Source organism: Bidens hawaiensis, unplaced genomic scaffold (assembly GCF_021521415.1).
Source record: "Bidens hawaiensis isolate Kalapana, Puna unplaced genomic scaffold, B.hawaiensis_p1.1 tig00003857_1, whole genome shotgun sequence".
In the NCBI taxonomy this organism is placed as follows: domain Eukaryota; kingdom Viridiplantae; phylum Streptophyta; class Magnoliopsida; order Asterales; family Asteraceae; genus Bidens; species Bidens hawaiensis.
The window spans coordinates 307,961-452,139 of record NW_027491222.1 but is presented as its reverse complement, the minus strand read 5'-3'; the positions used below and the strand labels follow the sequence as shown (position 1 = coordinate 452,139).

General features: G+C 37.3%; 1 protein-coding gene across 1 annotated transcript; it reads right to left on the bottom strand.

Moving 5' to 3' along the window:
• Positions 1-132,504: 132,504 nt before the first annotated feature.
• On the bottom strand, positions 132,505-133,076 carry LOC143624543 (uncharacterized). The gene is made up of 2 exons (XM_077095158.1): positions 132,992-133,076; positions 132,505-132,884 (listed from the first exon to the last, which is right to left on the bottom strand). The coding sequence occupies exons 1-2, from the start codon at positions 133,074-133,076 to the stop codon at positions 132,505-132,507; spliced, it is 465 nt and encodes a 154-aa protein (XP_076951273.1).
• Positions 133,077-144,179: the final 11,103 nt, after the last annotated feature.

Sequence of the window (144,179 nt, the reverse complement as noted above, 5' to 3'; positions counted from 1 at the left end):
TACCTGTATTAACAAAAATTCACTCAGCGTAGCTGACTTTTAGTATGCACGCATATGAATAGATTGAAGCAGTTAGCTTGAGGAGAAACATGGCAGGATTGGACGAGACTGGCATTTGAAGATTTGTCATGTTGTTTTGATACTATAATTAAAAGTTATGTTTTAAAAGACAAGTTATGAAAGATTGTAACGAATGATTTAAGTTTTATTAATTCCGCGAAAGTTTTTAATTAACTATGATATTTAGAACTGTGTTTATGAGTAAATCCAATAACCAAATGTATGGCACTGGTAACGGGGCCTCACAGATGCAAATTGAAGCACTACTTTTTTAGAAAGACCTGGATGTAGTGTTTGAGGATGAAAAACCAGAAAAGTTGTCAGAAGCAGATTGGAAGAAGTTAGACAAGAAAGCTAAGGCTTGTATTACACTGTTGTTGTCGAAAGATGTGGCGTTTAACGTCATGAATGAAACCACAGTCCGTGGTATGATGGAGGCATTATCCAACATGTATGAGAAGCCTTCGGCAGCAGATAAGGTCTATTTTATCCGAGAGCTAGTGACTACAAAAATGTAAGAGGGTGGGCCTATTGCAACGCATATTAATAATCTTAATTCGATCCTGTCCTGCTTAGTGTCAGTCTACATTAAGTTTGATGATGAAGTTCAAGGTCTATTGTTATTATCCTCTTTTCCCGACAGTTGGTCTTCAACGTATCTCGCCGTATTCCAAAATTGACGAATGATACTGGGACGGACTTCAGGATCAGCAGTGATAGATAGTGAATACGTGAACGACGGAGAAACTCTAATAAACCTCCAAATACCGCTTTATCTGCAAAATTCGTACCGACAAAGGCACAAATATTGTGTTTCTTGTCGTATGGTAATAAAGGCAAGTTTTGTTGTTGTTGCTGTTGTTGTTGTTGTTGCTCTTGTTGCTCAGAAACTGGTGGGTCTCGGTCTATTTGATCAACCATACTACTGTATAAATAAGGTCGAGAATAAGTAACGATCAACGTGATAAAAAAATGTTGTATATTTATATAATTTAAAAACTATTATAAACATTTAAAATGTCATTCGTTAAAGAATTAGTCTGATTCGTTACAAAAGTTATAACGAATTAGCTAATTCGCTATCAAGTAAATTATTAACGAATTAGAATTAGCGAAGTACTATTGAAAGAGAAAAAATTAACAATTAATTCGTTATGATTTAAAGAATGTCCATCTGATTCGTTAAGAAAATGAGTCGCTATTCTAGTTCGTGTGATTTGCTTAACGAATTGGACACAAATGAGTTCCAATTCGCTAAGTATAACGAATGGCCAAACAATGACTTAATCTTTGACTTTCTTGGTCAAGGTCAAAATTGACAAGAACACTGAAAGTCAAAATTGCAAATCGGAAATCGATTACTCCATAATTATCGATGAGTAGCCAAACAAACGACCATAAAGGTCTTGGAAACTCACAGCGACCCAAATGGTACTGATTTGAGGTACCAAAACATGGAATAGATTGAGTAAGTTAGGGTTTGAACGAAGCGTCAAAACCCGATAATAATCATACACAAATTATCCCATCAAGTAGTAATCAAAACATAATCAAAGAGCACCCTTGAACTTGAAAACCCATTCCGATGATAAAGGTAACCGATTCATGGTCCATTACAATGTATAATCAAGTTTCAAAGAAATCTCAAACACCCGATAACAAAACCTTATAATTAACCCATCAAACCCATATAAGATTTGACGAACATGATTACGTTGTGATCAGTATTACCTTACGAGCACTAATATATGATCAAAACACAGAAGACTGAAAATCAAATATTCTGAAAAATTTAAGCAGAGTAACTTTGCAAATAAGGAAGATGAAGGTGAATAGTGACATGAACCACCCTCACAGTTCCCTATATAGCCTGTCATTATACGTTTCCCAATGTAACGAATCAGATGATTCGTTTGAAATTTGAATTAATGAATCGGCTGATTCATTTGATTTATTTAACACGTGTCATAACGAATTGGATTCAATTTATTGTCTAATTCGTTAAAATATAGATAACGAATTGAAGTCGTTCATTACAGAGTGCGGAAGCGAATTAGGGTAACGAACTAGACTATAGTTCGTTAAATCAACCTAATTCATTATTAATAATTAACGAATCACCTTTTATTTAATTTTAAATGAATAAACAAATGAATTAAATAAATATTAGAATTAAATTATTTTTTTAATAAAAAATTAAAGAATTTAAACAAATAAATTAAATAATAAATTCAATAAATAACCCTTTTAAATTAACAGAATTACCGAGATCCCATGTCTCGATAATCAAATACCTTAAATCGTTTCACATTTTGAAACCGATAACTTAAAAAAATTTAAATAAAAGTAAAAACGCAAAATCTTTTTGTATTTTGATCTTTTGAAATGAAATATTTTACAAAAGAAAGATCCGAAACTAAAATGTAGAATAGAAAATGATTTTGTATTTTTGTATGTTTTATCAACAGCAGTACATATTTTTAGATTTTTGCTGAGTTTGAGCAGAGAATCATATTGACTGAATTGCCCTTCCATCACAGTTTTATATTTCAGCGATATTATGATTGGCGTTAAGTCGATCATTGATTTTGTTGTCCACTTAAATCTTATAACAAGCCTTCAAGCATTTTTGTGATATGATTAATGGTTCAATTAGCGCACAGAATATCAGAAACTATCAGCCTGTAATCTCGGTTCAAGCTTAATTTGATTTTTGCCAAATTACCCCAACTTGACTTAAACCATTATACTGTTGATCAAAATTTTGAGAGTTTTATAACTTTTGAGCAATGCATTAAGTTTCCTTTACTATGAGTGAGTATGCACGAGTCCATCTGTCGGCTTACATACATTGTATCCCCTGGGGTCCGTTTCTTATTGGTAATGAGACGCACGCCAGGGAGGAACAATTGTATAACTAACAGTGGATTTTGAGCAAGTCAGTAATTTGGATTGTACGAAGTACAGTAGTGATCAAGTTTAATGAGTTTGGGTTTGCTCTAAAAGCGAGTAACATATTCATGCTTATGAATACCCAGATGATTAAGCCACATAAAGACTCACAGTGTCCAGAATCATAACGCTTGTTATTTGCTTTATTATATTTTTGGGTGATCAACAACTATGAGGCTTGAGTATGACTGGTTATTACATTTCTGCCATCCTCACCGAGATTTTTGCTAGAGACTAACACCACTTTCAATTTGGCTTTTCTTTATGTTTATATCACTTACTTTACTTTTACAACTTGTTTAAGACCTATCAATGCACCAATGATTAAGAACTCAGTCTTTTAAGCTTATTTCTTACTGGATTTTGGGTCAAATAATCAATGTAATATTATTTTCTTTTTTTTCTTCAAAAACTCAAAATTTTGAGGAGCATAAACAAAATAAATTTAATCACCCCAGTTAATTTAAGTTTATAAATTAATGGCTATCCTATCCATCTACAAGTAGATAACAGGACCAAAACATGCAAGCATTCTCTACAAACTTAAATAACTGACATAATTTTCAGCAATAAAATAATGTAGAAAGCTTAACGAACACCCCAAATACTTTCCATTGTCAGGTGAATGGCTAACACGAATATTTACAGGAAATTATCAGGACCAAACATATACAAGTATATTTCCTTCAAATAGAAGTAAATGACATAATTTTCATCGAACGTAAGCAAAAATCTTTTTGGTTTTTCTCTTTAAATACTAAAAACACAAACTTTTTGTCTTTTCGGATTTTTCTTTACAAACGAGAAATTCACAATCTTTATGATTTTTCAAATTTTGAAAATTTAATAGACATGAAAACTAAAGACATGAAAACACACTATTTTTGGAGTTTTTAAATTTAATGTTTTTGGATTTTATTTATACAAACGAAAAAGACATTCTTTTTGTATTTTCAATTGCAACCCCTAAAAGCCAAAATCAAAATAAAATTTAAAAATAAAACAAACTAAAATAAAATTAAGAATAGTTATCCTAATTTTAGGATATCAGCAAGGGTCTTTAAGCCATTTAAACTAAGCAAAAATTGAAAACTTGTTTTATCAAATGCTTTGGTAAATAAGTCAGGTTTCTGAAAATCAGTATGCACTTTCTCAAGGTCGATTAATTTCTTTTCAAAACAATCCCGTATAAAATGATATCGAATTTTGATATGTTTCGTTTTAGAGTAGTAAGAATTATCAATTAAAATGGGAGTAGTAAGAAACTTCAAACCGTAGTCGCGAAGATGATGTTGTATCCACAAAACCTGGGAGTAGCAACTCGAGGCTGCAACATACTCAGCTTCAGCGGTTTAAGTGAAGATCGTTGTCTGCTTCTTACACTACCAGGAAACAAGCCGGCTTCCTAAGAATTGACATCCCACTGTGGTAGACTTGAAATTAATCTTGCATCCTCCATAATCTGAGTCGGAATAAGCGGTAAGATCAAAAGTATCATCTTTGGGGTACCATAACCCGGTGTCAGGATTGCCCCTCAGATATTGAAGAATACGCTTGACCGCTGCCAGGTGATTCAGTCGGGGACTAGCTTGGTACTTAGCACATAAACAAACAGCAAACATTATGTCGGGTTGAGAAGCAGTAAGGTATATCAAAGAACCAATCATAGATCGATATAGGGTAGGATCGACAGTATCCTCCAATTCATCCGGTGATAAATTGTGACCCACGGGGAGAGGAGTAGAAGGGGTTTTTCCGGTAGTAATCGTGAATCGACTCAAAACGTCGTTCACGTATTTTTTCTGGTGAATGAAGATTCCTTTCGCAGACTGATGAACCTGCAACCCTAAAATGAAATTCATCTCTCCCATCGAACTCATCTCGAACTTGGTTTGCATTGATTTCTCGAACTCCTTACACAACGCGTCGTTTGTTGACCCAAAGATTATGTCATCTACATAAATCTGGACGAGGAGAAGATCATCACCAATATTTTTATAAAACAAAGTGCAGTCAGCAGTCCCACGTTTGAAACCATTATCCATTAGATGGTCGGCAAGCATGCCATACCAAGCTCTCGGGGCTTGATGTAGACCATATAATGCCTTGTATAAACGGTAAAATCAATCAGGATAATCTAGGTCTTCAAAACCTGGAGGCTGTAAAAAAAACACTTCCTCATGAAGTTCACCATTGAGAAAAGCACTTTCAACATCCATTTGATAGACTTTTATGTTTTTATAAGCTTCATAGGCTAGAAAGATTCGTATTGACTCAAGTCTTGCAACAGGAGCATATACTTCGGTGTAATCAATACCCTCTTGCTGATGAAAGCCTTGCACCACTAAACGTGCCTTGTTTCTCACGATCACCCCACGATCGCCTTTCTTACATTTATATACCCACTTAGTCGGAATCGCTTTCTTGACTCTAGCAGGTTTGTCGATAAGATCCCAAACACCCAATCGTGCAAATTCCTGTAATTCGTCTTGCATGGCTTCTACCCAAGAAGGATCTTGAAGTGCCATATGAGGAGTCGTTGGCTCAACTTGGGATAGAAAACAAGTGAATTTAGCAAGATTTACAATTCCAGACGAAAGTAAATCTGCATAAGCACATAATACATTAGGTTCACTTGATTAAGAAACTTGATGACGTGTTTGAACTCCCACATCAAGTTCTCCAATAATGTTTTCTTTCGAGTGATAACAATGAATCCTAAGAGTGGGATTTTCAGGAACATCAACAGTTTCAAATAAATTAGTGTAGTGTTCACCCAGATCGTGAGATGAGACATCACTATCAAGTTCGATAACTTGATCAACAGCTGGAGTGTCATCAGACGAAGTAGATACATTATCAAAGAGAACTGGAGAATCATTATCAGGATCTTCAGTTGGAGCATCGGTTGAAACTTCAACATCATTAGAACTTGAAAATCTTGGAATTACCAGTTGTTCTTCAAAATAAGCACGAACTAAATCTTCATCTGGTTGATCAGTTGTTGGAGTAAATGAATTAAATAAGCCATCATAGTCAACCATCCAGTCGGGACCTTTCTCTTGTGAATGAGTAGTGTACTTTTGACAGTCCACATGGTACCACTCTTCAACACAACCAGACGTGAAGTTAAATACTCGTTTCTTAGGAGAAGCATATCCCAAGAAATACCCTTCAATGGATTTTTCATCAAACTTTTCCACATCCTTTTTCAACATTGTACAAGGACACCCAAATGGTTCCAAGTACCTTAAATTAGGTTTACGATTATTCAACAGCTCATAACTTGTCTTATTGAGTCTCTTAGCTGTTAGAACTCGATTGAGTGTATAACAAGCGTATTCACTGCCTCATTCCAAAAATGGATAGGAAACTTTGAATCAGCAAGCATGGTTCTAGCAGCTTCAATCAACGTTCTATTCTTTCGTTTAGCAACACCGTTTTGTTGCGGTACGTATGGGGCACTGTATTCTCGATGAATTCCCTTTTGTAAACAAAAGAAATCCAATACAGTCTATTGTCACTTCGAATTCTCCTCACTTTCTATTTGTATAGTGATTCGATCTTAGTGATTAAATTTTGAACGAGAACCGGTGTTTGATCTTTTGAACTCATAAATAAGACCCATGAGTATCGTGAATAATCATCAGTAACTACCAGGCAATACCAATCTCCATAAGTACTCGCACGATTCACTGGATCGAGCAAATCCATATGAAGTCGCTCAAGAGGAGTATCAATGGAATTTAATAACTTAGAAGGATGCAACTTTTTCTTCTGTTTGCCCTTTTTTCAAGCAATACAGTGATCGGATAACTTAAAATTCTTCAAAGACACACCTTCAACTAGGTCATTTGCCATTAGATATAGTTCATCTTACAAACATGAATGTGACCCATTCTACGATACCATAGAATAGAATCATTCTCGGTTGCTTTCGAGACAAAACATGTTTCTATCGATGTGGATACTTTAGAACTCATATTTAAGACATAAATATCATTTGATCGGGGTGATCTCATGATAACCATGTCTTCGGGAATCACATATCCCGGTTTTAAAATCAGACACTCTTTATCTGTAAATACTGTAGTGTATTGCTTGTCACAAATTTGCGACACACTCAATAAATTATGGTCTACCTTGTCACAATAGTTAACCTTCTCAAAAGTAATATGCCCATTCGAAACATCACCTTCCTGTGTAATCATACCCCCAGAATTCCCAGCAAACGCCACATAACCCCCTTGAATATTTCTTACATTTGTTAAGAGGTCGAGATTCCCAGTAATATGACGGGAACATCCACTATCCATGATCCAGTTTTCACCAGAAATGGTCTTGGATGTACCCTACACACAAACAAAAATGATTAGTTCAAAAAGGCAGCCCGGGCCTCAGTCTTGAGCACCTTTTGTTTTTCTTGAGAAAAACTTAGTTGAATTCAACTGTTGTTTAGCCACTTGTGAATAAGTTACAGGTTTCTTAGACTTACGTCTTTGATAAGCAGCTTGAACTACATTTGAATTCTCATTCTTGCACAATGGTTCAGTTGGAATAAACTTAGGTTTAACGTAACCATGAGTTTCATTCACATGAACAACCTTTCAAGGATTCACATTTGAGAACATGATGTGAGTATCATCGTCATACAATACAGGTCGTTTCAGAATCTTCTTTATCAAAGGAACCGGTTTGGAATGATCCTTGACAAAAGGGTGAAGATTTTGAAATTTCTGCTGCCCACAATTTCTCACGACATGACCATGTTGACCGTAAAGAAAGAAACTTCGCATGTCAACCTGATCTTGTTGAGGTTTAGCATTAATATATGACAAAGAAAGTTGATGATAACTCACGTTCTTGGTAAAACTCTTAGCTAAATCATCAGATAATCAGATTTCTTTTTCAAATAAAAATCCAAGTTAGAACAATTTGAGAAACTTTTCAAATTGTCGGTTCCAGTTGACTTTACAAATTGAACTTTCTTAGCATGTTTTAAAACTTGCTTAGCTTGAGTCAACGGATCTGATGAAACTGTTTTAGCTTGAGCATACTGACGTTCAAGATCTTGAATCTTGGAAGTTTCATTATGAAACACACTCTCAATCAGTTCTGGTTTAATGATACTTATTGGAATGTCTTTCTCAGTGAACATCGTGTCAATCCCCTTTAACTTATACACACGACCAGTAAATGGCTTGGAAGCCTTTGGATTTATAAAACGCAACAAATCCTCATCAGAAATTTTAGGGTTTTCCGGTTTCTTAGCCCTCACTGGTCACACAGCCTCCACAAATTCATGAGGTTCACAAAGTATGTGATTAGAACTTGGAATGTTCTTGTTCTTGTGTATGATTTCAGGTTCGAACACATCCTCAATGATGACCTTGTCAACATTTTCAACAAAAAATTTCTTGCTTTGAACATGAGGTTTCTGAATTGAAGGTCGGGCTTTAACAGTTTCATGTTTACCAGGTTTTGCTTTTTCAGAAATCACAGATTCTTTAACAATCACATCCTCTTCTCGTCTGGCAAAAGGATTTGGTTTGTAATCATTTTGAAAAGGTGATGGAATTTCAACAAAACCTATTCCTTTCTTAGAATATTTTTGCTTACCAGATACTTCAATTATTTCGTTTAGAAAAAAGGAAGAGTTTCTGAATTTGCCCAATTTGTTCTTTAAATCAAGAACCTCATTTTCAAGTTCGGTTATCTTTGATATATGTTTCAAAATTTCTTGAAAGTTTTGATCATTGATAGTCATTTTAACCGATAACTCAGCCTTAAGATCATGATTACTTATAGTTAAGGCCTTAATTTTCTCTCTTGAATACATTTGAGAAGTTAAGGATTGTCTATAAGTGTCTTTTAATGAAACAATTTCTTTTAGCAAATTATCATTTTGAAGTTTTAAGGAGTCTATCTTAGGCTTGTTGGTTTCACAATCAGCACATGATAACCTAGAAGTAGAAGTACTAACCTCATTTTGTTTAGACATGTAAGCAGACGTGGTTGAATCACTGATTTTTTCCATACACGCGAAATTGGTTGGAAGCTTTTCACTTGAATCATCTGAATCATACTCCGTATCAGCATCCGAAGATAGTTCACTTTCACTTGCGTTTTGACAACTCTCAGGAAATCCAAACATTCCCAAATTCGCTTGATTATTACTACACAGCAACCTTTGTGACCAGTCATCCCCATCTATATTGGACAACATTGCTTGAGATCCAGAAGATGACGGTTTAACTCCAGAAGACTTTCCCGCATCACTTCCACTTTTCCCCGATGAGTTCTGCTCTTGCTTTCTAGGACCGGTATACTCCTTTTTAGGCTTATCACATTCTTTGGCAAAATGCCCAAACTCTTGACAATTGTAGCACTTGACCTTTAATTTATCAAAACCTAATTTCTTGTTCAAAGATGGAAGATCTTTACCCGTTCTTTGCATAAACTTTTTCACTTTCCTGACTATCATGGCCATGTTCCACTTTAAGTCCATCAGTTCTAAATCATCAGGATCAATCTGATCATAGTCTTCATTAGTCAGATCGCTTGTTGCAATCTTACTACTAACCAAATTCTCATATGAAGTCATAAAGGCAGACAATAACGCAAAGTTTTGTTCGGCCTCCCTCATGTTTACATTTGTTTGAGACGAGAATTGATTTGTGGGTGATGAGGTTCCAGATCCTCCAGATGAACCAGAAACACCAGAAAATCCAGTATTTCCAGCTGTGTAGAAATAAGCACGTGGATCGCTATACATAGTTGTTGTATTATCGCTTGCAGTCTGTGTAAGAAATGCAGTAATAGGATAAATGGTTGAACTTAATGGCATACTTCCACCATAAAATGCAGGATCTTGACTATCTTTTGAAGACTTTTGACATTTAAGATCATATTCTCGTGCCTCGATCTTTTGTAAAAATTCAGATGCAGTCAAATCTTCATTGATAAGGTAATTATTCTATTTCAAAACCATCAAGAAAGTCGAGTAAGAACTCGGTAAAGCACTTTTAATGGTGTCAATCTTATCCACTTCAGATGTGTCTAACTTCATCTTCTCCATCTCAGCTATCAAGTGATTAAATCTTGTTGTCATCTCTTCAACAGTCTCACCCTTAAGTAGGTTAAAATTTCTGAATTGAAACTTGAGCATAACCTTTTTGCTTTCGGCGGTGTTACCCATACTTCTCATACGAATATGTTGAAATAATGAGGCACAAATCTTTATGCTCCCTACTTGGTGAAAGATGTTTTCAGGTAAAGCCATAGTAAGAGTAGAATAAGCTTTTATGTCAATTTCTAATGCTTTCTTCTCTTCAACCAAATATTGCGAGATAGCTTTAGGTGTAAAACCAATAGTCTCATCCCCAATAATTGGAACGGTGTAAACCTCATCCAAGCAATACGAGCAATCAGGGTGAGCCGAACCTAGACGAGCACGGAAACGAGGTTCCCATTTAGCAAAATCGCTAAATTTCATCAAACGTGGACACTTTGAATGTTAACCGATCTCGGTATCAAGTTGTAACATTTGTTGCATTAACATATTTTGGGAAGCTAATGCATACATACCGGCCATGTTTACTAAATAATCAATTTTCACAAACTCTAAGGGTTAAAATTGAAATTTTAATTAACGAACCGTGAACAGTGGTAACGAACTGTGAACAGTAATCAACGAATCATACCCTAACGAAGTTAAGATAGATTAGGTAACGAATCAGGAATGATTTTAACGAATTAAAAACAGTAACTTTGACGAACTGGTTCACGAATTAAGTCAAATAACGAATCAGGTTGTCAACGAATCAGGGAATTCCTTTTAATGAATCACTAAGTGTAGCCTTAGTGAATTAAGTAACGAGTTGGCTACAGTTGATAACGAATCAAACTGATAGCCAATTACAACGGTTGTAACAAACCTCTGACAACAAATGCAACGTGGAAAAAGTTTTTATAAAACAGTTAACGAGGTGAGACACGTGTCACACGAATAAGTGGACACGAATCAGAACTTGTAACGAATTGATTAACGAATCAATCAATACCCATAACGAATTAGCTTAAGATATTAACGAATTAAGCTGAATGATTAACGAATTAGACTTAAATGTTAACGAATCAAACTTAAAGGTTAACGAATTGATTTGAATCTTCAAATCTTCAAACCTTTAAACTTATTTTTCCAGATTTCTGGAAATCTTAAGAACTCAAAACCAGAAAACAAATCCATAATACTTAACCAATACTCAACCAAATCGCACACTTAAACTACCAAATTACTCGTAACCACATCGAGAATCCACTACAATTCATCCTGTAATCAATAAACACTTAATTCGTATCCGATTTGACCAAAACCAAACCTCTGTCTTCGGCTAACCAGATCTAATCCAATAAACACTCCAATTCACACCAAAACTCAATTCCAGTACATAACAACTTCTCGATACCTTACCGTACTCAAATCCAATCCAAACCATTCATAATTCATCCAATTAAATCTCAATTTGATCCAAAATCAAACTAAACGAAAACTTAACACAAAAACTATCAATTATTAATCTAATAACATCAATTAACAACCAAATCAAGCATAAACGAGCACCGAAAGCTCTAATACCACTTTTTTGAACTCGGTGTTAATTCCTAACTCACACAGATCACATATCTGATATGTATATAAATAATTAACCTAAGGATCTAGTTCATTGTTACTCTTGATTATATGTTATATATATATTAGTTGTATGTATGTGTATGATAAGATTAATATGAAGATGAAGATTGAGAGAGAATTGGACAGCAATTCGTTAAGGTAATCTCAAAAACCTTTATTAACTATGGACTAAAGCCACTATAAATAGATGATGAATCTAGTTCGTTACACAGCACGTAATGAACTAGCATCCACTTCGTTACAAAACTTAAATGAAATAACTTAAACGAATCACCTCTTGATTCGTTAAACATACATAACGAATCAGGAGGGATATTTAACTTAGCTCTAGTTCGTTAAACATCCTTAACGAACTAGGCAATACATTAACGAACTTCCTTAATATTTTAATACTTTATTACATAAATAAACGATAAATACATAACCGATAAATACAAAGACTCGAGACGCAAAACCGTGCACTAACACCCGCCCCTAAATTTGTGCAAAAATTTTACAAGAAAAAAATACTTTTATGTACAAATTTAACCTCAAAAGGCTCAATCGTCAAAACGAAGCATTTTAAGAAACCCTAAAAGCAAATTAAATCTGGTTGTTCCGATCGGCCTTGTAAATAAGTCCGCCACATTATTATCAGTGTGAACTTGTTTAAGATGAATCAATATTTCGATCATAACAGTCATAAATAAAATGAATTTTGATGTCAATGTGCTTGGTTTTTTAGTGTTTAACATGATTTTTCACAATATCAATAGCAGCATCATTATCACAAAAGATTGGCAAGAAATTACAAACCATAATCCAACAATTGATGTTGCATCCAGATAACCTGTGAACAGCAGGCAGAAGCAGCAATATACTCAGCCTCAGCAGTGGATGTGGATACCATTGTTTCTTGCATTGCCAAGAAATGAGTCGATCACCCAAGAACTGACATCCAGTAGACGTAGATTTCCTATCAATATCATCAACTTCATAATTGTTGTCAGAAAAAGCATAGAAATCAAATTCTGAGTATTTGGGAACCAAAGACCAAGCTTCAGTTGTACTTTCAAACATCTAAAAATACGTTTAACAGCAAATAAGTGAAAAAATTTAGGATTAGCCTGGAAACGTGCGCATTGACAGACATCAAACATGATGTCAGGGCGACTGGCGGTGAGATTCAAGGGATCCGATCATTGATTGATATTACGTTTGATCTACGGGATTCCCTTTAGGATCACATAAAAGAAGAGGTCTTTTCGCCATAGGAGTGGCCGCACTCTTAGAATCTTGGAACTCGAACTTTTCCAGCACGTCTTCGACATATTTCCCTTGATGAAGCAATATTCCTGTCGAACTCTGACGAACCTGTAATCCCATAAAATTCGTCATCTCCCTCAATGAGCTCATCTCAAATATCTTCTTCATCACTTCTTCAAATTCAGAACATAGATTAGTACTGGCGGAGCCGAAAATGATGTCGTCTACATAAATATGAACTAAGATCAGATCCTTCCCAACAGTTTTGAGGAACAAAGTCTGATCAATGGTTCCTTGCTTTTATCCATGCTCCAGCAGAAGAGTTGTTAAAGTTGCATACCGTGCCCGAGGAGTTTGATGAAGACCATAGAGAGCTTTGTCTAACTTGTAAACGTAGGTAGGATGATTTGAGTCAACAAAACCTGGTGGTTGATCCACATAAATTTCCTCTTTCACTTGTTCATACAAAAACGTTGTCTTAACATCCATTTGGTAAATTGTGAATCCCATATAGGAAGCATATGTCAAGAAGATCTGAATGGCCTCAAGGCGAGCCACTGGAGCATATACTTCAGTGTAGTCTAACCCTTCAACCTGACGAAAACCATGAACCACAAGCCGCGATTTGTTTCAAACAATAACCTAGTATCGTCTTGCTTGTTGCAGAAAACCCTTCTTGTGTCTAAATCCTTCTTCCCAACGAGTAGTTCAACCAATTTCCAAACCTTTAATTTCTCAAACTTATTCAATTCTTCATGCATGGAGTCCACCCAGCTTGGTTCTTGCAAAACCATTTCAACCTGACTTAGGTTCAATCAAAGAGATGAAACAGGAAAATAAACAGTTGTTGATATGTCCTGTCTGACTTCTAGTTGAAACGCCTGTGTCAAGGGGACCTATGACATTTTCAATTAGATGGTCCCGTTGAATTCTTGTCGGAATGGAATGATCCAGAATGGGATAGGCATTAGGTAAATTTGTTGGGTCTTCAAGGATTTCATATATAGGGTTCTCCATCCAGATGCCGCAGTCCTATGCGAGTACGAGGTACTGACAATGTACTCATGTGGTATGACATTTGGGAATAGAGTGCCCCCAAAAATTTAACGAACGACACTCTCCCCCTCAACTGATGATGCATTGGCCGTAGAATTCTTATCTGTGCGTAATTCACGAAAAACAGGAGATTCTTGTGAAGACACAGTCTCAGTAACACTTTCCTGTTGACTTGCAGACATTGGCTGAGCAGTATCCAATGATTCCGACGGGTCTATACTCAGCACTGGAGACATATGGGAATCAGTAGGGATGTCATCTTCTCCATCAACATCATTTGGAGCACCAACAACGGTGTTTTCTGTATCAACAACTAGAAACACGTTAAATGGCTTAAACAGTTCATTATAATCAAATAAAATAGTCAGGACCGACATGAGCATCAATTTCATTCTCTTCTAGCCAACGCACATCAGAAGATTCCACTATCTGCTTCATTGTCTTGTTGTAAACTCTATAAGCCGTGCGCTCAACATATCCAACAAAATAGCAATCATCAGCTTTAGCTCCAAACTTTATAGTCGTCTCGAGATTTAGTAGAGTACACGGACAACCAAAATCTCGAAAGTGTGCAACAGTAGGCTTGCGACCATAAACAATTTCATAGGGAGTCTTCATCTGTGACTTGTTTATCAACACCCGATTTTGAACATAACAGGCTGTGTTGACCGCTTCAGCCCAGAAGAATAGTGGTAGCTTTGAATCACATAGCATAGTCCTTGCAGCCTCAATAAGAGTTCTGTTCCTTCTCTCAGTAACTCCATTTTGTTGCGGTGTGCGAGCTGAGCTGTACTGTCTAAGTACTCCTTTTTCGGCACAAAAATAATTCAACATTGAGTCTTGAACTTTGTGCCGTTGTCACAATGAATTCCTTTCAACTTTAGATTGAGTTGGTTCTCCATGAGCACCACAAAGCGTTTGATTAATTCTACAGTTTTACTCTTATTTGACAAGAAAAACACCCAAGTAAAACGTGAGTAATCATCAGTAATAACCAAACAATAAGAGCTAAGAGATAGACTCATTACATGAACCGGACCAAACAAATCCATATGCAGCAATTGAAAAACCAAAGAAATGGTATGATGTGCTAAAAACAGTCAATTAAATATTAACTAAATTAAACAAATAATAAAAACTAGACTTAAGACTCAGCTACACAAACCACCGGCAAGTGAACCGATCAATTGTACTAAATCTAAGTAAGTCCAGAATATCGAACCCACATGACTCTATAAATTACATAAATTAACTAATTAGACTCGACTTACGACACGACTATTTATTATTAATGTTTTAAGGGGGGGGGGGTTTAAACTAATATTAAATTTAGAGAGTAAATGAACAAGTAAACTAGAAACAAGTAGTAAATCACAAGAACGAAACCAATAAGAGAAGAAATCTACCTAGGTAAGAATCCCATGCATCAACAATCATCAAGCAATGGACAAAGAACATGATATGGAAACTGATTTCTAAATATATTCCTCTAACAAACTCTAAAGGACCCTCGATCGCATCAAGTAAAATCCTACAGAATGAATATTAGATTATTAGGCAATCAGTTGGATTGATTTCCTCACAGTCATTAATTAGGGTTAATTAATAGTATCTAAAGTAAGCAATCTCACGAAACACTAAACCCTAGATAACTTGATAAACTAAACACGACATCATGAACAAGGAACAACACAATAACCAAGCAAGAATACTTTCACTAATCTAACCTAGAATGCGATTGACCAAGACACATGAACAACTACTCACCTCACAGCTATTGGAGTTCAGCAAAACATTCAAAATCCTAATCAACGATCAACAAACTTCTATGATCTAATAGGCCTATTCAATCTCAATAATCAAAACACCAAGTAATGATTAAACATAAACCCTAAATCTAAAGAACAAAATCAAGAGATAAAAGATCTATGTGAAGAAATAGTTAATAATCAACCAAGATAATAAACACTCATATGCATCATGAAAGCAAAATCAAGTCTTTACTATTAATATAACGGAACCATAATAAAAAAAATCGTCCAAATCAAGAATCAAGTCAATACATGTTCATCAAACCTAGGTAGACATGAAGACTAGTCTAGAATCATTATTAAAAATAATCCTAAACAAACATTAAAAACAAAGAAGAAAGACATGATAGAAAAAGTGATCAAGGAATGAAAGTTAGAGAGATAAAACCCTTGTTGATTGATCCTTGAACACCTCCTTGAAAGACTTCTCGATTTTCTTTCTTCCTTGCCTCTAAAGCACCTCCAAAACCCTCTTTTCCTTCTCAAAATTGGCTGCAACAACTAATATCCCGTCTAGGTTTATAATGCTATGTTTATATAGTGCATGATGGGTTTGGGTTGTGAAAATTGGCTGGACAGAAGGTGGAGGCGCCGCGCGACCAGGCTAGCCCTTCCTGGCCGCGCGGCGCGGCGTGTCTTCCTAGGGGGCTACGAATTTTCTTGTTATTTTATTACTTAAACATCTTACATATCCTCCTTAGCTTCCAAGAAACCATGAGAAACTTCTAGGCCTTCTTTTTCTTGACTTACAAGCCACCATCTACATGAAAACAAATCAAAACACTAAGTGAACTAATCATGTAACCAATGATGAGCAAAAACAAACTTAAACTTCACATGAAATGATAGAAAGAATTAGAGTTTAACTTGAAAGACACCAAAAGATTTAAAACATTAAAAATATAAATAAACTTGACTCAAAATCTATATTAATAAAAGAAGAACAAAACACGAACTAAACCGAACTCAAAACCTTAAATATATATAACTTTACAAGGGATTCGAGATGTATAAATAGATGTATATCATGGTATTTACCATCTTTTGCTTATGGGATTTGCGATGATGTATGCCCAAAGCACAAGCCACACATTTTTCAATTGTTACAAAATCCTTGACTAGCAAACCATGCACCAGGTCATTTTTAGCTTGACGGTTTAGGTTTTTAATTTTTGCATGGCCAAGATGACGATGCCAAATCATGGCATTATGCATAGAAACTTTTGAAAATAGACAAGTGATTTCATCAGAAACATTTTTATTCATGTCGATTATGTAAGAATTATCTTTTCTTTGTGATCGAACAACATTCAATATTCTGGTATAATGATACCAGGTTTTAAAATTAAACACTCTTTGTTAGTAAAATGGGTAGAAAACCCTTTATCACATATTTGCGTGACGCTGAGCAGACTGTGTTTCAATTCTGGAACAAAGTTAACGTTTTCAAATTTTAGAACACCAATACTTACTATACCTTTCTGAGTAATCTTCCCATTCTCTCCTCCCGCAAAGGAAGCATACCCACTATTAAAAATTTGAATGTCATGCAATTGGGAGATGTCTCCTGTCATGTGCCTGGAACAACCATTATCAACATACCAAGGTTTGATGATATTCCTCCATAGCTGTTCATGCACGATGTGCGAGATTAATTAGTTTTTGGTACCCAATCCATAGTAGTACTGGGTAGGCCTGATTTATCTAGGCGTGTCACAAGTTGCCATGACATGTCTTCCCGATTATCTAGGATTGAACAGGAAGTTGATGGCTTAATCATCGGAGACTTGGGTAACCATTTATACATGGGTTTTAAAACTTTCTTATTAGCATAAATAGTTGATGTTGTCTCCGGTTTGCGAGCGGAAAACATGTTTGACTTTTATTTCCAAACAAATTTCGATCTAGAGGCCGACTTGGTTCTCCGGACCAGAACCGAGTTTCCATCACGCTTCTGAAACATATTAGGCTTGGTCTGATGAGAGTTTAACCTGTCAGCCTTGTTTCTCTTCGAATCACCGTTAGAGGGATTTTCCTCATAATACCTTGATTTATTAAAAGTAGACTTGTAGAAGGTATTTCGAGGCATATTCCTCTGATAATATCCATAATATGGTACATAAGGATGGTGTGGACAATTCTAGTGATATGACAAGGAATGCCACAGTTAAAACATGTTTGACATTTAACATAAAGTTCATTGTGGTCTACTCCTGGTCTTGATCTGTTGTGTGAGCTATTTTGCCTTTCTTTGTATCTAAAACTTGACTTATCACAATTGTGACACATGAGCTTCATTCTTTAACAAATTTAGGTGACAGATGTTTATGAGGACTTTTATTTTTATCAGTCTTATTCAAAAACACACCACCAGATTTAAAAGTTTTGGAGGAATCAACCACACAAGTGTCTTTGCTCTTAAAAACAGAGCCCATACAAACGTTTGAAGTAACATAATTCAAAACTGGCATATTTAAATAAACATTAGAGTTAATATCTTTATTGTTCAAAACAGTTAAATCATCCTCATCAGTCCAATCCTCAACAATTACTTCATCTGCACGTGAATTAAACACATTAGTACCATTCACCTTTAAAGTTGATTCAATGGGTTTCACTGAATCAAGATCACCTTTGCTGTTTTCAGTTGATTTACCATACTGCATATACATTTCCATTTCTTCCTCTTCTTTGTTAAGAGGAAGTCCAGTGTAGTTGTTATTATAAGGAGGGGGAACCACACTGTACCCAATGCTCTCACCCTTGGTTTCTTTCCATCTTAATTGTTTTTCGCTCATGGATTCAACAACAGCACTTGAGACATTGATTTTTTTAAAATTGAATTCAACATTTTCAAATTTATTAGTTAGCTTAGCAATCTCCAACATAGACGCTTAAATATTGCGGTTAATTCGGCAATTTTTTTGTTTAGCATCTAAGTGATGACAACATTTTATGCTAAAGTCGGATTGAAGCTTTTCTTTTAAAGCTTTTTCGAATTTCTTAAGGTTGAAGTTTTCATGTTTATTCCCTCCATTTCTCTAATCGAGTTACTATTGTGAGATTTAAATAAATCTACCTTATTAACACAAGATTGAGAACATAATTCAGAACTTTCCTCGGATGAGCTGTAGGAAGTGAAAGCCATGAATGCAAACTGAAGGTCCTTAACTTGTTCCTCAGCATCGTTCTCTTCTTCAGCAACATAATTCCGAGCAAAGTTGGCAGTCTGATTATTGATGTTGAGAGCTGGTATCTGATCATTCCAAGAGAACTGTTGAGCTACCAATCCCCGCTCACCTTCACTTGAGCCAACTGTATTTTCTCCTCTTACATTGCTAACTGGAACCAATACCCTTTCTCTGTTTCCTTCCTTAGTCGGATTAGTGCATTCATGAGCAAAGTGACTCGGCCCGTGACAGTTGTAACACCTCAGAGTGTCTTTGTTAAATACCACCTTCTGGTTAGCTGGCACATTCCAGTTGTTTTTGCCTGTTCTCTTAGTAAATTTCTTCGCACGAAATACCGCCGTAGCTATTTGCCAAGAAATGTCCAATTCCTCCACATCATCAGGATGGATTTGATCTAACTCGGCAGCCACACCAAGTTGAAAAAGATCTCCAGCAAGAAAGGTGTTGTTGCAATTCATGAATCCTACCATCAGGGCGATGTTTTCTTGAGTCTCCTCCGAGATAGTGGGAATTTGAGTAGGAGAGTGACTAGAGGATGTAGCAGCTTTCTGGGGCTTAGTGGCAGAAGCAGGTTGTTGAACAAGTTGTGGAAAGAACATGGGAGTTGGCTGTGGTAGTGACCGAGTGAATTAACCTTGAGCAGACTTAAACATCGAGAAACTATTTTGAGACTGTGTGGCTGAGCATACTGACCCTGAGAGGTATTAAACTTGGAGAAATCACTACTTGAAAAATAACCTTTGGTCACACGAAAAAAGTGTGGCCGTAGGCCTTTAGCCACACACATCTGGTTCAGGTCATGTGTGACCAAAGGTCGCGACATTGTAGGTATCATATAGCCATACACAGTTTTTAGTGGCCTTTTGTGGTTATAAGTGTGGCTAAAGGGTACCAACATTAGTCGCTGGCCATCAAGAAGTCTCTCTTATAAGTGTGGCTAAACGGTATAAAATGACCACATGACTATTTACTAGGTGTGACCATTGCACGTATAGAGCCACATGAATTTTATAATAATGTGGCCAATAGGGTTGTGGTAAGCGAGCATTGTGACCTATACCGTGTGGCTATAGCAAATCAATAGCCACTTGAATTTAATAATAATGTGGCTAATTATATCATATAAACACTGGATGTTATATTAAATGTGGCTAAAAGTTTATAATCAATATCAACTGTACTAAAAAGTCCAAACATGTATTCACACATCGTATCATAGCAAATCAACCAAACATTCATCATACAACTTAACTTATGATCACTTAGTTCACGAGACAGATTATAGCATGTACAAACTGATTTTATTCACTAAGAAAAGATTAAGTATAAATTCTCCAAACTTTACCGTAGTAGAATATGTGAACTAGGTTTCTCAAACAATTTTTATTATATTTTTCTCATGCATACAAAACTCACAATAATTCAACCATTACAGATATGTACCAACAATTCAGCAGATTGCACAACAAACACTTGTTTAGTGGTTCTATCAACTCATTAATCCAAATTGTGCAAGACCAATTGGGTTGTCTTCAAAACTCATAATACTAATTTTCAAAACTAGAACCAACCCGTTTGGTTATGTCATTAGGGAGTTATGGTGTCCGAAAGACAGACCAAGATATAACTCCCCGAATCAGCTTTGACCAGTGTTTTTGTAAAATCATAAAAACTATTCAAAACTCGTCCAAAAATTACAAACTTTACCTTTTTGGAAACTAGACTCATAGTACTATATACTAGAATCAACAATCGTTTAATAATCATCATTTAACATCAAGTTACATACCAATAAATAAACAAAAACAAATCTGTTAGCAAACTGTTGTCATCAAAATTCAAACCCTAACATATTTATGACATTTCTAGGGTTCTAATTCATCAATTAACCTTTTAACGATGAAATAAGATATACTAAGCTTCAATTACAAGTGAAATACATACCTTTTTAGCGATGAAAGAAGATGTATTAAGCTTCAATTACAAGAAATAATACTTAAAAATTTAAAATCCCCAAACTTGGTTCTTAGGTTCTTCACACTCAACACGAATCCGGAAAAAGTAGAGATATAATTGATGGAAACCGACACACGTGAATTACTCTCGCAAAAATAATAAGATTAGAGCCCAGAATCAAATGATTTGGTTAAGAATTGAGTGAGTTAAAGAATTAAGGATGAAGAATTATGGTGGGTGTAGAGAGATGAAGAAGAAGAAGAATAAGAAGGAATGAAAAGAAAGAAAAAAAGTAGATTAAATATGTGGTCAAATTAGATTTAAAAATGGGAAGGTAATTCAAAATTTTTTGAAGAAAAGAGGGGGTGAGTTTATTTTGGAATTTTGAGGGAAGTGAAATTAATAGGAACTAAATATAATTAATTTTTTTTATTTTTTATAATTAAAGTAAAAAGTTGTTAGTGTAAAAATACTTATAACATCTCATAATCGTAAATTAGCAAATACGGACAAAAAATATTAGCAAACACCTATAAAAATAAACCTAATCATAACAACAAATTGGTTCTCACCGTTTTCATGTTAAGAATAAAATGTATTTGATCATATTTCTAAGTATATATATATATATAGGATGAGTATCATTACAGAACTGTTAAATTATTTAAGAACTTGAAGGAACCCTTGAAAACTAACTTTTTTTACAAAAAATTTTGTATGTTAATGTTCTTTGAGAGTAGTTTTATCATTTTTTATATCTATATCTACGATTACAATTTTGAAAATTAGTTTTTATACATATCTATGTTTTGATTTACACCAATGTAAATTTGTTAGTACAAAAATTTTACATATATGTAACCTGTGATTAATATTTGTTTTAAAAATTTTATAAAAAATATGATAAAACTAATCTTGAATAATGTTAATATATAAAAAAAATTAAAAATTGTTTGATTGTTAAGGGTTTCTAAGAGTTTTTAACTTTTTTAGAGTTCTTAAATGATACCAACCCTATATATATATATATATATATAACAACTAATTGAACCTTAAATAATATAAGAAATTGTTTTTTAAATATAAAAACATATAAAATAAATACAAGTGATATTTATAGTTGCTCTAAAAGAGTTGTATAAGAGTGTAGTAATCAGTGTTAACGCCCAATAAGCCATACGTTCATTAGTGGGTCATACTAGTTCTTGATCAGTGTTAGTGTCCCACTATAGCATCTATTATTTCAATGTTGCTCTAAAAGAGTTGTATAGGAGTGTCATTAGTCATGGTTAAGTGTTAACGCCTGAAACACACCATACTTTCGTCAGTAGGCCTTATTTGGCTATCATTAGCCATAGTTAGATGTTACTGTCCATTGGTTACGTCATAGTTGATTTAATAAGTATTTATAGGACTATCATTAGTCATAGTTAGATGTTAACGCCCAAAACATGTCATACATTCATCAATGGTCCTTGATTGGTATTAGTGGCCATTATAGCATCTATCATGTCCCCGTTGCTACAAGAGGGTTGTATATGAGTGTAGTGAGCCATAGGCATGTGTCAACGCCCAATAACATGTCATACTTTTATTAATGGGCCATATTGGGCATTGATTGTTGTTAATGGCCAGTATGGTCCTATCATGTCATAGTTACATTAACAAGTTGTATAGGAGTGTAGTGAGTCATAGTTGGCCGTCATACTTAGCATTATTGGGCCATCTTGGGCCTTGATTGTTGTTAGTGACCCATTGTAGTCTTTATCATGTCATTTGCTCTAAAAGGGTTGAATATGAGTTTAGTGAGTCATAGTTTGGTTAACGGCCAATAATATGTCATACTTTCATCAATGGGCCTTATTGGACCTTAACTGGTGTTTGTGGCCCATTATAGCCTTTATCACATCATAGTTTCTCTAAGAATGTTGTATAGGATTGTCATTAGTCATAGTTAGATGTTAATGGCCGATAACATGTGATACTTTCATCAATAGGTCTTACTGGGCCTTTTTTGTTAATAGCCCATTATAGACTTTTTCATGTCATAGTCGCTCTAATGGGCCATATTAGGGCTTGAAATCTCTTAGTGGCCTATTATGGCATGTGATATGTAACATTAGATATTTAAGGCTTATAGCGTGTCATAGGGAGTCATATTAGACCATAATAGGCAAAAACAAGTCATACATGTCCTAATGAACCATATTGGGCCTTGAAATCTCTAATGGCCCATTATGAATATAATTTTAAATTGTGTCTTAAGAGGTACAACACGCCTAACCCGTCGATATACATTAAACACAGGGGTGGCAAATGGGTTGGGTTGGGTCGGAACGGGTCAGGGTCGGAACGGGTCAATTAAAAAAAGGGTTGTTACGGTTCGGGTCGGAACGGGTCAGGCTCAAAAGGTTCGGGTCATAACGGGTCCAGATCAAAATGGGTCAAGGTCGGAACGGGTCAAAACGGGTTTCAGGTCGTTTTTTTTAACAAGGACAACGGAGGAGATGTTTTAGTTTTTTTTACTTTTTCCGTTTTTTATTTATAATTTGACTTATGATTTTTTTATTATTAATTTTGAATTATTTTTTAAATTGTGTCTTAAGAGGTACAACTCGACTAACCCGTCGATATACATTAAACATAGGGGTAGCAAATTGGTTGGGTTGGGTTGAAACGGGTTATGCATCGGAACGGGTTAGGGTCAAAACGGGTCAGGGTCAGAACAGGTCAATTAAAAAAATGGTTGTTATGGTTCGGGTCAGAATGGGTCAGGGTCAAAAGGTTCGGGTCATAACGAGTCCGGGTCATAATGGGTCAAGGTTGGAACGGGTCAAAACGGGTTTCTCTTGTTTTAAACGTTCAGCAAAAAAACTGAGAAATGAGCCTAAACCGAAACCTAACAAGTCAAGTGCTAACACTCGTGTTGGCTCATTTCAGCAATTTTCATATCGTTTCAACAATTAAGATCTCGTTTTAACTGCAAACATCTTGTTAAACAGCTCGTTTCAGCGAGTTTTCAGTTATTTTCAACACTTAACAACTTGTTTTTACAGCAAACGACATGTTAAACAGCTCGTTTCGGCCAACTTTCAGTCCGTTTTAGCACTTAACAGCTCGTTTCAGCACTTAAAAGATCGTTTCAACGCGTTTTGACCAGTTTTGCAGCAATTTTGCAATAAAAATTAGCATTTAAGCTCGTTTTTGCCTGTTTCAGCAGGTTACATAACCAATACTTCAAAACATTTATGTTTTCAATCCAGAAAACAAGTATATGCAAACGTTTAGTGTTTTCAAAACCAGTATGTAAGTATGTCGATGTTTTCAATCCAAAACCTGGTGTCGCGTGTAATAGAGTTTTCTCAAAACCAAATGAATGCATTTGACTCGCTAAATATTACCTAGTACAAGTGTTTGAAGTTATGATAGTATGTTCAAGTGTTCAACAACACATGACTCTAAGACCCACGTATAAACTCACACACAAACACAAACTTGTCCCGATGAATCATTGGTGATAATAAGTAATGTCAAAAATACCAAAAGTCCTAACATGTATCCACACATCATATCATCGCAAAGCAACCAAATATTCATCATACAACTTAACTTATGAACATTTAGTTCAAGAGACAGATTCTGACATGTACAAAGTGATTTTATTCACAAAGGAAAGATTAAGGATACATTCTACAAAATTTACCACGGTAGGATATATGAATCAGATTTCTTAAACAATTTTTATTATATTTTTCTCATGCATAGAAAACTCACAATAATTCAACCATTACTGATAGGTACTAACAGTTTAGCATATTGCGCAACAAAAACTAGTTTAATGGTGATATCAACTGATTAAACACAATTGTGTAAGACCAATTGGGTTATCTTTTAAACTCATAATACTAAGTTTCAGATGTGTAACCAACCCGTTTGGGTTTGTCATTAGGGAGTAATGGTGTCAGAAAAATGGACTAGAATATAACTCCCCGAATCAGCTTTGAAAAATGTTTTTATAAAATCATAAAAGGTATTATCACTCATCCAAAAATTACAAAATTTACCTTTCTGGAAACTAGACTCAGAATACTATATCCTAGAATCAAGAATTGATCAATAGTCGTTGTTTAACATCGAGTTACAGACCAATCAATAAACGTGAACGAATCTGTCAGCCAACTATTCTCAACAAAAATCAAACCCTAACATGTTTATGACATCTCTAGGGTTCTAATTAATCATGTTAAAAACCACTGTTAGATTTGATCGCATGATGGTTGATGAAGTTTGGAGCAGAAGCAAAGTGATGAAGAAGAGTAATGAGCTTCAATCGATGTTTATGGGTTAGGTTTGTAATTGGGAGGAGGTGAAGGTAATGGTCACATAAAGCATAAAGTGTGACCATTAACTAATAATAGTCACATTTGTTGTTTTGCTGTCAATATTAGATTTTAGCACACATCAAATATTATAAGTGACTATCAAATAATGCTTTATGGTCACATAAACACGTAAGCGTGACCATATATATTAGCTTTTAGCCACATATGAAACAATTAAAGTGTGACCATTAAATGTTAATAGTCACACGTTTTGTTTTAATGTCATTGTTAGATTTAAGTCACACATAAAAGAATATAAGTGGCTAACAAACAATGTTATATGGTCACATAAACCCGTAAGTGTGGCCATATGTATTAGCTTTCAGCCACATTATTAAAGAACTATTATGTCCGTAGATGACATTTGGCCTCACTTTTTCTTAGTGTGGCTAGTAATTGTCACATTGTTTTTTGAAAGTGTGGCTAAAGGTTTCGGCCAGCTGTGTACAGGTATGTTTTTTAGTCACACAACCAAACATGTGTGGCTAATGCTTCGAACATGTGTGACTAAGGTTCAGAACAGGTGTGTTTTTGTCACATGAACCAAACATGTGTGGCTAAAGTTTCTAGCTGGTGTGTTTTTTTGTCACACAAATAAAAGTTGTGTAGCTGTAACTATGATTAGTGACCTTTAGCCACACATTTAATCTGAAGTGTGGCAAACCGATTTTAGCACATGTGTGGCTAAAGCCCTTTTTTCACGTAGCGAATTGTCTTGTGAAATGAGAGCATTATTAGAGGCAACACTACAACCGGCTGGATTATAAGAATTGGCATGATTTATGGCACGTTGTTTGTCATCCATGTCACAAGGTTTAATGATTGCCATCACTTCTGATAAAGTTAACCTAGCAAGATATTTTGTCTTCTTAATCACAGCAACGTTCATATCCCAGCTTTGCGACAGAGAGTTGACCAGCTTATTATTTGTTACAGCAGCGGTCAATGTTATGTTTGTGGATCGCATTTCAGTTACTAGTGATATGAATCTCTACAGCTGTGTCTCCAAAGACTCTCCCAGAACATGGTTGAAGAAGTTAAAATTTTTTCGTCATAGATCTTTTCGACTTCTTCTCATGTCCTCATTGCCTTCATACACTTTAATAAGAGCCTTCGATAAAACCTTAGAAGACTGTAATTCTCTAAATCCCAAGGCAATTTCAGGTGAAAGTGTCATAGTTAAGGTAGCGAGAGCCTTTTCATCCTCTTCAATCTTTTCAAAACATGCGTCGACGTACAGTGCAGCAGTTTAAACTACCACCTCATCTGAATTTTCTCGTTGATAAGTAATAGCTTGAAGTCCCCGAACGATGCTCCTCCAAATCTTCACATCATTCATTTTTACATATTTTCAAATATGAACTTCCACTCGGCAAACCCCTCATGACACAGTAAACGGGGTACACGAGTAGCAGTTCCAATGATATAGTCCAATTCTTGATGCAAAGCAACATTTATTGAACTATTAGTTAACTGGTCCATTTAAAGTAAAAGCCCAAGAAGTATGTAAGTCCAAATATGAGTTCAGTTACATTAAGGCCCAACAGAATTGGCCCAATTATAGTTAAAGCTGAGAACAACAAAAATTGACCGAGAACCTTAATACTTAACCGAGAACCCGAGAACCTAGCCGATATCTCAAGAATTTGACTGTGAACCTGAGATATTGACCGGGAACTAGTGAAATTCACCGAGAACCCAAAAATTTGGCCGAATACCCCTAAATGATCCCGAGAACAACCAAGTGATGCCCGAAAACGATTTAAAAAGCCCGAGAACGATCAAACATGGCAGAGAACACCCAAAGAAGCTTTGACCAGACAAGTTGGGTAACAAACTGAATACCAAATCCAAAGGGATTTGAATTTGAACCAAAATTAAATCAATCTTCAACCCAAATATCCTCCTTCCACCTCCGATGAGTAATTCTCCGGAAATACAAACACCACGGCCACCAAGATAATCAACAAAACACCCTCTTTGAATATGTGATATCACAACCGAGCCTGGAATAGGTCAATAGGCTCTAATACCAATTGTAAGCCCCTAAGACAGATATTTCAAAATGATATCACAAGAGATCATTGTTATGCGGAATCTAACAGCAAATAGATTCAATATAAAGCAAGTAAACAATAATAAGACAATGATATTGCTTCCAAACACACGTATATTCATGTCGGGTGCTTAAGCACTATTGATTACCAACTAACAAGCCTTTTCGTCTCTTGCTCACTCTTGTTCACTTCCAACCACATAATGACCTAGATACATTGTTTATATAGAGACCACATACAAGCCCAATACTACCGAAAAGTCCACCGAGATCCATGTGGATCTCAGTTTACAATATAAACTCAAAACAAATACAAACCATATAGATATTAGCCCAACAATCAATGAATTGCAGCGATGGCTTTCTTCTAGATCAATTAGAGTTCCATTGTAACAAACCGCTCCAATCATATACGGAATAATAATAATAATAATAATAATAATATTAATAATAACAATAATAAAAATAATAATAATAAATGTACATGATTTAGAAGGGTGTAAAGTTTCAGCAACTTATCCAGTCATGATTTTGTTATCGGGATCATAAATCTCAAATGATCTTCAATAACTAACAAAGGCATAACGAAAATAACCCTAATCAGAACACTAACGGAAATAACCTTTTGAAATTGAATACAATAATAATAATAATATATATCATAAAACCTTAAAAAAATTAACGAAAAAACCTAATTAATAAAGAACTACGAATCTTTAATAGTTAACAAATGCCGATCTTAAATATATTAAATATAGATTAAAAGCCAATCAATTTTAGGTATTCATATAGATTAGGGGCAATGATACAACTTACTTAGTGAATTCTATTTGAAATTAACATAATAAGAAAAAGACGTCTGCAAAAAAAAAAAAAGATTCAAAATTAGTGCGCAATTAATGTGTTGCTGAAGAAATGAAATCGCACCATGGAATCGTTGATTGAAAGGTATGGTTTAGCAATTGTGAACATAGAGAAAGACTTTCAATCCACCATGACATTCGCTCAGTCTTCCCCCTGTTTCAATCCACACTAGCGATAAGGTGGGTGTTGTGACATTCCCCATTTTCGGGTCAATTTGTATTTGTTTTTATTATAAAAACCGACCTGTTTTGTATCCCGAACCTTTCAATAATGTAAAAATGATAAATTTTATGTTACATATTTGTTTTATGGTTGTCGGATCTCAAAAATATCTTTTACAACCCTTAAAATGCCCCTAAAAAGCTCAAAACAAACTTCAGGGACTAAAACTGCCAAAGTTAAAAATCAAAATTTTCCCTCCAAGACCTTAGCGCTGCGCTAAGGGGCTCTGCAGTCACAAGTTCGTTTTTTGTTGTTTTGTTGCATTGTTTGACTTGTTTAACCAAATATTTCCTTTAATGCTTACTAGTCTTGTTTAAATTATAAGTAGTTTAGTTTCTAATTAATGTTAAAGGAGTTCCATGGTATTGGGTATATGGTCACTAGCCTCGGTTTTATCCCGAGTTGAGAACCGAACCGAAACCGAACTCTTGTTTACAATTTTTGTTTAAATAGTTGAGTAAACATGTCATATGTAAGATTTGAATATTATAACTTCTAAAATGATTTTTATAGTTCTGTGGTATTTGGGTATGTGGTAATCATCATCGGTCTTATTCCGAGTCAAAGACCGAACTAAAACCGAACTAAACCGAGTTTACTCGCTTAAGACACACAAGTGCGTTTTGGGCCACAAAAACTCATCTTTTTCTTCAAGATTATATTTTAAACTAATTTTAAATTATTTTCTTAACATACTTGGCATGTCGGAATCCAACTTGATCTTATAACAAGTTGGGACCGGTAAAACCAAATATTCGCTTAACGGACGTTAAGGTTCTTCACAATAGAACTATATACTTTGTTTTTATTTTTTATTTTTATTGAGTTATCTCATAACATTTATCACTTTGGAAAGTTGACTTTGGGTTTGGTTAATTATCAAGACTCGAACAGACAAATCCGAACATTCGTTTAAGACCTCGTTTTGGTATTTATATAACAATGAGTCTTGAAATAGTGCATTATAACCCACATAATTACTTAAAATAGGTTGAGTAAAATAGAATTCCAAGACCCGGTTTCGGGTAAACTTATTTTTCAAGAAACACTTCTTTAGTTTCTCAAATATTTACATTTTAAACTCTAAACTTTATTTATTTACTTTACTTGTCATATATTTTACTTTAAACCCTTCCAAGACTACCTACTAACTCAAGACCCGTTTAATCTAGGTCTTGCTCGTTAAACCGATCTCCGATTATTCACGAATCAATCTTTCGAGTTACTTAGTTAACACGAGTACTTTTTCATCCCCCGTTTTCCATCATACGTTTTAGGGGTGACATTGTATACTTATTCAAATTCAAATAATGTGTACTTGTGTCTCAAACCACAAACTCTTTAGTATATGTCACTTAAATAAATCCTCGATTTGGTGTTATATGCTTTGCATGATTACATGCTATATGTTTATTGCTCTAGGTGGGTTGGTCTCTATGAAACTATTAAGTATGATCATACGTTCCCCTAACTATTTAGCTTAATTGCTAGTAGCATAGGTCAACTATTATCTGAGTATATTTGGTTGTTACCATATAGAAAGGTGTCTCAAACTATTTACTATTTGCATTATCTAAATTGTTGCTATTATTTATTGTTTCATATACGAGTTGTGGATTTCATCTATTATATACTTATTGTTTAAAACTATGAAAATTGCTCGCCAACATTCGTGTTGACAAAGTTTATTTTATGCAATGTTACAGGTTTATTACTTGGTTGATTTGGAGACTTGAAGAACTATTATCTTGAGACCGTTTAGGTTATTAGACATAAATGAAAATTTTATCTGTTTGACTATTTATTCGGTTATTTGTATGAACAAGTTTGTGTTATTTGGTTGATTAAATGAAATGAATGAGTTGTTTAAATATTGTCACTTTAAAGGTGTCTTGTGTTCATGGGCAATCCGTTGCACCCCGACATGTTCCGCCGCCTTTGGTCGGGGTATGACAGATTGGTATAAGAACCAAGACTATAGGATATGCGGTTAGACGTAACGACCTAGTTTGGTTTTGCTTTAGGGTCCTTATACGTGTTGCTTATACGTGTTACCCTACTTGATTGTTCATTACATTTATATACTTATTTGCTTATTTATATCATCTAATCTCCAAAATATACACATTCACACACTCTCATAGTATTCCACTGTATCACTACCTTACCACAAAATGTAGATTTTTATGTTGTTTTTATGGATCACAAACTTAATTTGAACCCCGTTATTTAAGATCCCTTAAAGGTTGCACTTATATCGGGTTTGTAGCCATCATAGAGGGCGAAACTCTATGAAACGATCATTTGACAAAAATATTTTAAGAATTGTAGGTGATTTACTTACCTTGGATGGTTGAATTGTAGTGTTCGTCTTCTAGGCCAACGAACCGTTTTAAACATGTCAATACTTTAATTCGTCGAATGCAAGCGTTCCGGTTGCCTTCTTATATTTTTGTTGGAAGCATAAGAGCCACGGTGATATGTGGACTAATGTTTTCTACAACCCGATTACCTCATTGTTTACTATTTATTTTTATTATTACGATATTTGGGACAATACGTGTAAAACACGGTGATTTTGTGCACATGTTAAACTCCCAGTTTACCACGATTTTTAAGATTTAATGTTGGGACAACTAGTCGTGGTGGTTCATGCAAGTTTTCCCGCTTTTAAATCCTAATGCATTATTTCAAACTTCAAAGATTTAAACTATTTAACGCTTTATTTATTTACTTGATTTACTAACAAAAGAAATTTTTTTTTAACATCCTCATCCTCATAACTCTAGGACTCACAATCATTAAAACCCCATATTTACTCATTTCCCTCATACTTATATTAATTACCCCAAACTTATATCATTTCTCTTTTATTTTAGAATGCCTCCTCTTCGTCGCCAAACCCGCAAGCCGAGCTCCGGTCGTCGGATGGTCACTATGGTTTCTAAAGAAATCGCCGTTGTGATTCCCGGGCTAATAACTCAAATCCAAGCCACCCAACCCACCGTTACTCAAACCACACCTAACTCCGCACCTTTCGCCTTGAAAAAATTCACCGGTGCCAACCCATCTCAGTTTCATGGCATGAACTGTGCCACTACCTTGTTTCAATGGTTCGAAAAGATGGGAAGTGTTTTTAATATTTATGAATGCCCCGAACCCAAGAAAACCCTGTATTCCTCAAGCATGTTCGAGGGAACCGCCCGCACTTGGTGTAATGGCGAAATGTTCGCCAATGGGGCGAAAGTAGATATGGCATTCTCATGGGCCAAGCTCAAGGAAGTCATGATGAAGAAATTTTGCCCAAAACATGAACTCCAAAAACTCGAATCCGAATTTTGGGAACTTAAGCAAGAGAGTGGTGACAACTCTGCCTACTCCAACCGCTTTCATGACTTAGTCTCTTGGTTCCTCACTTGGTCACTCCCCTCGGACGGGCGATCGACAAGTATGTCGGTGGTTTGCCCATGCAAATCCGGACTCGGTGATGAGTAGTAAACTGCAAACACTCCATGATGAAATTACCTAAGTTGGTGCTATTTCCGAGAATCATGTCAAAGTAGGTACCTTCTCCATCAATAAAACGAGTGACAAGAGTAAGCCCGAACCAACCCCTCAAGCTAAAGTCGACCCACAACCTCAAGCCTATTAGTGCACAGTTTTGGTGTCCGTAGCAATCGAATAAGTTATAGATAGTCTAGAATGTATATTTATTGTAAAATGGCCATTCGCTATGGTTTGTATAACGAATAGGTTCGTTCGTTAGTTGACTAGGCTAGTTTGTTAAGTTTATAAGCCCATTCGTTATGTAATATAACGAATGGAGGCTGATTCGTTAAGTTATTACCATTCATTATGGAATCATAACGAATGGTGTCTAATTTGTTATGAAGATATAACGAATTAGGTTTAACTTAACGAATGGAGCTTTGGCCTATAAATAGGTAGCTTATGTTCATAACTTAGTAGTGATCCGAGCCATAAGTTATTATTCTCTCACCATGTCGGATCCTCTCTAGATCTAAGTTATTTCCACCATAATGTATCCATCCTAATTATCAATAAACTCTGTATTTAACGTATTGATCGATCTCTTGTTTCTCGTAATTTGATGCTTCGATTAGTGGCTAGATCTTGGTAGGTTCTCTCAAAGCCATCAATTACTCCAACTCATTCCATCAAGCCAAGAAGAAAAAAAGACCCAATCACCGAAATTATGCTGTTACTCACCCATAATAAACACAATAACAACCTCAAGCTCCTCCAAACCGATAGCCCTACGTCGGTACTCACCCATTGTGATACACTTGTCAACTTCACCACCCATCTCACATGGCTTGTCGCCACTGCACAAACTGCAACCGTTTTGGTCACCTCAATACCACTTGTCGAACAACACCTTGTGGACATCCTGCTCCACCAAAAACCATGCCGCAAAACCGCATCATGCCTTACGTTCAAAACCCGCAACAACCCCGAGCCTTCTTAAATTGTGGAGACCCGAGCCATTTCCGCAACGCTTGTCCCCGACTCGCGTATGCGAAGCAAGCTCAAGCCATCACCGTGCCCTACTACCGAACCCAAGCTTATCAAGTCCAAAACTACCAACCCCAAATTCCACAACTCAATGCGCCTCTCATCCAACCAATGCAAGCCATTCAAGCACCTCCTCCTCCTACCCAAGCACCTCAAGGAAATCCCGGTAACCAAGGGTGTGCCTTCATTATAAACGCTAATCAAGCTCAAGTTGCAAACGACGTTGTGAACGGTATGTTTCTAGTGAACGAACATTTGGCTTCTATTTTATTTGATGCGGGTGCCGATAGGAGTTTTATCTCATTAAAATTTGAATCTACACTTGTCATACCTCACACTAAACTCTCTCGACCTTTTTCCGTCGAAGTCGCCAACGGTAGTTCTATCACAATTAACTCGGTCATTCGTAATTGTATGCTCACTCTTTGCAAGTGGAAATTTTCGATCGATCTTATCCCGATGCAAATGGTAAGTTTCAATGTTATAGTAGGCATGGATTGGTTAGCTTTGCACTGTGCCGAAATTGTTTATTACGATAAATTTATTCGAATCCCGCTTGTAAACGGTAAAACACTCAAGGTTTACGGCAAAACGACTCCTAAAAGGCTCAACCTCATGTCATGCTCTCAATCTCAAAAAATTTTGCGCCAAAAGTATGTTATGTTCCTAGCCCAAATGGTGGTAAAAGACCACAAAGAAAGAAAAATCCACAACGTCTCCATTGTTTGTGACTTCCTCGATGTCTTTCCCAAAGACGTCACCGGTCTTCCACTCATCCATTCGGTCGAATTCCGAATCGGTCTTGTGCCCGGAGCAATGCCCGTAGCCAAAGTTCCTAACCGTTTAGCCCCGTCGTAAATACAAGAATTATCAAATCAACTCAAAGAACTTTCCGATAAAGGTTTCATTCGTCCAAGCTCTACTCCTTGGGGCTCTCCTATCCTCTTCGTTAAAAAGATAAATGGATCGTTTCGTATGTGCATCGACTACCGAGAACTTAACAAACTCACTATTAAAAATCATTATCCTTTTCCACGAATCGACGACCTCTTCGATCAACTTCAAGGTGCAACGTGTTTCTCTAAAATCGATCTTCGATCGGGATATCACCAACTGCGCGTTCGAGAAGAAGACATTTCCAAAACATCTTTTCGTACTCGATATGGACATTTTGAAATTTTGGTTATGCCCTTTGGGTTAACCAATGCACCCGCGGTATTTATCGATCTCATGAACCGTGTTTACGAACCATTTCTAGATAATTTCGTCATTGTCATTATTGATGACATCCTCATATTTTCTAAAACCAAAGCCGTACATGAGTATCACTTATGTTCCATTTGCGAACTCCTAAGAAACGAACGAATTTATGCCAAATTCTCAAAACGTGAATTTTTGCAATAGAAATTCAATTTTTGGGACGCATCGTCAACGACAAGGGTGTTCATGTTGGTCCCACTAAAATAGATGCTGTCAAATATTGGAAAACTCCATCCACACCCATGGAAATTTGATCTTTCCTCGGTTTGGTCGAATACTATCGGCGTTTGGTCCAACAGTTTTCCAAAATTTCCTTACCCCTCACCTTCTTAACCCACAAAGGGAAACCATACGAATGGGGATCAAAACAAGAAGAAGCCTTCAACATACTCAAGCATATGCTTTGCAATGCTCCCGTTCTAACCCTTCTCGATGGAAATGACGACTTTGTAGTATTTTACGATGCATCTCATCAAGGCATCGGTTGCATTCTCATGCAACGAGGTCAAGTCATCGCTTATGCTTCAAGACAACTCAAGGTCAATGAAATGAATTACACGACTCATGATCTTGAACTTGGTGCCGTCGTCTTCGCTCTCAAAATCTGGAGACATTACCTTTACGGTACAAAATGTGTTGTTTTCACCGATCACGAAAGTCTCCAACCCATTTTTGACCAAAAAGATCTCAACATGAGACAACGACGATGGGCCGAACTACTTAGTGATTACTACTGCGAGATTCACTACCATCCTGTAAGTCCCAAGCTAGGATCCTTCAATATGATATCAACAAACGTAACGTTATTGCGGAATATAACGTTAAGTGATTCAAGACAAAGAAAGAAAATACGTAAGGAACACAAGATCTTGCTTCAAAACACACGTTGTACTAACATCGGGTTCTTAAGCACAATATTACACAAACTCGTTCATGGCAAAAGTTCCTATGAACGCCAACCCTTAAACCCTATACATGTTATCTATATATAGGGAAAGCAAACAACCTAGCCCAACAAAGCCCAAGTCTACCGAGATCCATATAATGATCACGGTTTACAAACATACACCCAACCCGATACCCATAACATATAATAAGTACAAACCACTAAATATTGACCCAACAATCTTCCCATTGGTTTGTAGCATTTTTCAATCGTGTTCCAAAATATTCACGTCCGCATCCTTCAATCCACCCGCCCAAAATCCCGTTCGAATAATCGATGCCACCATCCTTGTATATTCTTTGGCAGCAGCTTCAATAATAGGTTTCAGCAACAATTTGGAACTTACTGAGTGTCTTGATATCTCCCTCACCCAGCTTCAGCAAGTCTTTTGGATCAACAAACTTGTACTGCCCCTTTCGTAGACGTATAACAACAGTAGCAGTTTCAATGTCATACGCCCGGAATTGCATATCATCAAGAGAACTGTCAGGAATAGAACTCGGCACAGGAATGTGTGTTGCCTTGTTTGTTTCAGGCCACATGACGTTCACCATTGTTTTTCCTATCCGAGGATCTTGAACTCCTTTAGCCTTTTTCAATAATGACTCAGCAGTAATCATGTTTGGAAATCCCGTATCAACTTGCCTCTTCAGAAAATTCCAGAAATCACTAGCCTTCTTGTCATGACTTGGATTATGAAACTGAGCGTTGATGAGGTCATTGAGATCTACTTTAGTCCAAGATCCAAAATCCTTCATCTTCCTGTAGTAATCGGTAGTCCTAGACCTCCGTTTCACCCACCACAAGTTCTTATCAGTTTCAAAACCCCATGACATAACCCCATAACGATCACCATACTTATCTGAGAAACCCTTCTTAAAAGTAATGATAAAATTATCTGGATGATCGGAGGATTCAACATTCTGATTGGAGTTTTTCATAACGAGAATCTTCTTTTGCAGTCGATCAGATTTTTTAGCATATTTAGGTGGGATTGAGAGATAGTGCTCCAGTGACTCGGGTGCGTAAGCATGTGCAGAGGTATGTGCACTAGAGCTCCCGCCTTGATCGACAGAGGTTGATTTCATAACAGGGTCTTCACTGCTTTTGAACTCGTCTCCAAATTTCTGGACGAGTTTCTGTTGAAGGTCTAGGTATACAGCAGTCAACCCACTCATGCTAAACTGAAGCTCTTTGATCTTGGAGTCTTTGTCAGAGTTGCAAGCTTCAATTTCTTGGATATGTACATCTTTAACCACTGAATCTTGTTCGAGTTCAAAGACTCGACGTTGTAAAGCTTGCACGTCCACAGGAGCATTTTCAAGTACAACCCCCTTTCCTTTATTCTGCAAATAAGTGTCTTGCATAGCAAGAATATGAGCAATCTTCTTTGAAGCACTGGAGCTTGACGGACCAGTCGGGTTTGATAATCCCGATGGCTCATCAAAAACAGGAATATCAGCCTCAAAGTCAAATTCCTAAGCAAAGTCATCAAAAATCTGTTCCTGAGATTGACCCTCAGTAACAAGTTGGCTTGGATCAACGTGAGTCTCAGCTGTGTCCAACTCACGTTCTTATTGGCTTGGTGTTGTGGTTGTGGTTTCAGTAATCAGAACGCCTGGTCTTGGATCTTTCTTTCTCCTTTTGCGTGGAATAAGATCAGCTTTTGATACTTCTAGAATGTCTTCATCTTGAATTTCAACAACTGTTTGAGGAGGCTTCAAAGCAGTTGACTGAAGTAATTCTTTGAACTTCTTGAAATCTTTTAATGGCTCAGCAGACGAGGCAGTTTCTGTTTCACGATGTTCTGTCTCTTTGTCATCTGAAATGACCTCAAAATTAGCAATACACCCCTGAACCGGCGCCACATGCTCTTCAGCAACCTGAGCACTGAGTGAAACAGTCTCAATTTCTAAAAAATAGCCAAACTTAACTAGATAGTGAAGGCATTAATAAACAACCTTTGACCCCTTCTTGAAGTGCTTCATCAACCCAAAGGTATTGGGTCCCATCGACTTCATATCCAACGTCTCGACAGATTTTACAAGATCAGTGTAATGTGAATCAAAGATCATCAATAAGAACCGAGGATACATAAGAAACATTTCCTTCTTCTTTCCCTTCAGGTTGCTCATCATCTCATCAAACATGAACTTGGAATAGTTGTAGATCCAATCCATGACCAGAGCAACTACAGCCGACATCTAAATGTGGCTAATCTCATCAGATTATCGTTTTCGTCCCAACACACAAGTAAAGAAAGTGTGTATCAGAAACCTCCAGTAAGGGTGAAACAACTTATTGATAGCAGGAGGATAGGATCCCTCGTAACCCATCCTGACTAGAATCTCTGAGACAGCGTCAGTCTAATATTCCGTTGGGTAGTCACGTTGATCCCCAAATAAAAGAACCTCGCGAATAATGGCCTTTGAGATGACGACCGGCTTCTTCTGAAATTTGGAGTCTATAGTAACAACTCCACCTACTCCTCGCTGGTTCCATGATCATCTTCTTGCATATGACAGGAGTTTCTCGTAAAGCGTGAGAAATCCTATAAGTGTTGAGACCGACGATCATATACTTAAACTCCTTGTGTGTCAATGGTGGATCAAAAAAGTATCCAGCTATATTGTGACTATCAACGAACATTAATGGTGCTTGATCAGCCATTACTGTAACAAACGAATTAAGTTAGCAAATGTTTATATAACTTGAACAACAAGCATAAGTTTAAGGACATAATTTTTAATTCTCATACATTGAGAACCAGTTATGTAGGAAACAAGTTATATGGACCATAAATGAAACATAATAATGATTTTATAATAGATTTCGATCCAACAAGTTGTTTTCTGTCCACACAGGTGGATTTCGGTCAAGAAAAGGAGTTTTCGGTCAAAGGCATGAGTTCTCTGTCGAGTCCCACCGAGAACCCGAGTTCTCGGTCAATAATAAGATATCTCGGTCAACAAAAGTCAACCGAGAACTCTTGGTTTGACCAAAGGTTTTTGGTCAACATAACAGGGAAGAAACTATTTGAATTCAGCCTCGAAAGACGTGTCACTTCTTAAACAAGGCCGATAACTCCATGACCAAAAAACCTGCAAGAAAATTCCTAAGGTCCCAACAATGACATTAACCATAACCCGTGTTCAACATAATGTGGGTTCATTATATGAATCGTCAAACAAGGACACGAGCAATCATATATGTTACATCTCATTCCAGTTCACACAGCTATCACATCAGTTAGAACTCTTGATAGTCACACGATTCACTCATTGCATTCATTACCTGTTAATGAATCAAAGAACACTAAGACAAGATTGGATTAGAATAGTAGGGGTTAGGTTTTCGGCCATGTAAGTAGATATTTTGAGATATTTTTGAGAATAAACATAATTAACACTTGATGCCCTTTTTATATTTCAGCAACCAGTTGGCAGAGAACCAGATAGGCCCAACTAGACGAGCTCATACCCAAAGCTTAGTCGAAAACCAGGTCATTAAATAACCGGAAAACCAATTCAAAGCCCAAATCATTTTAACCAATATCAAACGAAGCCCCTTTTTAAAGCACAGGTTTCGAGGAGAGTAGATCCAAGGTGACAAAGGAAACAAAATAGAATAAAATAAAAGGAGATGACAAAAATAAAACTAAAGAAACACAGTTTAAGAATACAACATGAAACACCTGTATTCTAGTAAATTATCAATTTCGGGATCAAATTTCTATTTTTGATAAAAATGCTGCCTTTATGAAAAGATCTAAACATGGAATCTTATTGATAAAGGTTCTTTCACAAAGATTCATGTTCAGCGTTATTATGACATAAAGAGACATGTTGATAGCAGGTATAAAAACCTAGCATGATTTTCATTGCGTCAGTGATACGGATTAGGTGAAATTAGGCATAAATCTTAAATGGACGTCACTTATGGACCTGCGATGCCTCCTATCTCTTCTAAAAGCGTATATGGCTTTCCCCAGATCACCCCAATTTGACTCCAACCCCCTAGTTCTTGATCAAAACTTTTATATAAAAAAACAAGAAAACTTTTACTCTTTAAGGTTGAACGTTGGACTTAAATGCCTTTCATTCAGAGTGTCTAGGACTTATTTGAATGTCCCGCCCTTGTAGTTCTAGTTTGACCCTTTAAGCTTTGAAAAACCAAAAATTTAACAACTCAAATCATATGCATATTTATAATGAATTTTTTTATAATAAACATAATAGCACAATATTTTTGGTGACCAAGACACTAACGGGCTCGTGTATGACTTGGTAATTACTTTTCTGCCTATCATTCGGAGAGATGTATATGGAGACATGCACATTTCTTTAAAATGACTCTCCACAGTGAGTTTAGCAGATTTAGTTTATATCACTTCATCATTTACACATCATGGAAAGCTACCATACAAATCAATGACTGTTCTAGAGCCTTTTAAGCTTAATGACTTCACCCGTTAGGCACACGGAAACAATTTTTCTATCATTTTCCAAAGGTTGGATCAATTTTCATTTGAAAAATGTTTTGAAGCTTCAAAAAGGTGTTAACTGAATAATCATATCACTTCCCAGAGAGTTACAGAAGACATAATTTTAAAACTCAGTCACCCCGGTCACTCTTAGTTTTAAGGTAAATGGCTATCCCGTATGTACACAAGTGGGTTAATAGGACCAAACACATATGAGAACACATGTCCCTCCAACTTAGAATTACCGACATAATTTTAAGTGAAAAAATTTAAAACAAAGCCACATCACAATCGCCCCAGATGCTTTCAATCTTTAGGTGAATGGTTATCCCATGAATTTATGAATAGATGACAGGACCAAACATATACAAGTATATGTCCTTCCAACAGGAGCAACTAACATAATTTTAAGCAAGAGTGAATAAGCAATCTTTTAATAGAAAACGTATAAATTTTTTTTAATAATTAAAACACACACACACTCTCTTTTATATTTTTTTTAATTTCCCCCCCCCCCCCCCCTAAATTTGTGCAAAACTAAAATATGTACAAATTTATCCTTAGAAAGACTCAATCCTTGAAACGAAGTATTTTAAGAATACCGACAAGCACATTAAACCTGGTTGTCCCGACTGGTTTTTTAAATAAGTCCGCCACATTATTATCAGTGTGAGCTTGTTCAAGATGAATCAATTTACAGTCGTAACAATCACGAATAGAATTTATTTTAATATCAATGTGCTTGGTGTTTGAGTATTGAAACGGATTCTTAACGATTGCAATGGCAGCATCATTGTCACAAAAGATAGGGGTGTCAAGAAATTTCAAACCGTAATCCAACAATTGATGTTGCATCCAGATAACCTGTGAGCAGCAAGCTGACGCAGCAACATACTCAGCCTCGGCAGTCGATGTGGACACCGTTTGTTGCTTCTAGCATTGCCAAGAGATGAGACGATCACCCAAGAACTGACAACCAGCAGATGTGGATTTCCTGTCAATGTTATTTCCACCATAATTGCTATTAGCAAATGCGTATAAGTCAAATTCTGAGTTTTTAGGATACCAAAGACCTAATTTCGGTTGTCTCTTCAGATATCAAAAAATACATTTAACAGCAATTAAATGAGAGAGTTTAGGGTTAGCCTTGAATTTCAGCACGTTGACATATAGCGAACATGATGTCAGGGCGATTGGCGGTGAGATACATCAGGAATCCGATCATCAATCGATAATATGTTTGATATACGGGATCCTTTCAGGATCAGAGGATAAGAGAGGCCTTTCCGCCATAGGAGTAGTAACACTTTTGGAATCTTGATATTCAAACTTTGCAAGCATATCTTCAACATACTTTCCTTGATGCAGCAAAATTCCCGTTGAACTCTGACGAACCTGCAACCCTAGAAACGTTGTAATTTACCCCAGTGAGCTCATCTCAAACCTCTTCTTCATCACCTCTTCAAACTCAAAACACAACCCAGCATTGGTCGATCCAAATATAATGTCATCCACTTAAATTTGAACCAGGATCAAATCTTTCTCGACGGTTTTAAGGAACAAAGTTTGATCAATGGTCCCTCTTTTATAACCATGACCCAGAAGATGAGCCGTCAATGTAGCATACCACGCCCGAGGAGCTTGATGAAGACCATACAGTGCATTATCTAACTTCTAGACATGAGTGGGGTTCTTAGAGTCTACAAACCACGGTGGCTGGTCCACGTAAATCTCCTCCATAGCTTCGCCTTACAGAAACGCAGTTTTAACATCCATCTATTGGACAGTAAAACCCATGAATGATGCATAAGCCAGAAAAATCCGAATGGCTTCGATTCTAGCTACGGGAGCATAAACCTCAGTGTAGTCTAAACCTTCAACCTGACGAAAACCACGAACAACCAGCCGTGCCTTGTTTCTAACGATAACCCCCGTGTCATCTTGCTTGTTTTGGAAAACCCATCTCGTATCCAACGCTTTCTTTCCTACCGGCAGTTCGACCAATCTCCAGACATTTAACTTATCAAAATGATTTAATTCTTCATGCATGGCATCCACCCAGCTTGGTTCTTGAAGAGCCATTACAACAGACTTTGGCTCAATCTGAGAAATAAAGCAAGAAAACAAGCAATTGTTTATTTGTCCAGTCTGAATTCTGGTAGACACACCTGTTTTAAGAGGACCAATGGCATTTTCAATCAGGTGATTTCACTGAATTCTTGATGGAATCGATTGTTCGGGAACAACACCGGTAGAAGGTAAGTTTGACAGATTTTCATCAACCTTAGTGAGAGGGTTTTTCCATCCAGAGGCCGTTGTACTATGTGTGTACGAGGTGATGGTGACGTATTCATTTGGAATGACATCAGGAAACAACGTGCTCCCGAAAATTTGACGGATAGGACTCTCCTCCTCAACTACATGGGTATCATCTGATGAGGTTGGTGAGGACACAGTTTCAGTAACTTCTTCTTGTTAATTGACAGACATATTCGGAGTGACATTTGGTGATTTTGAGAGATCACCATCCAGAACTAGAGATATGTACGAGACATCATGCAATTCTTCCATTTCCGTATCTAAGGTAGCGGCTCCCGAAACTTTTGAGTCGAGGACAGGAAGCACATTGAACAGTTTGAAGAGTTCATTGTAATCGAAAAGCCAGTCGGGACCAACACGGGCATCGGTTTCGTTTTCTTCCAACCAACGTACATCATATGATTCAAGAATCCACTTGGTTGTCTTATTATAGACTCTGTAGGCAGTACGATCATCATAACCAACAAAGTAATATTCGTCGGCTTTGGTCCCAAATTTTGGAGTTGACTCAAGGTTCAGTAGAGTACATGGCCAGCCAAATGCTCTGAAATGACCAACTGTAGGCTTGTGACCATAGACAATCTCATATGGAGTTTTCATTTGAGAATTGTTAATTAGCATCCGATTTTGAACATAGCATTCAGTATTAACAGCTTCTTCCCGGAAGAATAGCGGCAGTTTTGAATCACACAACATGGTTCTAGCTGCCTCAATCAGAGTCCTATTTCTTCTTTCAGCCACACCATTCTGTTGCGTTGTTCGAGGAGAACTGTATTGTCGAAGCACCCCTTCTCTGAAATGACCAACTGTAGGCTTGTGACCATAGACAATCTCATATGGAGTTTTCATTTGAGAATTGTTAATTAGCATCCGATTTTGAACATAGCATTCAGTATTAACAGCTTCTTCCCAGAAGAATAGCGGCAGTTTTGAATCACACAACATGGTTCTAGCTGCCTCAATTAGAGTCCTGTTTCTTCTTTCAGCCACACCATTCTGTTGCGGTGTTCGAGCAGAACTGTATTGTCGAAACACCCCTTCTCAGAACAAAATTAATTTAATGAAGCATTCTTGAATTACGTGCCATTGTCGCAGTGAATGCCCTTTAGCTTCTAATTTAGCTGATTTTTCATAAGCACTATGAACCTCTTAATCAATTCTGCTGTTTCACTCTTATTTGACAAGAAAAACACCCAAGTAAAATGTGAGTAGTCATCAGTAATAACGAGACAATAAGAGCTGCGAGAAAGACTCAAAACATAAAAAAAAATAAAAAAAATCATTATAAGTAAGTATATGATTTGAGTTGTTAAATTTTTTTCATAGGAGATCTTGACTCCTCCTCCTCATATCTTCATTCCCTTCATACACTTCAATCAATATTTCCCAGAGAACCTTAGCAGATTGCAGTTCTCTAAAACCCAAAGCAATCTCAGGTGAGAGTGCCATAGTCAAGGTTGTGAGTGCCCTTTCATCTTCCTCTATCTTAGCAAAGTCATCATCATCATAAAGCTCAACCAGCTACACAGCAATTTCTTCAGAGTTCTCACATTGGTAGATGATGACTTGGGGCCCTCTAGAAACGCTTCTCCACACCTTAGCATCTTTCATCTAGACATATTTCTCGAATCTGAATTTCCACTCGCTAAACCCCTCATGAGACAGCAGACGGGGTATGCGAGTAGTGGTTACCATTATGGTGTCCAGTTTTTGGTGAAGTGTGGTATCCATTTCCATTAGTTAATGAGTCCATCTTATTACATAGTCCAATTTTAAATTCAAAACTCCTAAAGTCCAATAAACAAAGCCCAACGATAATGGATCAGGCCCAATATTTGTTCACAGTCAGCGTTGACCGAGAACAGAAGAGGTTGACCGAGAACCACAGTGGACCGAAAACAAGCGTTGACCGAAAACCCACGTTGACCGAGAACTAGATAATATGGCAGGGAACTCTTGGTTGAGGCCGAAAACTCTTGAATTTGACCGAGAACGTTCAAAATGGCAGAGAACTCTACACTTTGGCCGAAAGCTCTTGTTTGTAAGCCGAAAACGATCAAGTTTTGGCCGAAAACAATAAAAGTCTGTCGAGAACACCCAGGAGCAAGTTTGACCAGATGATTTTGGTAACAACTAAATCCCTAGAACTGTGGGATTCAAATTGTTTCCAAATTAGCCAAATCTATAACAAAAAATAAAGCTTCTTCTTCTCCGATAAGTACCTCGCAGGAAAACACACAAACACCACAAAATACCCCGAGATCTTGAATCTGTTAATATCAAACTGAGCCTTGAGTGGTTCAAAAGGCTTTGATACCAATTGTATGTCCCAAGCTAGGATCTTTCAATATGATATCAACAAACCTAACTTTATTGCGGAATATAACGTTAAGTGATTCAAGACAAACAAAGACAATACGTAAGGAACACGAGATCTTGCTTCAAAACACACGTTGTATTAACGTCGGGTGCTTAAGCACAATATTACACAAACTCGTTCACGGCCAAATTCCCTATGAATGCCAACCCTTAAACCCTATACATGTTATCTATATACAGGGAAAGCAAACAACCTATCCCAACAAATCCCAAGCCCACCGAGATCCATATAGTGATCTCGGTTTACATACATTCACCCAAACACGATACCCATAACATATACTAAGTAAAAACCACTAAATATAGACCCAACGCATCCCGATAAAGAGAATGTCGTGGCTGATGCCCTTAGTCGAAAGGCTAATGTCAAATCTGTTCTGCTTCATAGCATCATCATCCAAATCGATCTCCAAGAACGCGTCTATCGACCCAATGCACCTCCGAAGATGAAGGCAATATGTACGACGAAATGTCATGTGGAGCCGAACTTCAACTCTAAACCAAACCCGATGGTTTGCTCTACTTTCTTAATCGTTTGTGGTTTCCCAATAGTGATGAACTTCGTACTTTCATTCTCGACGAAGCTCATATGTCGCGATATTCCATACATCCGGGTGCGGATAATATGTACTTCGATATTCGATCTAATTATTGGTGGCCGAGTATGAAAAAGGACCTACCACTTTATGTCTCAAAATTTCTTACTTGCTCAAAGGTTAAAGCCGAACATCAAAAACCTTTTGGTTTACTCGAACAACCTCCTATTCCCGGTTTGGAAATGGGAAGACATTGCTATGGACTTTATCACCAAATTACCCCCCACTCAAAAGCAAAATGATACTATTTGGGTAGTCGTTGATCGATTAACCAAATCGGCTCACTTCATGCTGATCCGGGAGAAGTACTCTGTCGAACAACTCGCTCAAATCTATGTTCGTGAAATTGTATGCCGCCATGGTATTCCGTTGATCATTATATCCGATCATGACGCTCGTTTCACCTCCCGTTTTTGGAAATCGCTTCAAGAAGCTTTGGGAACTCGCCTTGATCTTAACACCGCTTATCATCCTCAAATCGATGGCCAATCGGAGCATACAATCCAAACCCTTGAATATATGCTTCGATCTTGTGTTCTTGATTTTGGTGGAAATTGGGATTCTCATCTCCAGCTTATTGAATTCTCATGCAACAATAGCTATCATTCTAGCATTGATATGGCTCCTTTCCAAGCTCTTTATGGTCGTAAGTTTCGTTCTATGATTGGTTGGAACGAGATTGGTTATGCCCAAATCACCGGTCCTGAGATGGTCCAAGACACTACCGATCGTATCGATCAAATCCTCAAAAATCTCCTCGCTGCTAGAAGTTGCCAAAAGAGCTATGTTGACAAACGGAGAAAACCCCTCGAGTTCAATGTTGGCGACTTTGTTATTCTCAAAGTATCCTCTTGGAAGGGGGGTAGTCCGTTTTGGAAAGAAAGGAAAGCTAGCTCCCCGTTTTGTAGGTCCATTTAAAATCCTCAAAAAGATAGGAAAAGTGGCTTATAAACTCGAATTACCGCAAGAACATACCGGTGTTCCTCCAACCTTTCATGTCTCAAACCTCAAAATGTGCTCAGCCGAAGGTAATCTCCATATACCCCTCGGCGAAGTACGTATCGATGAAACCTTGCAAATGATCGAAAAACCCGTTGAAATCATGGGCCACAATGAGAAACGAACCAAACGTAGCCGCATCTGTTTAGTTAAAGTCCGTTGGAAATCACGGTGTGGCACTGAATTTACATGGGAACAAGAATACACTATGAAAGAGAAGTATCCACACTTGTTTGCTTCAACATCATTTTAATTTCGGGACGAAATTTCCTAAAATAGGGGATACTGTGACATTCCCCATTTTTGGGTCAATTTGTATTTGTTTTTATTATGAAAACCGACCCGTTTTGTATCCCGAACCTTTCAATAATACAAAAATGATGAATTTTATGTTACATATTTATTTTATGGTTGTCGGATCTCAAAAATATCTTTTAAAACCCTTAAAATACCCCTAAAGCGCTCAAAACGAAGTTCATGGATTAAACTACCAAAGTTAAAAATCAAGTTTTTCCCTCCGCGACCTTAGCGCCACGCTAAGGTCAAGGGCAGAGACCTTAGCTCTGCTAAGGGGCCTGTAGTCACAAGTTCGTTTTTTATTGTTTTGTTGCATTGTTTAACTTGTTTAACCAATTAAAATACATGCAATCTTGGAAATAAAACACAGAAAACCTTGACCATTACCCTATATAAACAAGCTCGTCTCGTTCATTTCAACTTGTTCATTCACTTCTTTCTATCTCAAACAAATATCAAACTTCATCTCTTCAAGGTTCTTAACTCTTTGAAGTCATACAAGAACCATTCTTTAATTTTAGATAGTTGCATAGTAATTGAAGCTTGTTGTACAACATATATATAACATTCACCCCTTGTTTTCCTTCGGATTTCACCTTCTCCGGCCATGGTCGGTTGAAGTGATACGCTACAAGGCAAGGCTACATGGAGGACTCATTATAGTCCTTTAGTATACTATATTTCCTATAATGCTTACTAGTCTTGTTTAAATTATAAGTAGTTTAGTTTCTAATTCATGTTAAATGAGTTCCATGATATTGGGTATGTGGTCACTAGCCTCGGTTTTCTCCCGATTTGAGAACCGAACCGAAACCGAACTCTTGTTTACAAGTTTTGTTTAAATAGTTGAATAAACATGTTATATGTAATATTTGAATATTATAACTTCTAAAATCATTTTTATAGTTCTGTGGTATTTGGGTATGTGGTAACCATCCTCGGTCTTATTTCGAGTCAAGGATTGAACCAAAACCGAACTAAACCGAGTTAACTCGCATAAGACACACAAATGTGTTTTGGGCCACCGAAACTCATCTTTTTCTTCAAGATTATATTTTAAACTAATTTTAAATTATTTTCTCAAAATACTTGGCATGTCGGAATCCAACTTGATCTTATAACAAGTTGGGACCGGTAAAACCAAATATTCGCTTAACGGATGTTAAGGGTCTTCACAATAGAACTATATACTTGGTTTTATTGATTTTTATTGAGTTATCTCATAACATTTATTACTTTGGAAAGTTGAATTTGGGTTTGGTTATTAATCAAAACTCAAACCGACAAATTCTAACACTCGTTTAAGACCTCATTTCGGTATTTATATAACAAAGGGTCTAGCAATAGTGTTGAGTAATATTAATGAATAGAATACCAAGACCCAATTTCAGGTAAACATATTTTTCAAGAACGCATCTTTAATTTCTCAAATATTTACATTTTAAACCCTAATATTTATTTATTTACTTTACTTGTCATATATTATACTTTAAACCCTTCCAAGACTACCTACTAACTCAAGACCCTTTTAATCTAGGTCTTGCTCGTTAAACCGATCTCTGATTATTCACGAATCAATCTTTCAAGTTACTTAGTTAACATGAGTACTTTTCATCCCCCGTTTTCCGTCCTATGTTTTGGGGGTGACATTGCATACTTATTCAAATTCAAATGATTTGTATTTGTGTTTCAAACAACAAACTCTTTAGTATGTGTCACTTAAATAAATGTTCGATTTGGTGTTATATGCTTTACATGAATACATGCTATATGTTTATTGCTTTAGGCGGGTTGGCCTCTATGAAACTATTAAGTATGATCATACGCTCCCCTAACTATTTTAGCTTAATTGCTAGTAGCATATGGCAACTGTTATCCGAATATATTTGGTTGTTACCATATAGAAATGTGTCTCAAACTATTTACTATTTGCATTATCTAAATTGTTGCTATTATTTATCGTTCCATATACGAGTTGTGGATTCCATCTATTATATACTTATTGTTCAAAACTATGAAAATTGCTCACCAACATTTGTGTTGACAAAGCTTATTTCATGCAATGTTACAGGTTTATTACTTGGTTGATTTGGAGACTTGAATAACTATTATCTTGTGACCGTTTAGGTTATTAGACATAAATGAACAATTTATTTGTTTGACAATTTATTCAGCTATTTGTATGAACAATTTTGTGTTATTTGGTTGATTAAATGAAATGAATGAATTATTTAAATATTGTCACTTTAATGGTATCTTGTGTTCATGGGCAATTCGTTGGACCCCAGCATGCCCCGCCGCCTTTGGCCGGGGCGTGACAGGTGTGAGCAAGGTCTCACAAGCAGAGGAACGAGGAAAATGTTAAGATGAGTTATTATAACTCGTGGGCTATCCAGGTTTCATTAGAAGCCCCATACCCGTCAAAGCGGTTCAAACACACAAAAAAGACTCCATTTACAAATGAAGCAATCTGGTGGCTTGAGAGGGGGCGGGGAGTGACCAGAGCGCGGAACGTAGTATATTAAAGGTTTCGTTTGTATTACGGGGTTATTTTATAATACATGTTTCTAATATATATTCTAATATATATATAGGGCTGTTAAGCATCTAACCTTAGATGTAAATACCCCAAAACTACATAGTTTTGATAACAATTTAATTAAAACATATTTTTTAAATCATTTATTTCCTATTTCCTCTCCATCAATCCACACAAGTCGTAACTTCCTTCTGGTGCGGAACAAGCCGACCTGTAATATGGTTTTGATTAGGGTTGATTTTGATGTTACATGTTGCAATTGATTTACTCAATTCAATCTCACAATCAGATAGGTAAACAAATGGCTTTTGTTGATTCTCATTAATTCGGTCCGAAGGTTAGTATGAATTCATACTATATCAATTTCTTAATTGGATAATGGCCCTAAATTGATATTTATTTATTTATTTTGTATAGGATGTGCAACAAGTAGATTTACAACCTGAATTAGAGGATGATGCTATTGAAATAAATGTAACTGGTGGTTTGGATGCTGAAATTAAGGATACTGATGATTTGAATGTTGTACCTAGGTTTAATAAGGATGATGAGAATAATGTGGAAGGAATGGTATTCGATAGTCCTGATGATGCATATGAGTTCTACAATCAATGTTCCTTTTTACATGGATTTGGAATGCGTAAATTTACAACTTTTAAAAATAAGACAACATGTGAGCATTATCGAAAGCAATATCTATGCAATAAAGAGAGTTTTAAAGATTTAATGTCTAAAAGCTCTAGTGGGGATGTTAAGAAACGTCGTAGGGATTTAAGGACCGAATGTGAAACATTTATTCGGATTTCAAAAAGTAAAGATGGAAAATGGATAGTGGATATGTTTAACGATGTACACAATCATGAGCTACTTGTTACTCCGACCAAAGTTATGAAAAACCGTTCTCATGGGAAGTTTCACCGCTCAATGGCTTGCAAATATTTAATGTCGGAACTTGGTAAATTTGGGTTGAAACCTTGTCAAATCAAGAAGGTTATAAATACCGTGAAAAGTCTACTTGAAAATGATGTTACGTCAAAAAAGTGTGCTGATTTATACAGAGTTGTTGAAACTAAGCATCAGTCTCAAATTTTTTATGAAACAGAGATGTTGCAGCACCATATTATGTTCAAGCAACAAAAGTGCATTCTTAATTAATGGAACACTTGTTTAAATTCAACCATATAATGAATTAACGTATTCAACCAATGAGCTAAAATAAACAACAATATCATGAAAAAAAATTGCATTATATAATCATGTCTATTACAAAGAGTTTCCACGACTCACTAGAATAATTACCAGATAATATGAATAAGTAAACCAAAAACTAGTCATTTAAGCCATAGTATACTATTGCATTTTTCAAGCTTGACAAAACAGAAAGTCTCAAATTGGAGTATGGTGACTGGATAATCATGGGTTACAAGTTGAGCGGAGTTTATAAATCACGGTCCGCAGCTGTGCAATTGACACTTATCCTTATATTTGTTGCTATTGCATCATCTTCAAGCCATAACGAGAAAAAAACTAACATGTTACTGCTCTTGATAGCCGACATGTTGCTTTGTTTTAAATCTGCAGCTGAATGCATATATTTTGATTAAAGCAAATGAGCTGGGCTTGAACTTGAAAAGACAACTCACGAGTCAAACCTGAACTTTAGAAAAAGAGCTCGAAACGATCCGAGATCAAGCCCGAGCTTGAAAAAATAACTCACGAGCCGAGTTCGAAACAAAATTGAACTAAAAGTCATCATCCAATCCTAAACTCCCCCAGTTTCCAAAACTCCAAACGTTTTTTTTAAATCCATTTTATACTCTTAGGAAGAGCATATTAAGAACACAGAAGCAATGAATGAACATGCTCTTGTTACTTACACGTTTGGTGTGAATTAGGTAGGTAATTATGCATTTCTAACTTTAATCATACTTTAGATGAACTGCAAATTAATTATGATCTGCACATAGTGTAAAATATGAGAAAGTGCATAATTTTTTTGCCACCGAGTCATGCAAGTGTTATAATAGAGCATTATGTGCTATGGAAAGAAAAAAAAATACCAAAAGATAGTTTCACAATTAAGTAGCAGTTCGTATAACAATTTAAAAACAATTACAAAACTTAGTTTCACAATTAAATCCAAAAGATAGTTTCACAATTAAGTAACAGTTCATAAAGCAATCCCCCCCCCCCCCCCCCCTCTAAATATGGGAAGGAAGACTATAATAAACTTACCATCAGAAATAGAATTCCATAATTGAAAACCTTAACCGACCTTAGTAGTTGATTGGATTGTGGAGAAGTGTTGAAATCAATAGATATCGTCAGGGATGGAGGATCCGAATAGAACTGAATAAGTCACCGCGAAGCATATATTTGATCGAGTGAACCATTCTTACTATGATTTTAATAAAATTGTTATCAAAACAACGTAGTTTTGGAGGGTTTTACATCTAATGTTAGATGCTTAACAGCTCTATATTCACTTTCCTCTTCAAATAGTTGTGTTGTTTAGAAGGTTTGTTAATTAGGAAATTAGAGTAGTTGTTTGCTGCTATCTTTATTCCCGAATGTAAAAAAACTTATAGTATATTGGTTTGCTCACTTTTATGTTAATGTTCCATTTGAATATCCTTTAAATATATATTATATGAGTATTTAACAAATTTTTTTTTTTACGTTTTGTATTTTATTCATTTTATGTTAGTGGTTTATTGGGTTATTCATGGAGTTATGGTTTCAAGGTGATTATTCTGTAGTATTTCGGATATGGTAAGAGGTGTTTGGCAAGCTGGGGTATTATGAAGATGTGTTTGCTTTAGAAAGTAACATTCGCAAATCCCTTCTTTTATAATTCATAGAGTAGCTGCTTTAGAAAATACTTAATCTTCTGTAATTACGAAACCATCAATGTGAGGAACTACATTTATAGCTTGCAATATGCATAAACTTAACTTGTACAAAGAACATGGTACAAACTTGGTCCGCCGCAATGTGAAAGTAGGTAACTAGTTATCTATACTGTATTATAATGTATATAGAAAGGACAAAAGAGTAATTTAACAAAAAATCTTAAAATTAAGAGTTTACTACTTTTCATGCACAATATACAACTTTATAATGAACATGCTTTCAAACAAACATACATCTCGCGTGTGACGGTGATTCAAATTTTTAATCACTTTGAATGAATACACAGCTTTCCTTTCTTCTCTCCTCAACTCAAATCCACAGCCTCTGATTTCATCTTCATTCGATTTTGCAAAGTTTGAAGGTTTGGGAGCGTCGATTAGGGTTACAGTTTCTGGACTTGGCGTGATTAAACTCTAAACAGCAGCGATGGTTAACCAGATGCTCGATATAAGAGGTAATTTCCATACAATTTTCACTTACAGTTGTTTAGGGTTTTTTTATTGAACTTTCTTTAAAGAATTGGTAAAGTTGATTTTTGCAGCAATTGTTGCTTTGAAAGAGAACGAATGTTTAAACCAGAAGAGGATTTCAATACAACTTGCCTGATGTCTGATTTCAACCATGACGGCAAGCACAAGCCAGATGAGGATCAAATCTGACCATTTAAACTTTGGAGGTTGAGCTTGATGTCTAGGCCATACTTTCAATGCCTACATATACAACAAAATTAATATGAAAGGTAAGAGATGTCTAGGTTTAATTTATAATTTTTAGTTCCAATTTTGGTGTTCATTTGGGTGATCTATTTATAATCATGACCAGTTAAATTAAGTTTAGTCCTCTAATCTGTTAGTTCAGTTCTTTAACCTGGATTGTTGAGCGAAAAACACATGAACATAAATAAATATCTCATGCGTAACTAACTGATGTATTATGCCATAAGGATGAAGGGAAGTGGGAATAATATTTCTATATGACTTGTTTAAAGAAGATTTGGAATGTGCTTCTTTCATATATGTTGTTGATGGTGCACTTTGTATAATTGCTGCAACAAAAAACCCAAGAAACTGCAACAAATTGGTATAATATGTTTAGTTTAAATGCTTAAAACTGGTTTTATATTATCTAGCAAAAGGATTTGGTTTGTAATAATTATGAAAAGGCGGTGGAATCTCAACAAACCTATTCCTTTCTTTGAATCTTTTTGCTTACCAGATACTTCAATTATTTCATTTAACAAAAATGAAGAGTTTCTGAATTTGCCCAATTTGTTCTTTAAATCAAGAACCTCATTTTCATGCTCGGTTATCTTTGATCAATGTATCAAGATTTCTTGAAATTTTTGATCATTGATGGTCATTTTCACCGACAACTCAGCCTTAAGATCATGATTACTTATAGTTAAAGCCTCAATTTTCTCTCTTGAATTCATTTGAGAGGTCAAGGATTGCCTATAAGTATCTTTTAACGAAACAATCTCTTTAAGTAAATTATCATTTTCAATTTTCAAGGCATCTATCTTAGACTTATTGATCTCACAATCAACACATGATAAGTTAGAAGTAGAATTACTAACCTCATTTTGCTTAGCCATGCAAGAAGACGTGGCTGAATCACTGATCTTTGCAATGCAAGCGAAAGTAGTTGGAAGCTTTTCATTTGAATCATCAGTCTCAGACTCAGTGTCAGCATCAAAAGAAATTTCACTTCCACTTACATCTTGAAAGTACTCAGGAAATCCAAACATTGCAAGATTTGCTTGATTGTTTCCACACAATAACCTTTGTGACCAGTCATCTCGATCTACATTGGATAACATTGCTTGAGATCCAGAAGACGAAGGTTTACTTCCAGGAGACTTTCCGGCATCACTACCACTCTTTCTCGATGAGTTTTGATCTTGTTTTCTGGGACCGGTAAACTCCTTTTTAGGCTTATCACATTCTTTGGCAAAGTGAAAAAACTCTTGACAATTGTAACACTTGACCTTTAATTTATCAAACCCCAATTTCTTGTTCAACGAAGGAAGATCTTTACCCGTTCTTTGCATGAACTTTTTCACTTTCCTGACTATCATTGCCAAGTTCCACTTTAGGTCCATTAGTTCCAAATCATCCGGATCAATTTAATCATAATCTTCATCAGTCAAATTACTTGTGGCAATTTTACTACTAACCAAATTCTCATATGAAGTCATGAAAGCAGATAAGAAGGCAAAATTTTGTTCAGCTTCTCTCATGTTTACACTTGGTTGTGATGAGAATTGATTTGATGATGATGAACTCCCAGATCCTCCAGAAGAGCTAGCATTTCCAGCTGTGTAGAAACAAGCACGTGGATCACTATAGATAGTTGTTACATTTTCACTTGCAGTTTGTGTGAGAAAAGCAGTGATAGGTGAAATGGTTGAACTTAATGGCATGCTTCCACCATAAAATGTAGGATCTTGATTATCTTTCGAAGACTTGTGACATTTAAGATCATATTCTCGAGCCTCGATCTTTTGTAAAAATTCCGATGCAGTCAAATCCTCATTACTAAAATAGTTATTCTTCTTCAACACCATAAGGAAAGTTGAATAAGAACACGACAAAGCACTTTTAATAGTATCAATCTTGTCAAATTCAGATATCTCCAATCTCATCTTGTCCATCTCAGCTATCAAATGATTAAATCGTGTAGTCATCTCTTCAACAGTCTCATCCTTTAGTAGGTTAAAGTTTCTATATTGAAACTTGAGCATAACCTTTTTGCTTTCAGCGGTGTTTCCCATACTTCTCATACGAATATGTTGAAATAAAGAAGCACAAATCTTTATACTTCCTACTTGGTGAAAGATGTTTTCAGGTAAAGCCATAGTAAGAGTAGAATAAGCTTTTGTCTCAATTTCTAATGCTTTCTTCTCTTCAACCGAGTATTGAGAGATAGCTTTAGGTGTAAAACCAATAGTCTCATCCCCAATCATTGGAACAGTGTAAACCTCATCCAAACAGTATGAACTGACCCTAAATGAGCGCGGAAACGGGGTTCCCATTTAGCAAATTCGCTAAATTTCATCAAACGTGGACACTTTGAATGTGAAACGATCTCGGTATCCAGTTGTAAAATTTGTTGCATCAACATGTTTTGAGAAGCTAATGCATACATACCAGCCATTTTTGACAAGTTTTGAACATTAAGGGTTAATTTTGAAAATAAGATTAACGAATTGTAAACAGTAGAGGTAACGAACTGTGAACAGTTGTAGCGAACTGTGAACAGTAATCAACGAATCAAATCTTTAACGAAGTTAAGATTGATCAGGTAGCGAATCAGAATTGAAATTCATGAATTGATCAATGAAACAAATGGTCAACGAATAAGTCAACTAACGTATTGACTAAACGAATCACTAAGTATTAGCTTAGCGAATCAGAAGGTTATCTTTAACGAATCACTAAGACAGGCCTAGAGAATTAAACGAACTAGCTACAGTTGATAGCGAATCAACTTATAGCGAATCAGGTTGTTACAACGGTTTGTAACAAACACTGACGAATATGTTGAAATAAAGAAGCACAAATCTTTATACTTCCTACTTGGTGAAAGATGTTTTCAGGTAAAGCCATAGTAAGAGTAGAATAAGCTTTTGTCTCAATTTCTAATGCTTTCTTCTCTTCAACCGAGTATTGAGAGATAGCTTTAGGTGTAAAACCAATAGTCTTATCCCCAATCATTGGAACAGTGTAAACCTCATCCAAACAGTATGAACTGACCCTAAATGAGCACGGAAACGGGGTTCCCATTTAGCAAATTCGCTAAATTTTATCAAACGTGGACACTTTGAATGTGAAACGATCTCGGTATCCAGTTGTAACATTTGTTGCATCAACATGTTTTGAGAAGCTAATGCATACATACCAGCCATTTTTGACAAGTTTTGAACTTTAAGGGTTAATTTTGAAAATAAGATTAACGAATTGTAAACAGTAGAGGTAACGAACTGTGAACAGTTGTAGCGAACTGTGAACAGTAATCAACGAATCAAATCTTTAACGAAGTTAAGATTGATCAGGTAGCGAATCAGAATTGAAATTCATGAATTGATCAATGAAACAAATGGTCAACGAATAAGTCAACTAACGTATTGACTAAACGAATCACTAAGTATTAGCTTAGGGAATCAGAAGGTTATCTTTAACGAATCACTAAGACAGGCCTAGAGAATTAAACGAATTAGCTACAGTTGATAGCGAATCAACTTATAGCGAATCAGGTTGTTACAACGGTTTGTAACAAACTTTGACAACAAATTCCACGTGGCAAAAGTTGTTATAACACAATTTCCAAGGTAAACGCGTGTCACACGAATCAGTTGGACACGAATCGGATTGTGTAGCGAATTGGTTCATGTATCAACAAAACTCATAACGAATTAGCAAAAAAATTAACGAATCAGGTAGCGAATTTGGTGAACAGTGTTAACGAATTGAACAAAAATCAACGAATCTTCAAATTTGTTTGAAGATCTTCAAATCTTCAAATGTGATTTGCAGAAATCTGGAAATCATATGAACACAAACCCAGAACCAAATCCGTAATACTACCTTGATTTTTAACCAAATCGCACAAATAAACTACCAAAATACTCAGAAACTTAACGCGAATCCATCTCAAATCATCCCGTAATCCAATTTGCTTTAACTTGAACCCAAATTAACCAAAACAACACTCTGTTTTCGGCCAATTCCAGATCCAACCCAATTCTCAATCACAATCCAACAATCCTTCCCAATACCTTACCAAACCACAAATTAACCAAACTCAATCCATATCTTAATCAAATTCACACTAAATTTGATCAAACTCAAACCGAACAATGAAAAATACCAAATTAACAATTAACAGTCCTAAATTAGTGAATTAATAACCAAATCAAGAGCAATCGAATCCCCAAAAGCTCTGGTACCACTTGTGAACGCCTAAATCGATCTCAGATCTAAGATTACATAACCAATTGTGCGGATCTAGTTCATGATGCTATTGATTATATGTTATATATTAGTAGTAGTATTAGTTGTATGTATGTGTATTATAATATTAAGATTGAATACGTTAATGAAGCTTGAGAGTAGATCTGGACAGAGGTTCGATAATATAATTCTCAAAAACTTACTTTAATTGTGAACAGTGTTCACATATAAATAGAAGATGGACTTAGTTCATTAACATCCCCTAACGAACTAGATTCCACTTCGTTACATACATTAAGAACGAATAAACTTAGCGAATCACCCCCTGATTCGTTAAACATCCTTAACGAATTAGGAGGGATGATAACTTAGGTCTTAGTTTGTTAAACATCCTTAGCGAACTAGACATTACATTAACGAACTAACTTAAAGTCTTAATAATTTATTACATAAATTAAGCGACAAATACATTAACGTTAAATACAAAGACTCGAGACGCAAAACCATGTACTAACATTTATATATACTGAATTACTACTACAGATCTTTTAATTATATGGAGTGTATTTGTGTGATTGTCTGTCTCCAACTTTTTACAAAAGATAAGTCCTTTATATTTGTTCACTTTGACAGTAACATTTGATCTTTTTTCCCACTGGCATTCAATCAATATAGATAAGGAAACATAATATAAGAAATCAACTCATCATAATATTATCATAAGGGCATGCTTAGAGTATGCATTATATAATTAAGGTTTCATTAAAAGTGCAACTTCTGATATCATTTATTTTTAAGGAATGCAACTTTTTTATTCTATTAAATTAGTCAAATACGAAAGGTATTTAACCTCATTTTGGTGTTTAAATTATGTCCCATCCATTAGGTCAAGGGCTCGAGTCCTATTATTGACTGCAGAGGAGTAGAACTAGAAAATAGAAATAGATCGAATGAGTGTGTGAGTTAATGTTCAAAATAAACAAATAATTTAAGTGTTTTACTGTGACAACTCGTAATATTTGTATAATCCTTAAACTATAATTAATCATAATTACATTCCATAAATATCATGTCGTACACGTTAGGTGACTATAAGAATTATCGATCCACACATGAAACAACCCAACAAACACGAGCTTTGTTGAAAATACAATTATAACTAAAAACCTTATCTATATGTTTATATAGGATATACAACTGCTTATATTTCAACTTTTAATGTGTTTTAACGTTAACACATGTGTAAAGCTTAACATTACTTATGTTAATCAAATCAAAGCTTGTAAAGGAACCTAAATACAACAATATCATGTGTTTAAACCTAACAACAGATCTACTTATCCACTATTGCCCTAATTTCACATAGAAAAATAGATAATTTCACTCATTTAGAAAACGAAAATGTGTGTGAAATATTAACAAAAATAGGCTGGATCAAAAGGCAATAACTCTTCCAATTATCCTACATAACTAAAACCCCACTTTCCTTTCTCCTTCTTGCACCAAAACTGGTGGGACCCACTTCTCCATAACCGATATAATGCACCACAATAAGAAGGTAGTCGTAGGAACACTTTATAAAGAATATGATGTTGATAATAATTTTCTTGATTTACAAATGAACAATACGTCGGTTTAAATACAAAACTAATTGCTAATTGGGTCCATGATTTCTTCCTTGATTTCCCTTTTGTGATTATTGTTTAATAATTGGTTCCATTTCTTCCTTGATATCCTCTTTGTGATTATTGTTAATAATTGGTTCCATGATTTCTTCTTTGATTTCCTCTTTGTGATTATTGTTAACAATTCTATTATTGTTAATATGCTCCCGCAAGATGGACGGTCGGGTGAAAAGTCCAATCTTGGATGTTAGGTAGTTGAAACGTGCTCGTGGTAGAGGTTTGGTTAGAGCATCGGCTAGTTGATCATCCCCTGAAATGTGTATGACCCTTATAGATTGATCTCGAACAAAGTGGAAGTCAAGTGCTAGATGTTTCATGCGAGAGTGAAATACGGGATTCGCAGAGTACTGTGTTGCACTCATGTTGTCACAAAAAATGGTTGGTGTCGAAGTGGTTTTGTAGCCGAGTTCATATAAAAGGGATTTTATCCAAAGGACTTCTGTTGTGACTGAAGCGATAGCTCGAAATTCAGCTTCTATTGAGGATCGTGCTAATGTGCGTTGTCCTTTTGAGCTCCATACAATAGGATTGGAGCCAAGATAAACAATGTATCTGGTGGTGCTTCGGTAACTATATTTGTCACCTGTCCAATCTGCATCATAAAAACCATGAAGCTATAATGGTGAATTGCTTTTAATTAGAAGACCTTTGTAGATTGAACAGTGTATATATCGAAGCAAGCGTTTCAAAGCATGCCAATGTGTAGAGGTTGGCGCATGCATGAACTGTGAAAGTTTTTTACAGTGAAGGCTACATCCGGACGTGTGAGTGCTAAATATTGTAAGGAGCCAATGAGAGCACGATATTCGGTGGCTGTTTCAAGCCAGGTTCCGTCATGCAAGGTGATGGTGTCGGAGCATGAAATTGGTGTGGTTGTCGGTTTACATTGACTCATATTGGCACGTTGGAGAAGATCATTGATGTATTTGGATTGAGATAAGAAGATTCCATGATGATGTGGAAGAACTTCGATTCCAAGAAGGTAGGAGAGTTTTCCAAGATCCTTTAAAGAAAATTGAGAGGCAAGAGAAGTAATGAAGTTGTTAATAGCTTGAGGGGATGGACCGGTGACGATGATGTCATCAACATAAACAAGAATATATATGGTGGAATGATTGGTTGTTTGGATGAAAAGAGAAGGGTCGGATATGGTAGGTTTGAAGTGGAGTGAGTGGAGATAGTTTTTATGTTCCTCGTACCATGCCCGTGAGGCTTGACGTAGGCCATAGATTGCTTCGTTAAGTTTACAAACATGGGAGGGAAACTTGGGATTGATGAAGCCGGGAGGTTACGCCATATATACATCTTCGGTTAACGTTCCTGAAGGAAGGCATTGTTAACATCGAGTTGACGAAGGTCCCATTTTTGGGATACAGCTAGAGATAGGATGAGACGGAAGGTTGCGGGTTTGACCATGGGACTAAAGGTTTGAGCAAAGTCAATAACCGGTCTTTGATGAAAGCCTTTAGCAACAAGTCGTGCTTTGAGGCATTCTATGGATCCATCCGGATTATATTTTGATCGGAACACCCATTTGTTACCAACAATATTTGCGGCTTCAGCGGGTGGAACGAGCGTTCATGTGTTGTTAGTTTGCAAGGTGTCAAACTCTTGAGTCATAGAATTTCGCCATGAGGGATGTTTGAGGGCTTGAGTTATTGTAGATGGTTCATTGACGGGTCCATTTGTGGCTGTGTATAGTTGAAAATCGGGATTGTGATAGAGGGGATTTGGTTTGCGGGTACGTGTGATGATGGGGGGTGAAATGGTTGTTGGTGGAGTTGTGGAGTCGGCAGTGATATTGGATATATTAAGTGGGTGAATGGATTGAGGGGTAGGGCTGCTGCGAATGGTGGTTTGGGTTGGTTGGTTTGGTGAAGGGAACTTAGGTGTTGGAGTGGTGGGTGAGGTTTGAGTCTTTGTGTTTATAAGTGGAGTAGTAGGAGTGGATGGTGTTTGGGTTTGGGAAATATTTTGCGTGGTGGGGGGCAGTGGGAAGTGAGGAGGAGTTATTGAGTGGAATTGTTGTGATGGTTGTATAGGATGGGTACCATGTAGTGGGGTCAGGATATGGAGGATTGGTTGTATTAGAAATTGTTTCATATGGGTATTGATCTTTAATAAATTTGACATGACGGGATGTATAGACTTTATTTTTGGTTGGGTCAAGAATGTGGTAAGCACTTTGAGTTGGAGAGTAACCGATAAAGATGCATGGTTTAGATTTGGGTTGGAGTTTGTGGGAAACACATGGTCGAAGCCATGGGTAGCAAAGACAACCGAAGCTTTTTAGCTTCTCATAGTTTGGTTGTTTATTAAAGAGTTGAAAATATGGTGATGAGTTTTGTAAGGTAGGGGTTGGTAGACGGTTAATTAGGTAGGCGGCGGTGGTGAAAGCAAACGACCAAAAGTGTATGGGTAGTTTAGCATGGGAGAGTAGAGATAGGCCGGTCTCTACAATGTGACGGTGTCTACGTTCGGCGTAACCGTTGTGTTCGGGTGTATGGGGTGGAGAGGTAAGGTGAGAGATGCCTTGGGATTGAAGGTGAGCGGAAAGTTTTATATATTCACCACCATTGTCCGAAAATAGTTGTTTAATTTTTGTTTGGAAAAAATTTTCAACTAGTTTTTGAAAGCGAATAAAGGTTGAAAGAGAATCGGATTTGTTTTTGAGTGGGTACAACCATATATATATATATTGTATAGTGATCAACATATATGATATAATATTTAAACTCATCGAATGAATGAATCAGTGATGACCATACATCCGAGAATATTAATTCCAAAGGTGCTTTAGATGATAAGCTAGATTGATAAAATGGTAATTTGTGGCTCTTGTGTATATTGCAAGAGTTACAATTATTTGTTGAATTTCAAATGCAAGAAATAAAAGGGGATAAAAGTTGCAAGATTTTGTTGTGAGGATGACCCAAACGATGATGCCATGCAATGGAAGTCGACTTTTGCAATGAGAAGGTAGTAGGACAATATGAAGAGTTGATTTCATATATCCCATTTAGCGCCTTGCCTTTAAGGAATGGGAGTTTGGAACTTTGTATCCATCACCGATTATAAGCTCCTCGGTGCCATCATACGGTGCATGAAGAGACAAAGCTTGTAGGTCATTTGTAACATGATGGGAAGCTCCACTTTCTAGTAGCCATTTGGTTGTTGATGATGGGTTGTTTTCGGTACCAGCGTCCATCATATTGACTTGGGGTGATGCCTTTATAACATGTACATTACGAGTAAATGGCGGAATAACCACATTAGGAAACATCTTCTTAAAGGAGTTGCAAGTAGCAATCGTGTGGTCCTTGGTGTGACACCATTGGCATTTTCCGAGGAAAGGTCTGTTTCCGGTAGTGGGGGTTTGAGTTGGCGGGGTGAGTAGGATGCCGGATTGGTTGAAACTATTATTATGTGTAAGGCCCCGTTCCCGGTGCCTCACTTTAGCGTCAGATTTACTCATAAACACAGTTCTACAAATCAGAGTTTATTAAAACTTTTCGCGGAATATTAAACATCAATCATTTGTTACAAAACATTTAATCTTTTCATTAAAACCATAACATAAAATATCATATTTAAACATCATTTCTTCCATCTTTAGACGTCAGTCGTCCAATCCATGCTATAGAGGTAGGGTACCAAAAAGACCCTAATACCCTTATGGACTACCCGCGGGTCAATCAAAAGTCCCTCATAAGGCACCCGTGGGACACATAAACCATCCGCATAATCATTTAAGGAAGAAACACCTTCAAAGCACATGCGGAAGCATCACAACACCCTCAAAGGTCATCCGCAAGAAGGAATATCCTTCCGCGTAAATAACCATGAGGTAAGTGCTCCGGGACAGCTGTCAATAACCAATTACCTTCTAAAAGATTTACCAAGATGCTTTCTTGGGCAATACGTGATCCCCCAGCCAATCAGCCAATAACACCTGGCAAGTTCGTTATAACCGTGCACATGGCCAATATTCTCCCGTCAACCAATGGGAAAGAGACACGTGTCCAGGTTGTTATACATGCACATGTAACGTATAAGTTGAACCTGTCACATAAGGACACGTATCCAAACGGTTATGCAGGCATCTTCTTAAGGGACAACTGGCCCAATCACCTTCCTACACTCTTCAGCTATAAATACCCTCTCAATCATCATGAGGTATTCATTCACTCCCACTGTACTTTCTCAATTTACTTAAGTGCTTATCTTCTCCAGAACAGTACTTATTCTCACGCCGGAGGGTGGTTACGGGAAGACCCCCCCTCTTGTCGTTCCCATAACGAGCTCACGGTGTCTGTTTTGCAGGTACTTGTCATTGGATTTTAGGCAATTGGGTTCATATCGTGTTAGCAGTTAACCGTATCCTACCCTATTGACTCATTGGATCCAGGACCCATTAGTGGGGAGGGGATCCGTGTTTCTTCACATGACATGTGTCATCCTCATGCCATCTCGATAAACATATATATACCGGCGTGTATACTAAAAGTCAGCTACACTGAGTGAGTTCTAGTTAATCAAGCAACTTATCATACAACCACTACATACATTATATACGTATCCGAAGACACATAATCCACTGTCTAACCTGCTACTTCTTAACCACTTAATTACCCCTACAGCTTAGCCTCTTAATTACCCCTACAGCTTAGCCACTTATGCCACTTTAATAACGAATATCGTTATGCCACTTTATCACTTTAATAACGAAGAACGTTATGCCACATTGCCACTTTAACACTCTTACTAGACCCTTATCCACTTCTATCACACTCTACTTTCTACTTGTATATCACACACTTCCTATCTGTACATTATTTACGTAATAAGCAAATCACATCGTAGCATTCATACACACTAATAATCACCTGGCAATCATTCTCCTTGACGATACGTGCAATATCCGAAGATCGTTCACGCACCGACAAGCATTATATAATAGCTAACTTATGTATCATCTATAACATACACTTACCACTTAAGGTAAGTGTATTCACACTTCACGTCGAGTATGCACACAACCCGGAAAACATAACAAGGAAATGGGTCTAGAAACTCACCTAAATGCGATTACTTCTTCTGTTAATGGTTATTCCTTCTTGAGCTGTGCACGACTAACTGTATAATAATCACATGTGTCAATTAACTACCCCTAATCATATCGTCTTTCTAATCTCAATTATTACCCACAACGAACGGGGTCCGGGGGTAGCGCCCCTGGCAGCGGGGTGTAGGGGCGGCAACCCCTAGCAGGGTCCAAGGGACAGAGCCCCTGGCTGGGGTCGATTTTAAATTATTATTTAATTCGCCCACTTGTTTGCTATAACGAATTAAGCCTAATTCGTTATCACAACACTGTCTAATTCGTTATTAAAACACCGCCTAGTTCATTATCTTGACTTAGCGAACTTAGTGAGCTAATTCGTTATCTTGCCATGACGAATGGACGAGTATTAAATCAGCAACATGGTCTGATTTGTTATCCTCATTCGTCATTTCTCCTTAACGAATCACTTAGCGAGCTGCTTCTAGTTCGCCCCCCTCCCCCCACCTTAACGAATTGCCATAACGAGCTGGCTACCCTTACGTTAATGAATCACCGCTAATTCGTTAGAATTCCGTAACGAATTAGGGTTAGGGTTTTGTCAGACGTCAGACATCACATCTGATGTGACACAACCTCCGGCGCCGCCGTTGCCGGAAAAACGTGAATCTCCCCGAAAAGCGAGATCTCACTCGTCTGGCCACCGTTTTCACCGTTTTTCGTCCCGTTCGATCCAGATCTGAGCTAGGGTGATCCCTAAGCTCATCTTAGGTTCGGTTTATACCCGATTTCAACGGTTTAACGGTGTCGGCTCGTTGTTTCGTGACTAAATCTAACGGGTTTGTATCTCTACAATATCATACTATCATTACCTCGGGTTGATGCTCGGTTTCTTCTTCTATTTCGGCTAGAGAGAAAGTGGGATGAGAGAGAGCTAAGTGTGTGTTTTGTGTGGTGTAGGGAATATGTGAAATGAAAGGATTAAAGGGTGATTTAAGGCTTAAATATTATGGATCATGGGCTTGAGCCCATGGTCCATCTTCCTTCCTTATTAACCCAAGTCCATAACCCATATCCATTACCCAAAACTAGCCCGACCCATGCTAACTCCTACTCTATTTATTATTTCTCCGCTAACCGAGTAAACTTTCTCACCAAAAATAAATAGTATAATTAATATTAATTTAGAAATTTCGGGATGTTACATTATGCCATTTGGTGGTGGGCCGGCTATGGGCTACAAATGCAGATGCCGGCTGATGCATGGTGAGATTTGAAGCCGCTTGAGCCAAATTTAGTTCCTGGTTTTGTAGTTTTTCATGCAACTCGTTGAATGATATCGGGTTGTCACGGCCATGGACTGATTGGATGATATTTTTGTATGCTTCTTGGTCTAACCCATTAAATATGATGTTGGTTAGATCTTCTGGATCGGTGTCTTTGCCAAGGACCATCAGTTCATCAACGATTGTTTTAACGGTTTGCAAGTAATCGGAGATGGATTGGGTAGGGTTTATGGAAGATTGTTTTAAGTTGTTTAATGTGGCCTCTAGATGGTAAGGCATATGTGGTGGCTAAGGTTTTCCATGCTTCAAGTGAGGTTTTGGCATTGTTAACGACAGGAGCGATTTGTGGGGAAAGGGTGCCAACCAGGGCTCCAAACATGAGCCTATCTTGGCGGAACCAAATCGGGTAGTCTTTGTGTGGGGTAGAAGTGCCTTCACTGGCAGTTGTTGGTGTGGGAGAAAGATGGGTCCCATCAATAAATTTGTGCAAATCGAGTCCGTGAAGTAGTGCTTCGATTTGAGTTCTCCAATTGAGATAGTTCATGGAGTTTAAACGAAGGGAGGGTGGGAAGGTTACAATTGTGAGGTTGTTCATAGTGGTGTTAACAGCAAGGGTATTGTTGGTGTTGGTGTTGATTGAATCATTATCAGACATGGTGATGGTGATGAGATTAGAAAAGAAACAAAGGTTACCTGAAAAAAATGGATGGCGGCTATGATTTGTGATGGGCGGAAGAATGGATCGAGTAGGTTTATAAAAACCTTTGCTGTGATCCATATAAATATGATGTTGATAATAATTTTCTTGATTTCCAAATGAACAATACAAGGGTTTAAATACAAAACTAATTGCTAATTGGGTCCATGATTTCTTTCCTGATTTACTCTTTGTGATTATTGTTTAATAATTGGTTCCATGATTTCTTTCTTAATTTCGTCTTTGTGATTATTGTTAATAATTCTATTATTGTTAATACACTTTAGCTCAAACCATAAAGCTGTTCACCTCAACATAACAATATGACAAAACTAATCACCAAAGAAGCATTGTCCTTCTTTATACAAGAAAGCATTCACTATTCCTTCTCTTAATACACCCCACTGTTAAATAGCTTAAATTTAACGTACTAATAATAATGAAATAAAGTATTCAAAAGAAAATAAATGTTAATAATTTTAGGTACTCATATAACTCTCAAGAATGGTATAATAGGACCTCAATATACATAATTACATATATATTATTATGTAAATATTCGAAAATTATGCAATGTTATCCCTACCGGTGGAGCCAAATTATTTGTAGTTCAATTTTATTATCTATATATTACATATAAAACATCTTAGATAGATGGACAAGTGGGTAATTTTACCATTTTAAGACCTTGTTAAAATTAATAAGGGAGACGCCGTTATATTTATTACCATCGGGGCTTACCCAATCCTCCGATAACTATATTGAATGTCTCCGATAGTATTGAATGTTGCCGTCTCTGGAAAATTGAAAGCCAGTGGGTTTGAATTGAGTAAGGCAATTGATGGGTTTTTAATCATCCTCCTTCAATTCAATTGCTATCTATTACATGGTTCTGCTGTTACAAATCTCCCTTAGGTCAGGTGCCATTAACTAGCAGGAGACGCTCCCTCTCCTCTTGATCCGTTCATAATCGTTTAAGCACAAACCTCCAGGTTTGTTTAATTTCCTCTCTTCCTCTCATATTTCTTCTACAAACGTCGGATGATGATTATATCATGTTTTATTAACTTACAATTGCATTGAATTTGTATGTGCAACTTATCAATTTGATTTTCATTTTCCCCTAATTTCAGCCTGTGTGAATTCAATTTTGAATGAGGTCCAAGAAGAAGGTGTTGGATTTTATGGACGTTTCGGGTCAAGTCAACGTGACCGACCCAAACGTGACCCGGACAGAGTTACACCGGGGGTAACGAGATAAAGGTCTACTTAATGGTTAATTAGACCCGACACAATTAATTGGATGGACTGGTTTATAGACTAGGCTTTGTTTGTTTATTGGGCTCAAGCCCAAGTTGGTTTACTTGTTAAACCCTAATACCTTCACTATAAATGGATAATGTTTATTCTAATTATGGTAACCCACTCCAAACAACAAACGCTAGCTGCCTCCCATCTTTCCGGCGCCGAAATCCGGCAGCCCCGATTTTCCGGCGACCATTTCCGGCCACTGGAGGTTTACTCCGGTCGTCTTCTTCGGTCAATAAGTAACATAACACCACCCTAGTTCCTATATCAACTTCTGGTGCTGTTCTCCACGTTTTTCCGGACGTCTATAGCTTCTCCCCGGTCAGTTCATTTTTCCGGTGAATTCATCCGGCGACCTATAGCTGCCGTCTATTACCTGAAGTCCGCCGGCCACCCAAGTTGTTGTAGCTGACCTGTTTCACCTCTTGCGGCCATCCATCTCAACTGCCGGAATCCGCCGCCACCGCCGCTCACTGCCGCCGCCGCCGGATCTACGTTGGGTGTCGATTGTGTCATCTCTAGCTCTTCTCGTTTGCTCTCTGTGTATTCCCGGTTCTTGATAACCGAGGTATATCGACAATACCCATCTATGGTTGATTATTTATTAGTATACTCGTACTCGTATTGTTGTATTCGGATCCGGGTTTTGGGTTTCGTTTTATGGTTCGTTTAAATCATTTATATTCCGCTGCGTTTTATAGTTCGTTTATACATATATATTAATATTGATTAATATCTATCGAAACGAAATAATTATTAACTAAAACGGGTCAAATAGTTTATCCGTTATCGTTCCGAACCACCGTTGAAACCCAACAGTGGTATCAGAGCCGCGGTTACAACATACGAGTCGATACCGGTTCGTTTAAAACCAGATCTACATCTTAAACTTTAAATCGTTTAAAGTTTATAGATCCAGATTTATTTTCGGATGATTTTGAATTGGTCAAAGTTTTGTTTATTTTATTTGACCAAATCAAAACGACCCGAAATTAGTTTATTTTGAATATGTAAATCCGGCCCAAACCTATGTGTTTGTTTGGTTATGTTTGGTGTTTGAGCTTATTTTGGCCATATGGCCGGTTCAAAAGTTTTAAAAAGGTTATTATTTATTTTTCGGTTTTCTTTTGGCCAGAAAGATGGTTCAAATTTGTAATAGGACATATTTTTGTTAGTTTATAAATTTGTAATTAAGAAGACGCGAAGATAACCGAGGACGAGCTCATGGACATCTTGGAGTTAGTGGGAGTTCGGACAAGACGACGGGATGCTCGGAGAAGTCCATCCTTGTGGTTGTTTGTGTTGTGAACCCCTTGACCCGATCGGTCTCCCTAATTGGCTCTAGCGAGACCGATCACCTTTGGCCATAAGGATTTACATATTATTGTTATTTGATATTTGTGGTAGCTTGGATTGTTTATAATAGGATTATAATATCACCGACCTAATACCAAATAAATTTGAAAATAAACATTTTATTAACCGATTTTGTTTTGCAAATTAAAAGCGTTTTAATTTCCAAAACTAATAAGTTAATTTAACTTAAAATTGGTTAGTCGTATCGCTACAAACTTAGTTTTTAATAGGTTATTTAAAACTAAGTGTCCTGAGAGATGAAATGGTTCATCTATTCATCGCGATAATAAATACAGTAAAATTTGACTTTTTACTCTATTTGGTAATTTTAAAGTTAAATCCCAATTTAAAACCAATAGTTTATGCCAATCCTACTACAAGTCACACTTGAGGCATACTGCGAAATTTCGAGTGTTTGGAGCTACAGCACCGCACTTGTTTTCTAGCCTATCCCATCAAGGTGAAAGCGTTTCGTTGACACATCCGGCGCTTTCACAAGTCACGGTACTAGGACAACTATTACTTTACTCTCCTGTTACATGCTAAAGCAGTCTGGAGACTTAAAGTGGGCAAAGATGAGACTAAACGTATCTATACAGACAATCGTTGTCTCTATAGGTCTCATAACCGAGAGTTGTGCTCTATTCACAATTGACAATCGTTGTTGGTCTGCCTAACCACTTATTAATGTTGTGTGCTACAGCTTCCTTTAATAACTGGAAGCCAGATTCTCATACTCCTAATTAATTAATGTTATTGGGTCATTAATAATAGGACTACAACGTCGAAAATACTAATTAAATTTACTTTTGCTTAATTAATCAGATGTCGTCAAACGAAATTTCACCCTACGCCCTTAAGACTATCCTTGAGAAGGATAAACTGAACGGTACCAACTTCATCGAATGGCACCGCAACTTAAGACTTGTTCTAACCATGGAAAAGCGCCTGTATGTTCTCGATGGACCTGTTCCAAACGAGCCTGAAAACAACACAGCCGCTGCACGAAAGGTTCATGAAAAGCATAAGGATGACTCGGCTGAGGTCTCCTGTATTATGCTAGCCACCATGACTTCTGAGCTTGCTAAAGGCTTGGAAGACTTTGGTTCCTATGAGATGCTTGAGCAACTCAAGGGCATGTTACAGAAACAAGCCCGTCAAGAACGTTTCGACACCATGAAACAACTCATCAATTGCAAGATGGCAGAGGGGTCTCCCGTTAGTGCTCATGTTCTTAAGATGAAGGGGCACATCGATCAGCTCAAGAAACTTGATTATCCCATGCCCGATGAGATGGCATCGTATTTCATCCTCAACTCTCTCCCCAACTCATACGACCAGTTCGTAATGAATTTCAACATGAATGGTTGGGTGAAGACAGTGCTGGAGCTTCATAACATGCTCAAGACGGCTGAGATGAACATTCCTTCTAGGACCAATCAAGTTCTGACCATTCGATCTGCTGGTGTCAAGAAGCCTAATCCCAAGAAACGGGGTTATAAGGGTAAAGGCAAGAAGAATGTTACCATTGCTGCCCCTCGTGCCACCAATGCTAACAAAGGGGTTCCAAAGATGCCACCGCCGCCCCATGAGGAGGGCCAGTGCCACCGATGCAACCAAATGAGACACTGGATGCAAAACTGTCCCGAGTACCTTGCTGAGATCAAGAAGAAGAGAGCCAATGGTGAAGGCTCTTCTGGAGGTATTTCCATACACGTTATTGAACTTTTCACTGTCTCTAGCAACACATGGGTATTTGATACCGGATGTGGTTACCACATCGCTAATGTCTTGCAGGAGCCTGAGAAGTGGAGGAAACTGAATAAAGGCAGCATGGAACTCATCGTTGGAGATGAGAAGAGAGTACTAGTTCTGGCAACTGGAGTATTTTATTTTACTTGTCCATCTAGCCTAGTTTTTCATTTGAATAATTATTAGTATGCTGCTGGTTGGACCAGCAACATCGTTTCAGTTTCTTTACTGTTTGAACAAGTTTTGAAGTACATGTTTTAATGGCATGGCTATTTCTGCTTACTTAAATGATATCTTTTATTTTGAGGCTAAACCTCGAAATGATATATATAAGATTGATGTTCAAACTAATAATAACGTATATATAATCTTTCAAAACGTATCAGATCTGGCATCAATGATACAACTCTATGGCATTGCCGACTTAGCCACATAAGCAAGGCAAGAGTTAAAAGACTCCAATATGAAGGGATTCTTGAATCCACAGGACCGGACTCTTTTGATGATTGTGAGTCTTTCTTACCTGGCAAATTCGCCAAAGACTCATTCATTCATAAAAGTGAACGAGAAAAAGATCTGTTAGAACTCATACATACTGATGTATGTGGACCTTTCAGAACCACGCCTAGAAACCATGAAAGATACTTCGTTTCTTTTATCGACGATTATAGTCGATACGCTTATGTGTATCTTATGAAACACAAGCATGAAACTTTTGAAATGTTCAAAGAGTTCCAAAATGAAGTGGAAAACCAATCTATTAAAACCTTTAAGATACTTCGATCAGATCGAGGTGGAAAGTATCTCAGCTCAGAGTTCTTCAATCATCTAAAAGAGTGTGGAATTATTTCACAGCTCACTCCACCTGGCACACCCCAACAAAATGGAGTGAGCGAGAGGAGGAATCGAACTTTGCTAAATATGGTTCGATCAACGATGTGTAGAACTAACTTGCCTCACTCCTTTTGGAGTTTCGCCCTTATAACCACCTCCCGCATTTGTCAAATACTACTACCAAAGCGGTTATTACTTCTTTCATCCTGATACAAGTATGATTTCTATCAAGAAGAAAGGCCACTTCCTCGAGAAAGAATTTCTTGATCGAGGAACTGGATATAACATTGTCGATCTTGAAGAAATTCAAGAACCACAATCAACTGCTGAGGAAGTTAGAGCGTCTGATCAACAAGTTGTTGTTGCTAATACATCAGACATGAACACAAGCGTTCGGGGAAGTAGTAGGACTTCCGTACCAAATCCGAAATACCTATGGCTTTTAGATGGTCCCTGTAACGCCCTGGAATTTGACTGGTAGACAAAAATCAAGGAATCATCGGAAACTATACACTTTGGGGTTCTGGACGATAAGTTCGGAACCCATATCATTGGAGAAATCTGCTTTTATCATTTGAAATGTTTATTTTATAAAACGACATTTACGCCTGGAAAATATTAATTTTTATGCTTTTGAAAAATAAAATGTTCTTATTTAAAAAAAAAAAAAAAAAAAGATTTTAAATAATTATTCGGAAAAATGGTTTATAAAAGTTTTGCTGAAAAAGTTTTAGTTTGTTTAAAAACTTATGAACTCGACTAGTCTTGACCCGTCGGTAGCCTAAACCCGAACCCGAGTCACCCGAGTATTTAAGCGGAAAATCAAGTATTCTTACACCATCTCTTTCATTTCCACCAACACTTCCCACCCAAACACTCCCACTTCTAGAGAGAGAGTAGTGAGAGAAAGTCATCCAATCTAAGATTCGAGTCCACCAATCTGTTTATCGTTGTTGTCGGTAAGATCTTCTTGAAAATCATACGTTTTTACAACCAAAACCCGCCCCGAATCGAGCAAAAACTCCGACTTTTGTGTCAAGTGTGTTCTTGGTCAAAAACCGTCATTTTTGGTGTCAAAATGCAAGCTTTTGTGTTTAAAAGTACTAGGAATCGATACCCCTTCCAATCCCGAGCATTTCCATGTCAAAAACTTCGATTTTGGGTCAAAAATCTGGAAAATCTGGAAAACCCGTGGGTATCTCCGTCGCCCAGCTTGAAGGAGTCGAATCAGACTCATTCGATCGAACCAGTCGATCGAATCAGTCCAGTCGATCGAACCAGTCGATCGAATCAGTTCATTCGATCGAATGTGTCGATCGAACCAGTCCAGTCGACCGAATAGGAAAGCAACCGAATGGTCTCCAACTCATTCGACCGAATGAGCTTCGTATTCGATCGAACGTCTGTCTATTCGATCGAATGAGTGTCTATTCGATCGAATGTGTTTCTATTCGATCGAATGTGTGTCTATTCGATCGAATGTGTTTCGATTCGATCGAATGTGTTCCTATTCGATCGAATCAGGTCAGAACCAAGCTGTTTCGTCTTTAAAACCTAGTTTTTGCTCGAGATCGTGTAAGGCTTACACTCTTAGACTTAAACTGCGTTGTTAACTTATTATGTCCTTGTCTAGACTTAGAGGATCGACGTTTGACAGCACCCGACCGCCCTAGCAACCACACCTAGTCAACAAGGTGAGTTCATAGCCCCCATTTTTCTTTTAAAGCCTTTCAAATCATTGGGGGTGAAAACATGGTAAATGTACACGTTTTGACAAAACACATTTATTCAAACATTACTTATCATAAACACTTGACAAATCTTTTGCAAACAATGAACATTGGGAAAACAAGTAATCATGGCAGGTTACGCGTACCTTAACTTTCTCGGAAGTTGTGTATGCATAATCAAATATTCAGGAGTAAATATGGGAATCACTCAGCGTTTAGGGAACATTGGACGTTTGGAAATCAAAGTCATGTACCCGTTATACTTTATCATGAAAACACATTATTCATTGGTCAGTCTTGTGATCGTGTGAACAGTGGCAATATAGGTCACAATAGTGCATAGGTTTGATCTCCAAGTGGTCGATTGGTAGACAGGCCGTCACTAGATGTGGGATTCTAAAGTGATCGATTTAGAATACACGTGACCTATGGGGTTCTTAAGTGTTCGATTAAGAATCCGAAGGATCTCTTAAGTGTTCGATTAAGGATCCGAAGGATCTCCTAAGTGATCGATTAGGAATCCAAGAGATACTAAAGTACGCTTTAGAATTCTCTCATGGTACCCAAAGTGATCGATTTGGGTTACCATCAAGGAAATCAAGTAGCATAGTGTGGTCTTGTGTGGGGTCGATGTCAGGTCTTGTGTGATCATTATGCATCATTATCATTTTTCATCATGGCATGGTTACATATGATTCTTGGGTATCTTATACATATATCCTTGATACCGTTCCTCCTGCATGCATGGAAACAATAATTGGAATCTTTATACGAAACTCTTGCAGATTCAGTTGAGATGATAAGCATACCAAGCATAGTAGGATAAGTTGTAGGAGTGGTGGGTTAGCCGATGGTACACCCTATATATAAACCCCTACAACTTAGCCTAGTATGCTTGTGTAGGGCTTATCACTACAGTATTAGTTAACCTATGAATTCACTCATCTACTTTTTGTAGTTGACGTTTTATTACATGTTTTCAGGAAATGAAGCAGGAAGTAGCTAATAGCTGATAGAGGCCTTAGAGAGATGAAGGCTAGGCTAGGAGTTGTTTGGAAACTTGATATTTTGTATTAAAACAATTTGTTTCATGTTACCTGGATGATGTAATATTTGACAGTTTGGTTATGTTTATGCATTTAGACTTTTATACTATTGTGCTCAATCAATCACGACCTAGTCGCCACGCCTCGGTTTTCCGCCATTACGACCGGGGTGTGACAGATTGGTATCAGAGCCAATGGTTATAGGGAATTAGGAAACCGACCTAGACTATAACCTAGGACCCTTAACTCTAGATAATTCATGCATCACTATCACACGCCCACACTTATGTGCTTGCTATGTGCTTATGTGCTGCATCTTTAATTGTGTCTATCGTAGCGATGTATTCTTTGGCTATTCCTTATCCTGTTATTCTTATTCCCGGTATCATTCTTGCGCGTTCTTTTTCTTTTTCAGAATGCCTCCTCGTCGCTCGTCCGTTAATGCTGACCCTGCTGACCTCGCTGCCATCATAGCGCAGCAAATTGCAGCAGTTCTTCCGGGTCTGGTTAACAACCTAAGGCAAGAAGGAACCTCGGGTGCGCCACAAGCCCCAGAACCGAATCCTACTCTTCAGGCCGACAGGCTCTATAAGGCTTTTACTAACACTGGGCCTACGAGCTTTAATGGATCCGAGGGAGCTGCTGGTCTTCTCCAGTGGTTCGAGAAAGTCGAAGCTTCATTCAACATGTGCTCTTGCCCGGATGAACTCAGGGTCAAATTCGCGGCGAGTATGTTCCACAAACGGGCTCTCACGTGGTGGAATATCGAGATTAGAACCAGGGGGCGAGACGCGGTCTTAGCCTTGCCCTGGGCCGAGTTTGTTGAGCTAGTCACGCAGGAGTTCGTTCCGAGAACCGAACTCCAGAAATTGGAGGCTGAGTTTAGGGCGCACACGATGAAGGGCGCCGATCACATGAAGTACACGGAGAGATTTCATGAACTCTCCCTATTGGTGCCCCACATGGTTACCCCAGCTTCACGCGCTGTCGAGCAATACATCAGCGGTCTTCCGGACTCTATGAGGGGCATTGCGGTTGCAGTTGACCCCACTACACTTAAGGCAGTGATCGATCTCACTGCCCGTTTGACCAGGGAACAGCTCAGGTCCGGTGTTTTGCATCAGGATAAGGGCAAATCTTCCGATGGGAAAGCGAAAAAGGGGAACAATAGGAAGCGGAAAGCGACCTACTTAACTGCGATCACTGGTGCTACGCCTATCAACTCCATGGCCCCCGTTTTAGCCGCAACAGTTCAGGGAAGACCGAGAAAGGAATATACTGGGCCGCATCCCAAGTGCAACTTATGTTCTTATCATCACCCAACAAGTGAGTTGTGCCGCAAGTGCACAAATTGTGGACGATTCGGACACCTGGTGGAGCGCTGCAGGAGTCCTGGCAACCAACTGGCTGTGGGGAATGCTAACCCTCAGCCTAACCCTGCTCGAGGCTGCTTCGAGTGTGGCGCGATGGACCATTACAGAAATCGATGCCCTCGCGTCACCAACGTTCCTCCGGCTCGCGGGAGGGCCTTCACCATTGGAGCTGCCGAAGCACGCCAAAACCCCGATGTTATTACTGGTACGTTTACTCTTAACAACAATTGGGTGTCTGTCCTATTTGATACAGGAGCTGATAGGAGTTTTGTCTCTTGCGAATTGGTTCCTTCGCTGAAATTAAAAATTTCCGAGTTGGAACCTGCCTTGGTTGTTGAACTTGCTAGTGGAGAGTCCACACAAGTGAGGTCTGTCATTCGATATTGCACCCTTACTCTTGTCACCACATCGTTCAGTATTGACCTTATACCTTTTCGTCTTGGAAGCTTCGATCTAGTTGTGGGAATGGACTGGCTGTCTAGCAATCGCGCGGAAGTAATCTGCGCCGAGAAACTTATTCGTATCCCTCTGTCTTCTGGCGAAATTCTAACCATTCAAGGGGATAGGTCGGGTGGATGCCTAAGAATCGTTTCTTGCTTAAAAGCCAGTCGGTACCTTCAAAAGAAGTATCCCGCATTTCTAGCCCGTGTTACTCTCAAGGAATCCAAAGTCAAGAGACTGCAGGACTTCCCTGTCGTGCGTGAATTTTCTGATGTTTTTCCCGATGAGCTGCCTGGACTTCCTCCTAGCAGGCAGGTGGAATTTCGTATCGATCTTATTCCTGGTGCTCTCCCTGTTGCTAAGTCTCCTTATCGTCTAGCTCCGCTGGAACTTCAAGAATTATCGAATCAGCTTCAAGAACTTCTTGGCAAGGGATTCATTCGCCCTAGCTCGTCTCCATGGGGAGCCCCAGTACTCTTCGTCAAAAAGAAGGATGGGACTTTCCGTATGTGCATTGACTATCGGGAGCTTAATAAACTGACCATCAAAAACCGGTACCCGTTACCGAGAATTGATGATCTCTTTGATCAGCTTCAGGGTGCTACGTTTTTCTCTAAGATCGATCTGCGTTCTGGTTACCATCAATTGCGTGTTCTGGAAGAGGATATCCCGAAAACTGCGTTCCGAACTCGTTACGGTCATTACGAGTTCATGGTTATGCCTTTTGGAATGACCAATGCCCCCGCCATTTTCATGGATCTGATGAATCGCGTTTGCCGTCCATATCTCGACCAGTTTGTCATTGTTTTCATAGACGATATTCTCATTTATTCTCGTTCGAGGACCGATCATGAGCTTCATCTCAGGCTTATTTTGGAGCTTCTCAGGAAGGAACAACTATATGCCAAGTTCTCCAAGTGCGAATTTTGGCTAAAGGAAGTTCAATTCTTGGGACATGTTATCAATGTCGACGGCATACACGTCGACCCTGCCAAGGTAGAAGCCATCAGAAATTGGGTAGCGCCTAAAACACCTACCGAAATCCGTTCATTTCTTGGATTGGCTGGTTACTACCGCCGATTTATCTCAAACTTCTCCAGGATTGCCTTGCCTTTGACCACTCTGACTCAGAAGGGAGAACCCTTCGTGTGGGGACGAGATCAAGAGGAAGCCTTCCAAACTCTGAAGAATAAACTTTGCCGTGCACCGATTCTATCGCTTCCGGAAGGTGACGATGACTTTACCGTTTATTGCGATGCTTCAAATCAAGGCCTCGGTTGCGTTTTAATGCAACGAGGGAAGGTCATCGCTTACGCTTCTCGACAACTCAAGGTGCACGAAAAGAACTACGCCACGCATGACCTCGAGTTGGGTGCTGTGGTGTTTGCCTTAAAAATCTGGAGACACTACCTGTACGGCACGAAGTGTGTCATCTATACCGACCACAAGAGCTTACAGCACATCCTCCATCAGAAAGAGTTGAACATGAGGCAGCGACGCTGGGTCGAACTTCTCAGCGATTACGATTGTGAAATCCGCTACCACCCGGGAAAGGCTAATGTGGTGGCTGACGCATTGAGTCGTAAAGAAAGGACCCAGCTGCACTCTATTCGAATTCAATCCAATCTTCCCTCCTTAATTCGCGAAGCTCAGAATCAGGCGCTTGTGAATGGAGATCTCAAGGGCGTTTTGTCGTGTGGAGCCGAACAGAAATTCGAAACCAAGTTGGACGGCATCCTCTATTTTCTTGATCGAGCATGGATCCCAAACTCTGAGCCTCTTCGAACGCTTATTCTAAGTGAAGCCCACAAGTCCAGATACTCGATTCATCCCGGCAGCAGCAAAATGTATCAAGATCTTAAACCTCATTATTGGTGGCCCGGGATGAAGAAAGACATCGCTTTATACGTGATGAGATGTTTGACTTGTTCGCGAGTCAAGACAGAGCATCGAAGGCCGTCTGGGCTGCTTCAGCAACCTATTATTCCTCAGTGGAAGTGGGAAGAGTTAGCTATGGATTTCATCACCAAGCTACCGCGGACGCCTAGCGGTCATGACTCAATTTGGGTTATTGTGGACATTCTAACTAAATCCGCTCACTTTATCCCGGTTCGTGAGGACTACACTACGGAAAAGTTGGCGCGGATATACATTCGTGAGATCGTTTCCCGTCATGGTGTGCCTAAGGGCATTACGTCTGATCGCGACAGCAGTTTTTCTTCCAGGTTCTGGAAATCCTTGCAAAAGGCCTTTGGGACAAGTGTGAAGCTTAGCTCTTCCTATCATCCAGAAACTGATGGGCAGAGCGAGAGGACCATACAAACCCTAGAGGACATGTTGAGAGCTTGTATCCTTGAATTCGGTAATAGTTGGGAAGCTCATCTGCCGCTGGCAGAATTTTCTTACAACAATAGTTACCACTCTTCTATTAAATGCGCGCCGTTTGAAGCTCTTTACGGTCGCAAGTGTCGCTCACCCTTGTGTTGGTCCGAGACCGGGGATTCACAGATCATCGGCCCGGAACTAATACAGGAAACAACCGATCAAATCGCTATCATTCAACAGCGACTCAAAGACGCCCGTTGTCGGCATAAGTACTACGCAGACAAACGACGCAAGCCACTCGAGTTTCAAGTTGGTGACCGTGTTCTGCTGAAAGTTTCCCCCTGGAAGGGCGTAGTCCGTTTCGGGAAGAAGGGAAAGTTCGCTCCTAGGTATGTTGGACCATTCAAAATCCTTGAAAGGATCGGACCAGTTGCCTATCGTCTTGAGCTGCCGCCGGAACTCGGTAGAGTTCACAATGTTTTTCATGTTTCGCAGTTAAAGAAGTGTCTTGTTGACGAGGCCCTTCTCATTCCCGTCGACGAGGTTCGAATTAACGACAATCTGCTTTTTGTTGAAGAACCCGTCGAAATCTTGGATCGCGAGGTCAAGAAGACCAAGCGTAGCCGCATACCGCTTGTGAATGTTCGATGGAATAACAAACGCGGACCCGAGTTTACATGGGAACGCGAAGATCAAATGAAGGAGAAATACCCTCATCTGTTCTCTTAGTCTCTATTCTTGTAATCTATTGTCTAGAAGTCAATATAACATTTGCAGCATGTATCAAATAATTGTGTTATTCAATGAATATCGTGTTGCCTTATTATGCTTATAAGTATTCTTTTATTTGCATCCACAAATTTGGCTACTCAGGGCTCATGCTGGGAGCACAAGTCATATCTACTCAATCATATGAATTTTGGGGAAATTTATACATTATTTAAGCCAAAAATTTGTCATTCATTCTTGCATTCATGGAGCATGGTTGTGTGTATGTGTGTGGTGTCGTGTCAAATTTTCTAGCCGCACACAATAGAGCTTATACATTGATACAAGGTGAGCTCGTAATTATAGTCCGGAATATAATTACATCAAGGTCACAGGTGTATACGTGTATAAGCAATATGCTATTGTGTAACTAGAAGTCGTGAACTCAAGGTTCGTGTAGAGAAATATTCGACAAAGGTTGAAGAAGTGCTGGGTTAGCCGCTGGTACACCCTATATATAAACCTCTTCGGCACGAGTTGAATATGTCTGAAGCGAAACCTGGAATTAGGGACTTATAGTTAGCGTGGCAGCTGTGAGACATTGAATTCAAGAATTACCGAGGGTAATATTCGCGGAAGATTGAAGGAGTGGTGGGTTAGCCGCTGGTACACCCTATATATAAACCCCTTCAATCCGAAATGAATATGTCTGATGTAAAGCTTGAGGATGATGCCTTGTAGTGGAAAATAGTGTGTCGTCCTGTGTGTCATTGATCTAATAGGAGTCGAAGGAAACACCCAAGTAAGGTTGAAGGAGTGGTGGGTTAGCCGCTGGTACACCCTATATATAAGCCCCTTCGGCTTGATTTGGGTGGTGCCTGAGACGAATATTAGAAGTGGTGGCGCATAGTGGTCATCATGGGATCATGTAATCTTAATCATCGATGCATCAAGTATACTAAAAAGCTAAATTTCGGGACGAAATTCCCCTAAGTTGGGGAGGATGTAACGCCCTGGAATTTGACTGGTAGACAAAAATCAAGGAATCATCGGAAACTATACACTTTGGGGTTCTGGACGATAAGTTCGGAACCCATATCATTGGAGAAATCTGCTTTTATCATTTGAAATGTTTATTTTATAAAACGACATTTACGCCTGGAAAATATTAATTTTTATGCTTTTGAAAAATAAAATGTTCTTATTTAAAAAAAAAAAAAAAAAAAAGATTTTAAATAATTATTCGGAAAAATGGTTTATAAAAGTTTTGCTGAAAAAGTTTTAGTTTGTTTAAAAACTTATGAACTCGACTAGTCTTGACCCGTCGGTAGCCTAAACCCGAACCCGAGTCACCCGAGTATTTAAGCGGAAAATCAAGTATTCTTACACCATCTCTTTCATTTCCACCAACACTTCCCACCCAAACACTCCCACTTCTAGAGAGAGAGTAGTGAGAGAAAGTCATCCAATCTAAGATTCGAGTCCACCAATCTGTTTATCGTTGTTGTCGGTAAGATCTTCTTGAAAATCATACGTTTTTACAACCAAAACCCGCCCCGAATCGAGCAAAAACTCCGACTTTTGTGTCAAGTGTGTTCTTGGTCAAAAACCGTCATTTTTGGTGTCAAAATGCAAGCTTTTGTGTTTAAAAGTACTAGGAATCGATACCCCTTCCAATCCCGAGCATTTCCATGTCAAAAACTTCGATTTTGGGTCAAAAATCTGGAAAATCTGGAAAACCCGTGGGTATCTCCGTCGCCCAGCTTGAAGGAGTCGAATCAGACTCATTCGATCGAACCAGTCGATCGAATCAGTCCAGTCGATCGAACCAGTCGATCGAATCAGTTCATTCGATCGAATGTGTCGATCGAACCAGTCCAGTCGACCGAATAGGAAAGCAACCGAATGGTCTCCAACTCATTCGACCGAATGAGCTTCGTATTCGATCGAACGTCTGTCTATTCGATCGAATGAGTGTCTATTAGATCGAATGTGTTTCTATTCGATCGAATGTGTGTCTATTCGATCGAATGTGTTTCGATTCGATCGAATGTGTTCCTATTCGATCGAATCAGGTCAGAACCAAGCTGTTTCGTCTTTAAAACCTAGTTTTTGCTCGAGATCGTGTAAGGCTTACACTCTTAGACTTAAACTGCGTTGTTAACTTATTATGTCCTTGTCTAGACTTAGAGGATCGACGTTTGACAGCACCCGACCGCCCTAGCAACCACACCTAGTCAACAAGGTGAGTTCATAGCCCCCATTTTTCTTTTAAAGCCTTTCAAATCATTGGGGGTGAAAACATGGTAAATGTACACGTTTTGACAAAACACATTTATTCAAACATTACTTATCATAAACACTTGACAAATCTTTTGCAAACAATGAACATTGGGAAAACAAGTAATCATGGCAGGTTACGCGTACCTTAACTTTCTCGGAAGTTGTGTATGCATAATCAAATATTCAGGAGTAAATATGGGAATCACTCAGCGTTTAGGGAACATTGGACGTTTGGAAATCAAAGTCATGTACCCGTTATACTTTATCATGAAAACACATTATTCATTGGTCAGTCTTGTGATCGTGTGAACAGTGGCAATATAGGTCACAATAGTGCATAGGTTTGATCTCCAAGTGGTCGATTGGTAGACAGGCCGTCACTAGATGTGGGATTCTAAAGTGATCGATTTAGAATACACGTGACCTATGGGGTTCTTAAGTGTTCGATTAAGAATCCGAAGGATCTCTTAAGTGTTCGATTAAGGATCCGAAGGATCTCCTAAGTGATCGATTAGGAATCCAAGAGATACTAAAGTACGCTTTAGAATTCTCTCATGGTACCCAAAGTGATCGATTTGGGTTACCATCAAGGAAATCAAGTAGCATAGTGTGGTCTTGTGTGGGGTCGATGTCAGGTCTTGTGTGATCATTATGCATCATTATCATTTTTCATCATGGCATGGTTACATATGATTCTTGGGTATCTTATACATATATCCTTGATACCGTTCCTCCTGCATGCATGGAAACAATAATTGGAATCTTTATACGAAACTCTTGCAGATTCAGTTGAGATGATAAGCATACCAAGCATAGTAGGATAAGTTGTAGGAGTGGTGGGTTAGCCGATGGTACACCCTATATATAAACCCCTACAACTTAGCCTAGTATGCTTGTGTAGGGCTTATCACTACAGTATTAGTTAACCTATGAATTCACTCATCTACTTTTTGTAGTTGACGTTTTATTACATGTTTTCAGGAAATGAAGCAGGAAGTAGCTAATAGCTGATAGAGGCCTTAGAGAGATGAAGGCTAGGCTAGGAGTTGTTTGGAAACTTGATATTTTGTATTAAAACAATTTGTTTCATGTTACCTGGATGATGTAATATTTGACAGTTTGGTTATGTTTATGCATTTAGACTTTTATACTATTGTGCTCAATCAATCACGACCTAGTCGCCACGCCTCGGTTTTCCGCCATTACGACCGGGGTGTGACAGTCCCGAACTCTTATTAGTAGGTGAGTCTAACGACGAACCTATTAACTACATATCTGCAATCTTGGATCCGGAATCTGAGAAACGGCGAGATGCCATGAAAGCCGAGATGCAGTCTACTCATGAAAATCAAGTCTAGAGCTTGATTGAGCTACCCCCGAAGGTCGGGCAATAGGGAGCGACTGGATTTTCAAACATGCATCTCGTAGCTAGAATCTTCACTTGATGAGAAAATCAAAGAGTTCGGTTTTATCAACAATGAAGATGAGCCTTGTGTTTACATAAAGGCTAGTGGGAGCACTTTATCATTCCTCATCTTGTATGTGGATGATATACTGATAATTGGAAACAACATTCCTATGCTTAAGGGAGTTAAGCACTGGTTGGAACCTTGTTTTGCAATGAAAGATCTTGGAGAAGCCACATATATTCTGGGAATAGAAGATCTACCGAGATAGATCTAAGTGACTTCTAAGGCTAAGTCATAGTACATACATAAGCAAAGTCATGACACGCTTCTCAATGGACAACTCCAAGATAAGAGCTGTTTCATTGCTAAAAGAACCGTCATAGCAAATCGCAATCTCCGGCAACGGACATTGAGACAAAGCACATACAAGCAATTCCATATGCTTCAGCGATTGCCTCTGTCATGCATGCTTTATTATGCTCTATACTTGATGTCTCGTAAGCGTGTTTGGAGGAGTGGAAGAGGAGCTCATTGTAAGGTGTTACAATGACGCTAACTTCCAGAATGACCTAGATGTTTCTCGCTCATAATCTGTCTGGATGAAGAAATTCATAGCCAACCTCGATCTGGTTCCTACTTTAGGAAAATGATCGACGTAATATGTGATAATACAGGTGCTATTGCTTAAGCCAAAGAGCCCAATTATCATCACATGGCTAAGCACATTCTTAGTTCCACTATATACGAGAAATACTGGAATGAGGTGATATCATAATAAGCAAAGTAGACACAGATCAAAATCTAGCTGACCCGTTCACTAAGCCGATGAATCAGGACAAGCACAGAGATGCTATCAGGCTTAGGTTTGCTAGTGATTTGTTTTTATTTAGTATTTGGATGTATGAACATTCAAACAGTTGTACTTTTAGTTCACCTTTGATTTAATGGTTACATGCAAACGTTGAATGATACAACTGTGTTCTTTTTAATATGTTTAATCCATGAATATTATATTCTAAACTATCCGTAGTCGGTCAGACTCGTGGGAGCGATTCTGAATTAAGACTATTCTGACTTTGGACTCAAGCAGTTGACTTCCAAACTCACAGACCTCATTATGAATGACGTTGGATGTAACTCGCATCAAATCATCTTCATGGATCTTGATCATAAGATGTTTTGATAATAGTATGCTCATTTAGTATCCTTAGACCTGAGATACATATTAGAACTTTTGTTTACCTAGGAATATTCTTTGATCATGCCAACCGCTGTTGCGTAACTACCAGCCATAAAGGCATTGTTTGGGAATGTTCTGGAGTTCAGTGGGAGTTGTATGTACTCAAGATGGGATTCTGTACTCTTACATTAAGATGTAACAGTTAGACATAATGGCGCCCTCGTTGATTCAAACTGGTAAAGCGTGAGGCCTCACCCAAACTAACTGTGTGTTTGATTCGACCACTTTGACTCTATATCAAGAACTACAATAATTGAACACTATATGAGATTGATTTGATCCATGTCTCACTGTTCAATTGATGTCTTATACAGAAAGGATAGATGACAACGATTACTATAAATTCATTGTCTTGCAATAAGGTATTCCAAGATACTTTGGTTATGGATTTAAAATGTCATATTCGGTTGGGGACAGCTATGTGTAGCTAGAACGCCTCTGGCTGTCAGCGTTGTGATACTTGACCCAAATACGTCCAAGTGGGAGACTGTTGGATTTTATGGACTTTTCGGGTCAAGTCAACGTGACCGACCCGAACGTGACCCGGACAGAGTTACACCGGGGGTAACGAGATAAAGGCCTACTTAAAGGTTAATTAGGCCCGACACAATTAATTGGATGGACTGGTTTATGGACTAGGCTTTGTTTGTTTATTGGGCTCAAGCCCAAGTTGGTTTACTTGTTAACCCTAATACCTTCACTATAAATGGATAATGTTTATTCTAATTATGGTAACCCACTCCAAACAACAAACCCTAGCTGCCTCCCATCTTTCCGGCGCCGAAATCCGGCAACCCCGATTTTTCGGCGACCATTTCCGGCCACTGGAGGTTTACTCCGGTCGTCTTCTCCGGTCAATAAGTAGCATAACACCACCCTAGTTCCTATATCAACTTCTGGTGCTATTCTACATGTTTTTCCGGGCGTCTATAGCTTCTCCCCGGTCAGTTCGTTTTTCCGGCGAACTCATCCGGCGACCTATAGCTGCCGCGAGCTGCTGCCGTCTATTACCTGAAGTCCGCCGGCCACCCAAGTTGTTGTAGCTGACCTGTTTCACCTACTGCGGCCGTCCATCTCACATGCCGGAATCCGCCATCGCCGCCGCTCGCTGCCGCCGGATCTACGTTGGGTGTCGATTGTGTCATCTCTAGCTCTTCTCGTTTGCTCTCGGTGTCTTCCCGGTTCTTGTTAACCGAGGTATATCGACAATACCCATCTATGGTTGATTATTTATTAGTATACTCGTACTCGTATTGTTGTAATCGGATCCGGGTTTTGGGTTTCGTTTTATGGTTCGTTTAAATCATTTATATTCCACTGCGTTTTATAGTTCGTTTATACATATATATTAATATTGATTAATATCTATCGGAACGAAATAATTATTAACTAAAACGGGTCAAATAGTTTATCCGTTTTCGTTCCGAACCACCGTTGAAACCCAACAGAAGGTCATGCGTGTGTTTATGGTTCACCAGGGTCTTGCCAATACTAACAGACAAAAAGCCCAACTTTTGAGGTGCACGTTTTCATTCCCTCTTGTTGGGATTAGGGATAATGGGTTTGTAGCAGGCCAGGCAGCATTGAAGGCGGCATCGGGCAAGGTTGCGGAACACGAGAGAGCTTGTTTGGAGAATCAACACATTTTATCCCCTTTGCCTTTGACACTTTTTGTTTCTTAGCTCCGGATGCCGTGGACCTTTTGAATAGGGTTCAGAAAGTTGTGAATAGTAACGTATCGTCCCATAAGAATCGAAACTTTGTTTTTAGTAGGATTGGGTTTGCTATCCAAAAGGGGGGTTGCGGCGCAGCTTGTTGCCCGCTTACCTGCCACTTCATTGTAAATCGTTTGAGTGTTTCTATAATTCAATTTACCCACTTTTATAAAAAAAATTAGAAATTATATAAAATAAAAAAATTTCCCTTAGTATCCAAGAGTCTTATTTTTACCTGAAATTAGTGATCATACTTTTGACAGTCAACATCATTTTAGTCACTTTGGTTGAATTAGGTTTTCATAGTTTCAACTTCTTGTTGATACAACTAATTTAAATAGCTTTAGGAATTATAATCACATTTATTGGTTGTTTAAATATGCAGATTGACTGTTTTTGGACTGTCACTTCTTGGCTGCTGATGATCATCTTATGGGTTGTGGGAACCACAGATGGTGGTAGTTTGGGATACGCACAGGTGTTATGGAGGAACGAGGTTAACTGTATCTTCAAAAGTTGTTCTTCATGGTGCTCATACAAGTTGCGGGATTGATTTGAGAGTTGAATGATGTGAGAAATTATGGAACCCAAAGTGTATCTAAATAATGAGAAAACAGGTGACTGAATATATATAAACTTTACGCTTAAATTATCTTACCTTCTTAATATCAGTCAAATTAATTGTTTACAAAATAAAATAAAAAAGTAGACCGAAAGAAGATTAAATGTTAATAGAGTAAACAGTGAAATGTATTTACTTACTTTTATTCTTATGGATATACTTAATTGGATTATTTGATCATTTCACGTATGGTTTCTCACTAATTTCAGTTGCATTTATGATGTTTTATGGGAAACCACGTGGTGTTCGATCGGTGTGTTAGGTTATAAAAGATAACAATTTTTTTTCCTCCATTGTCAGCACAGTGGCTTGTAGTAGATAAAAGTGGACTTCATAGTTTGGGGCACCACTATCTTTGGCTCCAAAGTTTTTATGGTTTCATCAGCCACTGGGCTTCTCAACATGTTAGTTAAAGATAAGGGGTAGAAGGCTTCAGTTCTCTATACTACATTGATTCTGCAACTTATGTCAAGCTTTTATGCACACCAACTTTTGATTGAAAGTCCTGTAAGTTCTTAAAATCTGGTAGCAAATATGAATTCTTAAAGTTTGAGTCTTGTGTTTGGGTGTTTGCTGCTAGCTCTTATTGCTGACCTATTTGCTGTGGTACAATTATCAGTATTGCAGGAAATGTTGCAGGTTCTGTTACATAAATATGGATCAAGTTATTAACATGTCTGTTACCAGCTATTCCACAACAGTTCCTTAAAATCCCGCAAATATCAATCATACCGATTAATACATAGGGTTCATCTCGATCATACAGATTCAGGTACTTGGTTTAATTATGCTTTGGTAAGCCTTGTTTCGTAAATCAATTAGCCACATGAACAGTTTTGATGGATTGAATAAAATCTATCATCAAAACCGTAACTAACCTTTGATGTGCTGCAGCCAATCTGAGTTTTAGTACAATTTGAACCCGGAGTTCAGCACCTAACTGGTGTATACATTTTCGTGTGAATTAATTTTTTAGCAACGACCACAAGTTCTCTCTAGACAAAGAACAACAATTTCATATATATATATTTCAGGTATGGGTTCTATGAATATGGCTGCAGACACATTTCAAAACGGTTGGTCATAGCTTAAATTATATTTTAGGCTTATTTCAAAATCACGGGTCAAACATAAATAAACGCGTTTCAGAATTTATAATTCGGGTAAAGCTTTTGGTCCAATTGAGATAGTTGTGCAAGAGATACATGTCTTTAAAAAGTTTTCACCTTTTCAATTTAAAAAAGAAAAAAATCAAGAGAGGAGAAGCAATATACATGCACCTAAAGTTGTTTGTACTAATTAACTTACACATAAATCAAAACTAAATGCAAAGCCTAAGCAGTTTATAGTGAAGGGCGGGCGGGCCAAACATCGGTTTTGGGTTGGGTTGGGTTGGGTTCGGTTACATGTTGGTTATTTCAGTTTAGTGAAAATTGTGCGTTTTACTTGGTCCAATTGGTTACATGTCGATTATTAATAGATCCCGGCAAATTTTCCGGTAACAGGTTCTCACAATTAATTTTTTTATATTTTGGTCTGTGATAGGAGTGGGCAACACGTATGGGAGGATCATCATCCTCGGTCGGGTATATGGAAACGTAATAATGGTGATGAAGTTATTTCCATCAGAGGTTGTGATGATGATCAAACATCTGCTGATACATCTGTAAGTTTCATCTTTGCACACCCTTTATTATTGTTACAAGGACTAATTACACTTTGGTTAGACACAAAAATAGGCAAACGGGTCATTATATACCCAGAATTGTTGAGTTTTATACAAGATTATCAAAGTTCAAGTTAACCATATTTAACATGAAAACGCAACGGAAGCTTAGATTTTAAAACTTGTTATGAACATACCATTATGTTAAAACTAAAACCCAAAGAACAAGGATCAATATTACAAGAACAATATGCTTACAAAATGTAAATGGTACCTTCTTATACCTTATAAGAAGATGTAGATGGATGAAGAAGATGATGTCTTCAAATGGCAAGGTTGCAAAGAGAAACCCTCAAGCTTTGTATACCCCAAGCTTTGAGCAACAACACCAACTAGTTGCTAGGATTTTTGAACACTTGAACTAGCTCACAAAACTCCCTCTTTCTTTGGCCAAAGTGGCCGTGGATCTTGAGAGAGAAAGAGAGAGAGTTACACTTGAAATTTCAAAAAAAAACAAGACACCAAAATGCATGTGTGTTGAATGGAGGAACATAAAAGGAGAACCAAAGAGCATCTTGGTCTTTGATTGGGTAAAACCACCACCCCCACATGGGTGGCCGGTTTTTGTTTTGTTTTCCTTTTTTTTTTTTTTTTTTTTTTTTTTTGTTTTGTTTTAACAATTAAAACATCTCCATCTCATACTTTATAAAACTAATTTTATAAAACATACATGCTATCTTAATTATTCAACCAATTTAAATAATTAATTTATATAAATAAATTATCCAGATAATTTATTTAAATCATCAAGTGTAATTATTTAGAAAACCAATTTTCTAATTGCGCAGTGTTCGGTATTCGTCTAAGTGATCAAATCACTAAAAGAATACATTTGGTGTTGTCTAGCTTGTTATTGGGTATGACCCGACTTGGATCAAACACAGTTAGCCACATTAATATAAATATGTGTCTCGGGCATATGAAATTCCAACAATCTCCCACTTGCACGAGATACATAGAAAATTAATGCAAGTGGTGAATACCGCCTAACAACAGTTCACCACCCCTAATGTGTTTGACGAAGTGCCATTCAATAACATCATCCCTTCAAGTCCCTTACTTGATATGATTTAGGTGAATCTATCATTATATCCCTTTGTTACTAGATGTCATGTTGGATCTAAGAGACATAGGCGATCATTCTCTTTACAATTCAACTTTATCAGGCCTTAGACATCTAAACTCTCAACACATAAGAGGAACAAATTCCATCTTGACTGTATACGCCTCTCACTATCACTTTATACTCCACCTGAGCTCATCCTTATGTACCATCTTTTACGAATAGCGAAGGGGAGAGTCAAAGTGTAATACTTGGTGAAAATCAAGACCCAGTATACATCTCAGGTCTAAGGATAATATGAAATTCTCCTTTACTCAAGATTACTAATGATCAAGTCAATCGACTCCATGTAGTAATATTGAGAGCGGGTCAGTCCAATATTTGTATCCCACAAATATCTATGAACTTTGGCAGCAAACCTATGCTCCATATTCATTCCTTATGAATATCCACCAATCCTAGTTCATAATAGTCTTGCTTCATATTTGTTCCCACAAATGTGATTGACTACGGACTTTTAGAATAAGATAACTTATTCATGGATTAAACATGCAAAATTAGAATTTAACTCAAGATTCCATAATCATATAAAAGAGTTAAATTACAAAAAGTCTTTTAAACTTTAATACAAAATAGATCAAATCCAATTACTAGAATATCGAAGTCCTAAGCCACTCGCATGACGCTCATGTTTCGGTCTTTCTAGGAGCTTCGTGAATGGATCCGCAAGATTTTGATCAGTTCCAACTTTGCGAATACATATCTTTCCCTTTTCAACTTCATCCCTTATGTAGTTGAATCTCCGCTCTATGTGCCTTGTCTTTTGGTGCGAACGAGGTTCCTTGATTTGTGCAATCGCACCCTCGTTGTCACAAAAGATTTCTAGGGGGTCTTGAATGGAAGAGACTACCCCTAGATCAGTAATGAATTTCTTCAACCATGCAGCTTCCTGAGCTGCCAATGAAGCGGCGATGTATTCTGATTCTGTAGTGGACAATGCTACCACTTCCTGTTTTGAGCTCTTCCAAGAGACAGCTCCTCCATTAAGAGTGAACACATACCCAGACTGTGATCGAGAATCATCTCGATCAGTTTGGAAGCTCGCATCCGTGTAACCTTTTATAGCGAGTTCCTCCTCACCAGATCCATATATCAGAAACATATCCTTAGTTCTCCTAAGGTATTTCAATATGTTCTTAACAGCCATCCAATGACTGTTTCCTGGATTCTGTTGATATCTGCTTGTCATGCTCAAAGCGCATGACACATCCGGTCTAGTACATATCATCGCATACATGATGGATCCTATAGCAGAAGCATATGGGATTTGTTTCATCATCTCTTGCTCACCCTTTGAGTTTGGACATTGAGCTGAACTCAATATGGTCCCTCTTTGAATAGGTACAAAACCTTTCTTGGAGTTTTCCATCTTGAACCTTTTCAAGATCTTATCAATGTATGTACTTTGGTTCAAACCTATCAAGCGCCTTGACCTATCCCTATAGATCTTTATTCCCAAAATATAGGCAGCTTCACCAAGATCCTTGATGGAAAATCTACTTCCAAGCCAAGCCTTAACGCTTTCCATGGTTGGAATGTCATTTCCAAATAGTAGAATGTCATCGACATACAATACTAAGAAGGTAATTATACTCCCACTAGCCTTTTTATACACACAAGCCTCATCAGCGTTTTTGATGAACCCAAAACTTTTGATTTCTTCATCAAAACGATGATTCCAAGTTCTAGATGCTTGTTTCAATCCATAGATTGATTTCTTTAACTTGCATACTTTATTAGGATGTTTTGGATCGACAAAACCTTCAGGCTGAACCATATAGACATCTTCCTCAAGATATCCATTTAGGAAAGCGGTCTTGACATCCATTTGCCAAATTTCATAATCATAATGTGCAGCTATGGCAAATAATATCCTAATAGACTTTAGCATTGCCACAGGCGAAAAAGTTTCATCATAATCAACCCCTTGAGTTTGAGTGAAACCTTTAGCTACAAGTCTTGCTTTATAAGTATCCAAGTTTCCATGCATATCAGTTTTTCTTTTGAAAACCCACTTACTTCCAACAGCTTTGGAGTTGAGTGGTGGTTCAACCAATTCCCAAACTTGGTTGTCATACATGGATTGCATCTCAACGTTCATGGCTTCAAGCCATTTGTCACAATCATTCTTGGACATTGCATCACGGTATGTGGTTGGTTCATCCGAATCTACCACGTAGCAACCTTCTACAAAAAATCCATATCTTTCAGGTGGATTGCTAACTCTACCAGATCTGCGAACGTTTTGTGTGTTTTGATCAACCACTTGATCACTTTCAACAACCTCTTGTTGAGTGCTAGTATCAACCAATTGTGTATCATCTTGTGATTCTTGATCCTCATCAAATTTCACTGTTCTACTATTAGTTCCTTCCTCAAGGAACTTAGTTTCCAAGAACTTACCCTTTCGAGCAATAATAACATTTTGCTCACTAGGATCATAAAAGTAATATCCTAAATCATCTTTAGGATAACCTATAAAGATACACTTAGTGGATCGGACTTCTAATTTGTTTGGGGTGTATTGCTTTACATAAGCTTCACAACCCCAAACTCTTAAGAATGATAGCGATGGAGCCTTTCCATGCCATATTTCAAAAGGTGTCTTCTCCACTTTCTTGGTTGGAGCCATATTTAATATGCGAACAGCGGAAAGTAAAGCATAGCCCCAAAATGATAGAGGTAAAGTGCTTCTAGCCATCATCGATCGAACCATATCTAATAGGGTACGATTTCTCCTTTCAGACACACCATTATGTTGTGGTGTTCCAGGTGGAGTAAGTTGTGAAATAATTCCACAACTCTTAAGATGATCTTGAAAAACACCACTTAGGTATTCACCTCCTCTATCACTACGAAGTACTTTGATTGTGGTCTTGAGTTGTCTTTCTACTTCAGTTTTGAAGTCTTTGAACATTTCAAAAGCTTCATCTTTGTGTTTCATTAAGTACACATAACCATATCGACTATAATCGTCAATAAAGGTAATGAAGTATCTTTCACCATTCCTAGTCATTGGTCTAAAAGGACCACATACATCCGAATGTATGATACCCAATAATTCTTTTGACCTTTCAAAAGTTTTATTAAAGGGTTGCTTTGTCATTTTGCCTTGTAAACAAGATTCACATACATCAAATGAATCATACTCATTTGTTTCTAGAATACCACTCTTGCGAAGAGTTTGCATGCGATTCTTGCTTATATGTCCAAGGCGACAATGCCAAAGATAGGAATCACCCAAGTCCTTCTTGAGTTTCTTGGTGTTGACATTGTACATTGAACTACTATGTGACATACCACTTTGATCTATTTCATATATACCATTCATGGGTATAGCTTTAAAATAAAACATGCCATTCATCAAAACATGAATATCACAATTTATAAATTTAAGATCAAAGCCACATTGTTTTAAAAGGGACACGGAAATAATGTTTCTCCTTAACTTAGGAGCATACAAAACATTCTTCAAAATTACTTCCAAACCACTTGGAAGCTTTAACAAGTAGTCTCCTTGGGCTTGGACTTCAACTCTTGCTCCATTGCCCATAAAGAGACTAATGTCCCCTTTGTTGAGTTGTTTACTTCTTTTGAACCCCTGCAACAAATTGCAAATGTGAGTTCCACATCCGGTATCAAGTACCCATGTATTTGAAGAAATAACATTTAGTTCAATATGTATAGTAAAGATAATACCTGAGGTATGCCCCGCATCCCTCTTATCTTTTAACGCATTGAGATAGGTCGGACAATTCCTTTTCCAATGACCTATCTCTCCACACTCAAAGCATGGATCTTGCGCCGCAACCTTTTGCTTCTTTTCCTTCGGTTTGGTGGGCGTGATGGCTTTCCTCTTTCCCTTTCCTTGGACGTGGCCCTTGCCCTTAGCAACACTTGCTTTGGGGTTGGAGTTATGTCCCCTTTTTCCTTCATTGATTGTTAGAACGGGTAAAACCTTTTTACCCATTCCCGCTTCGGCCGTTCTTAGCATTGCGTGAAGCTCACCAATGCTTTTGTCCCATCCATTCATGTTATAATTCATGACAAAGGTTTCAAACCTTTTGGTCAAAGAGTTGAGGATCAAATCCGTAGCCAACTCATTAGACACGGGACAATTCAACCTACGAAGCTTTTCGATGTAGCTTTTCATCTTTAGGACATAAGATGAGACGCTTTGGGTTTCCTCCATACGACATGCATGAAACGCTCGAACCGTTTCGAAACGTTCGGCTCTAGCTTGTTGAAGGAACATTTCCTTCAATTGAGTTATCATGTCGTATGCCCCATGATGCTCGAAATCCTTTTGGATTTCGGGAATCATAGTCCCCAACATGAGGCAAGAGGCTTGCACCGAATCTTTGGTGTACTTGACCCAATTGTTATACGCCTCCTCATCTTCCACGTTAGGCTCATCGGGAATGGGATCGTCTAAGACATATGATATCTCTTCTTGTTTGAGAACTATTCTCAAGTTGCGATACCAATCCATAAAGTTATTATGGTTTAGACGATCCTTTTCAAGGATGGTTCTTAAGGATAGGTTACGGGTGTTATGGGTAGAGGTGTTTGCATTGTTAGCGGCCATCTACAAAATTTAACAAAGTTTTATTTTAGTATTATAAATAATTTAATTATTAATACCCTTTTATTCCAAATTTTAAAATAATAATTAAATTCTAGAAGCCAACGATAAATCAAATTTCGGTTAGGTGACCTTTATCCCGTTATTTGATTTAACAAGGTAGTCAATCTTGACAATTGCAACCCTTTGCAACTTCTAGAGGTATGGGACCATTCGAAATCCTTATTTCGTGTTGGCATGTTTATCCCATCAACACCATTGGACCCCATGCTTAGGTGACCTTTATCACATGGTTTCCAATTCAAGTCGTCCTACTTGTATAAACATGTAAGATTAACATACAAGTGGTTAGGTGACCTTTATCCCACAAATATGTTAATATTACCCTAAGTATATTAGTTTGCTCAAAATGGTTAGGTGACCTTTATCCCATTTAAAGTTCCCTAATACGTTAAGTGTCATACAAAAGGATGGTGTTAGACTTGTTTCCTTGGTAATTATAAAAAAGGGATTTTTAAGTTTTCCAATATTCTAGTTTGAAAAACATTATGCCATATCCTAACATGCATTTAGTAATATGGCGATTTTGAAAACCAATTTTCAAGGTTCAAGTTATAATAAAACCAATTTTATTATATGTGAGTAATCGCTTAGTTTTAATAAACCCATTTAATTAAACTAATTGACGCGATATTACCAAATATATATTAGAACCCGTTTCATGCTTGTTGTCGTTCCTATGTGACGGTTTGGATATCCTAATATCTATCAACCACACATTACATAAAGTAAAACAAACAACCAAGCATACATATGCAAAATATAGTCATAACCGAGAACCGCTAAGTTTGACCATACTTGTTAGCCGAAACAAGTATAGGTCATAAGTCACACCTAAGGGACAAAACATGACACAAGGATGGAATGTTGACTCCCACTTGACCTTGCATCCAAATGCTTCAAGTATCCTTTCCAAGTTGTTGTGTTCTTGTTGGGCTTGTTAATGGGCTCCAAACTTCCAAAAGTCTTCTTGGGCCCAAGAGTGAAATTTATGGGCCTAATGGGCTTGAATCCCATGATGGGCCGGTGAGGCCCAACAAGCCCAAAATTTCGGTCCAAGGCCCAAATCCACCAATTCTTGCATCTTCAATTTTTACAAAATGTATCCTAATACATATTTTTCTAAAAAAAGAAAATGCAACTAATCTATTTATTACAAACCAACTTATGAATAAATAAATTACACAAGCCTAAGATTATGAATTATTACAACCATATTGAATAATAAACATAATCAACATACACAAACAACAATCAACACATCCAAGGTCTAGGTTTCGGTTATGACACATCCAAACATACCAAATGTTCTAAGCATGCAACCTAAGCAACCAATGCCCAAAATCACCAAATAAAATCGGCCCCCCCCCCCCCCAAGAGGCTACGGCCCAAATTTTTTATTATTTTTTTTTTTATTTTCAACATCCAAATGTTAATAATGGTTTCCTAAGATCTTTCCATGCATGTCAAGATCTTACAAATCCATGAGGGGTAAAATCCACCAAAATTTCGGACCCCTTTTTCACCCATGAAAAAAAAACGAAATCTATGAACATGTAAGAAGCATAAGTCCTTGTAACCGGCTCTTGATGCCATTGTTGAGTTTTATACAAGATTATCAAAGTTCAAGTTAACCATATTTAACATGAAAACGCAACGGAAGCTTAGATTTTAAAACTTGTTATGAACATACCATTATGTTAAAACTAAAACCCAAAGAACAAGGATCAATATTACAAGAACAATATGCTTACAAAATGTAAATGGTACCTTCTTATACCTTATAAGAAGATGTAGATGGATGAAGAAGATGATGTCTTCAAATGGCAAGGTTGCAAAGAGAAACCCTCAAGCTTTGTATACCCCAAGCTTTGAGCAACAACACCAACTAGTTGCTAGGATTTTTGAACACTTGAACTAGCTCACAAAACTCCCTCTTTCTTTGGCCAAAGTGGCCGTGGATCTTGAGAGAGAAAGAGAGAGAGTTACACTTGAAATTTCAAAAAAAAACAAGACACCAAAATGCATGTGTGTTGAATGGAGGAACATAAAAGGAGAACCAAAGAGCATCTTGGTCTTTGATTGGGTAAAACCACCACCCCCACATGGGTGGCCGGTTTTTGTTTTGTTTTCCTTTTTTTTTTTTTTTTTTTTTTTTTTGTTTTGTTTTAACAATTAAAACATCTCCATCTCATACTTTATAAAACTAATTTTATAAAACATACATGCTATCTTAATTATTCAACCAATTTAAATAATTAATTTATATAAATAAATTATCCAGATAATTTATTTAAATCATCAAGTGTAATTATTTAGAAAACCAATTTTCTAATTGCGCAGTGTTCGGTATTCGTCTAAGTGATCAAATCACTAAAAGAATACATTTGGTGTTGTCTAGCTTGTTATTGGGTATGACCCGACTTGGATCAAACACAGTTAGCCACATTAATATAAATATGTGTCTCGGACATATGAAATTCCAACAGAATTTACATGCCGGGCTGTAAGGGTATTTAAGTCACACTTTTAGGATTTGTAAAAGATTTGTATTGGTTGACAACTAAAGGAAACTAACACATCACATATAAAAAAAATGGCCAGCATAATGTGCTATCCACGTGTTATGTTTTCATAATTATAAGTTAATATTATAATTTCTTTTGGGATGATTTACTAAGCCATGATAAAACTTTTTATGTTGATGCAGAACTGTTTAAGATAATAAAAAATGTTGAAACAGAAGTCTTTCAGATAATCTAACTTTTTAATATTACAAGAAGCTATCATTTAATTGGTACCTTATGTTAGACAAATCAAGGTGGAGAAGGGTAGTTCAAATTCAACAACACCTGGTATGAGATCAAGCTTCAGTGCAACACTGCGGCTCCTAAAGAAAGTACCAACCTTAGTACCCACATATAAAATAAAGATTAGAAACTGAACATTAGCCCAAAGTAATCCTTTTTTTTAGTTTATAAAAACTGGAAGTTAAAAAAGGTAATTTGTTCCGTTTCGGTTACTTATTCTCTGTTCCATATTGTTGTATATTTCTCTTATATCAATAATAGATTTTCTTTGTGAATGTGATAATACGTTTATCATGTAATCATATCTTGTAGAGCCTTGTTTACTATTTAGATCAATTACCATGATAACGATGACATATAACCACTATTTTAGCAACATATCCTATAAACTTTTTTTTGTATAAATGTTTTCTATTTATAACATATTTTCACTACAAACGAAACCAAACATTTTATTGTTCATGTTATATCATATGATCCACTTATCCAATTATGAACCCACTTTTGTATATACCAAGAAATAAAGTATGTTTTGATTAAGATGCTAAATATCTTCAAGAATAATCCGTCGGATCGTATAACATGTAGCACCAAAATGTTATATATACTTCTTTAAATAGTTTGGTTAGTGTTTTGCGTAGAGGTGACATCAATTAATGAGCTGAAATCGGTTCAGTTTATACACGTGGCAGTTTAGTTAGCGTTTGGTGAAAACCAATTTGGCCCAAGCCAGTTCGGGTTATAAACCGGTTTAGGAGGAAATATGATTGAACAAGGCCATGACTTTTGTTTTGTTCATGCTATAGAACTTGGAAATGCGTCTATTCGTGGTAGCTTATTAGGGTCCATGATTAATGCCATCTGACCATCCGTAACGCAAGAACTGGAGGTCGTGGCAATGGCGGCAGTGCAGCGGTTAGTTCTCTCCTTACTATGTTACTGACTGGCGGCAGCGTTGCTGGTGTGGTGGATGACTGTGTGCCTGGTATGCACGTTGTTGGTTGACTTTTAACTTGTTGGTCACTGTTGTCATATATAGATTAGAAGAGTTATCAATGGTGAATGTTATTATAATCATGTTGTGAAAAACCATGTTCAATGACAAACAAATATTCCCTTCAACTATCAAATATTAAAAAATACAACTCGTTTGTGCTCAACTAACTACGCCACAATATTTAGTTTAATTGTGCGTTTTTCTTGGTCCCATTGGTTACAAGTCGGTTATTAATGGGTCCCGGTAAGACTTTCAAAAGTTTATTTTGTAGGCTTACAAAAGTTTATTTTTACATTGGTTTTGATTCTTATAGTTAAAACTTTCAATTATTTATACACTTTTTAATTGGACTACAAACTCTTAATGAAACATAGTCAAACAAAAATAATTAAATACTTGCATTGGTGCTTAAATTATTTTCTTTCTGGCTAATATTGTTGTATAAAATTTTAACTTTTGGAATCATAAACTATACTGAAATAAATTTTACAATAGCAAACGTCGGTAACCGAACGATCCGCTACTAACAGAATCACGGTCGTGTCCCTGCCGTAACGCGTGGGCACTCTTACTAGTGATATTAGGATTGTTATAGAACTTGTAGATAACTTGATGCTTCAGTCGTGGTTAGTAATAAACAAGACAATTTTTGGAGTCAATTTCGTAATTGTGTTCGGGTTTGACACCTTTTCACCTTAAGTCATACAAATATTTATTCTCTCTTTTACACTGATTAAATTAGGATTATATAAACTAGCTAGTCATGCACGGTGACGTGAGGTCAAAGACTAGCTCAAAAATAAACAAAATACAACTAATTAGATACCAGTAAGTGGGTGTTGAACACAGAGAGTTTGTGGAAAATGTGTTACTAAGTAGCTTTGTAATCTGACTATACTAAATTAAACTAAATTGCAAATAAAGTATATTCAAAGATTTTGTTGGTTGATTTGATTAACAAAACGAACTGAAAACAATTTAACGAGTTTTAAATCAATGCGAGTAAATATGCCTTCCCTCGGTTTCAGGTTTCTACGAATGCCAAAATAAATGTTTAACTGAGATGAACGATAAAGATATAGTTTGTGCTTATACAACGATTGTGATAATTAAAGACTAAGTACTTCGATTTAAATGCAAGGTAATCACTCAAATATCAATTAGTTTATCCAACCCCGAATCCCTCCCGATTAGTCTCGATTGCTTACAGAACCAAGAACTGACGGTTTAGAACACGAACTCAACAAACTAACAATCTACTAATCAATTCATAAACACCATAATAATGAAATCAATAAGATCAAACTATTATCTCAGAAATTGCATAAATATTCAATCAACATTCATAATGAAATGTTACAATCCGAGGGAAAACACAAAAAGAATTAGCCGAGCATGATCCGGTTCATCATCCATTCGATTATAGTAATCGTACGAATTAAAAACAAGTGTTTAATGATTACACCACTCACAATTGATCTATGACACCTCCAATTCGCCCATAGGTCGTTCTTAAATGATAGATAGGTGAAAAGACATTGAAAAACGGAATAAAAACACCAAAATTCGGCAGTTACAACTTCCGGACCGTGGCCCACGGTGGCTTCCACGGTGACCAGATGTCACACCCTCAAAATCCACTAACGGAGTTTTACCGTCAGAGGGTGTGAACTAACAGGATCAGATTCATTAGTTATAATCAAACCATAAAACAAAGTTTCAAAACCATGAAAACGTTTACGAGTATTTAAATGCGGAAGTGTAAAAACCGTAAAACAAAATGTTGCGTCACGCAGGACGACTTAAACCCAATGATAACAGTTTTAAAATAGTTTGCATAACAAAAGCGTTTTCAAGCAATGCATGATCCTATACCGCGCGCCCGCCTCGGCTACCTGAGAATAACATACTAAAAGTGTCAACACGGGGTTGGTGAGTTCACGAGTTTATATAAAATAAAGCGTTTAGCGTTTTGCGTTCAGCGTTTTGCGTTCAGCGTTACCAGATAGTGTTAAATCAATTATATATCTATAGGTAGCTAGCCTATAAAACAAGTATTACTAAGTGTTCGACACCGAAGCTGACTGTTTATCATTTGCCTTGCCACCAGGTCTATCCCGACCATGGTATGTGTTTAGCCAAGATTACACCCACTCGACCTCCAGTCGAGTTTAGCGTTGGGTGGGTTTTGTCAAACCCAGTAGTACTACTCAACAATGACTCGCTATTATCCAATATTAAACGGTTCGATGTGAATGAAGGACTTTAGTTATTGCGTTTGCCACTTAGTCTTTACAAGTGATATATAATTTATATTAACAAAATCTTAAATGCGTTTTCGGAGTACGTTATCTCCCCAAGTGAAAAGCGTTTGAAAATAGTTTAGAGAGATAAGTGAACTCACTGTTTGCGAAGAATTCCCAAAAATAAATCACCAAGTGATGCGCGTCACAGAAAACTCTCTCTAGCGTTCTAAAACAGCAAAGAGATTTTCTAAGTGTCGGAACTATTAACGAGTCTCTAGACCCGGCACGTAGTACCTATGCGAATATCACGTTTCATGTTTCGTTTGTGAATCGTGTGTGACTTTAACAAGTACAGTTGTGATACATTACATGTGTGAGCAATTATTTACGTGTCATGTATTAATAAAGTACATCACTAGCAATTACTCCCCGTGAGGGCAATTTGGTCAACACGTAACAATTAACTAGCAATTATTCCCCGCAAGGGCAATATTGTCAAAACACGACAAATAAATTAGCAATTACCATGTTTCATGCAACTTTTACAAAATTCAGCAACTAGTTTCTTAATGACTGAATTCTACTTGTAAAACTAGTCTATTCCACTGATCATAGCATCTCAATTAATTTACCAAAAATCATTACAAAAGAATATATGTGTTAGGTTTCCAGAACATATTTTGTTGTATTTTTATTCCATATATATTTCTCACAACGACCAATTTACCACAGCAAACTCACAACAGTCAAATTTATGCGCAACAGAAGGTTATTTGAAATTCCCGTTAAACGAAAAATCCAACAAATGCAAGACCACTTGGGTTAGGTTCCTAACTCAACAAGTCAACTTCCAGAATTGGAACCAACCCAATTGGTCTCGTAGTTCATGACATATAACATTTACAAAACAACCTAACAGCAGGTCTAACAACTCAGCTTTGCACAACGTTTTTGTAAAATCATAAAGGTTAACTTTCACACGTCCAAAAATTGCAAATTTATATTCTTTAGAAACAAGACTCAACCTAGTTTACTTTAGTATCAATAATCTCAACCAATTTTCACATTTACACCCCGATACAGTCAATTGAACATCAATAACACAATCTGTCCAGAAACTGTTTGCATCCAAACTCAACATATTAACTATCTATGGACCATAATCCGTTCGTATAACATTCTAGACACCAATATCACCATCCATGCACATCAATTACACATTACATACATGGTTAGGGTTTTATTTGATCTCAAAATCAAAGACACAACCAATTAACATGTAATAATATCAATTCTAGTTATCAAATCATCATCAATACATCATCAAATCAAACAAAGATCATATGAACACAATATATGAAATTTCCAGATTTTAGGGTTTATAATTATACCTTCAAAAGCACAAAAATAAGCAAGAGGAAGGTAGAAGATGACTAGAATCGGGTGTAGGAGGCTTCAATTGTGAAAAACAAGATCAAAAACCAAGAGATATGTGTGTGTGTGTGTGAGCCGATCGTGAGGAGAGGGGGGGGGGGGGGTAGCTGCCGTCGGGTTTGAGGGAGAGAAAGAGGAGAGTTAGGGTTTTTAAGTTAATATTAATAATAATCATATAATACACTTTGGTCCCTTAACTTTCAAATGTTACTTTTCTAGCTTAATTAACTAGTTCTAGCACATTGAGTTAACGTTTATAACAATGTTATCACATAACACATAAGTCTAACACATAATTATCACATAATTATTGTTTTGACGTTTTTCGTTTATTCACCAATTTTTTGCGTCAACTCGTTTGCGTTTCGGTGCAATTCCCGAAAGACAACACATGTAGTAATTGTCAAGCGTCATTTAAACCCTAGTTTAAATGTAATGAGGTGTGCGTTATACATTCAATGATCTTTAAGTTTGAACTAACGGAGTTGAGTTAATGGAGTTAACCTGAAATTAACGATTGTCACACCAGATAACCCACGGTACGGTGGGTTCTGTCACTTTTGATCAATTGGACCATGACCCACGGTATAGACCATGGGCCACGGTGGACTTCATCCACAAACTTCATTTTTCTCTCTTTTAACCTCTCTCGAGTCTCCGGTTCCTTCGGTTGCCTTGCTATACACCATAATAGCTCCGGAACCTCCTTTTAACCTGCAAATAACCAAACAAAAGTAATTATCTCGTTCTTATGAAATTAACACTTAATGCATTGATTTTATATCGATTATGCACACTTACGGGTCATACTTCGATGCACATGTCACATTCCCACACTTAAATGTTGCTTGCCCCCAAGCAACACCTCAACAACAAATTTTTTTTTTCATTTTCAACTTATGACCACCAATCATACCAACAATTCCGGTTTAGTCAAGGTCCCAAGTCATACCATATTCCCTTTTTACTATAGGTTTGCACTAGTATACTTGATGTTCTATTTAAACCATAGAATTCTAACCAAACCTGACATGCTTTCGGTTTTTACCCATACATAACACACCTTTTCATATTAACCTTCTTCTTGGTGATCATCAAGTCTCCACCTATATAAATTCTTTGACACAAATGCAAATCAAGAGGGCTTAACACGGGTTATAACGGGGCTAGGTGTAAGGGTATGGAAGGGAATATTTAAAGTACTCAAATGATCCGATCCGACTTATTACAAACAGACTAAGTAAACAATGAAATAAACAACTATATACATCACTAACTTCTCTCTTTTTTTTTTCTCTCTTTTTTTTTCATTACATAATACTTGAACATTGCATCTCCAACACAACTTTTTTTTTGAAGCATAATAACATAACGCCTGATACATCCTATTGATAAATACTAAAACAATTACAAATACAAAGAAACCTATTAAGCTGGATCATCTCGCAATTTAACATTGGGGTTGATTAAATAAACAGAATAAGTCCAAAATTGTTTTCTAAGGGAACCAACCTCCCGCCCCTCTCATTATCCACGCTCATATATATAATGTATGAGGCCTAACCCCCAAAACCCACACTCGTACTCATCCGGACGAGACTTAACCTAATTGCCTCTATCACTTTTGCACTCATGCCAAGTTAAGGTCTCGAAATGCACTAATTGCACAAGTTCTATCAGAGAATATAACCTTTTTCACCAATCTTTACTTTCTTAATACGCGAGTGTAAATGAACATGTTATGCAAGTTATTGTACCGATAACATGCTAACCTTGATTAAAATACTACATGGCCTCCTTTTTAAAACAACTAGGCAAACGTGCTATTTAAGGAATTTTGACCATGAAAAGGGACCAAAACCTTACCTCGCCATCTTACCACTTTCCGGTTTCTTTAAAATATTTAAGATTTTTCTGATTTTATTTTCAATTTTATTTTATTATTTTTAACGAAACAAAAATTAGAAAATTTCTCTCATTCTCACACTTGGTATACATTGTCCTCAATGTACGGTTTTGAGAAAAATGAAAACAAACTACTTCTTAAAAACATCCTTCTTTCTTTCACAACCCACAACATTTAATCATAAGCGTTTCATCCTCCTCCCATCCACCCAAAAATAAATAACACAAAAGATAAACACTTATACACAAATATACAAAACAGTGTTCACCTGGCATGACGAGACTCAATCAAAAGTAAAGCGGTTGGGCTGGCCTGAAGATGGACGTCATGAAATTCGAAAATTGCACAAAATTGAACGTCCCGTCGCCGCCGCTACTACCTTCTCTTTGTGGTGGTGGTGGTGCCATTGTCTGCATTGGATCAACCCACGTTGAGTGATGAAGAGGTGGTGGTGCCATCGCCGCTACTACCTAATGCTTCAAATTTGTCAAATAACCCAAATGCCTCAAAATCGGGATCTGTTACCTTTTTTTCGCACATATACCCCTCGATCCTATTCTGCAAAGTGGCCATTTTATCTTTGAACAATTCCTCTTGCCATTCTAATGTGTACGTTGACAACACCTTACCCCTCCAATTGGGTTTTCAGTTGGTACATGCACTCATGGTTTTTCTTAGTGCAGTCTTTGTCTTTTTTGCTTGGGCTGCTTGGCCAATAGAAGATGAGGCCATTCCTTTTCCTTTGTCCGAAGTTCTACCCATCTACATAAATCAATCAACCCAAACAAACCAAGATAACTCAATAACATTTAAGAAGACTTAACCAAGTATGTAGTTATATTATTATAGAACTAACAACGTCCGTTAAGCGAGTATTCAATTTTGTCGGTCCAAACTTTGTTATAAGATCAAGTTGGATTCAACATTCAAAGTACTTTAAGAAAATAATTAAAATCAGTTTATAAAGTATTTTTAAATAAATATACAAGTATTGATAGCTAGAAACACAATTGTGTGTCTTAACCGAGTGAAATCGGTTTAGTTCGTTTTGGTTCAGTTTCCATCTCGGAATAAGATCGAAAATAGTTACTACATGCTGAAACATCAAAGAACTTGTATAATAATTTATAAAGGATGATACTGAAGTTTTACAACCAAAAAGTTAACAATAAAGTCTTTAAACGATAGTTTGGTTTTCGGTTCGGATCTTGTTTCGGGTTAAGACCGAGGTTAGATTCTACAAACCCATAACCATGGAACTCATAAGAATGATTTTAAAAACTTAAATCTAACATAAAGCATGTTTGTACAATTATTTAACAAAACTAGTAAACAAAGTTCGGTTTACGGTTTAGAGCTATTTATGGTTAAACAAAGGCTAGTCTCTACAAACCCATAACCATGGAACTTCATAAATATGATACAGAAACTAAAATGAGAAGAAGTTAAGCATGGTTAATATGTATAAACAAGTTATATAATTAATTATATATCAAGAACTACATAAGTCCTCCATGTAGCCTTGCCTTACGAGGCCCGACACTCCACGGACCGAGACCGAGGAAGTGACCACCAAAGGTAAGAAGGGGTTTATATTATATATGTTGTATAACCATCTTCAAGTATTAATAAAAGCTAACAAGCTGATTAAAATGAAAAACTATGGTCAGTTTGACTTTGGAAAGTCAAACTGCCAAGAAAATGAAAAACAACCTTAAATCTTAAGAATTTGAGAGAGAAGATGAAGTATGAGCAGGGAGTAACGAAGCATGAGGGTGGGTGTATATAGGATAAGATTGAAAGGGTTAAGCATGAGATCTAATGGGTAAAAATTCAGATTGGATATTAGCACAAACAACCAACAAACAAACAATCTGACTTGATGGTCATAGAGATACGCGATGCCTCCATGGCCTAGCCCATCGCGTATCACTATGGGTTGGGCCGCTAGATTTTCAAACTTTGCAAAAATGGCAGTTTTGGCCCATAGAGTTGGTTTTAAGTGTTTTTAAGGCATTTTAAGGACCAAAAAGGATGTTTTCGAGACCCGACAAGTACAAAACAATATTGTAACATAAAATTCATCATTTTGATTGTATTGAAGAGTTCGGTTTACAAAACGGGTCGGCTTACATGATAAACGAATACAAAAACGAATGCAAATAGGACCCGAAATTGACGAATGTCACATCGATTATCCACAACCATAATGTACAACCTATAACAAGCCACAAATAAAGGATAAAGAGATAAGTGAAGGAAATTCTATCCCACATTGGTGGAGGAAATAAATGGAGAAGGAACCACCATAGTATAAATAGGTTTGTAAGTTCTTGTCCCACATCGCTAGATTAACAAACTAGTGAGCTCTTTATAAGAAAGAAAATTTCTATGTTAATGTTCTTATAAGACATATCAGGTGGGTCCTAGCGGAGGGTGCGAAGCACCCGAACGCGCACGGGCACGGGCTCGGGCGAAGTGCGAAGTGCGCAATGTGGCGCTTTGATGGCGCCCTTTGCACTTCGCACGCTCGCATCGCCGCAAGCCGCATTAAGGGCCGCCTTAGTACTTTTGTTGGGATTTAAGATTTTTAAAAAAAAAAAATGAAATTAAATAAATAAAAATCCTTCCATCGCGATAAGCGACGGGTTTAGACAGCCCATCGCGTACCGCGACGTGGAGGTTACGCAGATGGCACGCCACGTGGCAGGCCTAGAGCTGACTCGACATAGCTACGAGGTTCTTCGCGATACGCGACGGCCGTTGTGTATGGCTATCGCGTACCGCGATGAGGTCCAAAATCAGTTATAAATAGGTTGATAATGGGACGTTCATTCTTTGCACCAAAAGCTTTGTTCTCTCTAAATTCTCACACACACATATACTTATATATTAATAGTATAATACCCGAGTATTTCGTAACGATATCCTATCCGATCAAAAGAAATTTACACGAATCCGAAAGCTCTGCCTATTAAGGTAAGACATTGTGCCATCGTGTAAAGTTTCTACTCTCGTGATTATCGTTATGATTATTGGTTTTATACTAACCTAGACATACAACATTGTGTTTATCCTAGGTGCTTAATACCAAGAGGCGTTTTCTTTAATTGTAAACTTGCAAGGTGAGACATTCGAGTTTTTATACAACTCACATTTGCGTGAGACAACTGTTTTTTCCGACACTATCATGTTAATTTCAAAACCTATTAAACTCATGACAGATGGTCTAAATGTTTTTAAAATATATTTTTAAAAGTATTTTAAATACATTACAGTGATTAAGTCTCTGTTACGGGATGGTTACTACTCGTTTTTTGGGGTTTTGTATACAAGGCTTGCCTACTGGGCTATTACACACTTGTCTTGTCCTTTGATTTCAGCTGGATCTTACTTAGTCATGTCATAACTCACACAAATAGATGTGTCGACAAGGGAGTTAATGACGGGTTGCTATATTTAGAAAGATTACCGTTTGTTAAAGGCGGAATCAATAACAAACATATGGTTGCTTAATCAATATTCAAAGGTAACCAACACAAACAAGATTCACTCAAAAGATTTTCATTCATATAATATCAATCATACAAATTGGATAATCGATTTAGGGTTTCTTGAAGGAAGGTTTATCCGTACTAAGACAGCCGTCACACACAATATTCTTTCTTAATTAATGTGTCTATCTGTCTTTTTTGCGGCGTGCCCTAAAACATTCTATTTATAGGCCTGCCACCCTATGACAGCTGTCATTCCTTCTAGAAACCCCAATCGTAAATACATATTCAAATTACATAGTCACAAAATATTCTAAGTGTAAAACAAGTCTTCCGGGTAGGCTTTGCATCAGTCTTCATTTTCTGAGTAAGCTATGTACTCTGCCATCCTTCACAACTTGGTAACATAGAAGTGTGCCCGGGATCAGTTTTCGGGTATACTTTACTTGAAGAGTATTTTACCAAATAAAATACTCACTGGGTAGACTTCAGTCTTCTTGACTTTGCCAAACTTTGCCCGACAAACCCTTACGAGCAACCTTATTCTTTAATGGTCCATTTCAACTCATTGCTATAAAATAACTTATTAGCAAAGTGTAATCGGGAGTACTGTTCCTTGCTTGAGTTGAACCTTGCCCGATATTACTTAAAGATATTCATCTAAATCATCAAGCTTGTTCGGACCACTATTATTAATGAATACCTTGCCCGGTCTTCCAATCACTTGGCTTCATGGACTTGGTTAGCCAAAAGCTTACTCGGGAGTGAACTTTACTTGGCTATGAAGAACAGACTTGCTTGATAAAGTGAACCTTGCTCGGATTTACATAAACTAGTGAACCTTGCTCGGCAATGCACTAATTTGCAAACACTGCTCGGATATCTACTAAGAAGACTACTTGAATATAACCTTGTCCGATAGACAAAATATCGTACCCGGATAAGTAAAAGCTTGCTCGGAGGTCTATGGTGTGCCCGGATCCATACTTAGCGAATTCTGAGGAGGTTGAGAAGATTCCAATCTTCAATATACTTCATTTTGGTCAAATCTTTGACTCAACAATCTCCCCCTAGATTGGAACACCTCAGCTGACCCAAAACATTTATAAGGTTACTTACACTTAGTCAAAAATACACATCAAATTAAAAGTCAAATTACATATTCAAATAACATAAACAAATTACATAATCAAAATTCTGTCTGAAGACATTACCTCACAAAGCCTATTCTATTAATCTTGTCTCTTCCTTGCATTATGGGCGGCTTGTCTTCGGTTGACTATTTCAGATGCAGCTTTCATTTTGAAGATATTAAGGATTCGGTAGTGAGTATGACTTTCTGGTATAACCAAATCCCTTATATCCATCAGATCTTCATTATGTAGGCAGGTCAAGTCTTCATCTTTCTTAATAATCCACAGTATTTTTCCATCAGAGTTTCTCAGTACATAATGATCAGCATTTTCTTTATACTCAATCTCAGCTATAATGCCATTCTTTTGTACTGTGTAGTTGGGGCGTATCATTCTTCTTCCAAGACTTACGCATGTATTCATGTTTGACAATGGATTCTCATCTCTGACATTCATCATATAGTCTCTTTCAGCAATGTCCATTCTTCTCAATTTTTCTGTCCTTTTTGACCTGTGAAGTTGAATCAATTTCCAGCTTCTCTTTTCCTTTAAGAACTTGAATCCTTTGTCAGCTTCATCTTTTAAAAACTTTGATAAACCATTCATCTGCCTTCCTACCATTCTGTTTCTATTTCTGTAATCATACAAGTTAAGAGTGGCCATCCTTTCCAATTGTTCTTCAGTATATTCACGGAAGTCACTTCTTACAACAATTTCTCTCAGTAATCTTCTTTCCATAATTACCTTCAGAGATTCAGTGATAGAATCATAGTAGAGTTCTCTTGGAAGATCCACATCAGACTGTGGTCTTATTGTTCTTTGTTGTGCAGATCTACTTGATTCACCTCTTCCACTTTGTGGATATCTTCTTGAAATTGGAGGCCTAAAAGGGATAGACTTCTTTGGTTTTCCAGGCCTTAAGTTGAAAACTTTAATGTAGATTGCCTCTACCATTTCTGGTGGAAGGTTGGCAAGATCAACAATGTCTTGTCCTTCTAGTTCTTTAAGATCAAGCAACATTTTTGCCATACCAAGTCTGTTTGACAATCCAGCAGGTACAAATTTTCCATCAACAAAGCTTCTAGGGTTTTCTCCTTCCCTTAGAGCTTTCTCCCACTCTGCCTTTTGGATATAGAAAAGGTTTTTCAAATTCTCCTTTTCCAAGACATTAAAATCTGCTTCACTCATTCCCCTTTGATTGAACATTATGTTCCTCAGAATATTTATCATCTCTTCATTCTCCCAAGGAACAATGGGTTCATCTTCAGGTTCAGGCTTCACTTCTTGTGGGGTAGGAGTTTCAACTGATCTGACTTGTTCCCTTAATTTCTTCCTCACAGTTTGAATTCTTCTTTTCTTTCCTTGAGGTTCATCAGTTGGTTCAGACTGTTTAGTAGAGCTCTCAGTTTGGACCCTCTTCAGTTTTTCTTTTCTTTTCAGTTTATTGTACTGGTCCAACACTGATTCTCTAGATAAGTTCTTAACAATTTCTGGCTTCAAACCTTTTTCCAACAAATATCCACACATGCCTCCATACTTTCTCTTCAATGTTTCCATCTTTTCAAGTTTCTCATTTTCTTTTACACACTTTTCAATCACTTTTTCTCTTTCACTGTTATACAGATCTTGGAGTTGGTCAAAGTTGAAATGAGACAGATCTTTCTCTGAATTATTGTGCCTTCTGAGATATTCTCTGAATTTCTGGCTTTCCCTGTTCTTTTCTTCCATATTTTTCTTGAGACCATCTCTCTCCTTATCAAGTCTCTTTTGCAAATGATCATCATTAAGATCAGCCAAAGTTTCAAAACTTATGGTATACCTTCTCAATTTCACAACCAATGGATGACTTCTTTTATCTTCTCTCATACTTAACTCAATATTGACTCTCTGCTCATCAGTCATTTCAACTTGTGGGGATTCAACATTGACATCTTCACCTCCTTTCCCTTGATCATCATTGTTCTCATCAGAATCATCAGACGCATCTTCCTCTTCAGTTAAATCATTTATAACATCAATCTTAGGTTCATTAGAGGGTGGATGATCTGGATTTTGTTCAGTTCTAATAGGTACATTAGGAACACCTTGAACCCTTTCACCTGGTTGCAAGGTTTGTAGTGGGACTGCCCTGATAGGACTAACATCATCATCTGGAGTTTCAACAAAGTATTTATTCTTGTTATCCCACTTTCCTCTCTTAGCAGATCTTTCATGCTCAGTCTGCTCAGATGCCCTCTTTCTTCTCATGTAGGTCTTGACAAACGTATTTACTTTCTCAGCAAATTCTTCATGTATTTTTGAAAGTCTTTCTCTTTTTGGTTGAAGTGTTTCATGAGGTTGAGTTTTATTCCCTTTCAGACCATCTGTCAGTTGGGTTCTTCTTCAAATCTTCTTTCACTTGCTCAGCCCATTTCTTGGCAGCCATTGAAGCAATGGACTCACTAATTTCTTCTTCAATAATCAAACCAGTATTCAGATTGGTTGGTTCAGCAGTTTCTGTTGACTTACTTTCTGGTTGACTTTGGGATTGAAACATGCTAACCACCATAGCTAAGGAATTGTCTACTTCCTCAGCCCTGTTCATCATAATCAGTGTTTCAATTGCTTCTTGATCAGCCACATCATCAATTATTTCTTTTGCAATATTGGCTTGTTTGATCAAGGCTTCCTGCTCTGCCATTTCTTCTAGAGTCAGGGTTTGGGCCAGTATTTCCCTATCCCTTGTCTCTCTCAAAATGTTCTCTTGTTCTCTTAGAGCAGCAGCAGCAGCAATATCATCATCTTTAAACAATACACCCTTTTCTGGATATGCCTTGACAGGCTCTTCTTCTGTGACTTTTGCTTTTCCCTTGTCTAGTCTTTTCTCTAGTTCTTCTTCACTTTCTGGAGGGAAATTATCAATGTCTCTATCAAGCTCATCCATTTCCTCATCATATTCTACAGTCTTGGAGCATTATGGTTGTTCAGTTTGAGTGATAGGCTCCTCAGTAGCAGTGTTTCCTTCATTCATTACATCAGTCTCAACTCCAGTTTGAATGTCAGTTAATACATCAGTAGCTATATCAGTAGCAGCTACACTCTCCTCAATATTTGTCTTTTCAGTCTCATCCACTGTCTCTTCAACATTCTCTTCATCCCTTTCCACATTTTCAATTTCATCATTATAATCATAGTCTTGTTCTCCCACATCTGATCTATCACCTTCATACTCATCATCCTCAATTCTTCTTTCCTCACTACTCTCCTCTCCATCATCATAAGCATTCATAATCAATTTTAGACTGTCTGCAGTCTTTTTAACTATTACAGTTTCAATTTCAACATCTATACCAGAGACATTTGGCAAACTTTCATTCTCCCCCCTGTTTTGGGGCAGCTGAGGTCTTCTCAACCTCCTGCTCCAGGGCTTGAATTTTCAAATTTGCTTGTACCAACTTCTCTATTAACATCACATTCTCCATTGTCACCTCCTCATTTCTTCTCTTTAGTTCAGCATTTTCTTTCAACAAAGTCAACAAGTCAGTGTCAGTGGGTGGTGTTGTAAGTGGTGATGTAGAGAATTGTTCATATTCAGGTTGTTCTGGATTTGTGGTGTGGGTTTGAAATATGGATAGTGGTGGTGATTGTGTATGAGGTGGGCTTGGAATGAATAGATCTGAGTGAATTGGGCTAGATGTTGGTGGTGTTTGTGGTATTGGGGATACATGTGTTGATGTTTCAGGTTGGCTTATGGTTAGGGTTTGTGGTGGGGATTGAGTAGTTTGGTGTGGTGGAGTTTGTGGTGGTGAAGGTATAATGGGTTGGTCAATGTGTGGTGGTGATTGTGGTGGTGTTGAAATAATGGATTGTTCCTGTTGCTCTGGTTGCTCCCCCTGATCGTATGCACCAACAATCATGGCTCCTCCAGCCCCTCCTTCATCTCTATCAAAATCATCATATGAACCATCATCATCACCTTCCCCTTCTTCCTCCTCTGAGCTCAACTCAGGCACAGGCATCACATTCAAGTCATGGTCCAACAACCATGGTAAGATCTCAAATGGGACATTTGAGTTATACATATTAGAAACACCAGGATTTCTTATTCTTCTGTATGTGTCAGGATTTTGCAGTAGGTGTGTAATTCCAACAGTGGGTTGATCTTGGAGTTCACTATTGAAGATTATCTGTAGGAAACTTGGATATTGTAAGAATCTGTTCTTCTCGGCCTTCTTCAAGTTTCCTACTAATCCTTCAAATATCATCTTTGAAAAGTTGAAGGGTAGATCATACATGATTCCAACAGTGGCATTTGCCAAATCATGACTCATTAAGGTCCATGATCCTTTCCTTGGGGCAAATCCATGTATCACATGATGGATAAGAAACCTATACAACATAGGGAACATCCCCTTTTGAAACTGTCCATCATGTATAGTTCCTTGATAACCCATCGTTGCTCAAATATCCTCATCAAGTGAGGTGTGCTGAAGTTTATTGAATTATGATCATCATCATTTAACCACAAGCATCTTCTTATCAACCTCTCTGTTATGTGTATTTCTTGTATTGCAATAGTTGCTTCAATTTGTCTTTCCATTGATGTCCTCAACGAGTTCTGCAGATCTCCAGAAATCCAATGAATGATTTCTGTAGATGACAGGACATTCTGTGAACGCAAAGCTGACGTTTGATCGAGCCATCCATGTTATCATTCTCGCCATCGGCTCGTTGTCAGGTGTGACTTGTAACAGTGCACACATGTTATGTTTTGGTTCGAAGGCATATTTGGGTTGATCTTCTGCCATATCTGAATCACATAAATAAACATATTCAAAGTGATATTAGTCATAAATAAACAGAGTATTAGTAATCAAATACATAATCAAAGCCCATTATAGTCTAATCGTGATTGGAAAACACATTATTATTGCTTATCGAGTTGGAATTAGAGGGCTAATTCAAGTTAGGGTTTGGATTAAAGTTGAATGGATAAGTTGGTTTAGGTTTCTTTGCGAGTAAGCAGTCGCAGTGGAAGGAGAGAGAGGGAAAAGTAATGTTGAAAATTTTGCCTAATTCCCTCTTATATACCTTTTGAAAGTGAGTTTTAAATGCTTTTTGTCATTTTGTGAATTATTAGCTGTCAAAGAGTAACATTATCCCCTTGATATATTAAAAACAATATTTATCTTTTAAGTTAATAAAACCTTACTCGGAAAGTTTAATATATCCAAAGTCTACTCGGTATACTTCCACTTACACAAAGCTTACCCGAAAAACATCAACCCTTGCTTGGTCAAGCTAAGTAATTTAAGGTCAAGACATTATGAAGAAAGCTTACCCGAAATACTAGATTTCTTGAGAACTTAATCACAAGGCAAATAATCAAGTATAAACATCAAATAAACATCCTTACTAGGAATCAATTAAGACACCCCTATAAATTTCTCAAATTTAAATTAAAACGCTTAATCTAGCATAAACCCTATCAGAATAAGAATCATATTCAATCAAACATACTAAGAAACATATACAATCAAGCATACTTGGTTGCACAGTATGCCCGAGCAACCTTCACAATGTTTTATTGTGCCCGAACAACCTTCTTATGCAAAGTATACCCGAATAACCTCCCTAGAGTACAAAGTGTGCCCGTAAAGGACTTCTAGCAGACAGTGTACTGGGAAAGTCATATTTTGAAATTACCAAGTATATTAAGGAACAAAAGTGTACCCGAAATATAAAGTGTGCCCGGAAAACAAGGTTTGCCCGGAAACACTTGTAATTTCAAAGAAATCATAAACACAAATATCACAGAGCATGCAAGGTATGAAATTAAAACACATAAACACTTAAGTTTGCTATAGTTTAAAATTTCAAATAGCTTGTCCGAATACCCTATGTTAGCACTAAGCTTGCTAGGATACACACATTCAATCATCAGGTATGCCAACCATACCCGAAAATAACAAACTTAAATAAGAGTATCTAAGTGTGCCCGGAAAGGTTAACAAACCTTTCCATACAACATATTCACACAAATCACAAAGATTACTCGGTGTACAAATCCTAAGTTCACAGAATTTGCTAACAATCAGCATATAAAATGCAAAGCTTGCCCGAAACAAGAATTTCTTGTTAAAAGCTAGCTATAACACATAATCATCTCAAGACTTCAAGCTTGCTCGGGAAATGAGTACACCAGTGTACTCCACCCGGAAAGTGTAAACACTTCAAAGCATGCCCGAAAATCGTAAACTTAGTCAAAAATGACTAAGCTTGCCCGGAAAGGTCATAAAGCATCAAACCTTACCCGAAAATACATAATCAAACATATTCAACTGTTTTATGCCCGGAAAGGTTATAAAACATCAAACCTTACCCGAACTAACATATTCAACCTTTTAAAGGCAAAATGCAACACTTTGTGACTTAAACCACTTTGTCAAATATATTTTTCATTACAGATCATAGTTTAAGAGCAAATGGTGCATTTAGAGATCAAATTTCAGTTGTATTTCTCTTTAAAATAGTTTCTTTTATTTTTTGAAAAGATCTCAAGAATGGGATCATATTGACTAAGTAGCTTTCTCAATACTTCATTCTCAGCATTATTATGACAACATAGATAGGTTAACAGCAGGTCTAGACTTAGCATGAATTTCATTTCTTTGGTGATATGATTAAGGTTCATTTTGTAGCATAATACATTAATGGTCAACACTGTGCTATGATGCCTCATATCTCTTCTTAAAGCTTATTTGGCTTTCCCCAGATCACCCCAATTGACTTCAACCTCCAGTATTTGGTTAAAAATTGTTTTTATATGACAGAACTTATTGTATTTTTATATTTTTGATATTCAAACATATATAGAGGTTGAACGTTGGACTTACTGTTAATAACATGCCTTTCATTCAAGATGAGACTGATTTTGTCAACATCTTTGTAGTTCTTAGTTGTAACCCTCTTGTTTGATAAAATATTTAAAACACTTATCAACTTTTGGTTGATTTATTCATACTTGCCCTTGTTTTTTGATATTTTCTCAAATTTTCTTAAACTTTGTTCTTTGTCATATTTAAAGATGCTTCATTTTTGGTTGACCAAATAACAACAGGCTTGTGTATGACTGGGTAATCACTTTTCGGCCTATCATTTGGAGAGATTTATCTTGAGACATGCAAAGACAACTATGTATCTCCACATAAAGATTAGCATATTCATTATGTTTATACCACCTTAAATTTTACATCATCATGAGAAAGCAACCATACATGTTAATGACTATACTATGGTCCTTTTAGCCTATTAAATCCATATGATTGGCTAAGTAGTCAATGTACTATCATTTCCCAACATTAGTTCAGTTTAATATTCAATCACCCCAATATCTCTTCATTGGCAGGTAAATGGCTATCCTGGTTGACTACAAGTGATCAAAAGGACCAAACATACATGTGAATATATGTCATTTCAAAGTCAGAGCTATTGACATAGTTTTAAGTGAAGGAATAAGAAACAAGTTATGATTTAAGGAGCAAACATACACAAGTGCATGTCCTTCCAACTGGGTAAATGACATAGTTTTTTCAGCAAAAATAACTATTTGAGACTTTTCTTAAAAAAAAATTCTTCTTTTAAGCTTCTTCAAAATCATATCTCTACACCATTAATCAACTTGCTCATGTTTTGATCAAAATAAAGTGATCATGCAAAATTTATTAGAAAATTCATTTTATCATTCAATTTTGACATAAAACTCATTTTGACACAAACAGTTAAAACATAAACAAATCTTAATCAATCATAATATCATTAAGATGAGTAGACAGTACTAACATTCAAAGTCTATCCTATCTTAATAACATCAAATGATCAGATAAAGCACATATTCAAGCAATTAAGTAATGATGTCAGATAAGCTTATGCTAACAACTAAATCATAACGAGAACACTTATTCTAACATCACAAATGCACATCAACTGTTAAACATGCAAACATATCAATCAAATCAATCATGTCAAATTTGCACACATAAATAGTTAAACCACATAACAGTTTACATATTCAGTAGCATACTCAGTATCATACTCAAGCATATTCACATAACATTCAATTTGTGAAACCTCTAAATAAAGTAATCAGTTAGCACAAAGAGGTATACAACCAAGCACACATCCTTAATCAGATTTCATCAGAGTTGATCATTCCCAGGGCTTTCAGAAGAAAGTTGAACCTGGTTCTATCAAGTGGTTTGGTGAATAGGTCAGCCAAATTGTCACTTGTATCAACTCTTTGCATTTCAATCAAACCTTTTTCATTGCAATCTCTGATGAAGTGATGTCTGATTTTAATGTGCTTAGTTTTAGAATGTTGAACTGGATTCTTAACAGTAAAATATCCAGCAGTATTTGTCAATAAGAATAGGGGTGTTCAGAAAATTCAAACCATAGTCCAGCATCTGATTTTGAATCCATAGAACTTGTGCACAGCAGGCAGATGCAGCAACATATTCAGGTTCTGCAGTAGAGATTGAGACAGTAGTATGCTTTTTGCATTGCTATGACACTATCCTTTCACCCAAAAATTGACATCCTCCTGAGGTTGACTTTCTGCTCTTGTTACAGCTATCATAATCACTGTCTGTATAGGCAATTAGATCAAAGGATTGGTTCTTTGGATACCAAATTCCTAAGTCTGGTCTTCCCTTCAAATATCTGAATATTTTTTAACAGCATTTATGTGGGAGACTTTTGGACTTGATTGGAATCTTGCACACACACATACAGCAAACATGATATTTGGTCTTGTTGCAGTCAGATACATCAGAGATCCAATTTTGGCTCTATATTCATGTTAATCCACAGGCTCCCCCTTTTCATCTGCAATCATCTTTTCTTTGGTGTCCATTGGAGTTGAAGCTGTCTTGTACTCATGACAGTTGAACTTGTTCATTATGTCATGCACATATATATTTTGGTGAATGAAGATCCCTTCAGCTTTCTGTTGAACTTGCAATCCAAGAAAGAAGTTCATTTCTCCCATAGAGCTCATGCTGTATTTGGACTTCATTACCCCTTCAAACTCCAAGCACATTTGTTCATTTGTAGATCCAAAGATGATGTCATCCACATATACTTGTAACAGAAGCAAGTCTGATCCCTTTCTTTTGTAGAAGAGTGTCTTGTCAATGGCTTCTCTTTTAAAACCATTTTCAAGAAGATGATTTGACAGCTCATCATACCATGCTCTAGGAGCCTGATGCAATCCATTGAGGGCTTTGTTTAGCTTATACACCCTGTTTGGATACATTGGATCTTCAAAACCTGGAGGTTGAGCTACATACACCTCTTCATCAATCTTTCCATTTAGGAATGCAGACTTAACATCAAGTTAGAACACTTTAATGTTCTTTGAGGCAGCATATGCAAGAAAGATCCTGATAGCTTCAAGCCTTGCAACAGGAGCAAAGACTTCCTCAAAGTCTATTCCTTCTACTTGAAGACATCCCAGAGCTACAAGTCTAGCTTTATTCTTAATCACCAAACCCCTTTCATCCCTTTTGTTTCTAAAAACCCATTTGGTTCCTATTGCATATCTGTCTATTGGCCTATCAACAAGATGCCACACATGTAGGTCTCTGAACTGTGCCAGTTCCTCTTGCATTGCTTCCACCCAACTTTTGTCTTTAAGTGCTTGAGCAATGTTCTTTGGCTCTATTTGGGATAGGAAACAAGAGTATAGACAGATGTTTGCAATCTCAGAATGATTCCTTGCGACTCTTTCATGCAAATCTCCAATGATGTTTTCAGAAGGATGATTCTTTTCCACATAAGGAGTTTGTACAATCATATATGTAGAACAATTTGTGTCAAGATTTGTTTCACTGAGTTCTGGTTCTTCAATGATCAAATCAGTTTCTTCATCATGAAATTTTGGTGCTTCATCATTATGTTGTCCTGAAGTAGATGCACCATTGGTTTCTAAATTTAATCTTTGAAACAGGTCTTGAAATCTTGCAGTGGATGCAGCTACTTCTTCACTTGCTTGGTTGCTTGTGTCACCCTCATGCTGAATTTAATCATTCTGTACATCTTGATTGTCTTGATTGTTCTCAGTATGATCATGTTCAGGATTGTGATTGTTTTCTTGATCTTGTTCGCCAATGTCACATGAGGAATTTTTCACAAAAGTGTACTCCTTTTCTTTTCCAGCAACCTTTTACCACAACTCTTCCAAGTCCAATGATTTCTTCCTTTTCTTTTCTTTTTCTCTTCAATTTCACTGGTCTTATAGAAAGATTCATCAAAGTCTTCAGGATAAATCTTGAAGGACCTTATCAATTTCTCATGATCAAACAGCCATGCTGCACCATTAACTGTATTGAATTGATTCTCATTAAACATGATGTCAGATAATTCTAAAACACTCAAATGGTCTTTCACATATACTCTGTAAGCTTTTGAGTGTGTAGAATATCCAACAAAGAAACAGTCTAGAGATTTTGTTTGAAACTAGTTCAAGTAATCCCTAGTGTTCAGAAGAAAACATTTGCATCCAAAGGGCTCGAAAAACTTTATATAAGGCTTTCTGTTATTGAACATTTCATATGGAGTTTTGTTATGCCTTTTGTTGACAAGTACCATGTTCTGAACATAGCAGGTTGTATAATGGCTTCAGCCCAAAAAGTGACAGGTAGATTAGCATCTGCTAACATGGTTCTTGCAGCTTCAATTAGTGTTCTGTTTCTTCTTTCTGCTACACCATTTTGTTCAGGAGTTCTAGGAGCTGAAAATTGCTGTAATATTCCTTTTTCTGCACAAAATTCTTGCATAACTCCGTTTTTGAACTCAGTACCATTGTCACTTCTCATCATTTTCACCTTCTTGTTCAATTTGTTCTCAATCATTGTTACACAACCTTTAATCAACTCTGTAGTCTCATCCTTGGTACTTAGGAAATAAACCCAAGTATATCTTGAATAGTCATCAATTATCACAAGACAATATCTTTTCTTTCCTATACTTGGCACACTCACAGGACCAAAAAGATCCATGTGAAGTAATTCAAGTACTTGATCAATTGAGTTGATGAGCTTTGGCTTATGAGTATATTTGTGTTGCTTTCATTTTTGACATGAACTACAATTATCTTCCAATTTGAATTCTCTTATGGGTAAGCCAATGACATGCTCACCTTTCACAAGTCTGTTCAAGTTTTTCAGATTCACATGACACAGTTTCCTATGCCACAATTTTGACTCATTTTCAGTGGCTTTGGAGATAAAGCAAGCACCTCCTCTTGAAACAGCTTCTTTCATATTCAATTCATACAAGTTGCCATTTCTTGGTGCCATCATCATAATCATTTCAGGTGGAATCACAAACTCAGGTTTTAAGATGAAACAATGGGAATCATCAAAACTGACTTTGTAACCCTTATCACACATTTGTGATATACTCAATAGATTATACTGAAGACCTTCAACATGAAACACATTATCAAATGAAACCTTTTCATTTGTCAAGATTCCTTTCCCTACAATCTTTCCACCATTTTCATCAATCCCAAAAGCTACAGGACCTTCATACTTTTCTTCATAATTGACAAGTGATCTTTTGTCACAAGTCATGTGCCTAGAACAACCACTATCCATATACCATATGTCATTTAGAGGAGTGGACTGTTCCTGAGATGATGATCCAGCTTCTTTCTAAATTATAGCCATGAATGCCACATTTGCCTTCTTGATATCATCTGCAATGTCCTCTTCATGATTGCTCCAATTAAAATTTTCTTCATGTTGTGTTGTCACTGCCACATTTCCTTGATTTCTGATCTGATTTTGGTTGGCTGAAACAGTGTTGTTTGGAACATTTTGAAGGTTTTGGTTGTTGTTTCTCTGAAAACCTTGATTTTGAGGCACTCCTTGATCATGATAGTTCATTTGAGGTTGGAAGTTGTTGAAGTTGGGATTATAGTTGTTGTTGGGATTGTTGTTGAAGTTGTTGGTGTTGGGTCTCTGCTGATATTGAGGCTGCTGATTTCTTGGTTGGTTCTGAAATTGGTTCACTTGGAAATTTCTTGGCATATTACATTCTCTTGCAAAATGACCAGGCTGTTGGCAATTATAGCAAATGGCCTTTGACTTGTCAAACCCAATTCTTTCATTTGGACCTGATATGAGTGACCAGTCCTGTTGTAAAGCCTCTTGCTTCTAAGAGCCAACATAGCTGCTTGCCACTTCAAATCCATATCCTCCAAGTCATCAGCATCTATCTGCTCAAGATCATCTTGTACTACACTTGTGTGAATTAAATTCTTTGAAACAAATGCATTATATGACTCAGTAAACATAGAAAGCAAGGCCTGTGTTTCATTGCCTTGACTATTTCCACCACTAGAGTGAGGTAAATTCCCACTTGCCATTAACGCAGAATCAGTGTCATCAATCAGTTCCACATTGAACCTCTGCTGATTTCCTTGATTACTTGTGTTACTACCAATGAAAGATTTGGAGTATCAACATTATGCTCAACTGGTTCTTCAATAATGAGAATTTGCTGTTGATTCTTGGTAGTCAAATTACCCATAGGTGCAATCAATGCATTTGTAACATTGAAGCAGGGTCTTTCCTCTTTAATCATCTCATTCTCTATCATCTCTATCTCTGCAGCTTGAAGAAAGCACACTACATCATCAAATTTCAAGTCATTGAAGTTGTGCTTCTGAAGGTTGAATTTGCAGGCAGTGTACCATTCCTTTGGCATAGAGTTGAGCAGCTTGGTATTAAGGTCAAAGTCAGTCATGACATAGTCAGTGGTTCTGAGATCATTCACTATTCCCAAAAACCTTTCAAGAATTGACTTCAACCTTTCTCCATCTTTATACTTAAATCTTTCCAGCTGCTGCTTCAATCTCTGCTTCTTGGTGTTTTTGAGCTCAACATTTCCCTCAAACATTTCAAGTATTGCATCATACATTGCTTTGGCATTGGGATGATGTGAAACCGTGGTAAGTATTTCCCAAGACAGACCTAGCTTTAACATAGCTAAAGCCTTGTCATCTACTTTTCTCATCCTTTCTCTCACAGAAGCAGTTGCTGATGGATTTCCACCTTCTTCAACAGTAGCTTGTGGACCATTCTTGATGGAGTTCCACATATCAACATCATTGTAGCATACGGCTGCTTCAAAAAGTACTTTCCACTTGGTAAAGTTTTCCTGTCCATACAATCTTGGTATCTTGTTAGTAGACACCTCTTGTTCCTCATATCCAAACATTTTGAAAAATCAAAATCAGTTTCTTTGTAAAAACAGAGTTTCAAAAATAATCGGATCTGAAAACAGATTATTCAGATCTGATGTGTTTGATGTGATTAGAACAATATTTATATATAAAGATTAAAGCTTTAATTGAAATAAGGAAGAGAAAACACCGGTAGATTGTAGATTTGGAAGAAAAATGAAGAACAGAGCTGCTGACATCACTTTTCAATGTAACAGTGGTCTGCTTATTCTTCTTCAAATCTTCAATCAGCAACAATCTTTCCAAAATAGCAGTAACATGCTCTGATACCACTTGTCTGGTCCCTTGATTTCAGCTGGATCTTACTTAGTCATGTCATACCTCACACAAATAGATGTGTAGACAAGGGAGTTAATAACGGGTTGCTATATTTAGAAAGATTACCGTTTGTTAAAGGCGTAATCAATAACAAACATACGGTTGCTTAATCAGTATTCAAAGGTAACCAACACAAACAAGATTCACTCAAAAGATTTCCATTCATATAATATCAATCATACAAATTGGATAATCGATTTAGGGTTTCTTGAAGGAAGGTTTATCCGTACTAAGACAACCGTCACACACAATATTCTTTCTTAATTAATGTGTCTATATACCTTTTTGCGGCGTGCCCTAAAACATTCTATATATAGGCCTGCCAACCTATGACAGCTATCATTCCTTCTGGAAAACCCAATCGTAAATACATATTCAAATTACATAGTCACAAAATATTCTAACTGTAAAACAAGTCTTCCGGGTAGGCTTTGTATCAGCCTTCATTTTCCGAGTAAGCTATGTACTCTGCCATCCTTCACAACTTGGTAACATAAAAGTGTGCCTGGGATCAGGTTCCGGGTATACTTACTTGAAGAGTATTTTATCAAGTAAAATACTCACCGGGTAGACTTCAGTCTTCTTGACTTTGCCAGACTTTGCCCGACAAACCCTTACGAGCAACCTTGTTCTTCAATGGTTCATTTCAACTCATTGCTATAAAATAACTTATTAGTAAAGTGTACTCGGGAGTACTGTTCCTTTCTTGAGTTGAACCTTGCCCGATATTACTTAAAGATATTCATCTAAATCATCAAGCTTGTTCGGACCACTATTATTAATGAATACCTTGCCCGGTCTTCCAATCACTTGGCTTCATGGACTTGGTTAGCCAAAAGCTTATTCGGGAGTGAACTTTACTTGGCTATGAATAACAGACTTGCTTGATAAAGTGAACCTTGCCCAGATTTACATAAACTAGTGAACCTTGCTCGGCAATGCACTAATTTGCAAACCCTGCTCGGATATCCACTAAAGAAGACTACTTGAAGATAACCTTGCCAGATAGACAAAATATCGGACCCGGCTAAGTAAAAGCTTGCTCGGAGGTCTAAGGTGTGCCCGGATCCATACTTAGCGAATTCTGAGCAGGTTGAGAAGATTCCAATCTTCAATATACTTCATTTTGGTCAAATCTTTGACTCAATATTATTGGACAAGTGTTAGCCAATAAGTAATATGACCACAGTCATAGATACGGTCGAGTGACAAGTACCTTCGGTAATTTGTAAGCAGGCAGATGTAAAAACATTTTAATACTGTAACTGTAAAATGTGTCATTTACAAATGAATGTACTCACCAGTATTTCTTGCTGATGAAATATTTTAAACATGTTTCAGGTGACTTGTTAGAGACAAAGGAATGATGCCTGTGGCTTCCAGCTTAGATAAGTGGCTTGTCACCAGAATAAAGAAACGTGTTTTGTAAATAAGGGTTTAACCCTATAAAACTTATGTTTGTATCAAAAGGGATTAAATTCCCGGTTTATCATAATAATAATCATGGTGTTTTTATAACTCTGATCATTTTTCCTAACTACAGTTCTGATGAAATATTCTGCTGCAAAATAATTTAATAAACACCGATACCACCAATCAATGTTCACGGATTCCCTCCCAGGGTATAGGGGTCGGGGCTGTGACAGCAGAAGTGGTATCAAAGCCACTGGTTTAAGCAATATGGGTATTTTAATAATACCTAATCTTTAAATTAAGAGTTAGGAAATACATGCATTAACCTATGTGTTAACCATAAAGACCAGATTTTAACCACACGTGAAAATAATTATTACTTTCTTTTGGAGTTCGTTATTTTATTGTTTTTTAATTTAACAGCATGAGTGAGCTAGTTGATGCTTTTGAACACATATCGGTTAACTCCACGGATATAGAAGAAGGAGAATGTAGTCAACAACAAACTGAACTCATGATCTTTCAAGCCCAACCTGTAGAAAAACCAAAGCCTAAAAGAAGAAGTAGAAGGCTTAAAGACTGGCAACGAGGATTGAGAAGAAACAAGAAAGGAAAAACCACAGTCAAAAAACCAACTCAACCACAACCCCAACAACCAACTCAACCAAAACCTGAACAACCAACTCAACCACACCAATAGAACCACCACCAACTTTACCACCACCCATGTAACGATACCAATGGAAGAGAGACTAGGCAGATGCCTAGATGAATGTGAAATCTTTCAACCAATATTCAACGATATGGGTGCAGCAAGTTCCAGCAACCCTAATATGCCATCCCAAGACCCAAATAACACACTTCCCTCTGATGATATTATCAGCCAAGCTCAAATGGAAGAATGGTGGACGAATGATTGGAAATATCAAACAATGATGTCAAATCCTTATGCACCATTCCAGGCTGAAACCGCAAACTACCCCACCATGACACCGGAGATGACGGCAGAGCTCCGTCACTATGGGGATGAATTGGTGGATATCGCCAATAGACTAAGGGATGTTGGGGAGACCCTACGCTGGAAGTACTATGACCGAGAGCCTTATATATAAAGCCATATATATATATATATAATATTTATATGTTCTTTATCGTAATTTCTTTGATAAAAAAAGAGTGTATGTATGTAAGAAAGGTGTGTAGTGAAGCATATATATAGTGTGCAGATGTAAAATATAGTGATGCATATATATAAAAAGAGTAAATGTCGCAAAGATCGACGATTTTGACATATTTTGTGCCTATGTGTTATTTATGCTTATGTGTTATTAATATCATGCTTACTTTATTATTTAATTACGATACTAAAAAATCCTTTCTTGTATGTGATTCAGATGTCAAATGAAGCTAGTTCTAATCACGAAAACAACCATAATCACGAAAATGAGCACAATCAAGAAAATGAGAATAATCATGAAAATTCCAATCAAGAAACTCATCTGAATATGAATGCTATTGAAAATATGATAGCTCAGAAAATCGCGGAAGCAATACCTTTAATTGCTGATGCTATTAAGCAACTCATTTCTGTAATTAGGCATAAGACCGAGAGTAATAAGCGAAAGTCTAACACTGTGGCTAGTAACAGTGTGAATGGAGGAGGTAGAAACCCATTACCCAAAAAGCAAAAAGTTTGCGGTTCTACTTACAAGGATTTCTTGGCTTGTAAGCCAACCGAATTCTCTAGAAATGAAGGATGAATTGTAGCATTACGCTGGTTAGAAAAGACGGAAGCCATTATAAGAATCAGCAAGTGTGTTGAAGAAGATAAAATATTATATGCTTCTAATCTCTTCGTTAATGAAGCAATTGAATGGTGGAACACAATCCTCCAATCAAAGGGAAACAACGTTGTTTATAATATGACCTGGGAAGAGTTTAAAGAAATAGTAGAAAGGAAATTTTGTCCTCCTCATGAAAGAGAAAAGATTACTACTATGTTCTTAAACCACAAGATGGAAGGGGTGAAATGTCTTGAGTATACGACAAAATTCTTCGAATATGCAAGAATGCTACCGGCTTTGTCTTCGCTAGAGTCGGTACTAATTTCTCGTTATATTTGGGGATTAGTAAGTGAAATCCGCGATCTGGTAAAGTCGGCTAGACCTCAGACTATTGAACAAACAGTTGAGCTATCAAATACCCTGACAGACAGATTAGTCCAAACTCAAGAAGAAAACAAAAAGAAAGATCTAGCCTAGAAGATTACCCAACAGTTTCAGAAGAAAGAAATAGGGCAATCCTATGCTCATCCTTTCTGTAAAACTTGCAGAAAAAGGCATTCAGGGAGATGCGCTTTTAAGAAAAATAAGTATTGTAATTATTGAAAAATGGCTGGACGTACGGATGAAGAATGTAGAAGAAAGGAAAGTTGTGTTTGCTACAAATGTGGAGAACCTGGCCACATCCGTCCCGAATGTCTAAAGCTGATAAAGGTGCCTGACAAAAAAGCAAAGAACACAGATGGACCTAAGAAGAATGCACGAGCTTTTCAGCTTACTGCACAAGAAGCAGCACTAATTTCAGACGTCATTGCGGGTACTTTTCTTATCAATAACGTTTACGCTATAGTATTGTTTGATTCCGGAGCAAACCAAAGTTTTATAAAAACGAAGTTTTACCAAGCCTTAAATCAACCATTAACCAAACTCCATCAAGTCTGCACGGTAGAGATGGCAGATGGAAATTCCATTCATATTCATGAAGTACTCCAACAAGAAAATATAAACTTACTAGGCCACCAGTTTAAAGCAAATTTACTCCCAATGAATCTGGCTGGATTCGATGTTATATTAGGAATGGACTAGCTAGCAGCCAATCATGCTCGAATCCTATGTAATACAAATTCTGTTGAAATTCGCTCGCCAACAGGAGAAATTATTACAATTCAAGGAGATAAGATGCTCAAGGCTAGAAAGTTTATATCAGTAATGAAAGCGGCAAGCTACCTAAGGAAACAAGGCGTATTATATATTTTTTATGTAATCATTAGCGCCAAAGGAAAAGAGCTAAAAGAAATTTCTGTAGTATCGGAATTTCCTGATGTCTTTCCAGAAGATTTACCTGGACAACCGCCTGATCGTGAAGTTGAATTTAGAATCCATAATACCAGGAATAGCGCCAGTTGCTAAAGCACCATACAGATTAGCGCCAACAAAAATGTTAGAATTAAAGAAGCAATTAGATGAATTGCTAGAAAAAGTTTTCATACGACCTAGCTCATCACCCAGGGGAGCACCAGTACTGTTTGTCAAAAAGAAAGATGGTTCGATGCGTATGTGTATCGATTATAGTGAATTAAATAAAGTCACAGTTAAGAATCGGTATCCCTTACCGAGAATTGATGATTTATTTGATCAACTCCAAGGAGCTCGATATTTTTCTAAAATCGATTTACGCTCAGGATACCATCAATTAAAAGTGCAAGAAGAAGATGTTCCTAAAACAGCTTTTAGGACGAGATATGGTCATTATGAGTTTACAGTCATGCCATTTGGTTTAACCAATGCACCAACTGCATTCATGGATATGATGAACTGCATATGTAAACCATATTTGGATAAATTTGTAATCATTTTTATAGACGATATACTCATTTATTCCAAAACCAGTGAAGATCATGTTAAACATCTTCATACACTTTTGACACTATTGAGAAAAGAGATGCTTTACGCTAAATTCTCAAATGTGAATTCTGGTTTCAAGAAGTACAGTTTCTAAGACACTTGATTAACCATGAAGGTATTCACGTGGACCTTTCCAAAATAGAAGCTATTACTAATTGGGAAAATCCTAAAACTCCTACAGAAATTCGAAGTTTCTTGGGATTAGCAGGATATTATAGACGCTTCATTCAAAATTTTTCCCGAATAGCAGTTCCATTAACCAAGTTAACGTGTAAGAATGTCAAGTTTGAATGGGGACCTAAGAAAGAAGAAGCTTTTATAACTTTGAAGCTAAAGTTAAAAAATGCCCCAATACTTGCACTACTAGAAGGAACTGAAGATTTCACAGTTTGTTGTGATTCTTCCAAATCAGGACTGGGATGCGTACTAATGTAACATGAGAAAGTTATTGCTTACGCATCTAGACAATTGAAGAAGCATGAAGAGAATTACACAACACATGACTTAGAAGTGGGAGCAATAGTTTTTGCCCTAAAGATCTGGAGGCACTATTTATATGGTAGTAAGTTTACGGTATTCACAGATCATAAAAGTTTAAAATATATCTTTGGGCAAAAGGAGCTTAACATGAGGCAAAGACACTGGATGGAAATTCTTAGAGACTATGATTGTGAAATCCTATACCGTGAAGGTAAGACAAATATAGTAGCCGATGCATTAAGCAGAAAAGAGCATGAGAAACCTAAAAGAGTGCGAGCTCTAAGGTTAGAAATTCAAATCAATTTAATTGATGAAGTAAAAAATGCTCAGAAACAAGCAATAGAAGAAAATAATATTGCTGATGAGAAAAGAAATGGTACCATTGATCTACTTGTTAAAGGAAATGACGAAATTCTCCGAATGGGGAACAGAATATGGATACCAATCATAGGAGGATTACGAGAAAAGATTCTCAAAGAATCCCATAACTCCAAATATACAATGCATCCTGGAAGAGATAAAATGTATCAAGATTTGAAGAAAATCTATTGGTGGATAGGAGTGAAAAAGGACATAACTAGTTATGTTTCAAAATGCTTAACTTGTTCACAAGTTAAAGCAGAACATCAAAAGCCATCAGGATTACTTCAACAATTAGAAATGCCAGAATGGAAATGGGAATTAATAACAATGGATTTTGTTACCAAATTACCTACCACAAGAAGAGGTAATGACACAATTTGGGTGATTGTGGATATATTAACAAAATCGGCCCATTTTATACCAATGAAAGAAACTTTCAAAATGGAACAATTAGCTATGCTGTATGTGGACAAAGTTGTCTCATTACATGGAGTCCCATTATCCATTGTATCGGATCGGGATAGCCGTTTTACTTCTCATTTTTGGAAAAGTTTCCTAGTAGCTATGAGAACAAAATTAAACTTGAGCACAGCATACCATCCACAGACTGATGGTCAAAGTGAAAGGACCATACAAACATTGGAAGACATGCTAAGAGCATGTGTAATAGATTTTGGTGGAAATTGAGATTACCATTTACCACTAATAGAATTCTCCTATAATAACAGTTATCATACAAGTATTAATGTTGCACCATTTGAAGCCCTTTATGGACGAAGGTGTAGAACACCAGTGTGTTGGGCAGAAATAGTAGGAAAACAATTATCTAGTCCTGAAATTATACAAGAGAGCACTGATAAGATAAATCAAGTCAAGGAGAGATTAAAGACTGCACGAGATCGTCAGAAAAGTTATGCGGATCATCGACGCAAACCATTGGAATTTCAAGTTAGAGACAAAGTGCTACTAAAACTATCTCCATGGAAAGGAGTAATACGATTCGGTAAGAGAGGAAAGTTAGGTCCAAGATTTGTTGGACCATTTGAAATTCTCAAACGAATTGGGCTAGTAGCCTATCAGCTAGAATTACCAGAAGAAATGACAGGTATACATGATGTATTTCATGTAAGTAACTTAAGGAAATGTTTAGCTGATAAAACACTAGAAGTACCCCTTCAAGATATAAAGGTAAATGAAAAGTTGAAATTCGTCGAGCAACCTTTACTAATTGAAGATATAAAGATCAAGAATCTCAAACATAAAAGAATAGTTCTAGTCAAAGTGAAGTGGGATTCAAAACGTGTACCAGAATATACTTGGTAATTGGAATATGAAATGAAACGAAAGTACCCACACTTATTCCAATCAAATCTCGAGGACGAGATTCAAAATAAGGAGGGGAGACTGTAACAAACCACAAATAAAGGATAAAGAGATAAGTGAAGGAAATTCCATCCCACATTGGTGGAGGAAAGAAATGGAGAAGGAACCACCATAGTATAAATAGGTTTGTAAGTTCTTGTCCCACATCGCTAGATTAACAAACTAGTGAGCTCTTTATAAGAAAGAAAATTTCTATGTTAATGTTCTTATAAGACATATCACTCCCAGTGGTCCTAGCGGAGGGTGCGAAGCACCCGAACGCGGACAGGCACACGTTTTAGATGGGGCACTTTGCACTTCTCACGCTCGCATCGCCGCGAGCAGCATTAAGGGCCGCCTTAGTATTTTTGTTGGAAATTAAGATTTAAAAAAAATAAAAAAAATAAAAAAATAAAAATCCTTCCATCGCGATACGCGACTGGTTTAGACTGCCCATCGCGTACCCGACGTGGAGGTTACGCAGATGACACGTAGCCTGCCACGTGGCATACGACGTAGCAGGCCTAGGGCTGACTCGACATAGCTACGAGATTCTTCGCGATACGCAACGGCCGTTGTGTATGGCCATCGCGTACCGCGATGAGGTCCAAAATCAGCTATAAATAGGTTGAGAATGGGACGTTCATTCTTTGCACCAAAAGCTTTGTTCTCTCTAAATTCTTACACACACATAAAATTATATATTAATAGTATAATACCCGAGTATCGTAACGATATTCTATCCGATCGAAAGAAATATACACGAATCCGAAAGCTCTGCCTATTAAGGTAAGACATTGTGCCATCGTGTAAAATTTCTACTCTCGTGATTATCGTTATGATTATTGGTTTTATACTAACCATACTACATTGTGTTTATCCTAGGTGCTTAATACCAAGAGGCGTTTTCTTTAGTTGTAAACTTGGAAGGTTAGACATTCGAGTTTTTATACAACTCACATTTGTGTGAGACAAATGTTTTTCTGACACTGTCATGTTAATTTCAAAACCTATAAAACTCATAACAGATGGTCTAAATGTTTTCAATATATATTTTTAAAAGTATTTTAAATACATTATAGTGATTAAGTGTCTGTAGACTTACGGGATGGTTACTACTGGTATTGTGGGGTTTAGTATACAAGGCTTCCCTACTGGGCTATTACACGTTACTTATTGGACAAGTGTTAGCCAATAATTAATATGACCATAATCATAGATACGGTCGAGTGACAAGTACCTTTCGGTAATTTGTAAGCAGGCAGATGTAAAAACATCTTAATACTATAACTATAAAATGTGTCATTTACAAATGAATGTACTCACCAGTATTTCTTGTTGATCAAATATTTTAAACATGTTTCAGGTGACTTGTTAGAGACAAAGGTATGATGCCTGCGAGCTTCTAGCTTAAATAAGTGGCTTGTCACCAGCATAAAGAAACGTGTTTTTAAATAAGGGTTTAACCCTATAAAACTTATGTTTGTATCAAAAGGGATTAAATTCCCGATTTATCATAATAATAATCATGGTGTTTTTATAACTCTGATCATTTTTCCTAACTACGGTTCAGATGAAATTTTCCGCTGCAAAATAATTTAATAAACACCGATACCATCAATCAGTGTTCACAGCTTCCCTCCCAGGGTATAGGGGTCGGGGCTGTAACACAACCATTACTATTTACTCAAACAAGCAAGTGGGTATAGTTCAAATCAATTATTACTTAACAAATTTTTCAATGTGTACAAGAAAATTGACAAAGAACATATCTTGATTGTTGAATAGGATGATAACTAATGCTTTCTTCACCAAAAATAAAAACCCCAAAATTTCTTAAGAAATTTGTCAACACAATGCTCAAAAATCGGATTAATACTTAAAATTTAATGGAATTAGACTTGAAATTATTAATCCTCACGAAAATCCAATCAAAATAGGGTTAAAACTCATAAGAATTGATGGTGATATGATGAAGTTATGATATGAGGATTAGGGCTTGTAGAGAGGAATTGGGAAGAACATATGAGAGAAGTGATGAAATTGGAAGTAAATAATGAAGGTAGGTGTAATATGTGGTGTAAAATGGTTTAAAAACAAGTTTTTTCTCGTTTATTTAACCCAAAGCTGGTTCCCCGAATAGCTGTTGCGACCGCACAGTGGGCCACGGTTCACACCGTGGTCCACGGTTTAAGTGATTCCGCTCGCCCATTTGTTATGGACCGTGGCCCACGGTTCACACCGTGTGCCACGGTTCAATTGTGTCAAAATGGGCAGACCATATCGTACCGTGGTGTGGCCTGCCACCGTGCCTCATGGTCCCTTCACCGTGGGCCACGGTCTCCATCGTGGTCCACAGTTCACTCAAATTATTTTTAAGAAGAACCAAAAATAAATGACCAAAAGTTTACTTACAAAATAAAAATAAATAAATAAAAAATTACCCTACCCCCCATGAAAAACCCGAGTTGTCCCCAACACGATAAGGAAATTCATAAAAAATTTCCCACACTAAACTTGGACATACTCCAAATGTCACACCCCAAACCGCGGCCTGGGCGTGAGACCCAAATGTTGGTACCACTTTTATAAATATATCATAGTTGCGGATTAAATGCGGAAATATATTAGCGTGCATTAAAATATAATATTTAAATTAACAAAACACGGGAATTAAAAGTTCCCGGTCAGTGTTCACAAAAGATTACTTGTTTAATAAACCACCATTTACATATTTTAAAGTTTATCAAAAGGATCTGAGCCATCAGATCATCTATCATCAATTTCAATTCTTTAAGCGCGGCTAACCTTCGTTAATAGCAAAAATGTTTAAAAAATACGTCAGCAACACATGTTGGTGAATACGCTGACGCACAAAATATTTTCTTTACTTAATTACCACTCGAGACATAACTTAGGTCCGACCCATCGTGGCTTAGGAATAATTAAGTTAAAATAAAACACAATTATAAACTTAACTTAGGTTTGGCCCATCATGGCGTTCGATATAACTAAGATACCATCAGTATACACATGTTTACCCTCACTCGAACATAATTTAGGTCCGGCCCATCGTGGCGGATGTAAATAACCAGGTGTGGGACGGTGTACCCACTGACTTATCACATATGTAAGGATCCAAACAAACGTACACGACAGTCTGAGGGCCAACAGTTACTTTTGTTTATAATGTTTTAGAAATACGTAATCTCGTTTAATCAATCGGTTAAACAAGTTTTTAAAGTTGGGCGATTCACCTTTTGAAAGGATCAGCTTCACTTCAGTGATCGGTTTGTCTTTGCTATCTCGGACCTATAGTACGAGTATAACCTTTTGTTAATACCAGATCTTTAATCTGGCTTGAGACCTTTAGTCTCTTTTGTATAATCTTTTCCTCGATTATATTTTCTTTTTAAACCTTTAGTTTAAATATGCTTTCTTTCTTTTACAAGTTTAAAACATTTAGTTTTAACTTGTTTTACTTTTATTTAAACTCTACATTTGTTTTTCTTGAAGAAACGTATACTTTATTTCTTTATTATTATCTAAAAAATTTAAATAATAATTACACTTTATCTATAACAAATATATATATATATATATATATAATTATAATTATATTTATATATTTTCTTTGTTTTATTTTCTTTTGATTATTCTCGAGGTATAGAGTATACCCTCGACTTTGGGTTTTAAGCATTTATTATTTTATTATATTTTATTCGGGCATCATGCCTACTTTTTTTCTCTTATAAAACCCTAGACAATTGGGCAGCACTTCGACGCCTTTACTTCTTTCGAGCTTACTTGATCAGCACATTCCTTGGCACACGAATAGAGACAAACCAATCTTCTTAACTCGTCGTCACGCACTTCGAGGCGGAGCGTCGGGTCGTCTCGGGATGGCTCGTACTTCAATGTAACATCATCGGGTTATGGCACGCAAATCGAGAAAATGTAGGTTTTATGGCATGGATTACAAGGTAACGTCGTGGCACGCTTATCGAGGTTTAGAGAGATGATTTTCTAGAAAGAGAGTGAGCTGTATGAAGTTGTGTGATGAAGGAATGTGCTGGATGCCCATATTTATAAGCTGAATTCGCAAAACCCTAGCGATACGCGATGGTCCCAACGACAGCCGTCGCGTATCGCGACGTACCCCTGGTGAGTCATACATAGGCTTGCCACGTGGCGCCAAGAGGCGAACTCGGTGCCACGTGATGACAAGTGGCGGACATTATGCCACGTGTGGACACGTGGCGGGACACGTGTTCCTGCGTCAGGCCACATCGTCGTGATATGCGATGACGTTGGGTCCAATGTCATCGCGTATCGCTATCGGCCTTGATTTCAGATTTTTCTTTTTGGTCCTCTAACTTTGAAACTTGGCACTTTTGGTCCGAAATTTTCATGATGTTACACCAAGCGAGAAAGGTACTTTTTTATACCAAATTTGAACAAAAAGCTAATCTAAATTATACAACATATCTGGACCTTTACAAAATGGAAACATCCGGTGAGCTTAGGAAGAAACTCACCTTGTCATCTTCTAGCATATTAATATCTTTATCTTCTAAGTATGGTTTGAGGTGATGTCCATTCACAACTTGTTTAACTTGTTTTTGCATATCTTCAATCTCAACATCAACAAACCTCCCTACTCTTGTGATGACATAAGGACCCATCCACTTGCTTTTTAACTTCCCGAGAAACAATTTGAGTCTCGAATTGTACAACCATAATTTTTTCCCAACTTCAAATGTTCTCTTCCTTATCTTAGCATCATGCACCCTTTTTAACTTTTCTTTATAGGCCGAGGCACATTCATATGCTTCATCCCAGATTTCCTCTAGTTCACTCAACTTCAACTTGCCGGCTTCATGATAACCATATTAACACTCTTAAATGCCCATCATGCCTGGTGAGCCAACTCCAATGGAAAATGGTACCCCTTTCCATACACCAACCGATACGGAGTGGTACTAATCGGTGTCTTGTAAGAGGTTCGATATGCCCATAACGCATCATCCAACTTAACCAACCAATCTTTCTTATCCACCCTAACCATTTTCATTAAAATTTCTTTAATTTGGCGATTGGAAACTTAAACTTGGCCACTCGTTTGAGGGTGATAAGGTGTTGAAATTCGATGATTAACACCATAACGTTTTAACAACTTACCAAACGTGAAGTTCTTGAAGTGCGATCCCCCATCACTTATAATTACCCACACGAGTTCGGAAACGGGCCCATAAAATCTATGCCCCAACATCAAAAATGTCAACCACCAAAATGGGTTGTAAAGGCATTTCATTCCTTTTTGATATATCCCCCATTCGTTGACAATTCATGCATTGTCGGGCATATTCATTAGCATCTTTAAACAGTGTTGGCCAATAGAACCCGCATGTAAGTACTTTATATCCCATTTTAGAGCCACTAAAAGGGCCCCACATGCCAGCGAATGAGCATGTGTTAAAATCTCTTGCACTTCTTTTTCAGGTACGCATCTTTTAAGAACTTGATCCGCTCCAACCTTGAAAAGGTTTGGTTCATCCCAAATGTATTTCTTGACTTGGGACATGAACTGTTGCCTCCGTTTCTTTGACCAATGTTCCGGAATTGCACCCGTGGCTAAATAATTAATATAGTGGGCATACCACAGGGCGGTTGAAATGGCTAGCCACTGTTCATCCGGAAATTTTTCATTTATCTCCATCGGATCATCAACACCTTCAACTGGAATCCGAGACAAGTGATTCGCCACCACATTCTCACAACCTTTCTTGTCCCGGATTTCAAGATCAAATTCTTGTAACAATAACACCCATAGAATCAAACGCGGTTTCGCGTCTTTCTTCTCCATTAAATATTGGACCGCGCTATGATCCGAATACACCACAACTTTACTTCTCAAAATATACGACTGAAATTTGTCCAAGGCATTCACCATCGCAAGTAACTCTTTTTCGGTAGTGGTGTGATTCAATTGTTACTCCGATAAATTTTGGCTCGTATAATATATCACCACCGGCTTTTTATCCACTCTTTGACCCAATACCAATCCAACCGTGCTATCACTAGCATCACACATTATTTCAAACGGATTTGACCAATCTGGTGATTGTAAAATTGGTGTTTCCAGTAACTTTTCCGTCACACTGTCAAAAGCTTGCAAACATTCATCAGTAAGCTTAAAGGGGACATCCTTCAATAAGAGATTACATAAGGGTTTTGAAATTGCATTAAAACCCTTAATGAATCTCCTATAGAATCCGACATGTCCCAAAAATGATCTCACCCCTTTGATATTTATTGGGGATGGCAAAGATGAAATTACTTTTATTTTAGCTTGATCAACTTCCATTCACCTACTTGAAACCACATGGCCCATCATAATGCCCTCTTGCACCATGAAGTGACTTTTTTCCCAACTCAACACCAAGTTTGTCTCAACACAATGTTTTATAACCTTTTCTAAATCATTGAGACAGACCCGAAAGTTGAGCCAAAAAAGGAAAAATGTCCATAAAAACTTCAAGTGAGTCCCTGACCATATATGAAAAGATGCTCATCATACATCTTTGAAAAGTGGTCGGGTCATTACACAGTCCAAATGGCATTCGCCTAAAGAAAAAATTACCATATAGACAAGTGAAGGTGGTCTTGTGTTGTTCATCGGGATGGATTGCAATTTTATTGTAACCCTAATATCTATCCTGAAAACAATAATATTTTTGACCAGAAAGTTTTTCAATTATTTAATTTTCTATAATTGATGCACACTCGCCACCCGGTTACCGGTCGGGTGACGATTTGTTCACCATTATCATCTTTTATTACCTGGATGTCGGCTTTCTTGGTAACTATCTGTGTCTGGCTCATCCACGCACTATCTGATATTGGATAAATGATCCCCGCATCCAACCACTTAATCACCTCCTTTTTCACCACTTCCCGCAAATTCGGGTTCAATCTTCTTTGAGTCTCCCATGTTGGTTTAGCCTCCTCATCTGTTATTATTTTATGCATAAAAATCGAAGGACTAATACCTTTTAAATATGCAAGCGTCCATCCAATGGCCGCCTTATGAGCTTCCAAAACCTTTACCAACACTTGTTCTTGATCTTCCTCCAAAACCTTTACCAACGATTGGATGGCCTTGTCTCGAACTTCATCCTTTTGCATTCGAGCTTCATCAAGTTGATTTCTCGGTTGCATATCTTGTTGCATCATCTTGAACATGTCCACTTCATTTCCACTTGATGAACTTTGACCCGCAGACCCACTTTAACCGCCACCCCCTTGACCTTGAAACCCTTGATTATTCCCACCATGAAAATTACCTTAATTGTTATACTGTTGGCGAGGAACATAATTTCCTTGACTTACTTGAAAATTCGGGTTGGATTGAATAGCTGGATTTCCATAACAAAAATTCGGATGATTTCTCAGCCCGGGGTGGTAAGTGTTTGAGTTCATATTGTAATTCCTACCACATCCCCCTTGAAGTGCATTCACCTCCTCTACTTGTACTTGACCCACCGTACACACCTCCGAAGCATGACCCAACTCTTTACAATTCATACAGACATCAATTACCTTATTAGTAGCTTGTACCCCTCCTTCTTCCACGGCTGTACTTGTGGTCTTCCAATTTCTAGCCTTGCTCTTCTTCCGGTTTGAGCCTTTCTCTTTGATGCAACCGCCATTTGTTTCAAAAATTCCCAATCATCTTGTTCATAATTGGTACCAAATGTACCATTTGTGATCGACCTCAAATCTCGTTCATCTTCCATGCTCAACCCCTAATGAAAAGCATTTAATAATTCCTAAAGAACAATATTGTGATGAGGACAATTTTTAATCATCATATTGAACCGTTCAAATGCTTCATGAAACATTTCACCCGATTGTGGTTAGAAAGTTCTCAAACTCCTTCTTGCATCATTAGTCTTTTGGGCCGTGTAAAATTCTTCCAAGAATCTTTGTTGCATCTCGGCCCAAGTATAAATGGATGCGAAAGGTAATGTGTAAAACCATCTCTTTGCATTATCTTCCAAAGAAAATTGAAACAAGACCAACTTAACCTCATCTGACGAAAACCCTTGACCCCCTATCGTGTTGCAAATTGAGTCATACGTCTCCAAGTGAAAGTATGGTTCCTCCGTTGCTAGACCCTTATACTTTTGTAGACTTTGGAAGGAATTGGTCCTCACCTCAAATGTCCTTCTTTGTTGATTGTGAGGAATAACCAGCGGAGACGGATTATTAGTGATTATCGGTCGAAAATGAGCTTCAATCCACCTTACCATCTCTCTTGCATGCCTTCTTGGTACCCCCATTGGTACTCTTGGTTGACCCATTTGCCTATCGATGGGCCTTTGAGGTGCAAATTATTGAAAATGTGGTTGGGGCATTTGTTGTTGAAATGATTTCTCTTGTTGTTGCCATTGTGGGTGCACTTGTTGTGGAGCTTGTTTTTGTTGAATAACCGGGTGGCGGTTGAACTTGTAGTTGAACAACCGGTGGTGATTGTTGTAAGTCCTGAAATCGGATCTATGCAATAGGATATTAACCCAAACACGATGTTAGTGCGGAATCCTAACACTGTGATGATTCAAGAACGATGTAAAAGAAAAATATAAATATGATGAACACGAAATACCTTGGTTTCAATGCATACGATTCTATTAGCAATAAATCGTCAAATACATAAACCGATTCACACAAAATATTATGCTCTCTAGATGTGGTGTCTATCAAAGTGTGAGATCTCTAGTTCAGCTCAACAACCACTAACCCTAAATTGATTAAACATGCTTTATATAGTTAGCATTACAAGAGGCCCAATGACCAAGCCCAACTAAGCCCAAACAGAAATCAACATGATTTCTGTATTGCTAACCCATGCAAACCGAAATCCCTATGGATTTCGGTATTACATGCTACAAGCCGTAAATTCCATCTTGTATAATACTTTGACTCTTCTAGATTATTTCTCTTTTGTTTTGATCATGTCATGGTCTTTTGATATGCGTCAGTCTAACCAAATCGTGAACCAACAGTTGTCTATTAAGTTCTTGCACTGGTTCCGTTTGTTGCCCTTGTGCGAAAGCAACATTCCCTTGATTAACCATTTGACTTCCATCACCCCCATGTAATAACCTTCCACTTCATACCCCTAAAATTCACTATCAAACCCATACCCATAACCATCACCTTGTGTTATTGAATATTGCATGAAAGGTGGGGGTTGATATTGGTAACTTGATTTTGGTTGTTGAAAGGTTGGTTGTTGGTTTTGTTGAGATGATGATGCACCAAAGGTAGGAAAAAGGTTGGAAATATGTGGCAAAGGTTATGATGTTGAGTAGGTGAATTGAGCATTTATGGGTTCGGTTGTGTGAGTTGGTTTCAATTCACTTGATGAAATATGTATGGTAGTAGTAATCGGTGGAGGTGAAATTGGTGGATGTGTAGATGGCAATGTTTGACCCGAAGTGGGAGCTGGTGAAACCGTGGTGCTGTTTGATGCAGTTGGAGAACCAAGAAGCTTATTCTCCCTAAGTAACACTCGGTTTCTTCTAAATCTCCGTTCAATCTCGGGATCAATTACTAGTGGTGATGACCTATTGGATCCTATAGTATGCGTACACCTGTAAGTACCTGCACATTAACACAACCAGCGTAAACCCAGAAATAACAAACAAAAACTAGCACACTACTCCCCGGCAACAGCGCCAAAATTTGATGTGAGGTCAAAGACTGACTCAAAAATAAACCAAATACAACTAATTAGATAGCAGTAAGTGGGTGTCGAACACAGAGAGTTTGTGGAAAATGTGTTACTAAGTAGCTTTGTAATCTGACTATATTAAATTAAACTAAATTGCATGAAAAGTAAATTCAAAGATTTTGTTGGTTGATTTGATTAACAAAAAGAACTGAAAACAATTTAACGGGTTTTAAATCAATGCAAGTAAATATGCCTTCCCTCGCTTTCAGGTTTCTACGAATGCCTAAATAAATGTCTAACTGAGATGAACGATAAATATATAGTTCGTGCTTATGCAACAATTGTGATAATTGAAGACTAAGTACTTGAATTATAAATGCAAGGTAATCACTCAAATATCAATTAGTTTATCCAACCCCGAATCCCTCCCGATTAATCTCGATTGCTTACAGCACCAAGAACTGACGGTTAAGAACGCAAACTCAACAAACTAACAATTTACTAATCAATTCATAAACACCATAATAATAAAATCAATAAGATCAAACTATTATCTTAGAAATTGCATAAACATTCAATCAACATTCATAATGAAACCTTACAATCCGAGAGAAAACACAAAGAAAATTAGCCGAGCATGATCCGGTTCATCATCCCTTCGATTATAGTAATCGTACGAATTAAAAACAAGTGTTTAATGATTACATCACTCAACATTGATCTATGGCACCTTCAATTCGCCCCTAGGCCGTCCTTGAATGATAGATAGGTGAAAAGACATTGAAAAAGCGGAATAAAAACACCAAAATTCGGCAGTTATAACTTCCGGACTTCCACGGTGACCAGATAACCCACGGTACGGTGGGTTTTGTCACTTTTGATCAATTGGACCGTGGCCCACGGTCCAGACAGTGGGCCACGGTGGACTTCATCCACAAACTTCATTTTTTCTCTCTTTTGACCTCTCTCGAGTCTCCGATCTCTTCGGTTGCCTCGTTATACCCCATAATAGCCCCGGAACCTCCTTTTAACCTGAAAATAACCACAACAGTAGTTATCTCGTTCCTATAAAATTAACACTTAATGCATAGATTTTTATCGATTAAGCACACTTACGGGTCATACTCCGATGCACCCATCACACGGCTATCCTCTCGTTTATGCTATAAAAACTATAGACAAGTTTGATACCAGTAGTGAAAGCACATGAATCAAAAACAGTGTTACCGAAAATTGTTAAAAAGAGGTACCAGACTATCAAGTCATAATTCTAATAAAATACTGGTACATCTTTTATTTCTAATTAAAGCTGAATACGATTACATAAATTGTTATAGATAAACATAGCCTAGGTCCATGAAGTCATAATTACTTATCCTATATTTTAAACGATTTAGAGTACCACACGGATAGTTATGCTAGTTGAAGTGGCTTTAGACGATTCGCAATGTTATGGGTGTCCTTAAACTCCCTTAGATGTCACATCATGTCACATTATATTCTTACAAATTCTTAAAAACCTTAATTTCATCTCCAATCCAACATATATCCTTGTTTTAGCTTTCACCTCATCACCTACACACAACATTTAAAAAAAACATTATCGTTTACTTAATTGGGCCCACCTAAGGGTGCAAACAAGCCGAGCCCCAGTATGCTCGAGCTCAGCTCATTTCGATCTCTTTCTCTAAAGATCGAGCTCGGCTCATGAGTATTTTTTCAAGCTCGAGCTCGGCTCGACTTGTTTACTATTTCTAAATTTATATTTATATATTTATAATTATATTATATATATTTTTCATTTATAACTTTATATATAAGATAATATATATTATTTAGTTATTTTTTCATAATATTAAATGTATTAAGTAATAATTAATAAATGTATATTATAAAAATTATGTTAATGTCATATACATTTAGGCTTGCGAGCTAGCTCGAGCTCGATAAGTGACGCTCATGCTCGTTTGTTAAACGAGCTTACTTTTAGGCTCGAGCTCGGGATCGTTTAAGCTCAGCTCGATTGAGATTTTTCATGAACTTATCCTGAGTAGCTCGACTCGTTTGCACCTCTAGACCCACCTCATATGTAAAAAAGCAACAAAATCAAGGCCTTTATGGAAAAGCTTAGTTGCTTCAAACACCTAGAGACATACATTTTAATGGTAAAGAGGATGCTTTGAAAATGGTCTTAGATCACCTATGGGGCGCGGTGGAGGTGGATGGTTGGCGCCCTTGGGCGCAAAAAACCACAAAGGGGCACCCTTGGTGGTGGGGCGTCGTCGATGCCCATTGTTGGAATGGCCGGCGTGGCAATGGTGTGGAGGTGGGCCCCCCTCATACACAGATACATACATATGTATATATATATATATACACTAGTAGGTACCTGTAACACCCCGTAACCGCAGCGGAAACGTAAACGGGATGCAACAGACACGTCTGTTATCAACAGTATTGCTTATAAAGAAAACACCACTACATTAATTCACATCATATTACATTGTTCCGAGTTTAGTTATCGTCTAGGCGACATCACATAAGTTTTACCAATAGTACATTAACATATTTAATACAAAATGATCACTAAGCTTTCACAAAAGCACGCATCATCAAGCATGTAGCACTTATTCCAGTTTGGGAGCACCTAGAAAGCATGTAAAGAAAACGGGTCAACTACAAATAGTTGGTGAGTTTCACAATTTGAATAAACCATGATAAATCCATATCATAATATAATATTATCTGGGGACAATGTTAACCCAGTACTGTACTCATTCCGGGGGCAACGTTAACCCATAAACACTTTTAAGGACATCTGGGGACACCGTAAACCCAGTACTGTACCCATTCTGGGGGCAAAGTTAACCCAGAAACACTTTTAAGGACATCTGGGGACACCGTTAACCCAGTACTGTACCCATTCCGTACGATTCCTGTACAATCAAATATTTATAAACACACGCAAACCCATGCGTTCAGTATGTACTTAAACATTTCAACAGTAACATGCTTCCGCCCCGGGAAAATATTTGAAAACAATTCAGAAAAAGGGGCTCGTGAAACTCACCTTATCGTAGGCAATTAGGTATCACAGTACACCAGCTAATAGTCCGGATCTGTAATATGATCCCTAAGTTCGTTACTATACAATCACTATTAACATAACTTTAACCGTGTTAACCGGTACATCTGGGGACACCGTTAACCCAGTACTGTAACCGTTCCGGGGGCAATGTTAACCCAGAAACACTTCTCAGGACTCAGATTGTGATAACGTTTAGAGTTCAACAGTCAAAATTACTAATAGTTTGTTTTGCGTGCCTAGCACGGTTATCTGTTTTTACGTTTAAAAAATGAGTTTGGTCACACACGACCCGAAAATAGTGGTTGACCGATAATTTAATTAAAGCCATGAATTTAGAGCTCGGTTTAGACGCCCCGATTGGCCGCGGGACCCGTTTCCGTCTTTAATGCACCGGAAACTGTTAAATCGGGTAAAAATTACTCAAATCATCCGAATTATTTTCGGATGATTCATTTTTACTTATTTAACTCAATTATATGATAATAGTTCATTTTTAGGGTTTTTATACACCAGTCAGCTCGCTTATGCGAACTTTACCGGTTTACGCGTTTTAAGCTTTAAAAGTTTGTTTTTATTTTCTTTTTAGCACAAATAATTATCCGTTTAGACTCGGATCTTGAAATTTTGCACAAATCACTTTTTGACAGTGGGGAATTTTATAAAAATATTTTCAGAATTAATTTTTATATTTAAAATTTATTTATCTATTTTTAAACACCATTTAAACACCAAATATTTCGTAAATACTAAACGACCTTAGAAAAATCCCAAATTTTTCCTGGATGACCCCTGCCATCCACATAGTCCCCTGTAATTTTTCCAGAACCAAAATCTCATTTTACATGCCACTTTCACTAAAACCGAGCTAGAAAACCCTAGTACTCGTTTAACCGAAAAGCCTACTTAGACTTCTCCAACGAACCTAAAATTTTGTGTGTGACTTATACATGATATAAAAAGCTTATCTGCAATTGTTCAGAATTTTTCATGATATTTAACTATTTTTCACCATTTTTGGCCAAAACCGAGCATTAAATTCACCAAATATTCATCCTCTGTCCAAAAATTACCAAAAATTCACAGAACTCATATTTTCATACATCTAACACCTCTGTAAAATTTCATGACCTAACTCTACACATATCACAATCTGTCCCAAAACACAACAACATACAAAAACCGAACTACCTTGAGTTTCTAGCTTCAAATCGCAAGAATCTCGCTTTCTAGCCTTTGCTATCAACTAGATACAACACCTACAAGCACAATAACACCACACCAAGCAAGTTACACCCACAATCAAGCCATTTCTTTCATGGTTTCGGTTATGACTTCAAAACAAAGATTTAACCGTAAAAATTCGTTTTTGGTTCGTTTAACTCCTTTCTTGGACCAAGATCCCTTGTATAACCCGTATACATCACTTGATCATGCAAGAATCGGTTTCATCTCGGGTTTTCACCCTTTTTTTCACTTGAAACCTCATTTTCTTGTAGTTAAACTCGAGAAAGGAAGGTGAACACGTAATTAACTCGGTTTTTACCTCGTTGTTCTTGCTAAAACTTTGGAATTTTGGATCTTAAGGTGGAGAGGAGATGGAGATCATGGAGTGTTTTTGTAAAAAAAATAACAAGGGTAAAGGGATAACACCCTTTAACCCGATCGGAGTCAAGGAGAGGGTGGGGTGGGACCCACCTCTCCATTCTTGGCCATTCATTTGGATTTCCGAAATCTTGATAACGTTTTGGATAATCTGGTTCAGTTCGTTTTTCGGTTAAATGTTTAATTCGGCTTAAAACGAGGCTAAAACTGTCGTTTTTCGGCTTAAAAATGAAATTTATATAAAACCAATTTATAAAACTTTAAGAACTTAAACCATGGCATTTATTATCTTAGAACATCATATTATTGATAATCGCGCATCTTTTTCGGCTTGATCGATCGTCTCTTGCTTGGTTTGGTATTAAAGGTTTCGTTTAACGTACCGACGTACCATTAATCGAAATTTCCTTTTTTGTGCTTTAATTCACTTATCCCGAAGCTTTAACACTTCGTAAACATCACTAAATATTATGTATCTCGTCTATAATGTATCCTCGATTCGTTCGGGCTTCAATAACCGTTAATCGGTTAATCTTATTTCCAATACGATTGACTGTATAATCGAGTATAATCCTTACCGTGAATCATACATACTCGTATAAACGCATTGTAATTCATATATTCATTGTCAAATAACACATAAATAGTATATACCGGCTAGGGTAGACTTGAATTTGCCGGGATCGTTACATTCTCCCCTCGTAACAGAAATTTCATCCTCGAAATTTTACGCGACGACTACTTCCTTTTGCGGAAATAGAGAGGGGTATTTCTTCCGGAATTCGTCCTTTCGTTCCCAGGTATATTCTGGGCCTCGTTGCGAATTCCATCTAACTTTGACCAACGAGATCTTATTGTGTCTAAGTTGCTTGATTTTCCCGTCTACTATTTCTATGGGTTCCTCTACGAAATTGAGTTTATCATTTATTTGGACACCCTCTAAAGGTAACACCAATGTCTCATCCGCCAGACATATTTTCAAGTTCGATACGTGAAACACGTTGTGAACTGCACTCAGCTCATCGGGTAGTTCTAATCGGTATGCTACTGGACCGATTTTTGCAGTAATATTTAATGGTCCAATATATCTCGGGGCTAATTTCCTCGCCTTTCCAAATCTGACTACACCCTTCCAAGGTGATACTTTCAAATACACTTTATCACCTTTCTCAAACGACAACGGTTTTCTACGGGTATCGGCATAACTCTTCTGCCGATCCCGCGCGGCCTTTAGATTGCTCCTAATTTCAAGGATTTTGCTGGTCGTTTCCTGAACCAGGTCCGATCTAATAACCTGAGTGAAGCCCACTTCAGTCCAGCAGAGTGGTGATCGGCACTTCTGACCATACAATGCTTCGTAAGGCGCTGCCTTTATACTGCTATGGTAACTGTTATTATAGGAAAATTCAACGAGTGGGAGATGTTGATCCTAATTTCCCTTAAAATCCAGTACGCATGCACGAAGCAAATCCTCCAGAGTTTGGATGGTCCTCTCAGACTGACCATCGGTCTGAGGGTGGTAAGCTGTGCTTAGATCAATGCGCGTTCCCAGCGCTTCTTGCACAGCTTGCCAAAGATTGGAGGTGAAATGGCTATCCCGATCGGAGATGATTGAGATGGGTATCCCATGACGAGACACAATTTCATTTATATAAATCTGCGCAAGTCTCTCAGTGTTATAATTATTCCTAATCGGGATAAAATGTGCCGATTTGGTTAATCGATCCACGATTACCCAAATT

Coding starts and splice junctions, on each gene's coding strand:
- LOC143624543 (XM_077095158.1), bottom strand. CDS start 133,076: ATGGTTAGGGTGGATAAGAAAGATTGGTTGGTTAAGTTGGATGATGCG. Junction 132,885..132,991: donor CTCTTACAAGACACCGATTA/GTACCACTCCGT, acceptor GTTATCATGAAG/CCGGCAAGTTGAAGTTGAGT.